Genomic DNA, 144,179 nt, shown 5'->3' on the forward strand with positions numbered 1-144,179 from the left:
CAGAGTAAAGAGACTTGTTTGGTGCAGTGCTCTCTACTTTAGCCCGTGGCCCTGACCGGTCAGGCTGCAAGACCAGCGATCCCTAAGAGTGTGGTCTGGGGACCCCCAGTGGACCCTGAGGGGGTTCCAGGGGGAACCCCAATACAATTACAATAATTTTTATTCACTAGATGTTTAGTATAGTATGTATGAGAATGACTACTCTCATCATAGTGTTTCACTTCCTCCACTGTTATCTCCCCACCTACAGAATAGACACTTATGGAATGCTGGACTCCGATCAAACAAAAACCCTCTCATATGGTGGTCTGTGGCCTAATGTTTGTACATTTGGAGTTCTTTGATGTGAAAGATTTTGAGAAGCACAATAGGTGATCGAAGCAACTGAAAGGATCAGATAACTTGTTTCATTATTCATGTACCCAGGGAAGGTTCTCTTCTCTAATTATATTTTATTTTAATTTTTAATTTTTTAATAAATGGAAATGTATGGTTGAAACATGCAAACGTTCAAACGCACACACACTAATAAGCATTGAAGGCTTTTAACCAGGGCCGGACTGGCGAAATCATTCAGGGTCCCCCACCAGGATTTTTTTTGTTACAAAGACTTCATTTCCTGCATTCTGGTGCAGGAATTATTTTATTTGTACCCTTTAAATGCCAGTATTTGTGATGGCATCACACATTTTTGTTAAAAAACAGGCTAGCATAATATATGATTAGCAACAACACAGATTTCTATGGATTTTCAGTTTTTTTGTAATTGATAAAAAATACAATCTTATTCAACTTCAGCCCTGATCATAACACCACATATTCATTTTATAATTCTAACCCTTTAAATGCCAGTGTGTGTGATGGCATATATTTGCAATATATCAAATGCAAAGTAGATTTTTCTGGGGGGGATTATTACAGGCTAGCATGTGTCAATGATTAGCAGTTTTTTGTAAGGGTCCCGCCTCCACCAATCACATGCGGCTCCCTTGTGTGTGTGTGAGAGCAAGAGAGAGAGAGAGATAGTTCTCCAACTTTTGTGAGTTGCAGTGCTCTCCTGGTTGTTCCCCACCTAGGTTACTAACTATTGCGCTGGTGCAACTAGAAACACTGGCCTGGCCTGCTTCTAAGTTCAGTGGCCTGACTGCATAAAAAAGTTTGGACCCCCCCCCCCAAATCATTTGGTGACCCCCCATATATATATATATATATATATATATATATATATATATATATATATATATATATATATATATATATATATATATATATATATATATATATATATATAATGCAAATAATTGATGTGCAATTTTGGTTCATAGCTTATATTGTATATGTTACGTTTGTCTAATGTCCATTGATGTTCAATGTGTGTTGTCCTGTTGTGGATCCAGAATGTGGATTGTTCTATATTCTTGCATCAGATTCTGGTGTATTGCTACATTGAATAAAGTGATTCTGACTCTTATTCTGATAACAATACCGATACCAATGCCGATAATGATACTCAGGGGCGGAGCTTCCTACAGGCAACATAAGCGGTTGCCTAGAGCGCCACCCAGAGGGGGGGCAAAAACTGCCCGGCATCGTCAAGATAGAGCAACAATGCTTGGAATCGCTGGTCACCCAGGATGCGCTCCACATAAGCCTTTGAAATGTCCCTGGTTGCACAAAACCAAACGGCATCCGGTTGAACTCATACAGCCCAAATGGCGTGCAAAAAGCAGTTTTCGGTTGATCTCTCTCAAGCATCTCTACCTGATTATACCCGCTCGCTAAGTCCAGTGTCGAGAACCATTTTGCCCCACTCAGAGAGTCCAATGATTCCTCAATGCGAGGCAGCGGGAACGCATCTTTGCAGGTTTTGGCATTCAACCGCCTATAATCCACGCACAGCCTAATCGAACCGTCTTTCTTTCTCACGATCACCAAGGGGGAAGAGTACGGGCTACTGCTCTCCCTAATCACTTTCTGTTCCAACAACTTCTTGATGTGGTTTTTCACTTCCTCATACTGACTCTGCGGGATCCTTCGGTACCTCTGACTCACCGGGACATCATCAACAACTGGGATTTCATGATAAATTCGATTTGTGCATCCTAAATCACTATCTGAGGATGCAAATACATGAGAAAATGTGTACAACAGTTGTCTGGCTTGTCTTGCCTGCTCCTCCGATAAACCCGGGAAACGCAGTGCAGCGATCTCGGGGGACAGCTCTCTGTCTCCTTGTGACCCATGCTGCTCCCTAATCATAACCTGCTCAGTTCCTGTGGACCCACCCGCTTAAAATGAACAGAAACGCCCTCCCCGGCCACTACCTCAGCCAGATGTAACGATGCAAGGCGTGTCTGTGACTTCAACCTAACATCTGAGGAACCCACATTAATGACCGGAATAGTCAAATGTCCATTGTTAGCTTCTACATAGGCACTAGAGACCACCAACCCCGCAGGCAAATTCCCCTCTTCCAACCCCAACGGCTCTACAAGTACCGATGCCCTAGACAGGCATAGACTGTCAGGTCCGGCCGCTGGAACAAAACACACCGATCCTGCAGGGATCGTGAACGGGGAGACGGCAGTGCAAACATGTTCCTTTTCAATATGACAGTTTGTTCATTTTGACAGGCTGCAAAAGCAGTCTGCCAACCTGGGGCCTCCAGGAGGGGCGGCGGTGGGCTAGGACCCTGCGCAGATCATAACAGCTGATAACATTTCTTAATGACATTCATTCCAAGCAAGCCCGGCACCGCTTGTTTGCGCTCTTTTGCAGCTTGTCCAACTGGGTCTTTCACCACTAATATACCCCACTGCGGTATAGTCCTGTCCAACGCCACCGCCTCTACATCAATTGTGAAGTAGCCCAGATATGGGATATTCAACCCATGGGCCCCACTCAATGTCAGCCATCCACAGTCAGCCAAATTCCTACCCCATCTTGGCAGTAGATGTTTAAAGAAAAAACCTTCGGTAACAGTCAAAACCCGGGATCGATTAAACATTGAAACTTCACCCGCCCCCCCCCCCCCCCCCCCCCCATTAGAAACGTCCACAGTGTCACACTCCCCTACCAAACACTCATACACATGTGGATCAATATTGGGTACTGTTACTGAGCCTGGCTGTACTCCACCTGTGGTTTGCGGGATCGGTGGGGGTGGGGTGGGGCTCTCGGTGACATGGGAAGTAGCGGGCTTGGCTCGGTGGGGGGGAATCCCCTTCCCTCCCCTCTACTGGGCCTGGCCCAATTAATTCAAGGGACCCGTGTCGCTGGGGGCCCGGCTCTGCACGCATCGGCCTGGGATATCGGGGAGTTCTACGGGCTTAACTCAGGGGGGGGGGGGGGGATGTCGGGGGGACCATCGTTTCCACGGTTTGGCCCGGGAGAGTGGGGTCTTGTATGTTGTGGGGTCGTTGTGCGTGGGGCGGGTAGCAGGCTTGGCTCGGTGGGGGGGAGTGAGCCTGGCCCAATTAAATTCAAGGGACCTGTGTCGCTGAGTGCTCGGCCCCACGTGGGACGGACCTGGGATGTGGGGGAGCCCTATTTCTAGGGGTGGATGGCGGGAGTGGAGGGCCCCTCTTATGGGGGTCTGGGCGGCTGAGTGCAGCCTTATTATAAAAATTCAAGGGGCCCATGTCTGTATATTGTTATGTTATTGATGTTGTAAGTAGTGTTGTATGTCTATAAATGTTAATAAAAATTTAAGTTAAAAAAAATATATATATATATATTCTATTCTGATGCACTACAAAATAATGTTTACAATAACCTTTATGATACATGGCTTCTGAAAAGGGTATTTTGTGATGAAACAGTGTAGTAAGAGCAGGCCAATCTTACCGTGCAATAAACTACAGCGGCAAGGGGGCAGGATAGGGTTTTCAAGGGTTTACCTTTTTGCACCAAATGTGGCGCAGACAACAACAAACCAACCTTTGTCATACTAATCCCTAGTAATGAATTCTGAACCATTCGAACCAATGTGGATGTGATACAATTCCTTCTGTAGAGAACTACAATAACCAGAGATGGCTATCTGAAATGCTCCACTGGCCAGGCTATACATCAACAATCAGGTGGACTATGAAAGCTGTGTGAAAAAGGATGGGGTGGTGTTTATTTTTATCTGTTTTCAGAAGCCCTTATAAGAGCAGCTTAAGACAAGATTGAAGAAAATCCATTAATTCTCCAGAGGGAGAAAAAAAAGAAGGTGTATCACTTTGTATGAAACCACAGGATTTGTCAGCGGATGAATACAAGCTGTAATAGCTTTACCTCCACAGCGCACCTCGTCAGAGAGGACAGAGGGAAAGACTGCATCACACAAGATAAGAGACCGTGTGTGATGATGAATACGAAAGTAGACAGACCCCCCCCCCCTTCTCTCAATGTTTCAGTCAATTCAATAATTTTAGTTCAAGAGCATGGCATGCACAGGTACAGTTTACACAGTAAAATATTCAAATATAGAAAATAATATATTAATTAAATTTCAATTTCAAACCTTTATTTAAACTCGAAAAGCAACTAATACAAATAAATGTAATGTACATCATATATACTACACAGATGTGAGCACACAAAACTGAAAAAATATTGATGAGAGGAAAAAAGGCAACAACAAAGGCAGACGATGTAGAACCTGGACAAACCTGAGGAGAAAAGGAGGAAGAACAGAAGACACTGGACCAACCTGAGGAGAACACAGAGGAGGAACAGAAGACACTGGACCAACCTGAGGAGAACACAGAGGAAGAACAGAAGACACTGGACCAACCTGAGGAGAACACAGAGGAAGAACAGAAGACACTGGACCAACCTGAGGAGAAAACAGAGGAGGAACAGAAGACACTGGACCAACCTGAGGAGAAAACAGAGGAAGAACAGAAGACACTGGACCAACTTGAGGAGAACACAGAGGAAGAACAGAAGACACTGGACCAACCTGAGGAGAACACAGAGGAAGAACAGAAGACACTGGACCAACCTGAGGAGAACACAGAGGAAGAACAGAAGACACTGGTCCAACCTGAGGAGAAAACAGAGGAAGAACAGAAGACACTGGACCAACCTGAGGAGAACACAGAGGAAGAACAGAAGACACTGGACCAACCTGAGGAGAACACAGAGGAAGAACAGAAGACACTGGTCCAACCTGAGGAGAAAACAGAGGAGGAACAGAAGACACTGGACCAACCTGAGGAGAACACAGAGGAAGAACAGAAGACACTGGACCAACCTGAGGAGAACACAGAGGAGGAACAGAAGACACTGGACCAACCTGAGGAGAACACAGAGGAAGAACAGAAGACACTGGACCAACCTGAGGAGAAAACAGAGGAGGAACAGAAGACACTGTACCAACCTGTGGTGTGTTGAGGTGTTTGGGTAGGTAAGCGACTGAATTTTCATGTAGCCTTGTCTATATGTGTATTCTTATGTGTACATTTTCTTAGCTGATATATTGAGTAGCACAGATTAATGTATTTGCATATTTGCAAAAGCAGTGGGCATCATCCTACAGTACATACCCCATGCTAATGGGCTAACTGATGTGTGTATGCTATAGGCTATATGTACTGTTGTTTGCTTTTTAATTGACTTTTAACCTCTCTTGTTGCACTGCTCTAGGCTGGGAGGAACAGTAGTTCTTGAATCTTGCTATCGATATGATCTCACGTCCTTTTAATTCTGTGAATTTATTTCCAATTTGCACTTGATAGTTTGTTGATGAAGCTAACTGGGAAAGTGACACGAGGAAACAAATTCCTAAACTAATCCTGGAGTTCACCACATCCCAGGCCTCGGCCACGCCGCCGAGTTCATCCTTTAAAGCCCGCTTCTCTAATGCCGGCCAATCCCCTTTTCTCTAATACCTCAACAATAAGGGTTTTAGGGGCTCTCCTCTTCTCATTTAATGCTCTGAAATCTGATTTATTTTGGAGAAAGCAGGAACGATGCGAGATTAGCTGAATCTCCCCGTCATTCCTAACCTCTTCACAAAACTGCCCGAGATTAGCCAGGAATTAAGTTTCAACCATTTCATGTGTCTGGTCCATACAGGGGGATTACAGTTCCTTCCACTGCGTTTTTCCTGTCTTCCCATTTCTCTTATAAAATGAGAGTCAGTCGCCTGTCGGTTGGCAGAAGAAGAGAGAGAGACACACACACTGAACTATCCAAATCTGTTCTGTGTCACTGCCAAGGCGTCTGCAGTCACTTGTCCGTGCTATATCTCTTCTATTTCTTTGAGACTGGTGGATTGAATAAGATGGAGAGACAGACGTTTCCGTTCACTATTGAAAACATCCTGAACAAATTACCCGTGGGCAGCGTGGAAGGCGGTCGGTGCAGGGTGGGGGCCGCCGTTGGTCCGAGGGAGGAAGCGGGGAGAGCTGGGAGTGTGTTCAGAGGCCAGACCTGTCTGTGTTGCTGCTACTGCTCCCAGTGTGGAGACATCTTCCAGACTGACTTTATTCCTGAATGTAAGACCAAACTATCATGCTACTTAGATTAGGCCTATAGTCATGGGGGCTGCCTGCGTGAGAGGGTGCATGGATGGGTGTGTGGGTATACGTTAGAGTGGGAGAGGGTGCAGGTCAGTGTATTATTTTGGATGTCCATTTCACCAACAGGATTTGCCTGTAGTAGAATAATAACGTTTACCTGGTTGAATAACATATTACAGTTGTTTTGTACAGAGCTGTAAAAAAATGTGAGGCACTGGTCTAAGCATGTTTAAATGTTAATATTGGATAGACAATTGTTAGCTGTATGGATTTCATTGGTACTTGGTCCTGATTTAATATAAAATCAAATGTCTTTTCATGCAGAATGTCAGATAGATTGATTCTAATTCCTGAAATGATTACATAAGAGCAAAAGTACTGTGTTGAGGTTCAGGTACACAGTGAGGTTCAGGTACGAGAGGGAGAGAGTGAGAGAGAGGGAGAAAGAGAGAGAGGGAGAGGGAGAAAGAGAGAGAGTGAGAGAGAAATATTACAATATGAAATGCATACAACAATGAAAACACAACAACAATAACTGTACAACTGCAAAAGGGCTGAGTATAGTGGCTGCATGCTTCTAAATGCTGATGAATGTAAAGTCCAAACTCTGAATGACACATCATCACATTATAGACATATCACAGTATAGTTGATTATGAATACAGCTAAGACATACAGGGGAATAGCACATGCAAAGAAAAAAAATACTGATATATAAGCTGATTATTAGATATTTCAGTGGAGGTCCTACTAACTCAATGATACACAGGGCAACTCTGATGGTCAACAAAAGATTGTTGTTTCAAAGCCCCAATCTGGGATTTATTATTATAATAAATAATAATTATAATAAAATATTTTATTATACTCCAGTGTTGAGAAACATCACCAACATAAACCTTCTACAGCCTCAAAATACAGGGAATACAGGTCATATTTATTGTTGTCTAGTGTTAGTCCTTGTATCAAGAGCTTAATCAATCAAGAAGAAGAACACATCTCTGTTCCTATTTCTTATTTTTGGTGGTGGGGCAGGACTACCCATTCGTGAGTTCACAATATACATATATTTGAATTTAAAGACGGAGGGAGAGAGAGAGAGAGAGAGAGAGAGAGAGAGAGAGAGAGAGAGAGAGAGAGAAACGTAAAGAGTAAAACTAAGAGGATGTATGCAACAGTGCTTAATGTTATCTGGAAGTGTTTTATAAAAAATAAAACGGAGTGAGTAAAACTCAAAGTTATAAGCCATCTGAAGACATTGCTTTCAAAGCAGCAACCCCCCCCCCCCCCCTAATGAAAACTGCACTGATCTTAAACTGAAATCCCACCTCTGTCGTGCAGCATGTCCGTACGGCTGGTCCAGAGGGGCGTTCTCGGAGCCCAGTCACGAAGCCCGTGGGGAGGACCAGTCAGTGGGTCCGGTCCAGAGAAGAACCAGGCGACACAGAACCATCTTCACAGAGGACCAGCTGGATACCCTGGAGGAGCTGTTCTCTCAGAACCAGTACCCAGATGTCAACACCAGGGAGAAGCTAGCACGGCGCACCCACCTCCGAGAGGAACGGGTTGAGGTAAAGGTCATCATGCTCAACAAGTAGACATGCACTCTGGTGCAGAACAAACGAAGGACCAGCATCAAAATGAGTCGGCACACTGTTGAACCTGCTCCCACTGTGTTTACACTGGCATTGGGTTGTTAGGGGTTCCATTCTCTCTTGTGCAGAGCTACAACAATGTAATTCCTATTGTCTATAAACAAATAACTTAAATTACTTCCTGTTTTCCAACAGGTCTGGTTTAAAAACAGAAGAGCGAAGTGGAGGCGTCAGAAAAGATTAACATTTGGTTTGGAAGAAATGAAGAACTGATGTTTGTATCATGACTCTGGCACTTTGAAGGTGGTCGGGAGGGACCGATGCCCTCACTAACCAAGCGTGCGTGTGTGTGTGCAGATCTTTGGAAAACCTTCCAAAACTAATGTATGGTTATCTTTGAGATAGATAATATGATTTAAAATATCTCTTATAATCCCTCATAATATAACATAATATAATAGCCGCAACAACAACAACAACAAGCCAATATGCAATCTGAACATAAACAACAGCATTGCGCTGCTGCAGAACATGAAATGATGGGATTAAAGGGATTGAAACAGATGTACGTGAGTATGTGACACTGAGCACACTTTGTTTTAAATGCACTATGAATCTGTAAAATGTGTGTGGTGTGATAGATTGATTGATTGACAATTTTAATGAACAGATTGCAGAATGGGTACAGTACAGCTCAATACACACAATTGTTAAGGGGATGCAGACCAGAGAAAGACTTTCGTCTTGTTTACATCAGGGTCCCCATGTGTATGTGTGTGTGTGTGTGTGTGTGTGTGTGTGTGTGTGTGTGTGTGTGTGTGTGTGTGTGTGTGTGTGTAGATCTTTGGAAACTAATTTAGAGAGAGAGAGAGAGAGAGAGAGAGAGAGAGAGAGAGAGAGAGAGAGAGAGAGAGAGAGAGAGAGAGAGAGAGAGAGAGAGAGAGAGAGAGAGAGAGAGAACCGAGAATGAGAGAGAGAGAACCGAGAATGAGAGAGAGAATTTGTGTGGTATTCTATACATGACCACAACACCAGAGGAAGCTCAACAAATCATGTTAAACCCAGATTCGGCTCAAACAAGGGACTAAACACGTTTCGCAATTATGCCACATCAATTTGGAACGCCCTACCCAAAGCTGTAAAGGAATGTGAATCCCTACCCACATTCAAAACCGCTCTTAAAGAGCACCTACGGGAGGCTGCAATTCGAAACTGGCCACCATAAATGTCCAAACCCCCCACCCCCTCCTAGTAGACAGTCTCCTCCCCACCGCATGTATATATTCTCTCCCCATCGTATATTTCTCTCCCACCCACCCACCCCCTCCTAATGTAGTCTCCTCCCCACCGTATGTATATTTCTCTCCCACCCACCCACCCCCTCCTAATGTACAGTCCCCTCCCCATCATATGTATATACTCTGTCAGGATCTAGGGGTAACAGTACTGTATATTTGAATACCGTTTATGTCACAAATGTATCAGTACTAAATACCTATATGTCCCTATGCCATAAATGTCATGTATGTTGTGTATGTCATAAATGTCTATATGAATTGAAAATGGGGGACCCTGATGTAAACAAGACAAACGTCTTTCACAGGTCTGCATCCCCTTAACAATTGTGTGTATTGAGCCGTACTGTATTGTACCCATTCTGCAATCTGTTAAATAAAGTTTTCATTCATTCATTCATTCATTCATTCATTCAAGCATGCAGCTGCAGAGCTGTGAGGGCCGCTCAGCATCGCCACCCACCCAATGGCTGAATTGGAGTATTGCACTGTGCGGGCACAGCTGTGAGGCCAGGCAGAGGATGTACATACTGTATGAGTAAATTAACTATACTTTTGCTCACACAATATCTTGAATGAATGCGTTTATTTATTTCGAACATAAATTGAAAATAAATAATAATAAAAAACAAGTAATAAACAGATTAAAAAACAAACAAGCAGGAGTAGGAGGATGAGGGGGTAATGTATTCTTACCCCCTTGATTGATTGATTGAAAACTTTATTAACAGATTGGGTACAATACAGTACGGCTCAATACACACAATTGTTAAGGGGATGCAGACCAGAGAAAGACTTTCGTCTTGTTTACATCAGGGTCCCCCATTTTCAATTCATCATAACACATATAATGACATATAATGACATACATGACGTCTTCGCACACATAGGCTACGGGAAAAATCACGCGGGTGGCGCTGCTGTGCGGCCCTCACAGCGCGGCCGTCAGTATACCTTATCTTATGCAACTCATATTCACTCCACAAACTGAAATATACATACATTGTTGAATGAACAGCCTGTTTCTTGAAGTTAGACCCTCCTCTAAATTGAACCGTTTGTCGTAGAGACTTGCAGGTTGTACCATTGTACTCAGTAGGGATATCCTCTTTCATTGGTCTATATTGACCACATCCTTAGGCCGCGCCCCCTTTTTGTATCTTTTGAACCGTTTGTCATAGAGACAATACAGACCCTCTCCCGTTGGCCGGCGGTGCACAGGCATCACCCACAATTTCCCTGCGCGGAATTGTCTATTTTTTGTCTATTTGTCTAATTGTCAATTTTTTTTATAAATTTTTTTTAATTAAAAACGAATGTTCGAACGTCGGTTCGAAGAACCCTGACGAAGTTTGAATCCCAAAAACAGGCTTTGGGGACAGCCTTACCAAACATATTATTTATATTATTCAAATGGAACTCAAACATGTTCCGTTGTGATGTCACAGCATGATTCAATTGTTGTTGAATATGCGGAAGAGACCCTTCGGCGCTAAACCAATCAGAGAGGGTCTTCGCTGTATGCGGCTAGCCAATCAGAGAGCGTCTTCGCAACCACATAGGCTACGGGAAAAAATCACGCCGGTGGCGCTGCTGAGCGGCCCTCACAGCGCGCCGTTGGCTCTGCGGCTCTGCAGCTGCATACTATTGGTGTGTGTAGATCTTTGGAAAACTTTCCGAAACTAGAGAGAGAGAGAGAATTTGTGTGGTATTCTCCAGAGCCCTTTATACGGCTCTGGTATTCTCCTTTAAGAATTTCGTAAACTTCCGGTGACGTCACCGGATGCAGTTGTTTGCGTCGTTTGTTCGTTTGCTCGTTCGCATGAGGTGGCTACTAGTTGCGTTAGTTCCTCTCACTACTTTAGTTCATTTCGTCGTGTTATTTAGCGACGACAAGATACGTATACTTACGTTTTAACACCTGACTTCGGCGTCTACTGGGTATTAAAACGTGTACCCGCGTGCAATTGTTGTTCTTAGAGGGAGGAACCACTACTAGTCGTCTGAGCTAGCGTTGTTATTGGATAATAAGAAGCGGGCATAATGGAGGGCAGTGCCAGCGTTAGGAGAGCCCTGTCGGGGACTCTGGTCTCAAACCCCCTTGCCCTCGCTACAGTAGCTCTCAGACAACAACAGCTAACCGAGGAGGAGGGGAAGCTAAATAGGAAGATTCTGGATGAAGATCTGTATGTAGAGGTAAGGGTCACATTCCTGTCAATAACGTTAGCTAGGTAGCTTAGCTGCCATACACTTTATCCTACACACTATTTACATTTGGTAGCTGATGCTTAGCTGCCATACACTTTATTCTACACACTATTTACATTTGGTAGCTGATGCTTAGCTGCCATACACTTTATCCTACACACTATTTACATTTGGTAGCTGGTGTTTGTTTGCAAATTATTATTATTACAAGAAACCCCATAAACTTCCTTATTTAAAACCCACATAACATATTTTCTGTGCATTTTTTAATTGTTTTGATTAATCTGTTTACCATACCCATTAACTAGTCTCTATATAAGTCCAGTCTTTGTGGCGCTCTCTCCAGCCTACCACTGGACGTCCTATATACTCTGCCCATCGCAGGCTGGTACAGGCCGCTTCGCCTGAACGACCTGACTTCCTGGGTGATAGTGTCACTGCCCGTGTTACTGTCCATCCCTTCGCAGGGCGGACTGCTGTGTCGCTCCTCAGGTGGGCTGCTGTGCTGCACTCTGTGTTGCTCCGGGCGGCGTCCAGTCACATCCACCTCCGCTGGTCGCAGGTCCACCCGGTTCCGCCGGTAGAATGTCCCCTCGACATCCACCAAGTACGACCTGGGGGCCACCGGTTGCAGGCACACTCCTCTCCTCCACTTGCCCGTCCTGTCTCCAGGCAGGGGCTTCATTCTTATGTCCTGGCCGATACACAGCTCGGGCAGATCTCTGGCCGACTTGTCATAACCAAGCTTGGCTGTTTGATGCTTAATCCGCAGGTTCTCAGGAACCCCCGTGACCACGCTGGGGCCCAGGAATGTGTCAGCGACCGGAAGTGGGGTCTTCAGTCTCCGGGACATCAGTCTCTGCGCTGGGCTGCTAAGCATGCCCTCTGTGGTCGTGTTCCTCCACTGCAAGATTGCTAACCATGGGTCGTTACCTGCACTAGCTGCCTTCTTGCACAGGTTTTTCACTATCTTCACCGCCGATTCAGCCTTTCCATTAGACCTTGGGTGCCTGGGTGAGGACATGATATGGTCGAAATCCCATTCCTTTGCAAACTTTCAAAAATGTTCACAGTCTAACTGAGAACCACAGTCTGTTATCACCTGGTCAGGCTGCCCGTGGCGTGCAAATTGGGCCTTACACCATAACACTGTGATGTCTGCTGAGAGGTCACGGAGTAACTCTATTTCCCAGAAATCAGAATAATGATCAACCATGAGTAGGAAGTCTTTGCCCGCTTGTCTGAACAAATCCATACTGACAATCTGCCATGGCAGTGTTGGGAGTGCATGCAACATCATTGTCTCCCGCTGCTGCTCATGAGAATATTCATTACATGCTGAACACTGGCTTACGTAATCCTTGATTTCACCCTGCATGTTGGGCCAGTACAGTGTTTCTCTGGCCTGTCTGTAGCATGCATCTCCTCCTACATGGCTGGCATGTATGCGTTTCAACATTTCTGCCCGTAACGTTTTCGGCACTATGACTCGCTGGCTTTTGAAGAGCACCCCATCTTGTGCGCTGATCTCGTCCCTGATTGACCAATACTCTCTGATCGTCAGTGGAGTCTCCTCCCGGTGATCTGGCCATCCCTGGAGCACTGCCGCTTTCAGCAACTGAAGGGTTTCATCTCCCCAGTGTGTTGCCTGATCTGAATCAGCCGCTGGCTGGAGACATTCAGATAATCAGCCTGATTAATCTGTTCAGTGTCCTCTTGTGCCCTCTGCAGGCTGCAGACTGTGGTTCATGTATCCCGTGTCAGTCCTCTGTGGTGGAGCCGTGGCCCTGCTCAATGTGTCACTGATGTGCATGTCCGGGCCTGGCTTGTATGTGACCTTGAGGTTGTAGCTCTGTAGTGTGAGCAGCATGCTCTGGAGCCGTTTGGGTGCAGTGAGGAGGGGTTTGTTGAATATCGAGATGAGTGGCTTGTGGTCAGTTTCCACCATGATCTCCCCCGTCCATACAGATAATAGTGAAAGCGTTGGCACGCAAACACAATACTCAGACACTCTTTCTCGCTCTGCGCATAGTTCTGTTCTGTCCGAGTCAGTGCACGTGATGCGTACCGGACCCTACTGGCTGACCCTCCTGGAACAGACAGCAACCTTGTCCTTTCTGACTTGCATCACTCTAGTCTATCTATGCATCACTCTAGTCTAGATTGTGACCGGCTTGGTCACGTCGTAATATTTCAGGATCAGGGCCACTAAGATCAGACGCTTGATCTCCTCGACCGCCGCGCCATGTTTGGGTAGCCAGTGCCATGGGACGGCCTTGTCCAACAGCCTCCTCAGTGGCTCGCATATCTCAGAGAGGCGGGGCATGAACCTTGCGAGGTATGTCACAAACCCAATGAACCGCTGCACCGCCTTGGCGTCCGTGGGGTGTGGCATGTCTTGGACCGCCCTGATCTTCTCTGGGTCTGCCCTGAGCCCCTCTGCTGACAGGATGTGTCCATGAAATTTGACTGCTCTCAGCCTGAACTGCAGTTTCTTTAAACTTAGCCTCAACCTAACCTCTCCATCTTCTCATATTTATCTAATTGTGCCTTGCGCCTTCACTGCCTCCCTAAGTGCCACTGGAACATTACGTGGAGCAGCTTGCACTGGGGCTACATTACTGTCCAACTCAAAATTAACTTCACCTGGGACTGATTCCACAGGGGCGTTGAAAACCTCATTGTACGAATGTACGTACAGACAAGTTGCTGCCTGGTTAGTGGGACTGAGCTGCTATGTCCTACCATCAACAGCTCCTCAGGGATGGTGAAGCGCATAAAACCTAGGCGCTCACTGGTTTCACCTGACAAAAGGGGTCTCTATCTGCTTCTTAGTTCTTACTACCTCGAAGGTCAGCTTGTGTGTCTTACTCACGTTCTGGTCTAGCCACTAATGACACCATGTTTGTGTTCAATAACGAGCCAGGAGACTAGAGCGTGTGTCCACTGTGCGTCTGTATTGCTAGGGCTGACCTTCGAAGCTTTTTTTGGCAATCGAAGCTTCAGGGCCGAGCTTCGATTTTAATTCGAAGCTTAATTTTTTTTTTTTTTTTTTTTTTTTTTTTTTTTTATATTTATTTAATTTTTATCTTATGTTGTGGGACTTGTACAGCACTTTGGTCAACTTTGTTGTTTTTAAATGTGCTCTATAAATAAAGTGGATTGGATTAATTAATTAAGTAGCCCCTTTCGTGACTGTGACATGACACAGCCAACAAGGTTTCACTAGGCTGTGTGATTTAATTCAAGGTGGATCGCTGTTGTCGTTTGAACAACTTCAGATTTCATGGGAACTACCAATCCCCCAAATCAAGAATGTTTAAGATGAATGAAGTAAGATTTTGATTATTTGAAATATGGCCTGTGTAGACTAAACTATTATGTCAGTCTACAAGGTCCGGATTCTACATGGTCCGGCAATGTAGACCTTGTAGACTCCACTACAGACCAATTATCAGTAGGGATGGGTACCGAATTCGGTACTTTTGAGGCACCGAACCGAAACACGTCGGTACTACCGAGTATCGAATCAAGTGAGAAACCGAAAAAAATAAAAATAAAAATAAAAACTTTATTATTATTTTTTTTACGTTTTTTTTTATTTTTCTTTTTTTTTACACGTTTTTTTTTCATGTCAACGTTCACACGCACAATATATGCTTACCTAGGATTTGACTTGATTCAACAACAAAGCAGTCGGAGCAATGACAAGCCGAAAACTGTCGAAATTGTAGTTATTTGAAGTTTGGATTTTTTTTTACGACTGAGGTAGGTAAATTAAATTTCTTGAGACTAAAGTACCGAAAAAAGGTACCGTTGGGTACCGGTATCGATTCACAGGTACCGGTATCGGTTCAAATGTGAAAGGTACCCATCTCTAGCTCTGGTATTTTACTATTTCGCATTTGATTTGACCAAATATGTGGAGGCATATTCCCTGCAACAGGTTCAAAGATAACTTCACATTTATTGGCAATTTGTTTCCTTATATCGCTTCCGCCAGGGTTCCAACTTGTGTTGACAAAATGCAACCCTGCTCAGCGCTAGAGGATTCTAGAGGAGAATCAGTGCTCTCTCTCTAGACTAGAAAGGTGCACTCAGTAGAGCACAGATGTCCGCCAGGGCGGCAGCCACACATAATAATAATAATAATAGATTGGATTTGTAATGCACTTTTTGTTCACTGGGATCCCAAAGTGTTACACTACATGGTTAAAACAGTTAAAAAAATAGAAATAAAATAGTTATTAGTAAAACAAATAAAATAAAATACAGAATAAAAATAAGTTTAAGTTTAAAAACAAAAGCGCAATAAAATTAAAATAAAAGGCTAACAGTCAAAGGCCTTTTTGAACAGGTAGGTTTTCAGGCCTGCCTTCTCTATCTATCTATCTATCTATCTATCTATCTATCTATCTATCTATCTATCTATCTATCTATCTATCTATCTATCTATCTCTCTCTCTGTTCAATGATTTAAAGTGGCCAAACGTTACAATATAAATACTAATTGGATTTTTGGCTGGTAAAAAATCTGCCCGGCTGGTAGAGCTGCCGCGGTATTGATGTTTTCCTTACCGCACACATTTGCAAAATATTTCCTACCGCCGCGGTTATTACCGCACACACACACACACAAAAAAAAAGTTTGAATGCATTTTTTTTGTAGTCTACTCTTTATAGCATATAGCCTGCCTCTAGTCTAAATGTCTATCTTTAGAGGATGACTTTGCAGCATGAATATTGTTTGGGATTCGGCATGCACGCATTCGTTATTAAAAGTGAAACACGGATTCGAAGTCTCCCCTCGGTGTCGCGAGCAGGGGTGGTAGCGGCGCGCCCGCCGGTTACCCCCCCGACCCTTTCTTCTTCTTATTATTATAACGTTACTACTTATGATTACAAAGGCATTCGATTTGTGGCATTAACGTTAGTATAGTTACTAGGGCTGTCTTAAATGCTTCGAAGCTTCGAACGTTCGATTCGATGGCACAAGCTTCGAACATTAAAAAAAAATCGAAGTTTAAAAAGAAAAAAAACTATTTTTTTTTCAAATTTTTTTTTTTACTTTGATTTGTGTGTGTGTGTGTGTGTGTGAACTACCCATCCCAGTTAGGACAGCCGAATCCCGTCCAATCTTTCGCCGTCGACTAAAGACTCACTTCTTCAACCATTATCTGAAATGATAAAAAAAAAAAAAAAAAAATCTAACCGTGACTAACCTTACTGTCATGCACTTGTCCTAATAAACTAACCTACACTGTAACACGCAACACTTTGATGAACATTGTTACTCAGCTGTAGCCTGATAGAGTTGTACCCTTCTTGCTGTCTTGTCGTACAGAACGCACTGTAACACGCAACACTTTGATGAACATTGTTACTCAGCTGTAGCCTGATAGAGTTGTACCCTTCTTGCTGTCTTGTCGTACAGAACTTGTAAGTCGCTTTGGATAAAAGCGTCAGCTAAATGACTAAATGTAAGTGTGTGTGTGTGTGTGTGTGTGTGTAGGTGTGTGTGTGTGTGTGTGTGTGCGCGCACCTTGTAGAATTCCACACATAAGAAAGAAAGATACTGGGATGAATAAACAAAATAGGAAATAAAATGTAGAAATGCATGCAATACATAAATAAATATGAATCTCCATATATGAAATATAACATTTAGATAAGGTGCTACTGAGATGTTTTGGTGAGTTCTTTGTTTTTTTGTGGAAGTTGCCCTTCTTAAAAATGCATGAACATTCACTGATAATTGGTCTGTAGTGGAGTCTACAAGGTCTACACAAGGTCTACATTGCCGGACCATGTAGAATCCGGACCTTGTAGACTGACATAATTCTGTGCATAGTTTAGTCTACACAGGCCATATTTCAAATAATCAAAATCTTACTTCATTCATCTTAAACATTCTTGATTTGGGGGATTGGTAGTTCCCATGAAATCTGAAGTTGTTCAAACGACAACAGCGATCCACCTTGAATTAAATCACACAGCCGAGTGAAACCTTGTTGGATGCGTCAGTCACGAAAGGGGCTACTTAATTAATTAATCCAACCCACTTTATTTATAGAGCACATTTAAAAACAACAACGTTTACGAAAGTGCTGTACAAGTCCCACAACATAAGATTAAAAAAAAAAAAAAAAAAAAAACTTTTTTCTCTCTCGAAGCTTCGAATTAAAATCGAAGCTCGGCCCCGAAGCTTCGATTGCCAAAAAAAGCTTCGAAGGTCAGCCCTAATAGTTACACGTTCGTATTTACCGGACCATAGCAAGGCAAGCGTTACTCAATTAATATCTAAGTTCCTTTCTTTGCTCAGAGCGTGCCGAGTTGTACCCATTCTGCGGTCTGTTAATAAAGTTTTCAATCAGACAAGTGTATAGAACGAAGGGCTTTTATTATAACATTTCGTTGCAGTAAAATCATTATGCCTCGTTCCCTGAGGAGCGACGGCGTCGGTAATCCACTCCGGTCTCCGGTGGGAGCTAACGTACTATTAGCCGTGTTGTGATGGCTGAGATTCAGGAAGTAAAAGCACTGCAAGATGCTCCAAGCATGTGACGCGTATCTCTTCTGACCAATCAGTGGTCTGCAGTGTTTCATGTGACTTTTCTGGTACCCAATAGGGTCGCTTGGAATCTCGACAGAGAAGTAGGGTATATCTGCAGAGCCGCAAGCCCAACGAGAGCGTAATAATAATATAATAAAAAACAGCGGTGATGCCGGTATTCAGCCCAACGCTGCGGTGGGCATGATGTAACAGCGATACCGCGGTAATACCGATACCGCGGCAGCTCTACCGGCTGGTAGTTTTTAAAATCTACCAGCCAAATGGCTGGTAAGTCAAAAAGTTAAGTTTGTTCCCTGCACACACACACACACACACACACACACACACACACACACACACACACACAAAAAGCGAAGTAAAAAAAAAATAGAAAATTATTGTTATTTTTTTTTACTTAGTTTTTTTTATGTTCGAAGCTTGTGCCATCGAACGAAGCTTCGAAGTATTTAAGACAGCCCCAACCCATAACACGACACAACATCATAGTTTACATCCTGGTCCCTGCTGGGACGTACCAACTACACACACCATTGTGGGGGGGTTTATATAACATTCCCCATTCCCTTGTAACAGCTGACGCTTGTATCCAAAGCGACTTTTACAGGAGAGGCACAACTCTGGCAGCTAAGGGTAGGGTTTAGCCCCTTTCGTGACTGATGCACTGAGTGTGTAATGTGTATTCACTCGGTGCATCACAGTCACAAAAGGGGCTAGGTAGGGTTAAATAACCAAACAACAAGGAAACATTCGATTCATATGATCTGCCACTCCTCCAATCGGTGATGTAACTGAGATGTCAAATCTGGTGCTTCTCTAATAGACAATTACCGTACTTTTCGGACTAGAAGCCGCGACTTTTTCCCCCATTTTTCGACCCTGCGGCTTATATAACGGTGCGGCTTATATGTGGACCAAACCCGAAAATATTGCTTTTTTTACTGCATTGAAATGTTATTTATCTGTTCCCTTATTTGCTAAACTTAATACAACTTGTAAATGAGTTAATTCTTGTTATTTGTCCGACAGTATTGTGACAATCCCCTCTGTGCACGAACCCTTACATATGGTAATTAAACATTAAAACACCTGCGGCTTATAGTCCAGTGCGGCTTATATATGTACACATCATTCAATTTAGCTGCTGCGGCTTATAGTCAGGTGCGGCTTATAGTGCGAAAAGTACGGTATTTGGGCTCTTGGCTTTGTGATGCCGTGAAATGTTTGTGTGAGCACTGAGCTGGTTCAGACTTACTAGCAATGCTAGAATATAAACCTAATTTTGCCTAAAGAGCTCACACATTTAATTGCTTCACACAGTGGCCCATTAAATTTCAATGAAGCAGCCCCAGAGTTTACATCACAGATAGGAGGTTTTTCTCTCTTCTCTTACTAGCTTTAGGAGAGAGTGGTGCGTGTTCACAAATACTCACTGAACTGTCCTATGGGTGACATTCCCCATTATCTGTCATGGAACTAAGCACTGTTTCATGTGTGGTTTGTGTATGAAACACTTGAAAAGTGAGTGGTTAAAGGGATAGTTTGAACAGCATGGATTGTGCTAAGAAAGGATTCTACTCATTAACATCATCACTGGTAAGTAAGAAATAGGGCTAGGGTTCCAAAAATGTGAACCATCCCCCCTGTCGCTGCATGCTAGTTCTGTTTGTTGGCCCTTAAGTTTACAAACACAGTAATACGCTGGTGATATTCTACATTAATTTGTTGGGTATTCATCTTGAATATATCTCTAAGTAATTGGTGCACAAAATGATCATATCCTTTTTATAATAACCCAGATAAACTCTTTTCTAGAGTATGAGAATTAGGGCTGCTTGATTTATGGCAAAAATTCGAATCATGATTATTCACGAACACATTTACTCATTTATGTTCTCAAATATGATTTGAGAACATCATATGGCTACGACTGAATTTGTTTTACCTTTCCTCTCAATGCTGCCTTTCTGTCGTCTTCCTCAAGTTACAAAATACGTTTTAAAATGACTGCAGAAACACGCCGTGGCCCCCTCCTCCCTCTCAACACGAGCTGAAACTACTGTTTGGCCTTGAGGGGGGGAGTGGTGGAGTGCACCAATGTGGGTGCGCTGCATTTACAAAAGACAAAATGATAGCAATGCGGCACAATAATAGATTATCTAGTTTTCATGATTGTGGAAATTCAAAATCGTAACTATCGCCCAGCCCTCATAAGAATCCTAAATATGTGTTACAGATGCATGTAGAAGCAGCACATCCAGTGTACCGCTGGTTTCACTGTCTGTATGAACTCACATTCTATTGCAATATTCAGAATTGAGTTCATATGAGGCATAAGGAAGATGCCTGTTTATATCTTTACCTGAATAAAACATTGTAAACACACTCATGGTTCCATTCTCCCCTGTGTCTTCCTTCCACCAGAGTTTAGAGAAGATAATTCAGAGAGATTTCTTCCCGGACGTAACTAAACTCCAGGCCCAGAAGGATTACCTGGAGGCGGAGGAGACCGGAGACCTGGGGAGAATGAGAGAGATCTCCATCAGATACGGCTCCTCTCTGACCAAGTCTACGCCACGAGCCTCTGCGCCATGTTAGTAACATCATCGGAGAGAGAGATTGACTGTTGTGATTACTGTCCATATGGACTAGGATTGTTCAGTATGGACAGATGTTGCAGTTGTGATATGACTTGTCTTATACATTTTTAAAGTCTACTCTTTTGTCTGTTATCACTTGATGTGGCTTGAAACACGTTCAGTAGTTCGACAACCATAGATTGTGGGAATATCTCCTGAGGTCGCATTAGATAGAGGGAGGCGACGTGTCTTATTCTCACAGCCTCACTTAGTCATCTCATGTACTGCAAAGACACATTGTAAAACTGGCCACATCACACCTATCATAATCCAGATATTAATTAGATGCATTACTGTGAGTACATGTCTGTTAATTGGTGTAACAGTCTCTGTCCTGCGTGTTCAGATGTGACCCCGGCCAGCTTTGAGACGCCACTGGGCAGCGTAGGCTCTCCCTCCAAATCAGTGACTGGCGGTAAAGGTGGGGAAGGAGGTAAGGTTCTTCACATCATATTGACATTAGGGCTGTTCCCGACTAAGGATTTGGATGGTCGACTAGGATTGGCAAATTTTGCCGTTAGTCGACTTGGTAAAAAAAAATCATTCCATTTGGGCTGTGGGGGGTGCTTAATGTCTGAAGGAGTCGACTGAAGGCTTCTTGTCCTCTGCAAAAGCATGCAATTGGTCCACTGATGGATACATCTTGATATTTGTCTGGTCTAGTGTGTTCATTAGATGGGTGAAATCCTCTTTCAGTGCCTCTGTGCCTGTTTTCGTAGGCAGTTAGCCTCTGGTATGCGTGCCATTAGCGTTAGCCACGCTTCTAGGCCTCTTTTCTTTTGGAAAGAATGATTTAAAAAAAAAAAGTAAAAAAAAAAAATTATATGTTTTATATATATTATATTCGACTAATAGGCTGGCCAGTCGACTACGGCTCCTTTTGACCGATTAGTCGACTAATCGATAAATAGGGGTCAGCCCTAATTGACATATGAACTCAACAAGTGGTCTTACGTGTGCATTTCCAGCCGTCAAAATGTTTTAATCACTGTTTCCTAACGAGGAAAAAAAGGTTACGTTAAGGAAAGAACTATTGTGGTTCTTGTATAGTTTAGAAATGGCAAGTATAGCATAAGGATATAGAGTAAAACTGTATATTTTATAGTAGTGTACATAGGACCCAGTGCCATAATTCGTAGCTAACATTGTGCATACAATCAAAGCGGGCATGGCCACCCGCATTTCACTGTATGCCCTGGTATGTAGGTGACAAATAAACCTCTTGAATCTCTTGCCTTGTAGTACAATGTAGTAATTTGTGATGTTTTTGGAAAGTGCTGGTATGGACTGCATTTGCATAATGGTAAATGGACTGCATTTATATTGCAATTTTATCCAAAGTGCTTTACAATTTATTGCCTCGCATTCACCCATTCACACACCGATGGTGGAGGCAACCATGCAAGGTGCCAACCTGCTCATCAGGAGCAGTTAGGTTTAGTGTTGTCACGATACCAACCATGCAAGGTGCCAACCTGCTCATCGGGAGCAGTTAGGTTTAGTGTTGTCACGATACCAACCATGCAAGGTGCCAACCTGCTCATCGGGAGCAGTTAGGTTTAGTGTTGTCACGATACCAACCATGCAAGGTGCCAACCTGCTCATCGGGAGCAGTTAGGTTTAGTGTTGTCACGATACCAACCATGCAAGCTGCCAACCTGCTCATCAGGAGCAGTTAGGTGTAGTAGTGTTGTCACGGTACCAGCATTTTGGCCCCTCCACTCCCAGGGACTCCGCTGAGCAGCTCCAGGATCAGTTGTAACTGTTTTGGGACCAGCTTAGTTAGCTTAGCAGCTAACGTTAGTGCTTCTAATCTTCTCTGTTAGCTATTTTAGTCGCAAATACGACTGACATTTACACACATAACGTAGCACATTTATTACACACTTTTTTATGATAATCAAATAAAGAGCTATTTTCCAAAACGCATAATTTTTTTACTTTTGTAACTTATTTTCAGAAATGACAGATATTTTAAAACTATTTAAGGCCAAAACACGTAAAAAAAAAAAAAAAAAAAAAAAAAATTAACCCCCCCCCCCTTTTTTTTTTTTTTTATGAATATCGGCCCTATCTTGATATCGGACCGATACCGATGTGTAAAAAAACGGCCATATCGACCGATATTATATCGGCGGCCAATATATCGTGCATCACTACACATTGCGTAGCAAATGCTGCGGTCACAAAATGAGCTGCTGCTGGCGGGCACATCACACTCATTTGAAACTGCAAACCGACCGCTTACCCAGCACCAAGTGGCCCCAAACTTTAGATACCACGGTCTCATCCATTCCACCACCTGAAAAGTATCCAATTTGGGTGGCAAAATGGGGGTATTTAACCTATGAGTCAGTTTACACCAGGGCGCTACTGTTGTTACTTTCAACTTCATTATGCTAGCCTGAGTGCGAATGAGTTGATCCAGGCCACGGCACAAAGGCTTTTTGCCAGAAGTTGCAAGATTACTTTCCTACTGAAAACACTCTATATAACATAATTACACTCTATCTCTCTGGACTGTGTATCTCTAGAAAAAGATCGTGAGAAGGAGCTTCCCTGTCTGGATCGCTTCCTGGCTAAGAACACCAGCGAGGACAATGCGTCGTTTGAACAGATCATGGTCCTGGCCGAAGAGAAGGAGAAAGCCAGACACTCCTGGTTATACGAGGCAGAAGAAGAATACAAGCAGGTACGTACAGGTGCCACTCTAACTACCTTTCATAACAAATAAATTAGGACCTGACATGCCTGAATATATGACGAAGAGGAAGAATTCAAACTGGTATCTACTAGGGCTGTACGATTAGTCATTAAAAAAAATCCGATTCAGATGTATTTGCATTTGCGTCAAAATGGAGATCAGTTGCATTAAAACACTTGCTCCTATGCAATGCATTCACGTCACGCTGCATTCACGTGTGATTTTTTTTGTTGTTGCTTCGGAACAATCCCAGTTGCGATATTAATCACACTTGCACGATGTAAAGCAAAACACGCTATTAATTCAACATTCACATCATACAACTCCATCAGTGTTCTCCCATCTCTCTTCCTCACTCACAGCGCTCACTGCCGCTGTCTTCCCCATTCCCACAATACGTATATACAGTCCATGTTACTATAGTAACCCAGACTACTCTTAAGCTTACCCCCCATTTTACAGAAAACGAAAGTGATTTGCATAAACTTTTTGCAAAGCTTAGCTTTATACTTATAGCAATATATATTTTTATTTCTTTTGTATTGACTTGTCGCCAGATTCCTGTTTTTCGGTTCCAGATGAGAGGTAGGAGCTGTAAAACAACGGTTCCAGAGCCTGAAGTCTTATAGTCATACAGTCCAAAGTTTATAAAAATCCCATGGAAAATTAGTTTTGTAGAAAGGTTTTTGTAATGTGTGTACCCATAAAAATACAGCATGATTATCCAAAATGGCGTCCACTTTATAACATTCTGACGCTAGACCCACTCCTATCCGAGCTCCGGGAGGGTCATCAAGGAGAACCTGCCTTTTCTCAGTCATTGCCCCACAATGGTGGAATGAACTTCCCACCCAATTTAGGACAGCCGAAACCCATCCAATCTTTTGCCGTCGACTAAAGACGCACTTCTTCAACCATTATCTGAAAAGAAAAAAGAAATATATATAACCCTAACTAATCTTACTGTCATGCACTTGTCCTAATAAACTAACCTACACTGTAGCGCTCAACACTTTGATGAACACTGTTACTCAGCTGATAGAGTTGTGCCCTTCCTGATGACTTGTCGTACAGAACTTGTAAGTCGCTTTGGATAAAAGCGTCAGCTAAATGGCTAAATGTACATTTAGAGTCGGGACAATGGTCTTCTTCGTCAATTTCCCCCACTCTCACCCGCCCGGATCTCTTTCGGAGCGGACGCTCGTTGGCTACAACGGTGATCAATCATTTTCGCCATCAGCGGTGATTGGTCAGTTCATGTCCGGTCAGAACCGGAAGTGGTCGTTTGACGGAGCGCTTGTCAAATGATGCTTGTCAGATATATCGCCTTGTAACTCGAGACCCGAAGCACGCAATTGGTTGAGTGTGGTGGCGATCGAAAGGCGGCAAATAAAACCTTCGAACAGTGTATTGGATGATCTGTGAAAAATGCAGCCCTGAGCTGACGGGACGAGAGAAAAGAGCAGCGACGCACGCCCGTCCCACACACGGGTGTAAGAGGTTAATTGTTCAAAAATAAGACGAAAAGAGACTAGAGTTATTTTGTATGTTACAAAATAACTTTTACTTAGACTTTTATGTTTAAGTCAAGCACTTTGATATAATATATTATTATGTTGTCTGTTTAACACTATCAGTGCCACTGGTTAACATGGTAAAACATGGTTGAATGCCAGCACCCACGTCAATGATAGCGTAGGGCTGACCTTCGATTTTATTTTGGAATTCGAAGCTTCAGGGCCGAGATTAAATTTTAATTCGAAGCTTTGAGAAAAAATAAATGCTGTCAGTGCTGTAAAGTTTAAACCTTTTTAAATCTTAGACAAACTAAACACTTTGCTTCCATGAAATATTGTAAGCCGTCATTTGAGGCTTTAGAAAAGCAGCACAATGAACACAAATCTGTCAGTGCCGAGTCTGACCTCATCTTAAATAACAAACAGCATTGCTTGTTGTAGTTAACAAAGAGAGGCAGAGTTGATTTTGCACAAAAAACAGAATCGAATTTTATTTTCATATTCGAATCCCATGCCCATCGAACGAAGCTTCGAAGTATTTAAGACAGCCCTAGAATGCATAATCTATGTCTTAAATTATGGCTATGTGTCTAATCTGCCCGTCGCTTATCAATGACTTGTTTGCAGTCAACATTGTCGAAACGGATTGTTTTTTAATCGGTTCATTTCCGTTTTATAGCATTTTGAAAAGCCCTCGTTTTCTTGAAAGTTTCAGGAAAATATAACTTTTCCGTGATAAACGGCATTTACTGGAATATTCTGGAATACACAAAAAAGGTTGTAATTTTTCGGCCTATTTATGAATCGTTTTCAAATAAACGCTAGATTATCGATAGTATATGTGTACTTATGCACGCTATAGAAGCGAGCTGAAAAATCTATTCTCATTTCCTGATCAGCGCGCACACACACACACACATGGGGCAAACGCTGATATCTTTGTGAAAACAGATCCGATTACCCCAAGACTGGTAAAATAGATTCCTTACCTCAGATCAGACGTTCTCCAAAAAGATTATTCCAATTCCTGATCGCCATTCCAAATATCGATCACGTTTATTGATTCAGCGCCGAGTACTGTAAATATGTATTCCACATTCTCTTCAGATGGCTTGCCGGAAAAGTAAAATGAGGAAACTTGGAGCTCAGAGAGAGTTTGGAGCACTAGCGTGAGGCTGGATTGATGAAATATGAATTCAAATCGCAAAAAAAAAAGACAAACAAATGCTATATAGCGTTGCTGGCATTCAACGGGCGGCATGAACTAACGACATAAAGCGTCTGTGGCACTCAAAGTGTTAAGAGAGTACAATAAATGTTTTTATTGAGAAAAAATTAATCGTGTGAGAGAATCATGATCTCAATTCTTAGGGAGAAAAATCGTGATTCACATTTGAGCAAGAATCGTGCAGTTTAGTTTTAGCCCTTTGGAATAAATCTATTTTAAAGAATATAGTCCTGGTGCACTAACAGTGTGTGGTGACCTCCTCCTGACTCGACTGGCTCCATGCATTTGACTGAGTACAGTAATCAACTCACTGTACTTGATGTGCTTTTCTAGCGACACGAGCAGAACCTGGCTTTGCCGTCATCAGAGCAGCAGGCCATAGAGTGCACCAAGGCTGGCCTGGAGACCTGGGAGTACAAGGCCAAGAATGCTCTGATGTATTACCCAGAAGGTAAATGACCATTAACACTACATTATTTAAAGGTAGGATCTGTAATGCCATCAAACGGCGACCTCTAGGCGAAAGAGTCCCGCTTTATTGGTCTGACATGTGGGTTGGAGTTTAGTAACTTGTTATACTGTGAATTTCTCTCCAGACCTCTCTGGGCAGAGCCTGAGGTGTGGTCGCATGGCTCTACGGTGCGAGCATTTCACTTGCATTTGCCCCTAAAAATAGATGTGCGAACCTAAAAAATCATTTAGGAGCACAATGGGGTGGGACGATCCAGATCGATATATCGATCTATTATCAATGATCCAATAGGATCGATGCAACGTAAAAAGGTTGTTTCATATTGCGATACTCTTATTTTGAAAATCCCCTGGCAAGCATATCCGGCGAGCATATCCGCCCAACATCAACAGTAGCTCCGTGTGTGTAGACGTTACAGCATAGCTCCAGAGTCCGCCTATTTTGCGACTCGAAATAAGTGCCTGCTGTTTTTTTCCACAGCGGGTCAAATGCATCTAACATGCTTTGCCTCCTCGCCATTCCTTTATGCCCACGTTGCGTTAATTTAAAGACTGAAATTAACGCTAACTAAGCTAAGCTAACCCTGATCAGAGTCATAGAGAGAACGGGGACTGTGAAATGGGGGGGGGGGGGGGTGGCATTCTCCCTTTCTCTGTGTGTGTGTGCGTTTGGAAAGACCAGATGAAGTCAGGAGTATTGTATTTATAGTAAATTTACTGAGGATGGACAGATAATGTTGATATTTAAACATAAAAAATACAATACAGGCCTCGAAATTAACATTTTTACTTGGTAGCACTGGTGCTCCCAACTTCAAAAAGTTGGGAGCACCAGCAAAAAAATTTGAGCACCCACATAAATGTAAGGAGCACCAACAATATATATTTTTTATTGATAAAAAAAACGACAATATAACAGTACTGTAATTAGGGCTGACCCCTATTAGTCGATTAGTCGACTAATCGGTCGAAAGGAGCCGTAGTCGACTGGCCAACCTCTTAGTCGAATATAAGAAAAATAATAAAAAAATATATTTATAATATATATATATTTTTTATCATTCTTTCCAAAAGAAAAGAGGCCTAGAAGCGTGGCTAACGCTAATGGCACGCATACCAGAGGCTAATTGCCTACGAAAACAGGCACAGAGGCACTGAAAGAGGATTTCACCCATCTAATGAATACACTAGACTAGACAAATATCAAGATGTATCCATCAGTGGACCAATTGCATGCTTTTGCAGAGGACAAGAAGCCTTCAGTTGACTCCTTCAGACATTAAGCACCCCCCACAGCCCAAATGGAATGATAAAAAATTTAAATAAATAAAAAGAAAAACAATTTTTTAACAGCAAATTTTGGCCAATCATAGTCAACCATCCAAATCCTTAGTCGAGACAGCCCTAACTGTAATGCAGTAAAACAGTGAAAGTAGCCTTAAACAATAGTATAGTGTAGACTTAGTTAGGGGTGGGAATCACCAGTTTCATCACGATACGATACAATATCGATTCTTTGGACAACGATACAATATTTGCCGATATCACAAAGTCTGCCACGATACGATACGATTAGATTCAGGTGCCTGCGATCGGTATGAGACGATATTATATGACCATTTAACACAATCGGTAATATTCAGATCAACTCAAAAAAGGCAACGGAAATATCATTTGACATTTTTATTTTTGAGCTCTTCCAGACATTTCACAATCTATTGTTCTTAATACAAATAGACCTCCTGTTCACTGTAAAGTGCCACGTTTTGATATATTGAGCTTTAAACTTTAAAGGGGACATGTACTGCTATTCCTAGCACTATTTGGGCAACTTTACACAATTCCTGTTAGTCTATTGAAGACATCTGTAAGGTTCTTTTAAAAAAAATGCATTGTTTTATATTTCTAATCAAGTACTCAACCATCATTTTCCAGCTTCAAGATTTCAGGCGGTTATGGCCTGGCTTCGCCCATAAGCACTTTGAGTGACAGTCAGCCCACACAGCGACTGGTAGACTGAGAGAGAGAGATAGAGAGAGAGAGAGAGAGAGAGAGAGATTCTTCCAGAGCGAAACCCGACACCTCTGCACACACTCCGGAGGGAGAGAGAGAGGGGGGGGGGGGGGGGTGGGAGAGAGGCGTCTCTACATTTCGTAGCCGCATTTCTGCAGACCCCTCTCTGATTGGTTGAACTCCATTTCTGCAGACCCCTCTCTGATTGGTTGAGCGAAGCCCCTCTCTGATTGGTTGAGCGTCATGGTACAGTTAGCGTAAGTGGGGAGTGTAAACAAGTTGAACGCGTTGCGTGAAATAACGTTATGTGAATAAACCTATAACGTTACAATGTAACTAGACAGTTACAATATAACATTTAGATTAACACTGTTAATGCCTTAAGAGAGAGAGGCTGGTGGTCAAGTCAAGTCAAGAGTTTTATTTGTCACAAGTTGTTTATTTGCATACAAGTTTACAATGAAATGCGGGTGGTCAGAGAGAGGCTGGTGGTCAAGTCAAGAGTTTATTTGTCACAAGTTGTTTATTTGCATACAAGTTTACAATGAAATGCGGGTGGTCTTGCCCGCAATGATGTGCATAATACAATAGTAATAACATATAATAGAATCCAATAGAACGACATTGTGCAATAAAACAAGTAAACAGAGTAGGGCATATCGGTATATGTACACAAGTCTAGGTATATGTACACATGTAGGTATATGTACATGGAAAATGTCTAGGCCTACCACAAGTTTAAAATCTGGTATGTCTAGATGTAGCAGTACTGTCTATCTGTCTACCTGTATGTCATATATGTTATCATGAATTGAAAATGGGGGACCCGGCCTGATGTAAACAAGACGATGAATTGAAAATGTCTAGGCCTACCACAAGTTCAGGGTACGCATCCAGATTAGATTCACATGGCGGAGTACAGGGAAAACGCTCATCATTGCTGACGCGTCTTGTAAGATTTGCTGCCATATTAATGTGCGGCATCTTTTTTCTTTTCTTGGCGCGAGCACCGCGATAACCTTAACCGCGATAACCTTACGCGTACCTTAGAGAGGGGCTTCGCTCAAACCAAGCGCGTATCTTAGAGAGGGGCTTCGCTCAACCAATCAGAGAGGGTCTGCAGAAATGGAGTTCAACCAATCAGAGAGGGGTCTGCAGAAATGCCGCTACGAAATGTAGAGACGCGGGAGAGAGAGAGATTCTTCCAGAGCGAAACCCGACACCTCTGCACACACTCCGGAGAGAGAGAGAGACAGAGAGGGAGGGGGGGGGGGACCCGCCCCGCGGCAGCTTGTGGGCCTCCCTTCCTCCCCTCTCCCGTGTGCCACGCAGCAGGTCCCCCCCCCCCAAGTGCTCCCTCTCTCTCCATCTCTCTCTCCCTCTCTCCCTCCAGAGCGCACGCAGAGGCGTCGGGCCCCACTCCGCCTCGCAGCATGAGGAAGTGGCTTCCACTCGCTGTCTAGTCTAGGTAGAATGGGGTCGGGCATTAGCTCCAACCACAGAGCCAATCGCATCACTGTGCGCTACCCAGTGTCCGAATGACGTGACTCAGTCGTTCAAATCAAAATCGCCTGATTTACTGGAGGAGGAAAGGGGCTGAGCTGAATCAGAGCAATCCGCCAATATGGTATTTAGACACTAAAACACATTGATACGAACTCCTATTACTATAATACAATGCTAGAGACTGAAAAATGACATTTATAGTACATGTCACCTTTAAGTAAATCTTTTTGGAACTCGCAACACGCAGCCTAAAACCCCTTCCTCTCCCAAACCGTTCCTACAATTGTTTTATGTTGCATGATGATCATGATTAGGGGTGTAACGGTACGCGGATACGTACTGTACCGCCTCAATGTGGTCCTCCGGTACAGTACGTGCTGTGCACCGAACGATTGCAACGGTACAGAACCTTTTTTTGCGGAACTTAAATCCCCCCGGCCCTAATATAACGTGCACAACTGACCGGGTGTTGTTTGTTCATCCCACGCAGCGCGCAGCTACACTGAACGAGAGCTGTAATTCAGCATAGCATATTAGCCTTAGTATGGCGAGTCAATACTAACTGACAAGCCAGAGCCATGTCATTGTTCAACTTTATTGCAAACTTTATCACGCATTTGAAACGGCATCACCCGAATGTGAATATCGTCTGGTACACGGAAGAAACGGATCCTAGTGCAAACCCAGCTCCCTGTGGCATTCAAGCAGCATCTCGCTATTAATTCAGACCGGGCCAAAGCAATAACAAAGGCCATAGGTGTTTTTATAGCAGCAGATCTGCGACCATACTCCGTTGTCGAGAACACTGGGTTTAAGCACATGTTAAAAGTAATATAGCCCCGCTACCTAGTTCCCTCTGTATTTCAGCCAGCAAGTCATACCACCAGCTCTGTATAAACTAGCCCCTTTTGTGACTCTGATGCAAGCCCTGGCTGCCCCTGTATTCAAGCATCACAGTCATGAAAGGGGCTATGTATAAACAAGCACACGCTACAGTTGTCCACGACTTATCCTCCAAGGCATCTGCTATATAATAATCTTCAGATTTACTTAAGTGTTATTAGTAGGTTACAGCAGTAAGCATTAGTTTGCTCAGTAAATTATGGCCAATTCGTTTTATATTGTTTAATACAGTTAAATAAATAGATAAATGAAAAGCCCACTGTACCGAAAATAATACCGAACCGTGACTTCAAAACTGAGGTACGTACCGAACCGTGGATTTTGTGTACCGTTACACCCCTAATCATGATACATTTATTATGTATTGCAGGGCTCGAAATTGTGACCGAATTGGTTGCACATGCGACCGAAATTGTATCTGTGTGACATCAAAATATAATTGGGAGCATTCGTGCGAGTGGAAATAATTGTTCTGGTGCGACCATATTGCACACATGTGCTCCTTCGTAAAAAGGTTAGCGTAGAGCCCTGGGTCAGCAGTAGCAACCCCTCCCCCTATACCCACTCAACTCCACCCCATACATCAGACCAAGGTGCAATACCAAGCAGGGCTCTTTTGACTAGAGGTCACTGTTTGACGGCATTACAGATTTGACCTAAACTAAATTCAATTTGATAATGATAGAACATAGCATTCATAGCATTCGGGACAAAGTTCATACTGTTGATTCTAATTAATGACATTTTTGAAAAACAGGAGTTAAAGATGAAGACAATATGTTTAAGAAGCCCAGGGAGGTGGTCCACAAGAACACTCGCTTTGTAGGAGACCCCTTCAGCAAAGCCCTCAACAAGAGCCAGATCCAGCAGGCTGCTGCCCTCAATGCACAGGTACCATCACAGGAACTAAAGGACCATGCCAACATTACCGTCTATTCCAGACACAAAGATAGATGATACCAATTTCCTCTCTGTGCGTTCAGTAGAAAGCTAGCCTAGCTTGGCACAAATTAATTGAACCGGATACGGACTGGCTAGCCAAGCTGTTGGCCAAAAACACCTCTCCCAGAGTTGTACAGCTAGGCTAGTGGTGCATATAGACGGCTGCACATAGACTGCTGCTCCATCTGCCCTTCCCCAAAGGTCTGCAACCTGGGTGTTATCCTGGACTCCACCCTTTCCTACCAAGCCCATGTCACCAAAATCCGCCTTCTTCCATCTCAGAAATATCGCCAGACTCCGACCATCACTTTCCAACTCCACAGCTGAGACCCTCATCCATGCCTTCATCACCTCCCGCCTAGACTACTGCAACGGGGTTCTGTCCGGGGTCCCAAGCAAAACCCTGGACAGGCTCCAGTATGTTCAAAATGCACCTGCCAGGGTTCTAACCCGCACCAAACCGTGGCAGCACATCACCCCCACCCTCATCCACCTCCACTGGCTCCCCATCAAATCCTGCATCACCTACAAAACCCTGCTGCTCACCTACAAATCCCTCCCTCACTGACCTCCTCTACCCCTACACTCAGTCACGGTCCCTGCGATCCACGGACACTGGTCAGCTCTCCATCCCCCGAACCAGACTGCGGACCTTCAGGGACAGAGCTTTCAGTGTGGCAGCTCCCACCCTCTGGAACTCCCTCCCTGCAGAACTCTGCAACGCCCCAACTCTGGACTCATTCAAAAAACTGCTCAAAACCCACCTCTTCAACTTGGCCTTTTTAACCCCTAATTTCTCACTTTGTATGTTGTGTCTGTCCACTATGTTTGTTACTTTTGTTATTTTTTTCCCCTATGTAAAGCGACCTTGGGTCTTTTGAAAGGCGCTATATAAAATGAAGTTATTATTATTATTATTATTATTATTATTATTATTATTATTATTATTATTATTATTATTATTATTATTATTATTATTATTATTATTATTATTATTATTATATCCGCTTCAATTAATTTGTGCTAAACTAGGCTAGCTTGCAGCCAGATAGCTTTCTACTGAACGCACAGAGAGGAGATTGGTATCTATCTTATTGTCTGACTCTGACCTTTTTAAGAAAGGAAATCCTATATTCAACCTGTTTTTTTTATTACAAAATGTGGTATAATTTGTGATCCAGTCTAAATAAATTGATTTATTCTGATCACTGTAGTTGTTGATTTATCATCTGTCTGTGTTCCAGTTCAAACAGGGTAAAGTGGGACCGGACGGTAAGGAGCTCATTCCACATGAGTCTCCAACAGTGAATGGATACGGCTTTGAAGGAGCGCCCTCCCCTGCGCCTGGTAGGTGGGGCTCTGTAGTAACACTGCACCCAGACCACTTCTCCCCTTCCATACAGACCATGCTGATCCATTAAACTGAGTGTCTGTCAGAGTATCAAGCTGATCCATTAAACTGAGTGTCTGTCAGAGTATCCAGCTGATCCATTAAACTCAGTGTCTGTCAGAGTATCCAGCTGATCCATTAAACTCAGTGTCTGTCAGAGTATCAAGCGGATCCATTAAACTGAGTGTCTGTCAGAGTATCAAGCGGATCCATTAAACTGAGTGTCTGTCAGAGTATCAAGCTGATCCATTAAACTGAGTGTCTGTCAGAGTATCAAGCTGATCCATTAAACTGAGTGTCTGTCAGAGTATCCAGCTGATCCATTAAACTGAGTGTCTGTCAGAGTATCAAGCTGATCCATTAAACTGAGTGTCTGTCAGAGTATCAAGCTGATCCATTAAACTGAGTGTCTGTCAGAGTATCCAGCTGATCCATTAAACTGAGTGTCTGTCAGAGTATCCAGCTGATCCATTAAACTGAGTGTCTGTCAGAGTATCCAGCTGATCCATTAAACTGAGTGTCTGTCAGAGTATCAAGCTGATCCATTAAACTGAGTGTCTGTCAGTATCAAGCTGGTCCATTACTCTTACAATACCTAACAGATTTGGACTATTGCTTTGGGGTCATTGGACAAAAAGTATTTGGATATAATATTATCTATTAGAAATGTAACATCATGGAGAGTGTTCTTGATCTGGCCAGTTGTTGTTGTGTTTTTTCTTCACCAGGGAAGGAATTCTTCTGTCCACAGTTGTTTCCCATGTTATTCAGGGTCTTTGGGTGTTGCTGAGCTCACCCGTGCATTATTTATTTTTAAGAATGTACTAAACAGTTGATTTGGCCACATCTAATGTTTTTGCTGATTTTTCAACCTAATGATGGCTTGCTTCATTGATAGTTACAGCTCTTTGGACCTCATATTGAGAGTTGACAGCAACAGATTCCAAATGCAAATACCACACTTGAAATGAACTCTAGACCTTTTATATGCTCCTTGTGATTGTAATAATGAGGGAATAACACACAACCTGGCCATGGAACAGCTGAGCAGCCAATTGTCCAATTACTTTTGGTCCATTAAAAAGGGGGAGGCACATGTAGAAATTGTTGTAATTCCTCCACCGTTCACCTGATTTGGATGTACATAGCCTCAAATTAAAGCTGAAGGTCTGTTGTCAAAATGATAAATTGTGTTGATGTCCAAATATGTATGGACCTGACTGTATGTCCTTTAACCGAAGCCAGTCCCTACTTCAGAACACTCATGCATACCCGACTTTGTCCTCTCAGGTGTAGCAGAGTCTCCTCTGATGACGTGGGGAGAGATCGAGAGCACCCCCTTCCGTCTGGACGGCTCCGACACCCCGTACGCTGAGAGGAACCACGGACCGTCCTTTAAGGTACTGGCACATTCGTTTGAATGGATACATTGGAGCACATTCTTTTGAATGGATACTATAGCATTTAGAATTATAGTTTTAAATAGTTCTTGACCAGACACACAGTGTGGGAATGTGTTTCACTTTCTACATTTGACCTTTTAAAATTATTTTAGTAGATGCAAGCTAGCTGCTAGAGTCACCCTTGCTTTCAATGAGGTTCGCTAATCACGCTAACATGCCATTTTAGGGAAACTAAGATTTCTCCCCACAGTATGACAAGTATCTCGTCAAGAAAAATAAACGTCTTAAATTCAACATGATCCATTCATTAATGTTATTATGACGCATTATTAATCAGGCTGTTAGATATGTGACTTTGAGATCTTGGTGTCCCAACAGATCCCAGAACCAGGCAGGAGGGAGAGGTTGGGTTTAAAGATGGCCAATGAAGCCGCAGCCAAAAACCGCCTCAAGAAACAGGAAGCCCTGAGGAAGGTCACTGAGAACCTTGCCAGGTAAGGACACTGGAGTAGCTACTAAGAGGAGGACATTAATATCACTGCAGCAGTGTCTATGGTTTCAATGGCTGCTTTGCGGCAAAAAACTGTGGGACTGATAATAATACATTTTATTTATATAGCGCTTTTCAAGAACCCAAAGACACTGACAATAAGCAAAACAAATGAACAGAGAAACAAAGAACCACAGGGAATAAGCAACAGTATGAATATGCAGGACATAAAACCAACGGGTAACAAATAAAGTCCAGTAGGGGAACAATGAGGGAAGTAAGGAAACCGAGGGGAGGGCGGGGGCAGGAGAGTGAGAGAAAGTAGGGAAGGGAGGTGGTAGGTTGGAGGAGGGTGGTTATGGGTAGGGAAGGTTGTATGCTTGAGAGAACAGGTAGGTTTTGAGTCGGGATTTAAAGGTGGAGAGTGAGGGAGAGTCTCTGACAGTCTGAGGGAGGGTGTTCCAAAGTCTGGGTGCAGCTTGTGAAAATGCCCGGTCACCAAAACGTTTTAGTTTGGATGACGGGACAGTGAGGGAAGCAGTGGAGGACCGGAGGGAACGGGTGGGGCGGTAAGGGAGAAGGAGTTTAGTCAGGTAGGGGGGGGCCAGTCTATGGAGGGCTTTGAAGGTGAGGAGTAGTAATTTGAAGTTTATGCGTTCCTTGATCAGGAGCCAGTGGAGTTTATGGAGGGAGCGGGAGGTGATGCCAGTGAGGAGGTAGTTACAGTAGTCGAGGCGGGAGGAGATGAAGGCGCGTGTATGAGGGATTCAGCGGCAGGAGGGGAGAGGCAGTGTCTAATTTTGGCGATGTTGTGGAAGTAGGACGTTTTGACGATGGAGCGGACATGGGGGTCGAATGAGAGGGTGGGGTCGAGGATGACGCCGAGGTTGCGAACTAGGGGGGAGGGGGTGATGGTTGAGTCGTTAATGGTGAGTGTGATGGGTCCGGATCTGCTGAGGGTGGTTTTGGTGCTGATGATGAAAATATTTATATAATTGTTTGCTTTAGAGACTAAGGTTGCAACATAATTATGTAATGTAATGTCATTTGCTGTGTAACTCCCGACTCATTATTAATTTAATTAATTAATCCAATCCACTTTATTTATAGAGCATTTAAAAACAACAAAGTTGACCAGTGCTGTACAAGTCCCACAACATAAGATATGTCATGTACAAAGGTCTGATGACCACACAAAATAGTAACTGGAGCCGGCTGCACATGAACAAAAAACAGCCTCTCTCAGTAAATGCTTTCAAAACAGTCCCGGGCAGGTAGGTAATAAACAAAGACGTTTTCAAATGGTAAATAATATTTATTGTAGCGGGACTTGAAACCCACTGCTTTTCCCAAAGGGAAAATGATGTTTATTTTAGAGGGGATTTAAACCCAGAACACACACAAAGGGAAAAAGGTAAGGGGAGAACAAACAAGGTAAGAATAAATAAACAAACTAGATTAGCGTCCACCGACACTAACCAACCAACCAGAGGTTGGTACTGGGAACCACCCAGCCAAAACGTACCAAAGGTACAAGTCCACACAAAGTGGCAATGGCATACAGTTTACAAATACATATATATATACAGTTCCACTTAAAGGGAACAATAGCAAAAGGGCAGCAAAGTATCACTCCACACTCAGTGGAAAATAGGCGCAAAGGCCAACAAGAGGATACTCACTCAGGTAGAGAAGTGGCACATAGGCCAACAATATATATATATATGAACACACAGTACTTGGTCCACCCAAAGCGGTAAATAAGCACAATAATAATCCCACACAACAGTGGAAAACAATGGCAACCCCACTCCACTCTGGTCACTGGCAATTGACAGAATGAGGCGCCCCGATGTGTGTCACCTCCCACTCTATTAACCACCCATCTCCACTGCCTGTCCGAAGGTGTACCAATCAGGCGCAACCAATCCAATCAGGGAGATGAGTGGCATCTGTGGAACAGAAACAGTGATTAGGAGATGACACAACATCACACATACAAAACACAACACACGCATATACCAGGGTTTCCGTTAGAAAAAATTGTTGCCGGTCTCCGTGACCTGCAAGATTTCAATCTACCGGACAAATGAGATTAATTCCGGTCATAGTTTATTGAGCTTTAAAACAATTGAATAAAGAATGTCATCCTCAAGGCATGTAGATTTATAATATTATTACTTAAAACTATAGGCTACTTTTGCGTATACAGTCATTAATATATTCCAAATAAAATAAGTCCCTCGATACTCCGTGCTGCTGCTGACTTGAAATAAAATAGACCGCGTATGTGGGCAGTCGGTCCGACACTAAACAGCAGTCTGTTATAATCACATTTTTATGAGCTAACGAATTCCGTTATATTGGACATTTGTATTAATTATATCAAGCGAAGAACTGAGAAATTTTGCAGAGAGACTGCAACATTATCGTGGGTTTGCGTGATGTATATCTCCACCTCCGAGTCCCAACGACTTGGTGCTGGTCATAATGTCCGGTGAAAACAACTCCCTCCAAGCACAACTTGACCACCCGAACCGTACCAAAACAGGCCAAAATTAAATAGCCCATGCGACGAACGATTCATTACATTCGTTTCATCGTTGCTCCACCAAGCAGCCGGTCCAACAATGAAAGCTGTTATCAGCGCGAGCCGGTCGCAGTTAGTTTGCAAGAAGCATCCAGCTGCAGACCCGCAGAGCAGCTTTCCAGGTCTGGGGACCGCACTGTGCCAGCAAAGCTGGTGGGTTCTGTGGGTCTGCAGCTGCATACCTTCCGCAAATCCAGCAGCAAGCTCTCGCTGAGCGAAGCAACGACAACAAACGCAATGATTGTTTCGTTCATCGCATAGGCCACCCAACTCCAGCCCATCCAAATACAATTCAAATAATCAAACTGTGCCCAGAGGGAACTATTTTCACCGGACACTATGACCGGAGAGATTAAATATGTCGGACTTCAACAGATTTTGCCGGTCAAAAACCGGTAATTACCGGCTAACGGAAACGCTGGCATATACTAACCTGATGTTCAGATGGTGTCATAAATACAGTAATAATGGTAATGACCAACCCATGTACCCATGTACGTCACAAGATACAATTTTTTTTTTAAATAAATGTATTGTTATTATTGTCGAAGCTTCAAATTAACTGAATTTAATTGACCGCCACGTTGGGAAATGGATCTGACTATGTGCTGCCACATATTAAACCAATGGAGTCGCTCACCTTGTTTGCAGGGCTATAACTATTTAAATATTATAGCTATATATCCAATACTATGGCCCATTTGACATAGAGTATCGATCGTTCAAGATGTGGAAAAGGAATATTGCGGCGGTATCGGACCGTTGCGATCTCAGACACAGTGCCACTGCCACACATTTCCACAGCACATCCATACATTATTGTTTTATACCGTGGTGAATATAAGTGTTTTTAGAGTGGTCTGGGCCGGGGTCATTCCTGGAAGGCTAGTAATGACCCGCAACACATATTATACTTAATCCATTGGCATTTCGACAACCAGGCTGAAATTAACGTTAGCTTGCTCTTACCTGTGGCTGATGAGACTGCAAAAAGAATATTCCAATTATTTCATTGCCATCTGCTAGATTGTATGTCCATTTGGCCCACGCCATAACTAGGGCTGGGCGATATATCGAGTATACTCGATGTATCGCGGCCTGTTCTACGTGAGATGTAGTAAATGACTATCGTGAACATCGAGTATATGTTGTCACGTCGCGGGGGCGGCTACGTGGCGTTGTGGGCAAGGCGCTCGCCATGAAATGCTGGAGACGCTGGGCTCGTCAGTTCGAGCCCAGCGCTCCACATTTGCTTTCAGTTTAGCTGGTCGTCCGTACTAATACACATTGGCCGTATTATGGGGTGGGAAACTGATGGGTGGGGATCGGGCGTTGTGGACAGCGACTCCTACAGGTCGGTTGGTGCGCCTGCGCAGTAGAATCAGGAAGTGTCGGGGGCAGCGTGAGCCTCCCACGCGTTACTCCTCGCCACTGAGAGATCGAGCTGCGCAGGTGAAAAGATGCGACTGCTGTTACCTCAAGTACCGGAGGGGACTTGTGCTATGTATGACTTGGTCCACATTGCAGCCGGCTTGTGGGAGGCAAGAAACAGCGTCCGTGACAAGGGAGGGTTGAATTGGATGATACGAAATTGGGATGGGAGAAAAATATAGAAAATAAGAGAAAAAGTGGATCAAAAGAAATTGTCACGTCGCGGCTGATATGAGACTTGCTTTAGTGCAGAGCGTTCCTCTCATTTCATTATAGACAGACCAGCGCGGACCTTAAATGACATGCAATTGTAATTTCATTACACAGACCAGCGCGGACCTTCAACGTGAGCAATGGGCTAACGTTAGCTGCTAAGTTAAACCATAAACAGGCTAAGCTAACTAGCGTTAGCTCTTAGCTGCTAACCCTGGAAGCGCTCAAAGCAGACTCCACGACACTAGTTCAAGTTTCTCAAGTTTCTTTAATATTTGTCATACAGAAGTACAGAATACTTTTATACAAAATGCTTCTTACTGTTACGCTCCAGAGACTGTGCAAGACAAGATAAGTATGAAATAAAATAACATAGTAAAATTAGAAGTAAAAAAATGAGGTCACAGTGTTCAGTTTAGACATATGTACAATGTTCGATGCAGAATAGACGTAGTTACCATACAATATACAATACTGTGCAGTGTACTAATATACAATACTATATAGTGCAAGGCAGAAATGGGACGAGGTGCAATTTAGGTACAATTCACAGTAGGTGTACGAGTTGTAGTGCAAATCCTTTATCAATAAATATAAAGTGTAAAGTGTGTTTGTGTGATTTAAAGTGTGGAGAGTGGGTGCTGCAGTGTGTTGTTTGTTTGAGTGAGTGTGTGGGTGTGTGTGCTGTGTGCATTTGATGGTTGTTGCATAGTGTTTATTGTTCGTTTAGCAGCCTGATGGCCTGGGGATAGAAGCTTCTTCTGAGTCTTTCTGTGCTCGCCTTAAGACTCCGGTATCGCTTGCCTGACCGCAGCAGTTCAAAGAGGCAGTTGTTCGGGTGGCTCGAGTCCTTAATAATTCTCTTAGCCTTCCCCTTGCACCGCTTGTTGTAAATGTTCTGGAGGGTGGGAAGCCCCCCTCCAATTGTGCGTTCGGCTGAACGTGTCACTCTTTGTAGTCTGCTACGGTCTTGTGCAGTGCTATTCCCAAACCAGGAGGTGATGTTGCCGGTCAGGATGCTCTCTATTGTACATGAGTAGAAGTTCCTAAGGATCTTCTGACTGACTTGGAACTTCCTTAGGCGCCTGAGGAAGTAGAGGCGTTGTCGTGCCTTCTTCACAACACTGTCAATGTGTGTGGTCCATGTCAAGTCCTCGGATATGTGGGCTCCGAGGTACTTGAAACTGTTCACTCTCTCAACCGGTGCCCCGTCGATGCTGAGGGGGCTGTAGTCCTTGTAGTCCTACACACTAGTTCCATTCGTGAGAAAAGGGGGTGGGTTATATTGACGATGCTTAACAACAGAGGGTTAAAGATAACTTCATATTTATTGGTTATTCGTTTCTTGCATCCAGTTTCAATCTCCGTGTGTTCAACTTCCTGTGTTTACATTCGAGTGTGACATCATCGCCTACGGCAGCTTATACGCTTAAAACGCAAACGCGTTCTCTCTCTCTCTTTCTCCCTCTCTCCTCCTCTCTCCTCTCTCTCCTCTCTCTCTCTCTCTCTCTCTCTCTCTCTCTCTCTCTCTCTCTCTCTCTCTCTCTCTCTCTCTCTCTCTCTCTCTCTCTCTCTCTCTCTCTCTCTCTCTCTCTCTCTCTCTCTCTCTCTCTCCCCCCCCCCCCCCCCCCCGTTCAATGATTTAAAGTAGCCAAACGTTACAGTATAAATACTAACTGGATAGTTGATGATATGATTGATTGATTGAAAACTTTATTAACAGATTGCAGAATGGGTACAGTACAGCTCAATACACACACTTGTTAAGGGGATGCTATATATATATGTGTGTGTGTTTGGCTAAAGTGGATAGAAAACACAGTACTGTGCAAAAGTCTTAGGCACCCAATAGTTTTTATATAAATTGTCTTAGATGTAAATAATTTCTTTTTATTAGTGTGTCAGTAGACTACTCTTAGTACATTTTAATTTAATTATTTTTTAAAGCATCTTCATGGTTTAATAATGCAAACATATTTTGCAGGGACTTATTATAATCATCATATTGGCGTGACTGTATGCATCAAAGGGTTAAATCAAGCATTTTTAAGTGCTTTAGAGGAAATGTCAAAATATCGCGATATATATCGTGTATCGTGATATGGCCAAAAAATATCGTGATATCATTTAGAGGCCATATCGCCCAGCCCTAGCCATAACCCCTAAAAGCATAATGATTCTGGCGTCCCGAAGGCGATGCAATGCGATCAAGTGTATATCTTGATCCACGTTACTCAAAAACTCCGCCCGGAGGAATTTCAATGACGCACAGAGTCATACTTCCTTCAGAAAGTAAGTGCAACACCGGCTGCATACCACCAGGCGGCGGTATCGGACCGTTGTGATCTCAGACACAGTGCCACTGCCACACATTTCCACAGCACAGCAGGATGAATTATGAATGGAAATAGCTAGGGATGTCCGATATTATCGGCCGATATTGGCATAAAAATGTGATATCGGAAAATATCTGTATCTGTTTTTAAAAAACCAAAAAAATAAATTTTTTTTTACATTTATTTAACCTTTATTTATCCAGGCAAGCAAGCAAGAACAAATTATTATTTTATTTATTGTCAAAGTATGCATAATGTTGTGTTAATTACACGACAAGAGATATGTACGGTAATGTTAATTACCTGAAATTATTCCGTTTTTTGGGGGGGGGGGAAACCCTGCATATATCGGTATCGCTTGATATCGGTATCGGAAATTAAGAGTTGGACAATATCGGTATCGGTTAAAAAGCCAATATCGAGCATCCCTAGAAATAGCTAATAAAAGAAATAACGATCCAATAACGAGTATACTCGTTGTTGCCAGTATTCGATTGGCGGGCTATAACGAGTTGACTCGGTTTTGGCGGGGAATGGGTTAGTTGGCGATGCGAGTGGTCAGTGAGCTGTTGATTAGGGAGATTTTGTTGTTGAAGGAGTGGAGAAACAAATTGCAGAGGTCAGGGGAGGAGAGTGTTATTGTCCGGGGGTTGGAGGAGACAGTGGAGAAGAGGGTCCGGGGGTTTCGGTTGCTGCTGTTGATGAGGGTGGAGTAGTGGGCAGATTTGGCAGCTTGGAGTGCATCGTGGTAGGAGGAGATGTGCTGTTTGTAGAGGTCAGTGTGGACAGTGAGATGAGTTTTTTTTTTTTTTTTTTGTAGAGTTGTTCCAGTTGACGGCCGGTCTGCTTCATGGTGCAGAGTTCAGGGGTGTACCAGGGGGAGGAGGTGGTGAATGAGACAGTGGTGGTTTTTAGGGGTGCCAGCGAGTCAAGGGAGTCAGAGAGAGTGGAGTTGAGCAGCATAGCATAGTCGTCAGGGTTAGAGGGGGCAGAGTCAGGGGGAAGGCCAGAGGATATGGACTGGGACAGAGTGAGGGCGTCGATGGATTTGATGTTTCGGAAAGAGATGGTGCGTTTTTTGGAGTGGTGGGGGAAGGGGAGCAGAGAAGAGGATGCAGTAGTGGTCAGAGTGGGATAGGGATAGGGATAGGGTATGGATTTGATATGGGTAGGGAGGCAGAGCAGACACTGTTGAGTGTGTGGCCTTTGTTGTGGGTAGAGAAGTTAACACTTTACGTGCCAAGTCGTGCCAGCCTTGCGGTGCCTAGGAACCCTGTTGCGTGCCACCGCTCTATTCAATGACAGAGCTCTCATATTTGCGAACACATAAACTATATCTTAAATTATGGCTATGTGTCTAATATGACCGTCGCTTATCAATGACTTGTTTGCAGTCAACATTGTGGAAACGGATTGTTTTTTAATCGGTTCATTTCCGTTTTATACCATTTTGAAAAACGCTCGTTTTTTGAAAGTTTCAGAAAGAAATAAAGATTCTGTGATAATCGCCCTTTACTGGAATACACTGGAATACACAAAACACATTGTCATTTTTCGGCCTATTTATGAATCGTTTTCAAATAAACACTAGATTATCGATAGTATATGTGTACTTATGCATGCTATAGAAGCGGGCTGAAAAATCTATTATCTTATTTCCTGATCGCACACACACACACACACACACATATGGCACACGCTGATATATAGGTGAAAATAGCTCTGATTATCCCAAGACTGGTAAAATAGATTCCTTACCTCAGATCAGATGTTCTCAAAAGATTATTCCAATTCCTGATCGCCATTCCAAATATCGATCGCGTTTATTGATCCAACGCTGGGTACTGGAAACACATATTCTCCGCTGTTCTGATGGTGGGCGATGACTGCAGTAGGCTCGGATTACATGCCTGACAAGCAGTGATGGGAATAACGGCACTATAAGTAACTTCGTTACTAACGGCGTTCGTTTTTTCAGTAACGAGTAATCTAACGGATTACTCTTCCAATCTTAATAACGTCGTTACCGTTACTATGAATGAACCTGTTTCTTTCATCAGACATATCTCTGCGCCGAGAGGCAATAATATGTTCTTCCTTGTTTAGTGGACAGTGCGCGAGCCAAGCATACATGCTGACGATTGGCTGAGGTTGAATACAATGTCATGGTAAGCCAATCAGAGGTGGAGGTGGGCGGGTGTCTAAAGCATCCAGAGTCTGACACACAGCGCGACAAGACAAGCGATCACTGATCAGTCAGCATGAGACCGCGGTCCGTGTAGTGTACGTTTTGAGCTCAAAAACGAATCCAACGAACAACACAATGTCAACATGAGACCGCGGGTCCATGAGCGTTTTGTGTTCACTCTTTGCAGGGGCACTGAGTGGCTCTACTGCAGTGCTGACAGCCTTATCAACAGTGCTGCACTTCCTGGTTTAATAGCACAGGCTTCAGCTGCTCAGAGATATATCTCTGTATGTCATGCATGTCTTAAATGTAATGATTAGATTAGTTTAGATGATTCGATTAGCTTCTTATATCTGTATGTTGTGTATGTCATTGATTGATTGAAAAGTTTATTAACAGATTGCAGAATGGGTACAGTACAGTACAGCTCAATACATACAATTGTTAAGGGGATGCAGACCAGAGAAAGACTTTCGTCATAAATGTCATGAATTGAAAATGGGGGACCCTGATGTAAACAAGACGAAACTCTTTCTCTGGTCTGCATCCCCTTAACAATTGTGTGTATTGAGCCGTACTGTATTGTACCCATTCTGAAATCTGTTAATTAAAATGTTCAATCAATCAGTATATATTTGTTATTTATTTTTGGTATAGTGCTTAACAAGCATAATTTAATGTTGCCCAGTTGTGGCCTGTTGAGGGGCAATACATATCAAAAGTTCCAAAACATCTATTCTGTTTGTATTTGTATGATCCACTATATAAACATAGTAATTATAATATCTACATAGCCTACATGGCATTTGATTGGAGGCTAGTCTCACTTTGTCCCACAGCAACATTAAAATAGTTTAGATTTGTGTATGTTGTTTATGTAAAAAAAAATCTTGAAAGTAACGCAATAGTTACTTTCTGAAGTAACTAGTTACTTTTATAATTTGTAACTGAGTAAGTAATTTAGTTACTTTTTGGAAGAAGTAACTAGTAACTGTAACTAGTTACTTTTTTAAAGTAACTTGCCCAACACTGCTGATAAGTAGGGCTGGGCGATATGGAAAAAAATCATATCGCGATAACGATATGATAATGTTATCATATTTCTCGATATCGATAATTATCCAATTGTTATAATTTTTTTTTTTTTTTTTTTTTTTTTATATATATAACAGATGTATGCTTATTTTGCAGCAATTCTTTGTCATTGCCGCCATCTTTAGTGTTACATCCCCTCACACTCCAGTTCTCAGGCTGCAGCTGGTTTAAAAGCGAAAGTAAACCGGCTTCTCTGTTGGCTGTGGCTCCAGGGGAGTTGAACAGTTCTGGCTCTGCTAGTTTATTTTCGATCTTTTGGCACTTTTTTGGTGGACAAACCACCGCACATGTGCACCGTGACTTGTGACTGGAGTCTAGTTCTGCTAGCACACATAGCCTACTGTGTACAGACGGTTTCAAACTGTATTTTAAATTAGAAAGCAAACAAAATAAATGGACAAGAGAAAAATAAATCTCAATTTGGTCAGTATTGTCATTTGGACAAGCAAAGCCATTACTTTAAGTTGCAGGCAAGAAAGACAAGTCTGTCCACTGTCTCTGGTTTTAAAACTGCCCTGTTGCAGGTCAAAAAAAAAAGGGATTTCATGGGAGGGAGGTTTAGGTGCAGTTCAGTGATAGATGGGGAGTGTTTGTGAAAAACAGCGAGACCCCCCCCTCGGCCAGAGAGGTGGGGCTTGGCAATGTAACTAGTTTGGGGGGGTAGCTTGGTTGAGGGAGTAGAAGTCCAAGGGTTGTTGCCAGGTTTCAGTGAGGAGTAGGTCAAGGTTATTGTCAAGTATTAGATCCGAGATCAGAGGTGATTTATTGGAGAGAGAGCGAGTGTTTAGTAATGCAAGGGAGATGGATGGAGGAGCAAGGGGGAGGGGGCGGAGGTTGCTGAGGTTAGCAGTGCGGTGGGTGGTAGTGACAGGGGGGCGAGAGGTAGTCCAGAATGAGGGGATGTTTGAGCCGAGGTGGAGGGTCGAGTTTCAATTATGGCGGATGTTGCGGCGACTGCAGTGCAGGGCTGTACGCTAAGCTTTTTCACTAGGGGCACTAGGCTTGGGCGGTATCATTTTTTTCACACGTCATATATTGATGACATAATACCCCGGTATACGGTATATGACGGTATGACTTTCATTTTCATCATCAGCGGGGGGGGGGGGGGGGGGGGGGCCAACCCGTGTTACCAAGTAAACAAATCATCGTTAGCTCTCAGTCTCAGAATGGTAGTCAGAAGTAGGGGTGGGCGATATATCGAGTATACTCGATGTATCGCGGATTGTTCTACCCGAGATGTAGTACTGTACTATATCGCGAACATCGAGTATTTAGTTTATATGGCGCCGCCCGCGGCCGAGAGACACTCTCAGTGCTTTCCTCGAGAAGGGACGGCGGAGCTATAGGCTAACGTTAGTGTAGTCAGGGCTGTACAGTGCGATATGTTGCGGTTGTAATTTCATTAGACAGACCAGCGCGGACCTTTAATAACATGTAATTTAATTGACACGAGCAATGAGCTAACGGTAGCTGCTAACCAAGGTATCCATTAGGATTATGCTAAGCTAACTAGCGATAGCTGGTAACCCTGGTAAACGGTCAAAGCGGACTCCACAAGACTAGTTCCATTCGTGAGGAAATGGGGTGGGTTATATTGACAACGCTTGACAACAGCAGTTTAAACATAACTTCATATTTATTAGTTATTCGTTTCTGTATATCATTCAAGTTCCATCTCCGTGTGTCTCCATCTCCATCTCTTCCTGTTTACATTCGAGTGTGACGTTATCACCTACGGCAGCTTAGACGATCAAAACGCGAACCTAGAACAAACCCCGAGGGGGGGGGCTGGCTCTCTTGTTCATTCTCGCCCCCTCTCTCTCTCTCTCTCTCTCGCTCTCTCTACATTCAATGATTTAAAGTAGCCAAACGTTACAGACAGTATAAATACTAACTGGATAGTTGATGATATAAACATTTAATTTCATTATCTGAAATATTCTAAAATCATTAAGTCTGCTATAAGCCATTATACCTTTGTGTGTGATTATTATTTTCTCACAGTAGGGTGTGTATATATATACATATATATATGTGTGTGTGTTTGGCTAAAGTGGATAGAAAACACAGTACTGTGTAAAAGTCTTAGGCACCCAATAGTTTTTATATAAATTGTCTTGGATGTAAATCATTTTTTTAGTGTGTCAGTAGACTACTCTTAGTACATTTTCATTAAATAATTTTTTAAATCATCTTCATGGTTTAATAATGCAAACATATGTTGCAGGACACCATATTGGCGTGACTGTATGCATCAAAGGGTTAAATCAAGCATTTTTAAGTGATTTAGAGGAAATTAAAAAATATCACGATATATATCGTGTATCGCGATATAGCCAATATATATATCGCGATATAATTTTTGGCCATATCGCCCAGCCCTAGTCAGAAGCCTGCACCGTTAGTGTTAGCATGTAGCCTAGCCATGGCAGACTATTTGATTCCTTAAAGCCTCGAAATTGCCTGGGTTTTGGTCATATGCTCCCGAAATGCTCGCGCTGTTTGGCTACTTCTATGTGCAGTGAAAACTACTCGAATGCTTTATAACCTAGTCATTGATTTAGACGCTAGTTAACGTTAGCTAATCAAGCTCACAGAGAGAGATAAACAGCTGACAGCGGATAGTACAGGACGGTACAAATACAATAAAAAAGCGGGTGGGGGCTGTTGTGTAAACCTTGTACTCTTTAGTTCACATATAATAAGAGACGGATTATTTGCTTGCTCCACTAGTGCACCACAACAACAACACACACCAACTCTCGTCACAACGCTTTACGGTATTTTCACAGCACTGTCGCAACATTACCGTAAAACGTGAACACCGTTGTGACCCACTCGCTCCACTAGTGAGGACTGGTCTCGCCCTCTGCTGGCGCGTGTGTGCACTACACTCAAAACTCCGTTTCACTGTAAAAGAAACTGAAGCGCATCTGTGATTTTGACGGTGACGGACGGTATTGATTTTCAATACCGTCGGGATTTCTAAATACCCTGGTATACCGTCATACCGCCCAAGCCTAAGGGGCACACTTGCCCCTAAATGAGAAATTTACTGTGGTCCTTTTATTTAACATTTAAGCATGCGTTTGTTTTCAGGTTTGTATCTTTTATAAGGAATCAACTGACAAAGTGTGTAAATCACTAATAGAATAGAACAAAAACAACAAACTGTGTGTGTGCGCGCTTGTAGTGCTCCTTGAATGAGATCACCACAACACACACACACCATTGCAATCAGGAGGACAAGAAACTCTGCATACCTTTGTTTCACAATGAAAAGTGCTTTATAAATCAAATTAATTATTATTATTGTAAATAACCCTATGAAAGGTTTATTATTTGTATGGGTAATTACCCGCTTCATATTTGTGATGTTACTGGTTTCAGGGTGTGCCTAAAGTGATCAATGTGTTGGGCCATTTATATACCGTACTTTTCGCACTATAAGCCGCACCTGACTATAAGCCGCAGCAGCTAAATTGAATGATGTGTACATATATAAGCCGCACTGGACTATAAGCCGCAGGTGTTTTAATGTTTAATTACCATATGTAAGGGTTCGTGCACAGAGGGGATTGTCACAATACTGTCGGACAAATAACAAGAATTAACTCATTTACAAGTTGTATTAAGTTTAGCAAATAAGGGAACAGATAAATAACATTTCAATGCAGTAAAAAAAGCTATATTTTCGGGTTTGGTCCACATATAAGCCGCACCGTTATATAAGCCGCAGGGTCGAAAAATGGGGAAAAAAGCTGCGGCTTATAGTCCGAAAAGTACGGTAGTGTTGGGCACCGAAAACCGGTTCCAATTAGGAACCGGTTCCTAACTTCCGGTTCTGGAACCGGAAGTAACATAAATTATCTGCATTTAGATTTTATTTTTTACTTTGTTAATTAATACCCTAGTTACAGTACAGCAACCAAATTAAACTGTATCAAGTCAACTGAAAATGTGAATAGTATGATTTTTTTTTTTTTTCCAAAAAGAAAAAAAAGATCTCCTGCGAAATAAGCTGTGACCAGCACCTCAAATAATCGGAATTGAGAATCGTTCAGAACAGGAATCGATATGGAGAATCGGAATCGGAACCGGAATCGTTCAAATCCAAACGATGCCCAACCCTACATTTATAGAGATCTGACTATGCCAATTAATGTTTATGTATATCCGGGCCTACTACCATATGTGTATATGTGACCTTTATTTTGAAAACCGTGTTGCGACGCAACCTTGTTTAAGTTTGCGCTTTTGACAGTGAAATGTTCAGTTCAACTTAGCTCGAAGGAAAGACTCTAATCAAAAAGGTTTAATTGACCCGTATGAGGCTCTTACGGTAGGACTTTGATTGTTTATAGAAGTGGAATGTAATACTATGCAAAACGAGAAATAAACTGTGGCTTTACCAGCAGTAAGTTGCAAGCCACCGGGGGAACCGTGACAATTATTAGTATTATCTTATTTGCATATTGTCTCATTATTAGATAGATAAGATAGGTTGATACTTTATTGATCCCCAGAGGGAAATTTAAGTAGACCGTATTTAAGTATTGAAAAACGTCCTAATAGTTAAGTTGGTTACTCACCTAATGCATGGCTGAACGTTAGAAGTGTGTGTCCGTCAATCATCACTGCCAGATCCCACTTAATTTAATCGGCTATGGTCTCTTATCATCTCTCCACATCGGACGTGGTTGTCATAAGATGTACTGATATCCGCTCCGTTCTTCTTGCAGAGCAAAATTAGCGGCTTGAATTTCTTGAAAGGAAGTTCTTCTTTGGCGATGCAATAGCCCACATTCAGTTTCGATTCCATTGTTCGCTAGGAATTATGGGATTTGGTGTTGGCTGTATGGACTACGCAGACGGGGACATGGTATTTAATCGCACGATAGACTACAACTACCAAGTTGAGTGGCCCAGATTCACTTCACACGCAAATATTTTTTTCACGCAGGCTATCGCAGTAAATTCATTAATTGCCGACCGATTCTTTCATAGCACCGTGACATTATGTCGCACTGTACAGCCCTGGTTGTAGGCTAATGTTTTACTATTTTTTTTATCCAATTTGTATGGATTAATTTAGGAGTGAAATGCGAATGAAGGGTTGAAATCACTACTCGCAAGGTTGCCCCCAAATATTATTTTCCACTCGCACGGGCCAAATTAAGGGGCAATTTGCGATAACCTCGTCGCAGTGTACAGCCCTGAAGTGAATGCCAGCATTTCTGGCAGCAGTAGCAGTGGCGGCAGAGAGACGGTAGTTGTTATTGTGTGTATACAGTTTAATGATGACAGGTGTCTGCAAATATTGTTTACATTAAATGACGTATGCAAATCCTGTGTATAAAAAAGAATATACTCTTATAACACCATTTAATAAATTGACTCTAGCTATCTTTGTCTTGCAGTCTCACCCCAAAAGGACTGAGCCCCGCTCTGACGCCTGCCCTGCAGAGGTTGGTGAACAGGACATCCAGTAAATACACTGACAAAGCCCTCAGGGCGAGCTACACCCCGTCGCCCTCACACAGAGCTGGGGGCTGCAAGACTCCTCTGGGTGGTCCGCTCACCCCCTCTGGAACACCCACGCCAACCAAGGCCAGGACGCCTGCTGCTCAGGATCTGGCCTCCATCACCGATGACCTGCTACAGCTACCCAAGAGGAGGAAAGCTGCTGCTTCTGACTTCTTCTAACCAGGGAACCTGTTTAAAAACAGCCCACTGCACCAGGGAACCGGTTTAAAAACAGTCCTCTGTACCAGGGAACCTGTTTAAAAACAGTCCTCTGCACCAGGGAACCTGTCTTAAAAACAGTCCTTTGAACTAGGGAACCTTTTAAATAATAGCCCTCTGAACCAAGGAACCTGTTTAAAAACAGTCCTCTGAACCAGGGAACATCAACAATTACTATCTGGATGGAGGAGTTGGGAGCACTCCTGTCTCATGGGGTGAACTGGTTCATAGAGAGGACTGGTATGATGGACAAAATGGACTTATTATTATTATTTTTTTTTAAAGATTTATTTTTTAGCGTTTATCGCTTTTTACTACTGGGCAGTCCAGTAGAGAGAGACAGAGGAGGAACGGGACATTCGGCAAATAACGACGGGTCCGGGAATCGAACCCGGCTCGGCCGTGCCGCGACTCAGCGCGTTATGTGGTTCGCCAGTGGGGGGGGGGGGGGGATTAATTTGGCATAGAAGTACCCAGCCAACCCAAGCCATGTTAGTAATGTTTACATGACACTTTTTATTTATACAATTTCCCAACATCTAGGCTGGGTGGCCCATCTGACCAGTAATAGATGAGGGAAACCCCCAGAGAACATCAGATTGACAGTATTGTGAAGTATTGGAAGGCAACTACTGGACTCTGATTCAGATTAAAATCCCAAAATTTTACATAGCCTAATTTGTTTTATAATTTTATTATCGAATATGACTCATGGGCTTTTCTGGATATTTCTTTTGTGAGTTGAAATGCTTGATATTCAGATTTCTGTGCTTCTTTGTACAATATATTTTTTCTTAATTAGAAAACATTTCTGGAATTTATTTTGATTGAATTGCACTGGTTGTCTTAACTTTAATCGGGGGCAATGTGTTTTTTTTTAAGATGCTAAGCGACATCTTTCTGACTGTCACTAGCTCACTTGATCAGTAACTCACTCAGTCAGCAGCTCTGCCCCTAGTGGTGGCACACAAGAAATGTGTGTTTTTCTACTAGCAGCTTTTGACATGGGCTGTGGTCCAGCAGAAGGAAATGTCATGTGCAACACTAAAGCGTGCTGTAAGAAAGTGATTTAGAGCAATGGGATGATGGTAATACGAAAGGTTACAAAGCTATGGGTGAATCAGATCCCACATAAGCCTACTCCGAGATGAAACATGCACACCCACATGGTTATTATAATGCTCACTAAAGGTAGCCTATTAATTGTCACCACATGGCAAAACAACCACTGATATGTGTCTGTGTGTATAATGTATTCTATGTTTTTAAATATAACTCATGTATATATATCTCAGAATAGGCCTAATTGGTTTATTTTCTTGGAGAGAATCTGGTCATGTGGCTGTCTGGCTGCCATCAGCTCTTTTAGTAGCCGATACCAAAGTCAATACTATGAATTAATATAAAAAAAATGTACATTTGCTGAAGTTGAGTAAACTACTTCACACATTAGCAGGTTGGGTAAACTTGAGTTTAGGTGGTTTCACCCTTCATGTCTTCCCTGTTTAATAGGGATATACTATTTGGGGTTATTATCAATCATAACGGGGGGACACGGACTACTGTGTGCATATAATTATAAAGACTGCTCGGCCCCAATCCCAGTTGATAGGCTGTATCCGATAGCAAGAGGCGAGATGTCTTACATTTTATTCTGAGTCTCCTTGAACTACAAATATTCATCCAAAGTGGCTGACCGTACAGTTCTAATGAATATGCATCATAGGGATATATAGGAAATATCATACATAGGTAATCTGTGTATTGTAGATGTACACTTTTAAAATAATTATTTGGGATTTAATTTAATGGGTAGGAGGGGTGGGTGGGGGACACTGTACAGCTGTACAAGCAAAACTACATTGGAATATTGACAAGACCATACTTGGTCATTTACTGTACATTGGAGGGGGTTGTGTTAGGACATTTACAGGGGCCAGTTTCAAATTGCAGTCTCCCGTAGGTGTTTTTTTTAAAGTGGGTAGTGATTCACATTCCTTTACAGCTTTGGGTAGGGCTTTCCACATTGATGTGGCATAATTGCGAAACGTGTTTAGTCCCTTGTTTGAGCCGAAATCTGGGTTTAACATGATTTGTGGAGCTCCCTCTGGTGTTGTGATCGTGGTATTCACTGACCTTTGGGAAGTATTTTGACATGTACATGGGTACCTTGGTCGTGTTTGAGGTGCGTTATTTTTTTTTGTAGCCGCAGTTTGCGGAGACGCTCTCTGATTGGCCACTGACGTTTCTGGTCGTGTGACATGTGCGGCCAATCGTGTGATGCCTGTTTCTTTCACCGGTTAAGCTTAGGCAAAGTTGGGTTAGTTTGTCTTAGAGCAGGGCGATAGAACACCAGCCCTGATTCCAAACTCTAACCTTAACTAACTTCGAAAGAGTCGCCTAAGCTTAACCAGTGATAAACTAGGCGTTAGGTAGTTTGCATGCTGTTCAAGGCGGAAATGGGCAAAGACAGGCGTCACGCGATTGGGCGCACATGTCACATGACCAGAAACGTCAGTGGCCAATCAGAGAGCGTCTCCGCAAACTGCGGCTACGAAAGAAAATCACGCGTTTGGCGTTGTTGTGATGGTGGGGGGGGGGCGCCATCTTGTTTTTAGAAGCGTTCCGGGAGGACGAACGACGTCAGCACAGTTTAGCTAGCTATCGTTAGCTAGTCGACGAGAATAAACTAGAATGTAGGACGATAATCTGGTTTAATATTGCTATAATTTCCGCTTTTGTATTTCATTCCGCCACCGCTCTGATAATGTATAATGTTAAATGATAACGTTTTTCGGGGGGATAACGCTACCGAGGCCGAAGTGAACGACGGCGGTGCACTGCAGATCTCTTGGTGTATATTTTTATTTCTGAGTAGAGGAGTTACTATGAATGGAGGATAAATGTTGCCAAAGGCTGACAGCAGCAGGTTTGTCGTCCTCTCTCTTCTCTTCGTCCTCACGTTAACGGACCCGCCACGGACAGGTAAATAAACCCAAAGTGAACCCACTTGTGTTACCCTTTGCATGCATGCCCTGCTGGGCTCTGGTTTGAATAGAAACCTCAAGCAGGTCAGGAGAGATTTTTAGAAATAAGAGCCGTCACCGCTGCAAGCGAGGCCTGTTTTGATATAAAGCCCCGGCTCTCTGGTTCTCCCGCCGTGCTGTGCAGACTGCTGGACGGATGATACGGGCTGATCATCCATCTCTGGCCCATCATTCATGCCATGGTGCAGCTCTCTTAATTTGAGATACTTCTGAAATTAGATGCATGCATGCGCCTGGTCCGAGTCCCCAGACTACATCATCCGTGGAAATTGTTTCAGTTTGAGAATAAACAATAACCCATTTATTCACGATACAAGCACAAAACGTGCTCAGCAAAGTACCCTGGCAGATTAAACTTAATCGAATACCGAACCGATTTGAGTTGATTGAAATCGGATGCCCCCATTGAAACCAATATATAGCCTGCCATGAGGAGCTGTAATTAATGTGTTGGGTAGAGAAAGTAGGTATATTGTTGAGGTTATATTTCATGTGCCTGTGCAGAAATCCCCATGTAGTGTTCCCTTCCTGATGATTGATGAGATGAAGCCTTGTGTTGGCCTTTTAGATGCCAAAGCAAAGGTCAGGCCTGGGTGAGATTTAACACTGTACAGAGTTTCACATTCTCTGGACAAGTTTTGTTTTCTGTCTACCCACAGTCAGAGGAGTTTTGATTAAACATCCCCTTGCAGAGTAGATTCAAGAGGTTTATTCATCAGATTGATTGAATTGATTGATTGAAAATGTTATTAACAGATTTCAGAATGGGTACAATACAGTACGGCTCAATACACACAATTGTTAACTCATTCACGGCCACTAGCTTTCGTCATCTGCAATGTTTGGGGCCAGCGTTAATGACCATTTTAGCTATGTTTGCAGACCCATCGTGTGTTCTGTATTATATCTATGGAGGCGATAGTATGGCTCATTTTACAGGCATTGTTCATTTATCCATTACTGACTAATCAGCAAATTTCTACACTATAGTTTGTTACATGCTACACACTAAACAGCGCCCCATTTCTGATTTGAGTTTATTGAAATCGGATGCCCCCATTGAAACCAATACCAATGTATAGCCTGCCATGAGGAGCTGTAATTAATGTGTTGGGTAGAAAGTAGGTATATGCGGACATTGCGCTCGTCACCAACGCAAGAGACACCGGGTTCGAATCCGGCTGTCGCCGTTGCCTCCGGCTTGGGCCGACCATCATACTAACTCAATTGGCAGAGTTAGCGGGTGGAAGTCGATGGGTGTTAATCTGGACGTTGTGGACAGCGACTCCTACAGGTCGGTTGGGGCATGCCTGCACAGCAGAGACTGGAAATGGCGAGGGTAGTGTGAGCCTCCCACATGTTGCACCTCGCCAATGAGAGTCCGCACTGGCAGGTGAAAAGATGTGACAGGCTGCCTCCTCGTGTATCGGAGGGGACACATGATGCAAGGCTTCTATCCTCCCTACAACCGGTCCCTACAACCGGCCAGTCGGGGGCATATGCGAGCAACGTTCAAGACAGGGGAGCAGACGGACCAGAGTTTGTTTCCTCGGATAGTCCGCTTGGTTTGGGCTGGTGTGAATGCTCCAGACAAACTTTGGTGCGGACCAAAAAAGCGAACTCTGGTCCGCCTGAAAATGTAGGTCTCGGTTCGCTTCCAAGTGAACCCTGATGCATACTTTTGTGGTGTGAATGCTCATCGGACCAAACGCAAGACCAAATATATATAATATCAGCAGTAGAGTTGTTCCGATACCGATACCAGTATCGGAAATGCCGCCGATACTGCCTAAAATGCTGGTATCGGTATCGGCGAGTACCCTCTAATGTTGCGCTCCGATACCATATGACGTAATTTATCAACAACACTGCGGACGTTGGGCTCTGTAGATATACCCTACTCGCTGAGTGAGCATTATAAAACAAACGTGTGCTTAATCGACCGTGAATTAAAGTGTCAATTGCCATTTTAACAGCAGAGCAGATACTTTCTTAAAATGCCATCGTCCCGGCAGAGCGCTGTTGACGGGGAGCTCTGATGTTATTAGCATTAGCTGAACAGCTAACCGAAAGCTAGCATTAACTAACGTTAAAGGTTTAGCCATAACGTTACCTTGGCTAAAGTTGGGGCTAGTCATAATCCAGCAATAATGGCTGCAGACCTGCAAGCAAAGTACAGCAGGTTGGCAAAGGAGTATTCCAAGTTAAATCACAATGTCACCAGTAACGTTAGTTTTTCCATATACCGGTAGCTCTGATGCTAGCTAACCTAGCTCACGGTAACGTCGTCATTGCACAATTGCACGTCGCGTACACAATTAATGACATGTTGCGGACAGCCATATCGGCGACAATGTTTAGCTTTTAGTGCCAAATGATAAGAGTCTGAGGCGGAGTCTCAAAAGAGAATGTTGAATATTTATTGTGCAAAAATCACAACAACAGAGCCTCTGCTACTAAACGGAGCCTTCTTGTGGAAGCAAGTGCAGCAACGAATAATGTCCGTGTGGAACTAATGTGCCAACAACCTTTCCGTGGGTGAACTCATTGAGATAGTTTTCAATTACTGATACTAATACTAATCTATACAATCACCTGTTGTTGAATAAAACTTTATAGTTATTACATAAAAAACAGTATATAAACAGTAGCTGTATTTAAAAAAAAAAAAAAAAAAAAAGTTTTATAATTTATATAATATTTAATTTTTTTAATGTATGCACTGGTATCGGATAAGTATCGGTATCGGCCGATACCCAAAGCTTAGGTATCGGAATCGGATCGGAAAGGAAAAAATGGTATCGGAACATCTCTAATCGGCAGTCGAGTCGCACATGCTGAGCGCTAAGCATACCTCTGCAAAAACCCGCCTGCAAACTACTATTTCGCATTTCTTTTCGGCCCCTGCCTCCACATCAGCTGCACTCAGGTAGGACTACCACCTGCAACACCAATTATAACATCTGCACTAGAGCTGCCGCGGTATTGATATTTTCCTTACCGCACAAATTTGCGTAATATTTCATACCGTTGCAATATAACCGTTGGAATGCATTTTTTTTTTTTTTTTTGTAGTCTACTCTTTATATCGTGGCCTGCCACGATAACACATTTTGCTGGGCGATTAATTGCCCCCGAAAATATCGCGATAAGCGATATTATTGCGACCGGTTAGAGAATTTTTTTTTTGGAGAAATTTATTTCCCAAAACTTTTATTTTGAAGCCCACCGCTCCGTCTTTTCCGGTGTTTAAGACTTTTATTTTGAAGCCCACCGACCGGACCGGAAGTATTGTTGTGATTATTTCAGGTACTTTTTGGGTACCAGAAAAGTCACGTGAAACACTGCAGACCACTGAATAGAGACGCGTCTCTAGGATTTCATAATCATTATGTTTGCAGCAGGCACAAGTGCAATAAACAAAGGATACAGTCACTGTGTATTCTGCCTCATTTATTGATTAAACAAAACCGACATCAACACAATTTGCCACCGAGCGGAGAGTTTAGTCTCGCAAAAAGATCGCTGACTTGTTAAGGCTTGTTGTTAGGTTAGGTGCTAATGTTGTGCTAGCGTTTTAGCATGGCTATCGTACATAGCGTGATCAATATAACTCGCTATTGATTGTTTGTATGAGTAACGTTAATGCTAGTAGAATAGACACAACGTGAGGTAATCACCATCCATTTTAAACCGGTTATTACCTAATGCTAACGTTAGCAAATAGACGCGACTGGTAACGTTACAGCTTGTTAGCCTAATGCTCGTTAACGTTAGCATAGACAGCCTAGCTAACGTTAACGCTTGTAGAATAGACACAATGAGAGGTAACGTTAGCGTTAGCAGAATAGACACAACGAGGGTCTCGTTAATGTTGTTGTTGATTGATTGAAAACTGTGTTTACTCTGTTTGTATGAGTAACGTTAATGCTAGTAGAATAGACACAATGTGCTGTGCTCTGTAGTAAAGCCAGCGGCCCGCCTCCCAACACGGACAGTGACTGACAAGGGGCACTGGGTCCGCCTCATTAAAACAAACGCGCAAATAGCAATTAATCGCGCCCGTCAAAATCATTGCATTCATTTTAATTATCGCGGCAATTAATCGATTTATTGCTTATCGCGGCAGGCCTACTGCCTCTAGTCTAAATGTCTATCTTTAGAGGATGACTTTGCAGCATGAATATTCTCATTTAGTACTCCTGTGGACTGGATCTCAGGTAGTCCACTCCGTCGGCGAGCTAATGTTATTAGCCTTGTTGTGATCAATGGCTAACATCCAGGAAGTAAAAACCGAATAGGCGCTTGCCGATTGGTGGTAACAGCAGAGGCGGGTGCAAGCGGTGTGACGTAATTGGCAGATTCAACTGTCAATCAAAATCTTTCCCTTGCATTGCTTTGGTTGAGAGTATTATTATAAAAAACAGCGTTGATGCGGTATTCAGTTAAACGCTGCGGTGGGCGTGACGTAACAGCGATATTGCGGTAACCGCGGCAGCTCTAATCTGCACTAGTGTTGTCAAAAATATCGAAGTATCAATACATATCGATACTGAATATTTAAAATGGTTTCGATACTCATTTCCCGAAATACCGATACTTTCTGCAGTATCAATACCAGCTGGCGAGTGTTCTACCGCAAGTTGTTGACACGCTGTTCAGAGCACGCTTGCCCCTCCGGCTCCTCCAGCCCTCCCCCTCACAGAGCCGACAAACATTTTAGCTGAAGATGGCAAATGCAGAGCATCCGCAACTTGTGCTTGTGGATAAAGAAAACAGCAGAAGTGCTGTTTGGAGGTACTTCGGGTTTAAAGTAAACAACGAAGGACAAGCTAAAGAAGATGCCCCAATGCTATTTGCAAGCGGTGTTACAGATCAGTGCCAACGCGGATCTCCATAAAGAAATGAGAGGTTCGTGACAGCTGCTCTTTCAACGTCACTGTGACTGAAGCATTAAACCATTAACTCTAGTTTAATACATGATACGTTGTCTACTGATGGCGCATAATATCAACAGCTGATAAGTTGTTAGTAACGTTACAGGCAGCTATCAGCTAACGTTAGCTACTCCTAGCCGTTAGCTCCCTTAGCTTAGCTGGCCACTTTTATAATTACTGCATGGAAACGGAGTAACGTTTAAACGTTATGTCGAGGTCATACAATACTACAGTCGACATAAGGTTAACGTTACCCCGTTTCCATTAAGTGTTTAAATAGCAGCAATCTTGTTGAAAATGTAACGTTACTAAAATGCTCCGAGCATAGCCTCTCTCTCTCTCTCTCTCTCTCTCTCTCTCTCTCTCTCTCGTTATCTTTAAATACAAATCGAAACTGTTACTAACTGTAATACAAACAGTTCAGTTTGTCAGGTACATGCAACACAGATTACAGTGTTTACATCTGTCTGCTTGAGAAAATACCATGTTCTGCATCTGCAATAAAAATTATTGAAGTGAGATGAACAGTTATTTTTAAATGTGTGATCTAAAGATAAACAAAGGGTTTTAAAAGTGTTATATTTATCTTCTCTTATAGTACCAGAGAGAAGCTGAGGAAAATCAACCAGCAACAAAAGCTAAATTTGTTTATAAAAAAAAAAAGAAAAAATGGTATCGAAGTATCGATACTTTTCAAGGTATCGTATCGAAGTCGAAATTCCAGTATCGTGACAACACTAATCTGCACCAACAGAAGTCCGGATAACATTCGGCTCCACTCCAACGCTTGAAGCTGAGAGGTACTGTGGGTTCTGAACACTGTCACAAAGAACCAGTCCTACAATGGCAATGACGGACTAGGAGAGGTATTCTGTGCTATGTTCCCTGACTTGGAAATCGCTAAGACATTAACATGCGGCAAAGACAAAACGTCCTACATAGCCAGGTTTGGATTGGCCTCTTGCATCCAAAATAATCTATTCACGGATGTAAACGAGGACATGTTTGTGTTGATGTTCGATGAGAGCTTCACCCCACCGTATGTATTTTATTTTCTCCCACCCACCCACCCCCTCCTAAAAAATTTTTTTTATTGGTCTTTTTCCCCCTCCATTTTTCCTCCGATTTTCTCCCATCCCAATGTTAGTCGTATGCCAATTCCCAGTCCCTTCCTGGTCGCTGCGCTTTACCCCCCACAGTCAGATCATTTGGGAGAGTGGAGGCTACCACGTGCTTCCTCCGACACACGTCCAGCCAATCACCGCTTCTTTTCACCTGGCAGCGCGGATTCTCATTGAGAGGGCGTAGCGTGTGGGAGGACCACACTATCCCCCTCACGTCCAATCCGCGCTTAGCAGGCGCCCCGACCGAACTGTAGGAGTCGCTGTTTACAACGACCCGGACCCACCCCGCCAGCTTCTCCCACCCTCTGATACAGCCAATTGTATCAGTGCAGACGGCCAGCCAAGCTGGTGACAACCCCGGAGCTGTGAGCCGGATTCGAACAGGCGAACCAAGCTCACAGCTCCGGGGCTGGTGACGAACGCAATCTCCGCTCGACCACCTAACCGCCTACCCACCCACCCCCTCCTAATGTACAGTCTCCTCCCCATCATATGTATATATATATATATGTTAGGATCTATGGGTAACCGTACTGTATATTTGCATATCGTATATGTCACAAATGTAACAGTACTATATACCTGGCTGTATGTCCTTATGCCATAAATGTCATGATGTCATGTATATGTTGTGTATGTCATAAATGTCACTATGAATTGAAAATGGGGGACCCTGATGTAAACAAGACAAACGTCTTTCTCTGGTCTGCATCCCCTTAACAATTGTGTGTATTGAGCCGTACTGTATTGCAGTGGTTCCCAAAGTCCGGGTCGCGACCCAAAGGTGGGCCGCGAGCAGCCACGGGAGGGCCGCGAGATGATTTAAAAAAAAAATAATCATTTTTTTTCTTCTTTTTTTGTCAGGCCACTGAACTTAGAAGCAGGCCACGACAGTGTTTCTAGTTGTATTCTAAAATTCTATTCTATTGTATTCTAAAATGTGACTATATGGTTTTATATTAACTTAATAAATAAACAAAAACGAAAAATCTACTTATTTCAACGAACATTTCAAACTAAATAACAGATTATGCACATAAAACGCTGAAAACAACCGAAGCAACAATAGTATTTTAATGAGGCTATTATTATTATCATTATTATTTTGCAACAAGTTAGCCCTCTCATAAATAGCACATATAAATGAATAACTAACTTGAACTAACTTAATAGGATTGAAGTGATATTTGGCTTAAAAAATCGGTCGCCTGGCAAAAAATAAATAAAAAAAGCCTGACGATGTGCATTGGGCCGCGGCTCTCTGACGCCTTATTTTTTGGGTCCCGGCCTGAAAAGTTTGGGAACCCCTGCTGTATTGTACCCATTCTGCAATCTGTTAAATAAAGTTTTCATTAATTCATTCATTCAACCAAACTACAAAAACAAAACAACTGGATGAATGAATGAATGAATGAAAACTTTATTTAACAGATTGCAGAATGGGTACAATACAGTACGGCTCAATATTATACACACAATTCTTAAGGGGATGCAGAGTGTAGACCAGAGAAAGACGTTTGTCTTGTTTACATCAGGGTCCCCCATTTTCAATTCATAGTGACATTTATGACATACACAACATACATGACATCATGACATTTATGGCATAGGGACATACATGACATCAGGTATATAGTACTGTTACATTTGTGACATATACAATATGCAAATATACAGTACTGTTACCCAGAGATCCTAACAGAAAATATATATGATGGTGGAGGACACTGTACATTAGGAGGGGGGGGGGGGGGGGGGTTGGACATTTACGGTGGCCAGTTTCGAATTGCAGCCTCCCGTAGGTGCTCTTTAAGATCGGTTTTGAATGTGGGCAGGGGTAAAGTGGGTTTTAGGAGTGAGTGTATTCTGACAGGTATCAGTCCTATGGTAATAGATGTGTTCTGACAGGTATCAGTCCTATGGTGCTAGTCATGTGTTCTTACAGGTATCAGTCCTATGGTGATAGTCATGTGTTCTTACAGGTATAAGTCCTATGGTAGTATGTGTTCTGAGGGAAAGGTGGCTGTTGCACTTGCTGCTTGGCCCCTGGTATATTTTGTATAGCTATATTTGCTATTTATGTTTGTCACCCCTTTGTTGAAATTCATCCAATCCAGTTACTCCTTTAAGTTCAAGTTTTTTAAGTTACCAAGTTATGTTTTAATAAACATCTTTGGACCAATGTGTCCCTAAACTTAAACTAATTGGTGTCGTTGCGTGATTATTTTTGTTATTGTGAAATTGGTATTAAATTTAATTCTGGGTGGCATTCAAAAGTCTTAAAAAGGGCGGTCAGGTGGCGTAGCGGAGATTGTGCTCGTCACCAATGCAAGAGGCTGCGGTCTCGACTCCCGGAGAGTCAGCATTGCCTTGGCTTGGGCTGATTGCTATACTAACTCGTTTGGCTGAGTTAGGGGGAGGGAAGCCGTGGGTGGGTCCTGTGCGTTGTAGACAGCGACCCCTACAGTTCGGTCGGGGCGCCTGCACAGCGAGGGTAGGATCTGGAGAAAGATAGTGTGACCTTCCACACGTTACACTCTCCCGGTGAGAATCTGCGCTGCCAGGCTGGCTGCCGGCTGGCTGCACAGATTCTGTGTCGGAGGAAAACATGTGACAGTCTCCGGCCTCCCGGACCAACAGTAGGGGGGGGGGGGGGGGTGCGCAACAACCAGGAAAGGGGTTGGGAATTGGCATAACGACTAACATTGGGATGGGAGAAAAATCGGGGAATAAGGTCGTGGTATTCACTGACCTTTGGGAATACATACATACACAAGACATATAGTGAAATGAAGGTGGCCATGCCTGCTTCGATTGTGCAAAAAAATACAAATAATAATACAATAGAATAGAAATAAAGAGGTAGGTTATGGTTAGGGATGCCCCGATCGATCGGCCACCGATCGTTATCGGCCGATAATCAGTATAAATATGCGATCGGGGAATTCCGATAATTAGTCATATTCGCCGATCGCGGAAACTGATCAAGTGGATATCTCACTCGCTTGTCTCAGACGCACAGGACCTGCAAACTGCTCCTCCTCCCTAGCCCCGCCCGTACCCGTGTAGAGTTTGTAAACACAGAGGAGGCGGACCTCCTCTGCTGAGTCTAGATAGTGCATTCGACCTGAGCTAACGTTAGCTACCTAGCTATCGTTACTGTTTAAACAAAATTACCCAGTCAACTATTCACTTTTAGTAGGCATTGTCTAACGGTATTTAGCCGGCTAGCTACTGATAGCTCCGGATGTCAACAAATGCCCCAGAAGTCTAGTGGTCCATGTTGATATCTCCGTTAGCTTGCGTTAGCTGACGTTAGTTCACCGTTCAAAACGAAATGTCCGATTGAACTAAATAGTTGTCTTAACGTCATCTAGCCGGCTAGCAGTAGCTACAGATAGCTCCTGATATCAATGTCTTATATCAATGTCTTATCAATGTCTTATAACTTCTAGTCGGCCAGCTACCGATAGCTCCTGACATCAACAAACGCTCCACAAAGTCTAGTAGAGACGTGTATGCTACCTGTTAGCTCACGTTAGCGCAAGTTAGTTCACCGTTCAAAACGAAATGTCCCATTGAACTAAATAATTCACTGAGGCGTTGTATTAACGTTATATATCCGGCTAGCAGTAGCTACAGATAGCTCCTGATATCAATGTCTTATAACACTGATTCGATGCGTATTCGAGCTGAGGGCTTGCTGAGCACAGTTAAGTAACGTTATGCCAATAGGGTCCAGGTGCAGCGCCGGAGAATCCTGGCCGTAGCTCTGCTCGAGGCTACTCGAGTATAGGTCCAGGTGCAGCTCCGGAGAATCCTGGCCGTAGCTGGAGGCTACTAGAGTACACACAGACAGTGGAGCTTGTTGCGTGGTGGCGATGTCTCGCAGATAATACAAGTACAAGTCTAATTATATAATATATATATTTTATAAAAAAAAGAAAAGAAAAAAAACTTTTTATATAAAATAATTTTTAATTTCTTTTTAATCAAAAACGATCGGTATCGGATCGGTATCGGCCGATATGGCTCACGACGATCGGTGATCGGTATCGGTGGCAAAAAACGTGATTGGGGCATCCCTAGTTATTAGGGGTGGGAATCACCAGTTTCATCATGATACGATACGATATCGATTCTTTGGACAACGATACGATATTTGCCGATATCACAAAGTCTCTCACGATACAATACGATACGATTAGATTCAGGTGCCTGCGATCGATATGAGATGATATCATATGCCCATTTAACACAATCAGTAACATTTAGATCAACAAAAAAAAGGTAATGAAAATATCATTTGACATTTGTATTTTTGAGCTCTTCCAGACATTTAAAGGAAAATCAATCTATTGTTTTTAATACAAATAGACCTCCTGTTCACTGTAAAGTGCCACGTTTTTATATATTGAGCTTTAAACTTTAAGCAAAATTTTTTGGAACTCAAAACTCACAACCTCCCTCTCCCAAACCGTTCCTACAACAATTTGTTGATGTTGCATGATCATGTATAGGCCTACATTTATTATGCATTATATTGTTTATGTTTAAATAACATTTAAACATCAAACTCCTCTGACCTCATCTGGTCTTTCCAAAGACGCGCGCACACACACACACACACACAGAAAGGGAGAATGCTATGCTGTAACATCTACACACACGGAGCTACTGCTGTTGTTCTTGGGCGGATATGAGACTCGCCACAGGATTTTCAATATAAGAGTATCGATATGAATCGATCTTATTACATCGCATCGATCCGATTCGATTGTTGATAATTACATCGATGTATCGATCTGGATCGATGTATCGTCCCACCCCTACTAGTTATGGTATGTTTTCTTTTCATACACTTCTGATTGAGCTTCAGTTGTGTTTTTTAACTCCTGGATGAGCTCCAGTAGATTTATTTTGTGTGTAAAAGTTGTTAACCACCTATTCCCACACAACCAACCACACCAGTGAGTCTGAATGTCAGGGGAAACCGTCCTTTAGATGTTAAATTCTTGGGCCTGTGTGGGATTTAACATATAATTGGTAGAGTGAACCGTGATCTATGGTGGCCCCAGGCTTTGGAGTTGTTTGAGTTTGGAAATGAGGGCTGACCTTCGATAAATTTTTTGGAATTCGAAGCTTCGGGGCCAAGATTCGATTTGAATTCGAAGCTTTAAAAAAAATTATATTTTTTTTTTTACATTTCTTTAAAAAAAAATTGTTGTTTGTTGTGGGACTTGTACAGTACTTTGTTCAACTTTGTCAGTGCTGTAAAGTTTAAACATTTTTAAATCTTAGACAAACAAAATACTTTGCTTTCATGAAATATTGTAAGCCGTCATTTGAGGCTTTATAAAAGCAGCACAATGAACACAAATCTGTCAGTGCCGAGTCCGACCTCATCTTAAATAACAAACAGCATTGCTTGTTGTAATTAACACATTCCCTGCCACGCAATTTTTGAGCATCTTATACCACTCTCTGCCAGCACTGTAAGCCTATTTGTTGGCGATACACGCTATATTAAAATTTTCAACTGTACATGATCCTAAACGTTGTGACTGATCATGCGCGGATGAACGGGGGGTGTCGTTTATAATTCCGTGAACGTCAAATTTTATTTTCATATTCGAATCCCATGCCCATCGAACGAAGCTTAGAAGTATTTAAGACAGCCCTAAGGGATGATGCACTGACCATTATTTCACTGCTGGTACTGAGTAGGGCTGCACGATTTTGGGAAATAATCGAATTGCGATTTTTCGGACAGATTGCGATAAAATTTGCGATTATTAACCCTTTATCTGCCAGGGATTATTCTGATCATATACCCCTATCTGCCACTGTTGAAAGTCTATGGAGATGTTCCCCTTTTTTGCAGGGCTATAACTTTTTAAATTGTATTGCTAAATTGACATTACTATGGCCCATTCAACGTCAAGTATCTATCGTTTAGGATGTAGCAACGGTCTACTTTTTCATTCACATATTCATGGTCTAAAGTATAAATATGTTTTTATCGTTTTCTGTAGTGATGCACCGATGTGAAAATTGTGGCCGATACCGATAACCGATATTAATATTGCTGTTCTGGCCGATACCGATATTTACCGATGTCGATATCTCTGTATAGAAAACACTTTTTTAACGCATAATTTTTTTACTTTTGTAACTTATTTTCAGAAATGACTGATTTTTGAAACTATTTAAGGCCAAAACATGTAAAAAGAAAAAAAAGATTAAAAAAAAAAAAAAAAAAAAACATTTTTATTTATTTTTTTTAATATCGGATATCGGCCCCATCTTGATATCGGACCGATACCGATGTGTAAAAAAACGGCCATATCGGCCGATATTATATCGGCGGCCGATATATCGTGCATCACTAGTTTTCTGCAGCATTCTGCAGAATGTGATTTATAGCCATAAATGCATTATATTGATGATCAAATACAGTTTGATAGCGATCGGCGCCAGATAAAAAATTTCAAATGTACGTGCTTCTAGAAGTTACTACTCATCATCTGATGTTGACCGGATGGGGGGGGGGGGTCGTTTATAATTCCGTGGCCAACGTTAGATGATTCATGTAGTGTGGGTGATATGATCATCAGAGCAGTTTGTATCGAACACGGTAATAATAAATGCTGAAACTTACTCCAGTCTCCTCGGGCCGTTGGGCGATCAGCTTGGAGTAGAACGTTTCCTATTATGGGATGTTGATCTAGATTAACCATTTCCAGGTTGTATAATACTATATACGTCCAAATAACGTTGTTTATTGAGTTAGGGCGAGCGATTGATTATCCAGTGTGTCGAGATGGAGCCCCGGGAGCTATAGCGAGTGGTCGGACCGAATTTGGATGAGCACCACTTTCTGTTTCCGGTTTGCTGTTTGGGCGATCCGCCGATCGGCCACCAGATGGCGCTCTTGAACCGTTGGAGAGTTGAGAGGAGATCAACAGGAGATCTCAAGTCTCCGCGGGTGAAATATGATTGCCATCACAGATTTTTGAAATATTGATCTCAATGACGTGTTACGGCGTCATTGGCAGATTACGCATGGCGGAGAATGACGTGTTAACTCGTCCTTGGCGATTTAAAGGGTTAAAAAAATAAAAAATTAGCAGCCCCACAGAGGTTTATTGTAAAATGCGTCTTGAAATTATTTTTCCCTCTCTGAATCGATACCGGTACCCAACGGTACAATTTTTTCTGTACTTTACTCTCCCTCTCTGAAGTCTAAACTTCACAACACACAATCTAAAACCCCTTACCCCCCTCTCCCAAACCGATCTTGTATCTCAATGGGACTTCCTGGTTAAATAAATTGAAAAGAAGAAAAAAAGATTTGCGATATATATATTTTTTTGCACGATTTGCTTTGCATCATTCCAAATCACGATTTCGATTTAAAATCGATTAATCGTTCAGACCTAGTACTGAGTCCTAAACATTTAACTAGGGCCTATTGATTTTAACTTGACAACATAAACAAATTCTAAATGGTCCAAGCTGTTCCTGAGCAATGCAATAGTTTGGTGTCTTTAGAAAGTCGTTACCAATTGGAAGAAAGAGAATTTCAGATATTCCATGCAATGCCTCTATTACGTCCGGGAGAGCTGCAGCTAACTCAAGCACCCAGAAAAACAGTTCTCAGGTCCGTCTACCGATTAGTATGATGCCAGGCGACAAGAAAACAGGTTGGAAGAAATTTGTGGAATTATCCTTCAAGTCAGTGGTGCCCAACTGGTGTTTCATGGAGTGGGCTGAGATTTAGCTGAAATCACATTATTTAACAAAATTATGCCATTGCATATATTATATTTTATTAACAGATGTATATATAATATATATTCAATGAGATTAAAACCTTTTCCTACACAGGATAATGCAGTTAGTTTGGCTAAAGTCCAGCAGTGTTCACTGGTCCTCTTGTACAGTCATCACTTTTTTTAATGGCTTCGTGTGCCAATTTCAATCATTTGGTGTGCCTTGGAATTAGGGATGGGTACCGAATTCGGTACTTTTGAGGTACCGAACCGAAACACGTCGGTACTACAGAGTATCGATTCAAGTGAGATACAGATTTAATTTTTTTTATTTTTTTTTACCTTTTTTTTTCATGTCAACGTTCACACGCACAATATATGCTTACCTAGGATTTGACTTGATTCAACAACAAAGCAGTCGGAGCAATGGCAAGCCGAAAACTGTCGAAATTGTAGTTATTTGAAGTTTGGATTTTTTTTTTCACAACTGAAACTGTAAATTAAATTTCTTGAGACTAAAGTACCGAAAAAAGGTACCATTGGGTACCGGTATCGATTCACAGGTACCGGTACGGTACCGTATCGGTTCAAATGTGAAAGGTACCCATCCCTACTTGGAATGTTGTGTTGCCATAAAGGTCCAGATCCACGGCTCCAGTGTGTGTGTGTGGCCTCTAGGGTGTGTGTGGCCTCGCTCTGTGGGGCCCAATTTCCAGTGCAAATAACAGCGATGTGATTTAAGGGTTGGTATTTTGTAGTTTTCTTGCAAAACTTGAATTTCTGGTTGATCTTTTTTATCTTCTGTTTTTTTTGTTCACTATTGTGGCAACCCCAAGCCACCCCTTGGCTTGGTGATTGAAGGACGTTACGTAGCGACCCAATGGCTGGGCGCTGCGCATATTTGGGCGTCCGCTTCCGGATGCACCTGTCGCCAGAGGATCATCAGGAGTGATTATCGAATCACGGCGCGGTGCGCCTGTTGAGGAGGGGGGACTTAATGGAGCCGAGGAGCCCCCTCTCACTCTCCCGTAGCAGCGCAAGACGCCGCCCGGCCGACAGATCAATGCCAGAAAGCGATTATTATTTAGTGGAAAATAAAGAGTGATTTTGGGAACTGCAACCTGTCTGTGTGTTGTTTATTCTGCCACCCCTACACCTGGAATTGCCACACTAACTATGATAAGATGGGGTATCAGTGGGTGGTCTCTAGGTCCACGTTAGGTAAACATCACCACCTGCATTTCAGCAACAGATGGTTGTTATGATCTTAGCCAGGTAACCAGGCTTGGCAGAGGCCAGTGTGATGCAGCAGTGACATGTCTATAATATTCTGGAAATCGCATGATTTGATCCAGAGACACTGTAGCTGTTATTAAAAAGCAGTAATACATGTGTGTCTGTGGTGTTCTGTCACACCACAGAAAAATTTGTTATTTACGACCAGCCAAATTTTAATGATTAACACTTTGATCGCCGGGGTTAAATTCATAATTTACCATCCCTCGCCAGCCCTATTTAACATGGAGAAGTTCCCCTTCTTTGCAGGGCTATAACTTTTTAAATTGTATTGCTAAATTGACATTACTATGGCCCATTCAACGTCCTATATCTATTGTTCAGGGTGTAGCAACGTTATACTTTTTCATTCACATATTCATACTAAAATACGGTCTAAAGTATAAGTGTTTTTATCGTTTTCTGTAGCTTTCTCCAGAACTTGATTTATAGCCCCAAATGCATTATATTGATGATGAAATACAGTTTGATAGGAATCTGTGCGAGATAAAAAATGTCAACTGGACGTGCTTCTAGGAGTTACTAAGTATGATCTGATGTTGACCGGATGGGCGGGGGGGTTGTTTATAATTCCGTGGCCAACGTTATATCATTCATCTAGTGTGGGTGATATGATCATCAGAGCAGTTTATATCGAACACGTTAAAAATAACGCTGAATCTTACCGTATCTTCCTCGCGCCGTTGGGATGTAGAAATATCCGATCCATTTCCAGGTTGTATAATAGTATATACGTCCAAATCATGTTGTTTATCGAGTTATTTTCAACCGATCGATATCCAGTGTGTCAAGATGGAGTCCCGCTAACGATAGCGAGTGCCCGGACGAAATATGGGTGAGCACCACTTCATCCGCATCACTTCCTGTTTGGGCGATCCGCCGATCGGCCACCAGATGGCGCTCTTCAACCGTTGGAGAGTTGAGAGGGGCTCAACAGTACATATCATGTCTCCGGGGGAGAAATATGATTTCGATCACAGATTTTTGAAATATTGATATCAAAGACGCTGCCCAGCGTCTTCGGCAGAATAAGCATGGCGGGGAAAGACGCTGCCCAGCGTCTTCGGCGATTAAAGTGTTAAAACATTTGAATCATTAAAAAGTCTGGGTAAAGCAAATTGAGAAATGTGTTTCTAAACACATTATACATGTTAGAAAATAGTTGCTGAAAACATGTGAAAAAACGTTAAACACTTAAAGAGCATGGCAGCATCAGTAACGAGGCACAGCGATATACCCGATGCTTATGCATATATTGCCAGTCAAAACAGTCGGTTACCATTTGTAATTAGGAAATGCACAAACACGACCCAAGCCTTTCTACATCGTGCCCTCGCTCTACCTAGGTGCTGCGCCTTGCCTAAACCAAGCGCAGTATTTCCATATGTCCGAACGCATCTGACACGGAGAACTGCATGCTGTACGTACAATACATCTTCCTCTTACATCTGCTGATAATGTGTGTAGAGGGGGCTTCCCTCTCTTTGTGTCAGAGCTAGCCTGACATGTCAAACTTGTGGAACGTATGAAAGCTAGCTCTCCACTGGGTCTGAAAGCAGCACATTCAGAAATAAACAAATAGCTTGCAGGTGAAAATGGTTGTCAATAAAGTCAATTTGACATGGTGATTTGTTGGCGTTTTGACTCGTAATGAATTCATAGTGCTGCGATTACATTAACACTTTGAATGCCCAGCAGGGGGCGCACATTTAGTGCTTGAATGCCCACATCCACTTCAATGTTAGCATTAATATCGCCTAATCTATGTTTTAAATTATGGCTATGTGTCTAATCTGCCCGTCACATTATCAATGACCTATTTCCAGTCAACATTGTCGAAGCAGATTGTTTTTTTATCGGTTCATTTCCGTTTCATAGCATTTAGAAAACCCCTCGTTTTCACAAAAAAAAAGAGGATTCCAGGATTCCGTACTGTAATATTCTAGAACGTTGTCGTTTGTCTGCCTATTTATGAATAGTTTTCAAATAAACGCTAGATTATCGATAGTATATGTGTACGTGTGCACGCTAGTGCCGCGCGCTGAAAATCGATTCTCTCAGTTCCTGATCGCTCTTAGAGTCAAACAGCCATATCACAAAAAAAAAGAAAAAGCTTATCTCCGTGAAAACGGGTCTGATTATCTTAATACTGGTCAAATAGATTCCTTACCTGAGATCAGATGGTATCCAAATGGATTATTCCAATTCCTGTTTGCCATTCCGAAAATCGATCCTTTTATTGATCCACCACATATACTGTAAAAACACATAATCCCTGCTGCTCTGAGGGTCCAGAATGAATCTGATCGGCTCCGGTTACATGCGTGAGAAGTAAAATGTGGATTTTTTTTCTCATCCATTTTCATTGAGTCCAATCCAAAATGGTGCATTACCATCTGGGAGATGATAGGGGGCGCTTTTTTCACATCTGAGCGGCTGGCGGGGCAGGTTTACCAACGGTAGACTCGGTTGATGAAATATGAATTCAGATCGCTAATAAAAAAAATAAAACAAGATTTTTTTTATCATTTTTTATTTAATAATCAAATTTTATTTTCATATTTGAATCCCATGCCCATCGAACGAAGCTTCGAAGTATTTAAGACAGCCATAGGAATTAATGACATGTTGCGGACAGCCATACCGGTGACAATGTTTAGCGTTTAGTGCCAAAGGATAAGAGTCTGAGTCGGAGTCTCAAAAGAGAATGTTGAATATTTATTGTGCATCGGAAAATCAGTATAATATATATATTTTTTTTTATCATTCCATTTGGGCTGTGGGGGTGCTTAATGTCTGAAGGAGTCGACTGAAGGCTTCTTGTCCTCTGCAAAAGCATGCAATTGGTCCACTGATGGATACATCTTGATATTTGTCTAGTCTAGTGTGTTCATTAGATGGGTGAAATCCTCTTTCAGTGCCTCTGTGCCTGCTTTCTTAGGCAGTTAGCCTCTGGCATGCGTGCCATTAGTGTTAGCCACGCTTCTAGGCCTCTTCTTTTGGAAAGAATGATAAAGAAAAATATATATATTAAATTATTATTATTATTTGTATTTTTTGTATTCGACTAAGAGGTTGGCAGTCGACTACGGCTCCTTTCGACCGATTAGTTGACTATTCTACTAATAGGGGTCAGCCCTAATATATACGTGGTTGGCCTCCAGAGGTCGGATTCCAATAACTACGTGGTTGGCCAGGAAAGTGTTTGTAATGATTAATTGCGGGTCCAAAATTAATGTTGTTGTGTGCATGTATCTCCTCCCTACTTCCCATTTCCCCACGTGGAATGCACCTGATTGGATACAAAATTACATGCTGGTGCTATAGTGTGACATCTAGTGGCTGAATATTATATATAGCACCTTTTTAAATGTAAAGCTACACTGTGTACGATGTTTTTGTTCTGGCTCCAGGGGGCACTGTGTAACGCTACCTGTGTGTTTTCAGAGCTGCGCTGCAGCCCGGGGCAGTTCGCCTGCCGGAGCGGGAAGATGCAATGTATCCCCATGTCCTGGCAGTGTGACGGATGGACTGCCTGCGAGGACAAGAGTGACGAGATGGACTGTCCTCGTGAGTACACTAGCTGTCTTGTTTGTCTTTCTTTGTTTATGTCTTCAGGGTTTTCAAACAAGATGGTGCAAAAAAAATCAACTAAAAAGGTGTTCTTTTTTTTAAAACACATGGTGGCGCTGGTGCGTTGTTTTATTGGCACTGTGCCCCCAATGCCATACCATTGTTTAGGGAAAGCCCTGGTCTTAACACATTGACTGCCAGCTGTTATCCTCATCCTTAGCAGCTGACACCATCACTGTAAACGGTGGGAGTCGCTCACCTTGTTTGCAGGGCTATAACTATTTAAATATTATATATTCTATTATGTTGTTGGCAGAATTCGATTGCCGGGCTATAACGAGTTGACTCGTTGTTGGCGGCCATTGTGTTAATGGGGATGCTCATCATCTTTGACCCCTGTTCCTATTTCCTACTCATCAGCTGGTATTTCAGGGCTTGTACAGACTAAAGCACGGCCCCATTACGTAAAATCAGTTACGTAACATGCGTTTTGTGGCTAAAAAGAGCATGCATGCTCAGCAAACCTGCCCTTGGTAAATACATTTATAATACTTTTCTTTTATGAATAAATTTTATTATTTAAAAAATTTATAAATTTCCCTTAGTTTTGTTGATCTGTGTTCTGTATTGGTGTTGAGCTGTTGAATTAAAACCTCTTGTTTCCTCTCCCAAGCCCAGAGAGGTCTTATCCCTGATCTGTCACTGCAGCATGGGAATTATTGAAAGGAATTAGCACAGCATGTGACCACCATACTGCAGCCTATCCACATGTTTTTGTTTATCACCTGTGTACGCACGTTTGATAAATCACGATTTTTCTGTGCGTAGAGACATTCTAAATTCCGAGCTTAGGAACAAAAATAGAACACTTTCTACGCATTATTGATAAATGAGGCCCCTGAATCAGTTTTATTTAATGAATCTAAAACAGCATTGATATTATGTAAAAGAAAACTGGCAATAGAAAAGATGTTCAAAATAATCGAGTTCCCTTAAAACGCTAACGCTATTAAATAAAAATATATAGTGGAGGTTAAAATAAGAATATGACTTGGCCTGAAAAAAAGTTCAGTCAGGAGATTTGTTTTTGCTTTAATCCCTGAATAATACCTTGCATGGGTAGATTTACATAAAATTGCTCTATGATCCTAGCTCTTGTCTGTATTTATTTATTTTATTTATTTATTTATTTATTTATTTATTTATTTATTTATTTATTTATTTATTTATTTATTTATTTATTTATTTATTTGTTTATTTATTTATTTATTTATTTATTTATTTATTTATTTATTTATTTATTTATTTATTTATTTATTTATTTATTTATTTATTTATTGTATTGCTGCGGAGTTTTGGAGGTGGCTGTTCCATGTCTGCCATGCGTCAGGTCTTGTGGGTTCCAGCAGCGGGATGCCATTTCTGATGGCCAGATTATGGAGCACACTGCAAGCCATGACGATGTGGCAAACCTTTTCAGGCCGGTACTGTACTCAAATTTGGCCTGGGTCGTGCATTCTTCCCGGCCACCGGCAATGACTTATCAGCCAAATGCAATGATAAACCATGACGCATTCATTCGGAAAGACCTATTCCAAATGCTATTTATAGGATTTGACAATAATTACACTGTCACTATTTTACAATTAACTATAATGAATTAGGGTCATACTGAACACGTCAGTGTTGAAACTAATGCACGCAAGCTTATTTCCTTGTTGCAGTTTTCTTATACTAGATATACGCACATCTCAAGCACACGTTCATATTGATAAGTCCCACACTTTGCTTAGAAATGATCGTACGCACGGTTTACGCACATATCTGTATGATATGAGGGCCCTGGTCATTGCAATAGCTACTCCTACCGGTCAGTCATGGTGCCTGTTCAGCAGGGAGGAGATCTGGGTGGGGGAGATGGTGTGAACCTCTGCATTATGCCCAGTGAAACTCCTAGCTGTCGGGTGAAAATAAGCAGCTGGTGACTCCACATCAGAGGAGGCGTGTGGTAGTCTACACTACACCCTTCGGAGACAGTAGAGCAGTGCAACGACCTGGAGGGAATTGGCATAACGACAAAATCCATTTCCAAATTGGAGATCTCTATTGGAAATGCCCGTTCCAGATTTGCTTCATTGTGACCCAAATGGTTATCCTGCCAGGTCCAGACCTGTCTAACCTCTTCCTGTTCTGTGGTTCTTCCCTTCAGCCATGAAGGAGGAGAGGTTTCGCTTCGGCAATGGCTTCGATCCAGTGGAGGACGTCATTGGTGTGGCACAGCCCGTCCGCTTCAACAGTAAGTCACTCACTCACTCACTCACACACACACACACTCACTCACTCACTCACTCACTCACTCACTCACTCACTCACTCACTCACTCACTCACTCACTCACTCACTCACTCACTCACTCACTCACTCACTCACTCACTCACTCACTCACTCACTCACTCACTCACTCACTCACTCACTCACTCACTCACACTCTCTCTCTCTCTCTCTCTCTCTCTCTCTCTCTCTCTCTCTCTCTCTCTCTCTCTCTCTCTCACACACACACACACACATGTGGTTAAGAGCCTGCATTCACACACTTGAATAAGAGCCTGCATTCTTTGTGCCCTGTATGAACATGTTTCTCAAATGAATGATTGATATCAATATATTCATAAGGACTCTTTTCTATATTGATTGAACATCACAAGGTCTCCTTAGATATCGTGAGAGACGTTAAATAATCTCTCACCGTACTGGACTGGACTGCTCCTAAATAATTTTTCTGGTTCAGTACTGTTGAGTCTTGACGTTAGGCACATAGCGCACATTTACGCATATAACGTAGAACAGCGGGATGCCATTTCTGATGGCCAGATTATGGAGCACACTGCAAGCCATGACGATGTGGCAAACCTTTTCAGGCCGGTACTGTACTCAAATTTGGCCTGGGTCGTGCATTCCTCCCGGCCACCGGCAATGACTTATCAGCCAAATGCAATGATAAACCATGATGCATTCATTCGGAAAGACCTATTCCAAATGCTATTTATAGGATTTGACAATATATGTATGAACATGTTTCTCAAAGGAGGCTTCAATAACGTTTGGATGGTAAACGTTCCTGCTATCTTAACGTTAGCAAACTAACGTGCTGCAGTGCATAACATACCTGTGTAACATTAAGTAACTTGTGTTCCGCTGGGAAAGTTCAGCATCACTGCATAGTGCATACACTTGGGTTTAATCCAAACGTCCATCTCGACTAGACTGTGTTGTTTCTGTGTTTGTGTGTGACTCAAATATTGTAAACACAACATAGTCCTGTGATATTCTGATATATCACATTCTGATATACTGTATATCTTTCGTGTAAAATAAATAAAAAAATATTTAAAAAAAAGCGGAGGTTCGAACCCATTAATTAAGATTTGAGTGCTAACGTAGCGAACGAAGGTCCAAACCTTCGAAGGTTTGGGCTCACTTTTATTGAAACCGTAGATGAGATGATGAAAACATGAGATGAAAACTTGATATGAGAACATGAGATGAGAATGAGAGATGAGAACATGAGATGAGAGATGAGAACATAAGATGAGAACATGAGATGAGAATGAGAGATGAAAACTTGATATGAGAGATGAGGAGATGAGAATGAGAGATGAGAAATGAGAACATGAGATGAGAACATGAGATAAGAATGAGATGAGAATGAGAGATGAGAACATGAGATGAGAATGAGAGATGAGAACATGAGATGAGAATGAGAGATGAGAACATGAGATGAGAATGAGAGATGAGAACATGAGATGAGAACATTGATTGAAATATTATCTCTGTTCCCCTCCAGAGAAGTGTCCCAGTGGCTGGCACCACTATGAGAAGACAGCCAGCTGTTATAAAGTCTACCTGCGGAACGAGAACTACTGGCAGGCCGTGGACACTTGCCAGAAAGTCAACGGCTCGCTGGCCACCTTTGTCACCAACGAGGAACTGCAGTTCATCCTGAAGATAGAGGTGGACTTTGACGACAAAGTCTGTGAGCGCAGAGACCAGTGCAAGTGAGTGAAATACAAACTAGAGCTGCTCCCTCTTAGGTGATTAGTCTGTCAATTTGGTCTTAGACCATCAAGACTTTGTTAGTTGATTAGTCGGTCAATTTGGTCTTAGACCAACACTTGGGGCGGGATCCACAAAGAATGGATTGCACGGTGCTAATTGCACCCTTACTTACTATTCATTATGAATTGAAAATGGGGGACCCTGATGTAAACGAGATGAAAATCTTTCTCTGGTCTGCATCCCCTTAACACATTCGGGGCCAACCACGGACATGTCCGTGTTTCGGATCCAACGGTTGAGGGCCAACCACGGATATGTCCGTGGCAAGGTTGTTTTGGCTTTTATTCCATTGTAATATCCTACTCAATGTCACAGAGCGGCACTGCCCTATTCTTGGAATTCGGAAAAGTGCATTACCGGCCAGATCCTCATAGGGGCGCTGTCTCGATAATGCAGTGTTCCCTGTTAGAGACCGGTGTTTTATTAAAAAAATTTAGAATGGATTTTTCTGTTAGCCTACAGCTATGCGTGTAGCCGATTGCCTGAAATAGTTTTTGGGATGCTGAATTCAGTATGCAGTAAAGGATTATAGCATCAGCCAATGGACATATGGATCTACCAGATGGCCATCGATAACTGGGAAATCCTTTTTGCAGTCCAACCGGCCACAGGTAAGAGCTATTTGACGTCAATTACAGCCCAATCTGCCCTTGCTTTGATAGCCATCCACCCGGTCAGCGAATTAGGCTACTGAGGGTAATGCCGTTATTGGTAATCAATAATCAGAAACGACGTCCCCCGCCCCCCCCCCCCCTTTCATGCATGGACCATGATACCGATCAAATGCATTTTGATTTTTAATCTCTAGCTTGTCTATGGCCGAAACGCCATTCGATTAAACATTATAAGCTTAGCGCCCTGTATCTCGCGTTCCAAGAAATACCCCAGAAAATTCTGCTATAACGTTCATATTCAAGACGCTATAAAATGGGAACGTATTGATGAAAAAATTATTTGTTTAAGGCATATTGAAGGGACGGTTTATAGTGTAAATTGACAATGAGAATGGACAGATAGCAATAATATAAAGTATAGATTTAGCTCTACAAACAGCCTCATGCACAATGAAACCTTATTATGATATGCTGGCCATATAGAGTGGGGCCTGTCTAATCCCTGTGGCCGCCAATGTGTTAACAAGGGTGCAATTAGCACCGTGCAATCCATTCTTTGTGGATCCCGCCCTTGTAGTGTGAATGTGATGCATCACCAGAAAGTAGCCGACCTCTACTGTCTTTAACTATGAATGAACACAACATTATAACATACCATCTTTAGATAATAAAGTACTCAACCTCTACTGTCTTTAACTATGAATGAACACAACATTATAACTAGGGCTGACCTTCGAAGCTTTTTTTGGCAATCGAAGCTTCGGGGCCGAGCTTCGATTTTAATTCGAAGCTTCGAGAAAAAAAAAATAAAAAAAAAAATATTTTTTTAATATTCTTTTTTTAATTTTTTTTTTTTTTTTTTTTTTATCTTATGTTGTGGGACTTGTACAGCACTTTCGTAAACGTTGTTGTTTTTAAATGTGCTCTATAAATAAAGTGGGTTGGATTAATTAATTAAGTAGCCCCTTTCGTGACTGACGCATCCAACAAGGTTTCACTCGGCTGTGTGATTTAATTCAAGGTGGATCGCTGTTGTCGTTTGAACAACTTCAGATTTCATGGGAACTACCAATCCCCCAAATCAAGAATGTTTAAGATGAATGAAGTAAGATTTTGATTATTTGAAATATGGCCTGTGTAGACTAAACTATGCACAGAATTATGTCAGTCTACAAGGTCCGGATTCTACATGGTCCGGCAATGTAGACCTTGTAGACTCCACTACAGACCAATTATCAGTGAATGTTCATGCATTTTTAAGAAGGGCAACTTCCACAAAAAAACAAAGAACTCACCAAAACATCTCAGTAGCACCTTATCTAAATGTTCTATTTCATATATGGAGATTCATATTTATTTATGTATTGCATGCATTTCTACATTTTATTTCCTATTTTGTTTATTCATCCCAGTATCTTTCTTTCTTATGTGTGGAATTCTACAAGGTGCGCGCACACACACACACACACCTACACACACACCTACACACACACACACACACACACACACACACACTTACATTTAGTCATTTAGCTGACGCTTTTATCCAAAGCGACTTACAAGTTCTGTACGACAAGACAGCAAGAAGGGTACAACTCTATCAGCTGAGTAACAATGTTCATCAAAGTGTTGCGTGTTACAGTGTAGGTTAGTTTATTAGGACAAGTGCATGACAGTAAGGTTAGTCACGGTTAGATTTTTTTTTTTTTTTATCATTTCAGATAATGGTTGAAGAAGTGAGTCTTTAGTCGACGGCGAAAGATTGGACGGGATTCGGCTGTCCTAACTGGGATGGGTAGTACACACACACACACACACACACACACACACAAATCGAAGTAAAAAATTGAAAAAATTATTTATATATATATATATTTTTTTTTAACTTCGATTTCTTTTTTATGTTCGAAGCTTGTGCCATCGAATCGAACGTTCGAAGCTTCGAAGCATTTAAGACAGCCCTAATTATAACATACCACTCCTAATTGGCACCCCTCACCAGGTTCAGTCTTCATCCATATCACATCTCACCTTTGACGGCCAGGTAATCCCCCTCTCCCCCTCAGTCACAAATCTGGGGGTTCGATTTGACCCCCACCTGACCTTCAACACCCACATAAAACACCTCTGCAAGACCTCATTCTATCAGCTAAAAAACATATCAAAACTCCGTCCCATTCTAACCCTGTCAGATGCAGAGAAGCTTGTCCATGCCTTTATCTCCTCAAGACTGGACTACTGTAACGGACTCTTCATCGGGATTCCTGGCAAGAGCATCCAAAAGCTGCAATACATCCAGAACAGTGCTGCCAGGATCCTGATGAGAGTCCGTAAACACGATCACATAACCCCCATCCTCCACTCACTACACTGGCTCCCCGTCTCATCCCGGATCAACTACAAAATCCTTACGATCACCCATAACTGCATAAACGGACACGCACCCCTCTACCTTCAGGAACTCATCACTCCACAATCCTTCACTCGCACCCTCAGATCCGCAGGTAGCCTGCTCCTTCAGGTCCCCAATACCCGGCTCTGCACCATGGGTGACCGAGCCTTCTGCACGGCTGCACCACGCCTGTGGAACAGCCTCCCCATCCAGCTGAGGGCACCACAGAGCCTGGACTCTTTTAAAGCAGGCCTGAAAACATATCTGTTCAAAAAGGCCTTTGACTGTTAGCTTTTTATTTAAATTTGATTGCGCTTTGTTTTTAAATTGTCTGTTTATACTATGTTTTTAATTAACTACCGGTATGTTCTATTTTTATTCTGTATTTTATTTGTTTTACTAATAACTTTTATTCTATTTTTTTAACTGTTTTAACCATGTAGTGTAGCACTTTGGGATCCCAGCGAACAAAAAGTGCATTACAAATCCAATCTATTATTATACCATCTTTAGATAATAAAGTACTCAACCTCTACTGTCTTTAACTATGAATGAACACAACATTATACGTTTATAACATATCATCTTTAGATAATAAAGTACTCAACATCTACTGTCTTTAACTGAATAAACACAACACTATAACTTTCCATCTTTAGATAATAAAGTACTCAACCTGATTGGATAAATGACATGCTAGTGTGATATCTAGTGGCTGAATGTTATCTATAGCACCAACACTATTTTGATCATTCATATCTTAACAGGGTAAAGTCAAGTGACTATTTAATATTTATATAGCACTAAAATAGTGTGAAAATAAGACAAGGTCAGACACAGTTAATGTGTCACAGTTTAAAAAATCTTAAACTCACTGTTTTTGTTATGTTTATAATCTCAGTGGATTTGGGAGATCTTAACTCATTCAGGGCAGAGGCCTTTCCCCATCCTGTTCTAGCTAGGCCAGGTTTCCATTACATATTTTCACTGTGCGTCACCTTGTTTGTAGAGATATATCTATATTCTATATTATAGCTATGGATACAATACTATGGTCATTTGACAGTAACTATCTTCTGTCCAAGATGCAAAAAAATAATACACTTTTTCATTAACACATTGGATGCCACGCCTCCTACTCATCGTTAACCCCTGATGCCACCTATTAACCCCATGTAAACGGTCACCTTGTTTGTAAAGCTAAATCTATATTCTATATTATAGCCATGGATTCAATGCTATAGTCATTTGACACTGGGTTTCTTCATATGGTTTTAGAGCCGTCTAGGGTAATTCATGAAATGCCGAGTAATAGCACGCAACGTGTATTACATTGTGGACTCTACCGTTCCTCGCTTGAACCCGCTATTGTTCCGGATTCAAGTCCACATTATCGGTATTATGTTCCATCATGGACGCATTAAAGGGGGGGGGGGGGGGGTCGTTTCTGATTATTCAAGCATTTGTAACGGCATTCGCATTGAACACTAAAAACAGTTACCAGCCCGATCGCTATGAAAGCATTGCAGGATCAGGCTAGAATTGACGTTGAATCGCTCTTACCTTCGGCCGAAAGTAATCCAAAAAGAATATTCCAATTTCTTGATCGCCATCTGGTGGATCCAATCCCCATTTGATCAACGTTATAAATGACCATAACATACGGATCAAGCATAATTGACGGGCTTTGGTGTGACCGGCTGAACTGTGCCGCTTCCCGTGAACAAAGAATGGAATCTGAGACCTGGGCCCTCATTTATCAACAATGCTTAGAAAGTGTTCTATTTCAGAGCGGTCAGGTGGCGTAGCGGAGATTGCATTTGTCACCAACACCGGAGACGCTGGATTCACCTGTTCGAATCCAGCTCACAGCTCCGGCGTTGTCACCAGCTTGGCTGGCCGTTCACACTAATACAATTGGCTTTATTAGAGGGTGGGAAAGCTTGCGGGGTGGGTCCGGGTCGTTGTAAACAGCGACTCCTACAGTTCGGTCGGGGCGCCTGCTCAGCGCGGATAGGATCTAAGGGGGGTAGTGTGATCCTTCCACACGTTATACCCTCTCAGTGCAGTGAGAGTCCGCGCTGCCAGGTGAAAAGAAGCGGTTGATTGGCTAGACGTGTGTCGGAGGAAGCACGTGATAGCCTCCAGTTCCACTCTCCCAGACCGACTGTGGGGGGTAAGTGCGCAGCGACCAGGAAGGGGATTGGGAATTGGCATAACGACTAACATTGGAATGGGAGAAAATCGGAGGAAAAGGGAGGGGGGGAAAGACCAAAAAAAAAAAAAAAAAAAGTGTTCTATTTCACTAGTGCAGGAGATGCTGGGTTCGAGCCCAGCTCTCGGCATTGCTACCAGCTTGGCTGGTCGTTCATTCTAACACAATTGGCAGTGTTAGGGGTGGGAAAGCTGGTGGGTGGGTCCTGGTCGTTGTAAACAGCGACTCCTACAGTTCGGTCGGGCGCCTGCCCAGCGAGGAAAGGATCTATGGGGGGTAGTGTGATATTTAATTTTATTGGTGATTTGAATTCATATTTCATCAATCGAGCCTCACGCTAGTGTTGCAGAGTCTCTCTGAGCTCAATTGGGAAGATACCGCCCCCTATCGCCTCTCCCTGTGGTACTGCACCCCATTCGTTTAGACCAGACCTGGGCATTGTACGGCCCGCGGGCCGGATACGGCCCGCAGGATGATTCTGACCGGCCCGCAAAAGATTACATGATAATAAAAAAATTTAAAAAAAAATCTTTTTTTAATATTTCTTTTTTTTGTACTTTTTTTCTTTTCATGTCAACGTTCACACGCACAATATACGCTTACCTAGGATTTGACTTGATTCAACAACAAAGCAGTCGGGGCAAGCCGAAAACGGTCGAAAGTGTGGTTATTTGAAGTTTGGATTTCTTTTTTCACAACTGAGGTAGGTAGATAACATTTTTAGAGACTAAAGTACAGAAAAAAGGTACCGTTGGGTACCGGTATCGATTCACAGGTACCGGTACCGTATCGGTTCAAATGTGAACGGTACCCATCCCTACTGAACACACAACTGCAGGGCAAGGGCATTTTTGCTCATGAAATGCATAGCCATGTGAAAGCCTTCATGACAAAGTTGCAATTAATTTCAAGGCAACTAGGCAGCAACAATCTCAAACACATGAAAACCCTGAAAGAAGTCAAACCATCAGCTGATCACCGGCACAGGTACTCATCCATGTTGGGAGCACTGCATGATGAATTTTCAAGGCGTTTTCAAGATTTCAAAAAGGTTGAGGATGAAATGCAGCTGGTTTCCTCTCCCTTTACCTGCAGTGTTGATAGTGCACCCACTGATGTTCAGCTTGAACTCATTGACCTGCAGTCTGATTCACTACTGAAAGAGCACTTTAAGTCAGAATCACTGCTAGAGTTCTACTCTGCTCTCAAAGAGGAGAACTTTTCAAACATGAGGAGACATGCTCAGAAGATGTTGGTTCTCTTTGGATCCACCTATATGTGAACAGACATTCTCAGTCATGACGTTTACCAAGTCCAGGTACAGATCCTCTCTCACTGATGAACATCTGGCAGCTGTGCTTCGCATCTCCACCTCAGACATGCAACCTGACTTTGATGGACTTGTTAAAGCTCAACAGAGACTGGATTTATCACACTGAATGAAAAAAAAAAGAGCTGAAGAACACTAAAATGTGGAAATATAACAAGTGAAATGGGACACTTGATATTTTCTTTTCTTTTTTTTGCACAGTTCTGAAAACATTAAATGTTTAATATAGGCATGTAGAGTAAAAAAGGCTACTGGGACACTTTTCTTTACACAGTTCAGTGACATGTCTTGTTTATTTTGGCTATAAGATGTGATGTCTTTAGAAAGCTAAGAAAATCCTTGTTTCAATAGTATATTAAACTCAAAATAATAACTTTATTTGTATAGCACTTTTTCATACATGCCATTTGTTATTAATGTTTCACATTTTGTTTATCATTTTGGAAATAAATTCTATTTGAATAAATGATATTTTTGAAAGCTAACCTCACCTTTTAATTGCCAAATAATAACACATACACATAAATACACTCTTACCAGGGGTCAAAACAATGCCATTTACTGCTTTTTATATAGAAATTAAATGTATATTATGCATAATTGAGTTTGGAATTTTGGCCCGGCCCTCCAACATATTTTCAGTTGCTCATTCGGCCCCCCGGGAAAAATAATTGCCCACCCCTGGTTTAGACTGATGATGGGGGGGGGGGGGGGCCAGTTTCCTCATTTTACTTTTCCGTCAAGCCAACTGAAGAATCCATTGTGATCGCCGACCATCAGAACAGCGAGTATTATGTATTTCCAGCACCCAACGCTGAATCAATAAACATGATCGATATTTGGAATGGCGATCAGGAATTGGAATAATCTTTTTGGATAACATCTGATCTGAGGTAAGGAATCTATTTGACCAGTCTTGGGATAATCAGAGCTTTTTTCACAGAGATATCTGTGTGTGTGTGTGTGTGTGTGTGTGTGTGTGTGTGTGTGTGTGCGTGGCTGTGATAGCTTATCAGGAAATGAGAGAATCGATATTTCAGCCTGCTTCTATAGCGTGCATAAGTACACATATACTATCGATAATCTAGCGTTTATTTGAAACTATTCATAAATAGGCCGAAAAATGACAGTTTTTGTGTATGCCAGAATATTCCAGTAAATGCCGATTATCACGGAATCCTTATATTTTCCTTGAAAACGAGGGCTTTTCAAAATGCTATAAAACGGAAATGAAGCGATTAAAAAAAACAATCCGTTTCGACAATGTTGACTGCAAACAAGTCATTGATAAACGACGGGCAGATTAGACACATAGCCATAATTTAAGACAGAGATTACGCGTTCACAACGCTATCATTGAAGTGGGTGCCGGCATTCAACCACGTTTTACCATGTTAATGGCCGGCACTGAAAGTGTTAAGCACAGAACTTTGAATGTCTCTACGCACAGAAAAATCGGGATTTATCACACGTGCGTACACGGGTCGTACGCACACCTGCAAGTACTCCGTGTTGATAAATGCCACTTGTTCTACGCTCCGAGCTCGTGCACTATTTTAAGTATTTGCATATAGAACCGCCCGTAATTAACCATATACGGTAATGAAACACCCCCATGAAATGTGGAAAAGGGGACTAAACCGAGCGAACGCGTGGGAGAAATACGCGACAGACGTGTACACGGTGATGTCGGAAACAGTCGGATATGATATCTATTAACTTCCTAAAGACCATTGCTGCCTGGGCAGCGCAAACACTAATAAAGACCGTTAACCACTGTTTGGCGTTGGTGTCATTAATAATAACCATGCTGGAATATGAATGCCCTTTTTCGTTTTGTTCTTTTAAAGTTCGATTTCCCAGGGATTAAAGTTCTCCGTCAATTTGATTCCAAATCGCGACGGATTTTCCATACATTTTCTACCTGCATGGTTTAATATGATTTGTAGAGGCATACAATCTATTTTGATGTCGGTATTAGGTATAGCCTATATAAATTATATATGCATAGCCTACATTATGCAACAGTAATTTGCGCATAACGCAGCATGGCACAGACATGTCACACGGAGCCCGCGCCTGCATACAGTAAACTAACTTGATCGTTAATATAACTGTTGTCCTTGTATCTTTACGCTTATGAAAACATTAAATAATATGTATAGGCTATAGGCCGTCGTTTTGCCTTAACACTTTGAATGCCCAACCCGAGATATTTTGGGTTATCAGCCCGCGGGTTGAATGCCCATCACGAGAATATTCGTTTTTTCTTTTTTTTTTTTTTGTGATCTGAATTCATATTTCATCAACCGAGTCTACCGTTGGTAAGCCTGCCCCACCAGGCGCTCAGATGTGAAAAAAGCGCCCCCTATCATCTCCCAGATGGTAATGCACCCTTTTGGATTGGACTCGATGAAAAAAAAAAAAAACGGAATCCACATTTTACTTGTCACGCATGTAACCGGAGCCGATCAGATTCATTCTGGACCCTCAGGACAGCGTGTAATATGTCTTTACAGTACGTAGCATTGGATCAATAAAAGGATAGATTTTTGGAATGGCGATCAGGAATTGGAATAATCCATTTGGATACCATCTGATCTCAGGTAAGGAATCTATTTGACCAGTCTTAGGATAATCAGACCTTTTTTCACGGAGATATAAGCTTTCCCCCTATATGTGATATGGCTGTTTTGACTGTGCGAGTGATCAGGAAATAAGAGAATCGATTTAAAGCTTGCGGCACCAGCGTGCATACGTACACATATACTATCGATAATCTAGCGTTTATTTGAAAACGATTCATAACTAGGCCGAAAAATGACAACGTTCTAGAATATTACAGTACATCAGCGTTTATCAGGGATTCTTTTTTTCTTTTTCTTGAAAACGAGGGCTTTTCAAAATGCTATAAAACGGAAATGAACCGATAAAAAAACAATCCGCTTCGACAATGTTGACTGGAAAATGAGTCATTGATGGGCGACGGGCAGATTAGACACATAGCCATAATTTAAAACATAGATTAGGCGATATTAACGTTAACATTGAAGCGGATGGTGGGCATTCAAGCACTAAATGTGCGCCCCCTGCTGGGCACTGAAAGTGTTAATAGCCTATATTCTCAAATGGCATTTAATGGCTATCCGCTGTGGGCTATCTCCTCGCTGACGGACCAGTATACCTTTATATCATATCATATTCCTATGTCTCCAAGGAATCGTGGGGCTCTGGGAATAAAGGTTGGGAACCCCTGCTATAGCCTATCCTAGGCTATTTTATTTACAGTAGTCTATTTATGATTTGTTTCCATAGCCGGTCTCAGTTATGCTGTGGCTGAGATGGGTCGGGCTTAATGAAGCTGATAGGAGACTGCTTCTCGGCTACTAATTAAAGCCACGATTTAAAATAATGTACTTCCTTCTTGACAATAGCATACTGTAACAATAATACGAGCGCATATACAAGAACAATGAATCTCACTGCCATGTAGCCTACGCCATGTATAGCCTGCCTATGTGATCAATAAAAACGTGAACTTGAATTCCATCATCATATTTATATGTTGTGTCTGTCCACTGTTTGTTACTTTGTTATTTTTTCCCCCTATGTAAAGTGACCTTGGGTCTCTTGAAAGGCGCTATATAAAATGAAGCTATTATTATTATTATTATTATTATTATTATTATTATTATTATTATTATTATTATTATTATTATTATTATTATTATCAAGTCTGTGCGGGAGCTCACAAATAGACTGTTAGTCTCAGTGAAGTTTCAATGGAGGTCATCTATTCTAACCAACAAATTAAAGTAGAAAGCATTTCGTTGTGACCAATCTTATTTGGAAACATGACACACAAAATAATAGTATTTCGCTTTTTATTTTAAACAATATTTAATCGCGTTTGGAGGTGGGTGTTCTGCGTCTGCCCCCGACTGCCCCCCGTGCCAAACAAGCAGGCCAACCTCTTGTTCGCGCGTGAGCCCGTTATAATTACACTACTGTCGCTATTTTACAATTAACTATAATGAATTACGGGTCATACCGAACACGTCAGTCAAACTAATGCACGAAAGCTTATTTCCGCGTTGCACTATTCATATTCTACCGCTGGGCGCCAGGTACGCATGCTCTGAGCTGTGCGTAGATATACGCACAAAGTCAAGCACACGTTCAAATTGATAAGTCCCACACTTTGCTTAGAAATGATCGTACGCACGGGTTACGCATATATCTGTGCGTACGCACCATCTATAAATGAGGGCCCTGGAGATTTTCCACAGCAGAGGATAAAAGCATTGGCGTTTCGTCCCTGGACACGCTACTATTTCCAAATCAAGTGTATATAATAGGGATTATGTTTCATCATGAATGCATGAAAGGGGGGGTGGGGGGGGGTGTTTCTGATGCTTTGATTGCCAGTATTGGCATTCATTATTACCACAACACACGCCGATTAGCTGGATCGGTATGAAAACATTGTTGGATCAAGCTGAAATTGACGTCAGATAGTCCTTAGTCAGGGGTATTCCAAAAATAATATTCCAATTGTTTGATCGCCATCTGGTCCACGACATAATCCAGCACAACACATCCATCGATTGTCCCGAAAACGATTCTATACGATCAAGTGAAGCCCTAGGCTTCCCTGTACTAAAAAACTGCACCCGGAGCGGTTTAAACGTAACACCCGGTCTGGAACAGGGTTTACTGCACTCTCGATACTGCCTACTAGCAGGATCTGGCCGGTACTGCACCCTCTGTGTCCCAGTATGCCTTTTAACGGCAACATACGGGCCTGTGACATTGAATAGAATATTAAAATCGAAAAAAAAGCTTTCTCAGCTTGGAGACCAGTAGTGTGAAGGCTTGATCAATCCGTGGTCTTGATACAAGTTCTCGTGTGTGGATGTGTTGAGGTTCTAATGCTTAGTTTATAATGCAGCTGATATGATGATCTATGTTATCAGCTGTTGTTGTTTAGGTTCTAATGCAGCTGATATGATGATCTACGTTATCAGCTGTTGTTTAGGTTCTAATGCAGTTGATATGATGATCTATGTTATCAGCTGTTCTTGTTTAGGTTCTAATGCAGCTGATATGATGTGCTGTGTTCTCAGGTTCTGGGTGGGCTACCAGTACGTGATCACCAATCAGAACCATTCTCTGGAGGGACGATGGGAGGTGGCTTATAAAGGTATCAATACTTGGTTTGGACTCCTCAAACACATGAGAGGAGGCAACAATAGACATGATATATAATTCTGTTATGATGATCATACCTAGTGATATCACTAACTACATTTCCAAAACACTATGAACACATTTTGATTAATATTGTTACGTGATATTCATTGCTAAATATGCAAGTAGTTACATCCTCAAAAAGTCTTGTAAGTGATCGCCTTAAAGGGCAATACCACCCTTTTTATGAATCAATGTTATTTCTCTGCCCAAGGACAACTCTGTCAATATTTGTGAACATGCACCATGATTTTGATGTCACCTGGGTGTAAAGTCTGGGGCTGCTCCATAGACAATGACTGACTGACTTTGTGGAGTCATAGAATGTTTGTCTGAGCTCTCATACCCAAATGAAGTTTAAATTCTGGTTCAAACGTGCTGGCAATACTGGAGTTTAAACTTGATTTAGTCCCGTAGACACTTAGGTGCTCTATATTCATGATGGAATATAATAATTATTCTTTCATCCTATCATTTAGTAAAAATAGCCATCATATTTCCAAATGGCACATGTAGTTTTGGACTGAAGCTCTTGCTGTGTTGTAAGGCTCATGTGGTCTCTGGGTCTGGACTGAAGCTCTTGATGTGTTGTGATGCTCATGTGGTCTCTCCTCTTGTCTGATACCAATGTATAATTTAGACCTATTTATTAATTGGACAACGTTTTCGATCCTGTTCATTCATTCATTATATAGACTCGAGTTTTATGTTAAAAAGGGAAAATAAAAAACATTTGTTAAAAAAAAATTATATAGACTCGACACCTGCAGGATTAGACACAGGTGAAACTCATCATATTAATTGTTGCTCTTGGCATGTATGGGCTTTGTAACATGCCTAGGGAACATACACAGAAGAAAAGATATAACAGAAAATTATATATATTCCTGCCTCCTGAAGGTCTCACTAACTTCGGTCTCCCTGCAGGTGTTCCTGCCTCCTGAAGGTCTCACTAACTTCGGTCTCCATTAGGGATGCCCCCCAAAACCCGGTTCTAAATGGGAACCGGTACTAAATTAGAAAAAACCGGAGTATTGATAAGCTCCGACATTAACGGTACTGCTATCGGTAGTCTATGAGCGGATTAGCTACGGAGCTAACAGAGTGTACCATCCATCTGCGACGCAACAGTGGACACAGAGTAATGTTAACGTTATGTCGAGTTCATACTACACTACATGTATGAACTCGACATAACTTTAACGTTACTCCGTTTCCATGAAGTGTTTAGCAGCAATCTGTTGTTGAAAATGTAACGTTAACCGGAAAACCGGAAATGGAAATGCGAGGACAGGAAGTCGTCATGAAATCGTTGTCATATTGTAGTCTTTTAGTCTTATTAACTAAAAGATTTTAACAAAATAAAAAGCAGCAGCACTATTGGATAACTGAGTCATGTTTGCTATGTATTTCTTCCTTTAGGGGAGTAGGACATTTGTTTCACAGTTTTAGCATGATGTTTTATAGATGGCTAGGTTAAACACAGGGTTTTGTTTTTAAGAGGGGGGATTTGATTTGATTGAAGTTTATTTCAAGTATGCAACACAACAAACAAACATCAAGTACAGATATAGCCTTAAGCCGTTCAAATAATAAATGTATAATTTTTTAATAAATAATAATAATCTAAAAGAACCGATAAGAGTATCGATAAAGTACCGAACCGTTAAGCAGTATTGATAAGAGTAGTAGTATCGATAAAATCCTAACGATACCCATCCCTAGTCTCCATGCAGGTGTTCCTGCCTCCTGAAGGTCTCACTAACTTCGGTCTCCATTAGGGATGCCCCCCAAAACCCGGTTCTAAATGGGAACCGGTACTAAATTAGAAAAAACCGGAGTATTGATAAGCTCCGACATTAACGGTACTGCTATCGGTAGTCTATGAGCGGATTAGCTACGGAGCTAACAGAGTGTACCATCCATCTGCGACGCAACAGTGGACACAGAGTAATGTTAACGTTATGTCGAGTTCATACTACACTACATGTATGAACTCGACATAACGTTAACGTTACTCCGTTTCCATGAAGTGTTTAGCAGCAATCTGTTGTTGAAAATGTAACGTTAACCGGAAAACCGGAAATGGAAATGCGAGGACAGGAAGTCGTCATGAAATCGTTGTCATATTGTAGTCTTTTAGTCTTATTAACTAAAAGATTTTAACAAAATAAAAAGCAGCAGCACTATTGGATAACTGAGTCATGTTTGCTATGTATTTCTTCCTTTAGGGGAGTAGGACATTTGTTTCACAGTTTTAGCATGATGTTTTATAGATGGCTAGGTTAAACACAGGGTTTTGTTTTTAAGAGGGGGGATTTGATTTGATTGAAGTTTATTTCAAGTATGCAACACAACAAACAAACATCAAGTACAGATATAGCCTTAAGCCGTTCAAATAATAAATGTATAATTTTTTAATAAATAATAATAATCTAAAAGAACCGATAAGAGTATCGATAAAGTACCGAACCGTTAAGCAGTATTGATAAGAGTAGTAGTATCGATAAAATCCTAACGATACCCATCCCTAGTCTCCATGCAGGTGTTCCTGCCTCCTGAGGGTCTCACTAACTTCTGTCTCCATGCAGGTGTTCCTGTCTCCTGAAGGTCTCACTAACTTCTGTCTCCATGCAGGTGTTCCTGCCTCCTGAAGGTCTCACTAACTTCTGTCTTCATGCAGGTGTTCCTGCCTCCTAAACGTCTCACTAACTTCTGTCTCCATGCAGGTGTTCCTGCCTCCTAAACGTCTCACTAACTTCTGTCTCCCTGCAGGTGTTCCTGCCTCCTGAGGGTCTCACTAACTTCTGTCTCCATGCAGGTGCTCCTGCCTCCTGAACGTCTCACTAACCTCTGTCTCCATGCAGGTGTTCCTGCCTCCTGAGGGTCTCACTAACTTCTGTCTCCCTGCAGGTGCTCCTGCCTCCTGAACGTCTCACTAACCTCTGTCTCCATGCAGGTGTTCCTGCCTCCTGAGGGTCTCACTAACTTCTGTCTCCCTGCAGGTGCTCCTGCCTCCTGAAGGTCTCACTAACTTCTGTCTCCCGTCAGGCTCCATGCAGGTGTTCCTGCCTCCTGAGGGTCTCACTAACTTCGGCGAGGCGTCCCCCACCCAGGACAACGTCTTCTGTGCCCAGCTGCAGCGCTTCCAGATCAAGAGCATGAATGAGCGCGGCCTGCACAGCTGGCACGCCGAGAACTGCTACAAGAAGTTCCCCTTCCTCTGCAAGAGAAGTACGTCCAAAGTCTCCTCAAAGACGAGTCTGTTCTATAACAAGACCTGACCCTCAGCTCTTTGACTGGGGAGTCGTCCGTATCTAGGAATCATACATATCATACATATGTCATACATATCATTGTTTTTCTTTCATATTTGAAGTCACTGGTAAAGTATTGACAACACAGAATGATTAATATGGTCGAGACGTTTGTGATAAGAAAATGCCAACATGTGATTTATCAATGTAAAGATTCAGATTCAGAGTTTTATTTGCCACATGGAAGCAATACAATCATACAGTTTTCATACAAAATCATAAATACAGTTTTACCATGGGCAAAAGGAGCAGGAAGAAGAATACATCTTATAGTTACCTGCCCCCTATTCCTAAACTAAACAAGTATCACTTGAAGGTCGGCGTACAACCTAATTTACACAAAATAATAATTCATACCATATACAAAGAAACAACAATCCACAGATTAACACTTTAATCGCCGAAGACGCTGTGCAGCGTCTTTCCCCGCCATGCTTATTCTGCCGAAGACACTGGACAGCGTCTTTGATATCAATATTTTAAAAATCTGTGATCGAAATCATATTTCTCCCCCGGAGACATTATATGTACTGGTGAGCCCCTCTCAACTCTCCAACGGTTCAAGAGCGCCATCTGGTGGCCGATCGGCCGCTCGCCCAAACAGGAAGTGATGCGGATGAAGTGGTGCTCACCCATATTTCGTCCGGGCACTCGCTATCATTAGCAGGACTCCATCTTGACACAATGGATGTCGATCGGTTGCAAATAACTCGATAAACAACATGATTTGGACGTATATACTATTATACAACCTGGAAATGGATCGGGTATTTCTACATCCCATAATAGGAATATTTCAGTTCCACGCTCATCGTCCAACGGCGCGAGGAAGATACGGTAAGATCCAGCGTTATTTTTCAACGTGTTCTTTACTAACTGCTCTAATGATCATATCACCCACACTAGATGAATGATATAACGTTGCCCACGGAATTATAAACGACCCCCCGCCCATCCGGTCAACATCAGATGATAAGTAGTAACTCCTAGAAGCACGTCCAGTTGACATTTTTTATCTCGCACAGATTCCTATCAAACTGTATTTGATCATCAATATAATGCATTTGGGTCTATAAATCAAGTTCTGGAGAAAGCTGCAGAAAACGATAAAAACATACTTATACTTTAGACCGTATTTTAGTATGAATATGTGAATGAAAAAGTATAACGTTGCTACACCCTGAACAATAGCTATAGGACGTTGAATGGGCCATAGTAATGTCAATTTAGCAATACAATTTAAAAAGTTATGGCCCTGCAAAGAAGGGGAACTTCTCCATGTTAAATAGGGCTGGCGAGGGATGGTAAATTATGAATTTAACCCCGGCGATCAAAGTGTTAAACAAGAAAAAGAAATTATAATAATAATAATAATAATAATAATAAGTAAAATTATTTTCACAGATCATGCTTCTAACTTTCTTTCCTGTGCTCCTGATTTAATTTTTAATTTTAATTTGGACAAGGTATCCCAACGGAGAGCCCTATGTCAGCAGTGAATAGTGAAGGGTACTGTGCAGGGAACATCCAATATACAGTATGTACTAGGACAAACTTGTAGGTAATATACTTGTCCAACTATTTTATGTGCTTTAGGGACACCCACACATATGCAACCAGGGGCAGTTTAAAAAGTCTCAAAGTTAATGTCAAGCCCTGATAAAGAAGAAAAGAAAAGATCTCACATTTGAATTTCATACTGACTATTCTTTTTTTTTATATAATTCTTTTTTAATTGACAAACACTATTGCATCCCTTAAGCTCGCTATGGAGAGAATTCCACAACTTTACAAAAATAATTGAAGGACACATCTGTTTAACTCATTCAGCGCCAACCATTATCCCCATCCCTGTAGTCAATGGGCCACGCTTTAAAAGATAGGCATTTTCTGGCGGCTAAGTGGCGCAGTGGGCAAGGCGCACTAATGCAGGAGATGCTGGGTTCGAGCCCAGCTCTCGGCATTGCTACCAGCTTGGCTGGTCGTTCATACTGGTGGGTGGGGATCGGACGTTGTGGACAGCGACTCCTACAGGTCGGTTGGTGCGCCTGCGCAGCAGAATCAGGAAGCAACGGGGGCGGCGTGTCCCTCCCACGCAGACCCTCGCCGCTGAGAGATCGCGCTGTGCAGGTGAAAAGATGCGACGGCTGCCTCCTCGTGTACCGGAGGGGACACGTGATGCAAGGCTTCGTCCACATTGCAGCCGGCCCTTGGGAGGCATGGCCTAACAGCGTTCGAGACAGGGGAGGGTAGAATTGGACAATACGAAAAATTGGGATGGGAGAAAAATAGAAAAAATGGGAGAAAAAGTAGATAAAAAAAGAAAAAAATATAGGCATTTTCACTGTGCGTCACGATGTTTGCAGAGCTATATCTATATTCTATATTATAGCTATGGAGACAATACTATGGCTCATTTGACAGTCACTATCTCGTCCAACATGTAAAAAAGAGTAAACATTTTCATGTATACATTCGCGTGTTATCCCGTGGTGAATATTGTATAGTTTCAGAGTGATCCAGGCTAATTCCTGGAAGCTGAGTTATGGAGCGATGTGTGCATTTTGCGAAAGTCGTTCGCGTTGCTCGCCTGGACACGATATTATTTCCAAATCAAAGGTATATAATAGGTATTATGTTTCATCATGAAGGCATCAAAGGGGGGGGGGGGTCGTTTTGTGATGCTCTGATCGTCAGCAACGGCATACGTTTTGAATACTACATACTAGGGCTGGGCGATATGACCAAAAACGTTATCGCGATAAAATTATAAAATTATTTTCATATAATTCGATATCGATAATTATCGTCGATATAATGTCTGTCAAGTTTAATTAACTTCTAATATGCTGCTGCGAATGTCTCAAGTCGAGTTGATGTCGTCATCAGTCCTCGCACGTTAGCAGTTAGCCGACAAGCGGAGTATCTCATGACAATAAATATGACACTAAAATACTCTCTTCCGCCACAATATATTGAAACGACGTCCACTCCCACACTATTATAAACGTGGCCTCAGAATTCAAAACACACACATACTCAGCACGTAAATATATAAAACAGTGCCGTGCAAGCTAGTTAACCTAGCCAGCCTGTTGCTTCTACGCGGTGTATTCCATGACAATGTGCTAAATATCACACTAAAATACTCTCTTCCGCCACAATATATTGAAACGACTACCACTGTATACCCCCACTACTATAAACGTGGCCTCAGAATTCAAAACACACACATACTCGGCACGTAAATATATAAAACAGTGCCGTGCAAGCTAGTTAACCTAGCCAGCCTGTTGCTTCTACGCGGTGTATTCCATGACAATGTGCTAAATATCACACTAAAATACTCTCTTCCGCCACAATATATTGAAACGACTACCACTGTATACCCCCACTACTATAAACGTGGCCTCAGAATTCACCACACACACACACACACTCGGCACGTAAATATATAAAACAACGCCGTGCAAGCTAATTAGCCTAGCAAGCCTTGTTGTTGAGTGTCAGTGAGTCCTACCGCTCTGGGTCTCCTTCCGGGTCTCCGTCGATCTCGGCCATCTCCTTCACTGATTGGTTGTTAGCTGTTGTGCGTAGCACGTCATCACGTAAGGTTGGTTGTTGTTAGTGAGTGAGCTGAGCCGAGGCTGAACAAAGCCAAGCTTGGAAAATTGATATATCGAAACTTTGCGACCACGTTTCATGTTTATTTCGAGGAAATAATTTATCGCGATAGTTATCGTTATCGTTTTATCGCCCAGCCCTACTACATACGTTGATTGTTGCGATCGATGTGAAATCATTGTAGGATCAAAGTAGGATTGATGTCATATAGTCCTTACCTTTGCTAGGAGTTATTCCAAAATGAATATTCCAAATGTCTGATCGCGATTTCCAGTATTGATGTCCATCGGGTCCCTGACATGAAATGGCACAAAATATGCATCAAGTGTGCTGGACGCGTTCCAAGTTGCTCGAATGAAGCGTTTCACTTACCTGGGTCCAAATTTTCCGCCCGGACAATATTAAATGTAACACACAGTGTGAAATAAGGTTTCAAAGGGTAGGCGATACTGCCACCTAGCAGGATTCGCCCGGCATTGCACTCTCGAGGTCTCAGAATGAGTTCCAATGATAACACAGAGGTCCGTGAGAGTGTATAGCAGGGGTCAGCAACCTTTTTGACATGGAGTGCCTGTTTGAAATATAGTTGTAACTAGTGTGCCTCAACAATATTCCATGCATCGTAATATTTTTTTCTGATAATCAGGTATTTTTAATGACAATTTTTACATTATTACATCATTATTGTTATTGTTATTATTAACAATATTATTATGATGGTTGTATCAACCCTAAATCTGAGTTGGGGGGGGGGGGGGGGATGCAATGCAGACAAACAGCTGCATACAGTGCGACCATTTCACTCACATTTGCCCATTCATTTTTGGACACATCACACACCATCGGTGTGTGTACTGTACGTGTGCTGTCATAGCTCCACCTACAGGCCTAATGGAGAACACCAGGAGAACACCAGGATGTGAATGGAGGGTGAATGTGAGGTATATCGTGTAAATAAGTTGATTGATCGCAAGACTACACTGTAAAAAAAATTATAATAATAAGTTACCAGAACTTAAAAATATTGAGTTCAGTTACTGTGCATTAAGGTTTTCAGTTTTCAATCCATAATAAGTTAACAGAAAAATAAGTACACAACCACATTATTTCAACCTAATAAAACTATGTTTATTGTCATTGTTTTAAGAACACAAGTTGACTTGGTAATACTCACATTTTGAGTAATGGCTTTTAACATGTGCAATGTTCAATGAAATAGAAAAATAAATAATAAAAATTGTTGATTAATCCCACTGGTCACAATGGTGACCGTAATAATGTTTTTGTTATAAGGCTCTGCAAATGTTACTGAATGATGTAGCAATGTATTTCCAGCTAAATTGAAATAATAAACAAATAAAGGGTCTCAATTAAATATGTGGTCGTAAAAAGAACCTGTGGGAGGATTTCAACAAGATAAATGCGACAACAGTGCAAAATATTTCACTATAATATTTCAGAGCAAAACATTTTTTTTATTTTTTTTTGTACTGCTGCCCCCTGTGCCTATGCAAATGTTTATCTAGGGTTGCCTACCCCTGGTGTATAGAATATTAAAATAAAAAAAACAATGAAACCCAGAGAAATCTCGGGTTTTGGCGCTCAACCGCTGGCGAGGTAATCTGAGAAATCTCTGGTCTGGCGCAGAAAGTGTTAAGTGTGGTACGTGCACTGCAAACTGATGTTTAAAATTGTATTTCCTCCTACTAAACTCACTTTCTAAATGAAAAAGATGTTGTAACTTTTCTGGCAGTATCTTATTTCTTGCCCTAAACATAATTAACACTGTTTGAAACTTAACCATGTCTTCAAGTTTAATTATTCTAGATTTAATAAATATGTTTGTGTGTTCTCGATAATTCACTTTATGTGTGATTCTTACAGCCCTCTTCTGTAGTATATATAATTGTTTTATATTAGTCCCATAAGTATTCCCCCATACTTCAACACAATAACTAAGATCAATGGGTCTCATTCTCCAACATTTTCCAAAGACTTCTCTTAGGGCAACCGTCTTGGGACCGACTAAGATAGAACCGACGACAAGATCACTCTGATTCCCCAACGCGTGGGGAAGCTGTCTTAAGTGGCTCAAACGATCACACTTGGGATACCGGCGATGAGGAATGTCATCATTCTGAAACATGAACGCGCGTCCCCGTCTAGGTCATTTGCATACAAACCACACCTCCAAAGCTCCTTATAAGGCAGCCAATAGGGCAGTGTGCAAATGGTATCGCGGAAATTTCAAAGCGAGGCCGTGATAGAGGGAGTGAAGGCGCACCTGCTGCAAAGCAATGCTGAGCAAACTTCACAAATGCGGAACTGGAGGTACTCCTTCTGGGAGTGGAGAGGCTTAAAGGAGTGCTCTTCAGCAGCGTCAGCTCTGGGTACAGGGCCACGCACAAACGGGAGGCATGGGAAGCGGTAACAGGGGAGGTGAACGCGGTGTCTGGAGAGGGGCGTACAGTGACAGACATCAAAAAGAAGTGGGTAGACATCAAGTCCTTCTCCAAGCAGAGGATCGCGAGGCACAGGAGAGACATGCTGGCCACTGGAGGAGGAACAGCAGGCCCGGGGCTGTCCGAGATGGACCAGCGTGTCCAGGCCATCATGGGCACCACGGCGGTGTCGGGTGTGCCAGGTGCTGAGGACATGGAGACGACGGGCCTGGGGCACCGTCTCCTGTTCTCAGCAGCCAGCGTGTGTCCCCTGTTGCCGGTCCCCGATACCGACACGGACGGTAGGCGTCTCTCCCACAATGTACAGGTGCATGATCATCCCAATAAATTAGAACATTAAGGAAATATATTGATTGCCTCCATGCCACGCCGCATTGATTCAAGCAAATCAACCAGACCAAGTATTGAGATGCACCTGTATAATATCAAATTGAATGTGCAATTGCAGTGCGTCAAGCATTGCATGATCATAACCCCCACGTTAATCACAATTAATCACCCCAATTTACTCCCAGATGCAAGGCGGAGCTGCCCCCCTCAGGCCGACTGTCCACCAGTGCCCCCCCCTGTCCACCAGTGCTTCCACCAGTGCTGCCCCCCCGTTCCTCAGGGCTCCCCCTGTCCCCCAGCCGTACCACGCGTGCACCCAGCCGTGCAGCCTCCATAGGCGAGGCGATGCTGGCCAACCAGGAGCGGCTAACTACCGTCCTGGAGCGGGCCGCTGCCAGCCTGGAGCGCCTCACAATAATAACAGAGTGGGTCGCTAACCACCAATTGCCCCAATAAAAAGCACAATTCCCTGACACCCTTGTTTGAGTATTACTGAAGTGATGCGTTTAGTTATTGGTATACATTGTAAACTGCATCGAATAATGACAGAAGCAAGCAAGTCAAATTCAGGTCCAGATTTATTCACCCAGTGATATATATATATAGAAATTAATTGCATGCATGTGAATAATCTATTCACATGCGTGCAATTAATTGCTGTCGGACTAAGACAGCACGTCTATTATCCGGGCCCATTAATGGGGCAGGATGCATGTCCTGGTCAGGTGGTTGTTGAGGTGGCTGGAGGGGTAGCGGGACACCACGTTTCTTTGCGATGTTGTGCAGGACGCAGCATGCCATGATAATCCTACACACCTGGAAGGAATAAATAAGCCACAATAAATGACGTGCAACAATATGATTGTATTGGGCTGAGGTGGGCACTCACACATGTTTTAACACGACAAAACTATTTATCAGCTGTTGCCTTCATACACACCTTATCCGGCTTGTACAGGAGCTTGCTACCTGCTGCGTCCAAACACATCCAGCGTCTCTTCACCGACCCAATTGTGCACTCCACGGTGGACCGGGTGTGCGCATGGCGCTCGTTGTACGCCACCTCCTGCACGGTCTGAGGGTTGGTGACGGGTCATCAGCCAGGGGGCCAGCGCATATCCACGGTCTCCTGATAAAACAAGTCATTAGAGGAATAGTAGCCTATACTGTTGCAAGAACAATTCTATACGCACAGATACCAATTAGCCATGCGTCTCCTTGTTCGAGGAGCATACCCTCGTCGCTGTTCTGGAGGATATACGAGTCGTGTGAACCTCCTGGGAAGCGGGCGGCGACGTTTAACAGTTGGTTGTGGACGTTGATGGAATGGTACTGTTTCCTATTGAGGTATGGAAACAGGTCTGGGGAGGGTGCCAGGATGCGCACATGGGTGCAGTCAATTGCGCCGATTATGTTTGGCAGCCCAGCGATGGCATGGAATGCCTTCTTCACCGGCATCTGCTCTACCTCGGAAAAGGGGAATTTGATGTACTGTGTGGCCAACTCCACGATGCCACCCAAAACTCATGGGAGGCAGCGGCTGATTGAGGTCTGGGATATGCCCACCCTGTCTCCTAGCTCCCTCTGGAATGTTCCGGTGGCTAGGAAGCCCAGGGTGGACAGTACCTGCATGTGTGGTGGCACAGGGTTGGAGCGTCTGGTCCGGCTCCTCAGTGCTGGCTCCAGCGCCTCGCACAGCTCCATTAAGACGGGCCTTGGCAGCCTGAAGCGTCCCAGCAAGTACGCGCCACTCTCTGCGAATAGATCGGCGTGATCCTGGAACTGGCGCTCCCTCCTCAACGCGCGTTCATAAATAGCGTGATTCTGGACGTTTCCCATATTGTGTGTGTAAACCTAGGGTGCAGAGTTGACAATTTAAGTATAGCGCGATTAATCACTGTTAATTGGATGCCAGGGTTCAATGTACATGATTGCTGTTAAAGTGCACCTGCAAGGTCAAGGTTTTATTTGTCACACGCAACATCATACCGGTAAGATGAGCAGTGGAATGTTTATCCACTGGCTCTTATAATGTATACAATAAGCAAATGTCCCAAACTATAAATAAGAACAACAATAAATAATAACAACATTATTTATCTGATTTATTTATTTATTCAAAGTCATTTGCAGTGTTTGTGTAGTGCTATTATTTATCTTTCCGACATCAAATGCGTAATTTCTTATTGTACAAATATTGTCATATTTATTTTAATTATGATTAATTAATTAATTCCAAGGAGGCCTGTAGGGATGACATGAAGGAATCACTATGATTCCTCTCAAATAAAGCCATTAAGAACATGGAGCACACCAGTCTGTCAAGTTAAGTGTGCTCCTCAGCACTCGTAAATCCTGCTCTCAGTCACGGCCGAATCCAATCTTAGGGACGGTTGGGGAATCCCACAACCGGCCCTAAGATGTCTCAAATGGCCCTGAGAGCAAATTTCTTGTCGTAAATCCGTTGGAGAATGAGACCCAATGTTATGTCAAATGTCAAAGATCAAAGTCAATGGGGTGGAGCTCCTGTCTGTACAAGATGACCGAGGCTCACTGAGATTTACTCCATAAGTGCAAACAAAGTGGATTTCAGTAAGTCAGCTTGTACAGACTCAACCCCATTGACTTTGCATTGGTTTGTGGCTAACTATCCAGAGCTGGTATGAGGAGCAGCATGGCTTGTGCTGGAAACTATCCATTTGAATTATTTATGAATATTTTCTGATTGACTGTCAGACAGTAGATGCTGCTACTATGTCCCCAGTACCTGTTTATTCTTCACCTCTGTGGTGACAATCGACACCTTGCTGGGTACATTAAGAGTGTGCAGACTCGGGGCGGACAGGTGGCGTAGCGGAGATTGTGCTTGTCACCAATGCAAGAGGCTGCGGTCTCGACTCCCGGAGAGTCAGCATTGCCTTGGCTCGGGCTGATCGCTATACTAACTCGTTTGGCTGAGTTAGGGGGAGGGGAGCCGTGGGTGGGTCCTGGGCGTTGTGGACAGCGACCCCTACAGTTCGGTCGGGGCGCCTGCTCAGCGAAGGTAGGATCTGGTGAGAGGTAGTGCGGCCTCCCACACGTTACACTCTCCCGGTGAGAATCTGCGCGGCCATGTGACAGTCTCCGGCCTCTCGGACCAACAGTAGGGGAAAGTGCGCAACAACCAGGAAGGGGGTTGGGAATTGGCATAACGACTAACAGTGGGATGGGAGAAAAATCGGAAAAAGAAGGAGGGGGGAAAAGATAACAAAATGAGCAAGATGACGAGTATGCACAAATACAATTTTCAAGCATTATAAATATGAATACAAAAAATGCAATAAAGCAACCAAACACAAAATCTACAGCACACCTGCATATATTTATTTATCCTGAGTGACTAAGCCATTTCTTCAAAGCCTGTTTAAATTTCTATCTGACTCCATACTTTTTATAGACAGTGGCAGTTTATTCCACTCGCAAGCTGCTGAGTACTGAAAGGTATTTTTGTCAGTTAAATTGCCCCTGGTTGCATATGTGTGGGTGTCCCTAAAGCACATAAAATAGTTGGACAAGTATGTTATCTACAAGTTAGTCCTAGTACATACTGTATATTGGATGTTCCCTGCACAGTACCCTTCACTATTCACTGCTGACATAGGGCTCTCTGTTGGGATATCTTGTCCAAATTAAAAGAATAATTTTTTTTATCAGGAGCACAGGAAAGAAAGTTGGAAGCATGATCTGTGAAACATGTATATCCCTTCTTAGAATCTCAAATAATTTAACTTAAGTACTCCATCATTTTCAGCTACGCTGGTAGCTTGAATCGGTCTTGAGTGTATACTTCTAGTAGCGTAGTAGTAGGGCTGACCCTTTTTATAAAATATTGATATCCCCTTCAAATACCATCCCTTGTAGAATCCATATGCTGGTACTGTAGTACTTTAGAAGTAATTGGTCTGACTGGAACCCCCACTGCGTGTCTCCCAACAGGACAGACATGTGTGGACATCAGGGACAATGTGGTGAATGAAGGATACTACTTCACCCCTAAAGGAGACGACCCCTGTCTCAGCTGTACCTGCCACGACGGGGAGCCAGAGATGTGCATCGCCGCGCTGTGCGAAAGACCACAGGGCTGCCAGCACTTCCGCAAGGACCCCAAGGAGTGCTGCAAGTTCACCTGTCTAGACCCAGGTAGACTGACGCACACACCTGTCTAGACCCAGGTAGACTGATATACACTAGGCTTGTCACTGTAGTTTTGTGTATAACATAAAACCAATTTAGTACATTTTCACATATCGGTGGCCGCATTCATCAAATAAAAAACGAATTCGTAAAATTCAACTGAACGTGTCGCAGGGACAGCAGTGTCACAGCACAGCATAGCTTTCACTTTTAGAATAGATTTAACTTCAGGTGAAGGAAAGAAAAACGGCTCTAGAGACGACGCAGCAGGTTACCCAGTGATGGCGGAGGTCTAGCGGTCCTTGTTGCCTAGCAGGTGAATAACATCCTCTGTGTTCTTCCTCTGTCCAGACGGCAGCAGTCTGTTCGACTCCATGGCCAGCGGGATGAGACTCATCGTCAGCTGCATCTCCTCCTTCCTCATCCTCTCTCTCCTCCTCTTCATGGTGCATAGACTCCGCCAGCGCCGCAGGGAGCGCATCGAGACTCTGATTGGGGGTAACTGTGAGCATCTTAATGCAGGGCTGCACAACATTATACTCCCTCCAAAGGGTTCCAGAGAATGATTCGATATTCAGTTTGGTCTATTTTGATGCACTTTAACTCCTTGGATTTGTAAACTCTTGACTATTGCAAGGTGTAAACATACTGCCATTAGACCTAAAGGCCCTCCCATAGTCGAGCGGAACGTCAACGTATGCAGACCGCACTCCGCGTACTCAAAGCGGACTCCAAGTGCGAAGCTCCCAATTTTCTAACCGCGCAGACGTCTGTGCCGCTCACTTTGTGTCACACAAAATGCTGCTCTGCGTTTTGGTTGACATCGACCTGCATTTAATGTGACACCGGTCTGCATTTTACTCTGAACACTCGCTCTGTGCCAAGTGAGAGTAGGGCAGGATCATGATTAAATGGGTAGGATTGGTCCGGTAAAAACGTTGGTAGATGACGCTAAATTTAGTTTTAACTATCGCTAATCGTCATCCATTCCAATTCATATACATTTGGACCATGTATTTTTTCATCATCTGAAGAAACTTGAGAAGTTTAAATGGCTTTTCTAAATGAAGTGTGTAAAACTGCCAGTTTTATTTAGAAATATTGGAAACAGAGATAACCTAGACTCTTTATTTTGACATCGGATGACGACGACATGACAGAAGTCTAAACAGCGCGGGAAAAATTGTGTAAACTGGCGTGAGACATGTAGGAAATTGGTACGCGGAGGTACGCTTGACTATTGAAAGCTCAAACGACTGCGGACATGCCACGCGTAGTCCGGTCCGTGTACGTTCCGCTCGACTATGGGAGGGCCTTTAGATGGCCTACTTGTTACATTGATTAAATTATCAATGTCCAGTAGACTATGTGGACAAACACCCATGTTACATTTTGGCCATTGGGCCTCCATGTCACCACCTTTGGCATCCCTGATCAAACTTATACCAGACCTCTTTATCCACAGCTGATACAGAGCAGTAGTCTGATGGCCCCCTGGAGATTATACACATTGTACAAAGCAGCTGTAGGGACGTCCAGGGAGGGTAGATACAAAAAGGGTGAATTAATATACAACCAAATTGTTTGAGGTTTGGAACAAATGAAAATGTGCTTCAGGGTAGTTTTGGAAAAAATACAAAACAAGTTGTCCTATCCATTCCTTTTTACTGAACAGCATTTTTTGTTTTCACATAACGTCACAATGCCGTTTTGTGGCAGCTGTTTTGTGTCCCTTCAATGCCACCAATGAAAGTTGGGATGCAAAATTGCGCATGTGAAAACAACTGTTACACTTTGATGGTTAGTCTGAGGTTATTAGACTTAAATGACTAGTCTGAGGTTACTGGACAAATATAAATTAAATAAAGTAATTTTTTCTCCATGGGAGAGATAGTGAAAACGGCTAAGTAATGTTGTTGTCTCTGTCCGCAGTGCATCATTTCAACCTCGGCAGGCGCGTCCCAGGCTTCGACTACGGTCCTGACACCTTTGGCACCGGCCTCACCCCCCTCCACCTTTCAGACGACGGAGAGGGTGGGGCTTTCCACTTCCAGGAGCCTCCTCCACCCTACGCTGCCTACAAATACCCCGACATCCAGCACCCTGATGACCCCCCGCCGCCATATGAGGCCTCCATCAACACAGACAGCCTGCTGTATGTTGACCTGGGTAGGTCTCACCGTACAGTAACACAGCCTGCTGTATTTCTTTTTAGCCCAACTAAATCAATGAAATCAACTTTCTTTAATGAATATAACTCATCAGTTTCTTTTAATACTATAATATTAGTGTAGCCTAATCGTTATCTGCAACTGTGAAGAAAAACCCCATTGGTTTAAACAGAATTAATAATAAAAAAAAAAAAGATTATTAAAAATTCGAATGTTGATTTAGAATTCGAATGCTAACGTAACGAACGAAGGTTCGAACGTTCGACCGTTTGGGCTCAGCCCTATAACACAGCCTGCTGTACGTTGACCTGGGTAGCTCTTGCCGTACAGTAACACATCCTGCTGTATGTTGATCTGAGTAGCTCTCACCGTACGTTGACCTGGGTAGGTCTCACTGTACAGTAACACAGCCTGCTGTACGTTGACCTGGGTAGCTCTCACCGTACAGTAACACAGCCTGCTGTACGTTGACCTGGGTAGCTCTCGCCGTACAGTAACACAGCCTGCTGTATGTTGACCGTACGTTGACCTGGGTAGGGCGGGTACTAGACATTAGCAATGTCTACTGTCGTGTCCATAAGTTCCCTGGCAGAATACTTTGTTTGTGAGGACAAAAGTACCGTATACAAAGAGGAGAGAACCATTTTAAATCGGGGCATGTAGAGGAGTTTCGGGAATGCTGGCTAGCTAGCTAGCTACTAACGTTACGTAAAAAACAATAACGTTATACGTACAATATGTACAACGCAACAATGATTTACATTAGTATTTACAGTGATTTAATATGCAGTGAAATAACGTTATACGATTTAAATTATAAATACAAATATGGTAACGTGGTTGTGGCTTTTAAAAATAGTGGTTAGCTTTAGAGATAAACGGTTATGATCACCGGAGCACTAGTGTTGGGTGAAACAGATACTAGCCACAGATTCAGGGTCAGTTATTTTCCTATTGTACGAATTGTTAAAGGAAAACTCCAACATTTTACCAAATTCGCTTATTTAACATCTTCCCTGGAGTTAGACAAGAAGATACATACCTTTTTTGTCTCTGTGCGTGCATTTAGCTTTGGGAACAGTCGCTCCGTTAGCATAGCTTAGCTTCATCACAGGAAGTGAGGCAGGACAGTAGCCTGACGTTCCCTACAGGTTTGTTGATATTCTCATTCCTTCAAAGGATCCGAACCGATTGAAGTTTATGGATACCATGACTTAAAATCCTCTTACCTTGACGATTAAAAGCCTCCCCAATTTAGAAAACAGTAATCCAATGGCTGGTATTGATAATATACTACTAACTACTGGACGCTCGTAGCTAACCGGAGCTAACGCAGAACAGGATGGTAAAGCAAATATAATGACTTCCTTTCTGGGGTTTTCAAAATAAAAGTGCGATGTACATTATCTAACGTTAACACGAACCTAAACTAACTTTAGGTTAGTTGTAACGTTAGTTTAGGTTCGTGTTAACGTTAGATAATGTAAAAAATAAACGTTTTCCGCTGCTATAAACGTTGCACTTTTATTTTGAAAACCCCAGAAATTTGCTTTACCATCCTGTTCTGCGTTTTCCTTTAAGCTTATGGAATGTAAGGGAAATCTGATCCTAGGTCTGCACTAAAGCCAGGAGTCTACGCTGTGGTGACGTCAGTCAGCAGTGCCAAATGGTAGTGTAGTTTCTCAGTGAACGAAAACATAAACGTTATTTTGCTACCTTTACGATTAATTGCGAATATTTTCATGTTGAGCTATAGATTGTGGATGAATACGCACAGAAAGGTACACCATGCAAATGTCCATGCTTTATTTGTTTTAAACGAGACGATTTAGAAATGGGCAATGGGGAATACATTGCATTGGACAGAGGGTGGAACACGGAAAAACTAAAATGACGTAACCACTACACCTCCCTATTGTTGTTGTCGCTGGCGGAACACAGGGCAGATAGTTACTAGACTATAGTTATTAACGTAACAACAACACCATGTTAATGTTACTATGTCAAACAGGAAATCCAAAGTGTGGGATCATTTCAAGAGGGTAAAGGACGACGTCCACCTCAAATGTTAGCGTTAGCCACTTAGCATGGCCGCTCAAACTAACTACTGCTGGTGTTGTTTTGCTGGTGTCGTTATGTGCACTTGTAAAATATGACCGGCACAGAATGGTATATACTGAGACTGCTCGGCTGGTCAGCGCTCATGGCCAAACAAGCCGACCGACCAATCGGTGCACCTCTATTTATCACCTCTATCTATCTCAACTATCTGTCACCACCAATTCATACCATGGTCATCACAGCAGTCATTCTACCTGGATTCAGTTGAGGAAGGCTTTTACATTTGCTGGAAAATGATCTGCCACACAGAAAGCTTTATGTCTCCAACAGCAACAGCTATTTGTTTGGAATTAATAGAAGACTAACTCGGTAGTTAACATGACTGCAATGACTGCTTGTCACCAATAGATGTCGCCAAAATAAAAGAAAACGTTACAGATGACCACATTGTATCATTTTCTAGGTAGGATAAAATTATCTCTTCACTGATATTAAGTAATGCATTTTCGATGTTTCAATATAGATGTATAGGATTGTGGTTGATTGTGATGCTTTTTGATATTTTGGTGTGAAACCCTTGATTAGAATATAAAGTATGCTTATCCTCTATGGGTGTGAAATTACCACCAGTTTAGGGGTGGGCAGTATAACACTTGAACTGGTATACCGGTAGAAATCCATGCAACATATTACTATGTAGACAATATATATATATATATAAGTACATTTGTTTTGGTTTTCCTCATCCCTTTCTTTCCACCTTCCACCCCTCTCTTCCTTCCTCTCTGTCTCTTTCTGTCTCCCCCCTCTCTCTCTCCTCTGTCTGTCTGTCTTTCTCTCTGTATGTTTGTGTCTCTCTCTGTCTGTCCTCTCTCTGCCTGTCTTTTCTCTGCCTGCCTGTCTCTCTCTCTCTCTCTCTCTCTCTCTCTCTCTCTCTCTCTCTCTCTCTCTCTCTCTCTCTCTCTCTCTCTGTCTGTCTGTGTGTCTGTATCTCTCTCTGTCTCTCTGTGTCTGTCTCTTTGTATCTCTCTGTCTCTTTGTATCTCTCTCTCTCTCTCTCTCTCTCTCTCTCTCTCAGGGCGAGTTCGGGTTCCCATGGTACCCAGCCAGCTGAGTCATACCATGATGGACGGTGTCCTCCAGACTGACCCGCCAGACCCCTCCTCGGGCCCTGTGCCCGTCTCAGCCCCATCAGCCCAGGAGAGAGAGGACTCCATCAATAGCAGCACCCTATTGGTGGGGCCGGACACGCCCACTGACGGCCACGCCCCCGACTTCCAGCCTCCCATTGGTAGCTCCTCCCTCAGCACAGTGGTATAGGACAGACGGAGAGAGAGAGAGAGAGACACGGGACTGGGAGCGCAGACTTGTCCTGATCAGGGGGGTTTCAGGGAGGTGGTTGACACGATCGACTGCCCACTGGACAGTTGTGACAGTTTGTACAGACCATAATAATTTACATGTTGGAGGAGTGAAAGAACGGACTGGTCCTCCTCACACTGAGAAGAAGGCTTCTCTGTCTCCTGCCAGGCGAGGAGAGGAGGCGCTGGGGAGTGTGTGTGTGTGTGTGTGTGTGTGTACAGACGACCAGAGACTACAACAGAACAGCAGACAAGTCTGTGCTCATGCTTCTCTAGTCACCAATCGGACTAAGCTTTTTGAAAAGGTTTCTTTGAGATTTTGGCCTCCTGTTGAAGACACCCTGCTGTACATATCCCTTCAGGTCCGAGCCTGCTCAGTGTGTCACACTCGCCTGTTAGAATCCCACACCAGGTAATAATGAAGGAGGAAGAGGATGGAGCCACACCAGCTTTTGTCCCTTGTGCTTTTCATCCGAGTCAACAGACCATAATAACCACTGTTACCATGGATACCGACAGACAGTGATAACCACCATTACCATGGTTACCAACAGGGGCGGGGAATCGCCACGGAACTCCCGATGCGATACGACGACGACACTCTAGCCGCTATGTGATGATATATTGTGATGATTTCATGGCATTCTGCGACACCTAAAGCAGTGGTTCTCAACCTGGGGGTCGAGACCCCCCCCCCCCCCCCCCCCTGGGGTCACAAAAATATGAACAAATGCATCATGTTTATAATGTTTTTTCTTGTGAAATAATGAATATTTGAAGTCTAAATCCCTCCTCCAATCATTAATAAAGTGAAATTGGAGTTATTGAAATTATTTAGTGTCAAAGTTCACCGTCCTGTCTATGCTTGACCTCTGTCCTAAGGGTCATGACCTCTGTCCTAAGGGGTTACGGACCGCACAGGTTGAGAACCACTGATTTAAAGAATTAGATTTGATGCAGAATATATTACAGCTAATTGCTGTTTGCTTTCATTTGACAAGAGGTAGAAAGCTGAGATAATATCCCTCAGGGGAAGAAAATGTCCAGATGATTTATACCAGTGATGTAAGACATGAACATCAGATGAAATTCAAACACCTATCAGACTTTCAAGCAGACTTTTTATTATAATTTCTTTTAATTTTATTTAGAAAATGTTGATGGAACATCATTTAAAGGTTGTTAATTAAAAACGTTGAAATCGGACTAATATTACGATACTTGTCGTCAACGCATCTATACGATATCATGAGAGAAAGTATCACAATATTACACCGTTTGATCCTACGACCCGAGTAACTTACTGTTGGTCCGTCTTTTTATATTCAAGCCCCGAAACATTGTGTCCTTGTTTGGCAAAATGTTCCAAATTCGCACAAGATGAATTCACCTTTTTTAACTTGATAAATTCAAAATGTACACCGAAATTACTTCTCAGTTACGTGTGAATAGGGGACAGCTGTCTCATGCCAAAAGCTGCCATTGATTTAGCTGAATTTAGAATAGAACTGAGCCCAGTCCTGATTTCTTCTGTCTGCACGACATGTTCTTCTCAGTCTGTTTCCAGTCTTCCGGGTTCAGAACACGTTGGCGTTGAAAGAAAACGAGAGGAAAAAACTAAAGACATGTAGAGTTTTGGAGGTTTGTGAAGACGCTCCTAGAGAAGCGGTACAGGTAGCGGTGGCTCCGCCAGGTCACATTGTGTATCAAAACGCTGTTGAGACGGGAAAATAAACCTGTGAGCGTTTTTGTGGTAGCTGTTTAAGTTGAGTATTGTGTTGTTCTGCTCATGATTTATGCCATCTTGGCTGTAATCTTGATTGTCATGGGATATGGATGTTAGTTTGTGAACTCTCATCGAGTGAGCTTGAGTTAAAGAAGCTTTTCATCTGTAGACTTTAGATGAGAAGCGTTTTGATTTAGTCATTTCCCATTATGACATTTGAAAATGATTTCTATTTCATAAGTTCATTCAATGAGTAACCTGCAATTAATCTGCTTATCTTGGACCCCTACTTCACATTGCAGCTGTCCACTTGCCGGTTGTTCATTTGCTAACAAACTTTCTTAACAATCCCAAGGTCTTTGCTCTGATCCCTTGATAACAATGTTTTTATTTAGCCCTTTTTCCTTTTATTCGTATTGCTGAAAATTTGTATTATGAAACAAATCTTAACCTAATTTAACTGTACCTGAAAATGAGAAGGAAATTGTCAGTGATATTTGGATGCTATCCTCTGTCTGTCTGTCTGTCTGTCTGTCTGTCTGTCTGTCTGTCTGTCTGTCTGTCTGTCTGTCTGTCTGTCTGTCTGTCTGTCTGTCTGTCTGTGTGTCTGTGAATGATTGGTTCTTCATACGGTACATCTGCCATCTCAGTTTCATAGAGTCTAAGACTATGAAGGACTATGAGTTTTCCTGTAATAGGAAGTCATGTTTTTTTCCTTTGAGACCGTAGGAAGGCTGAGAGGGAGTAGCAGGAGAGAAGGTTCTGGTGGATCTGATCCCAGGCCAGCAGGGGTACTTGAGGTTCCTGTGGAGGGGGGTCTTGACCACTACACCATCTCTGGGCACAAAGTAATTCAACATACCTGGAGCTCTGACCCAACTTGTTTACCTTTTCTGTTTGCTGTTGACGGCAATATTTCTCCTGTTAACAAGAAACGCTCATCTTGACGGAACAAATTTTAAGCTCTAGAATTAGAAAAATATGTGTAGCTTTATAATTTATATATATATGAAGTACATAATTGGACTCTTGTGACAATCATTTGATTCACACGGCAGAATTGAGAAGAGATTAGATTAGTTTAATTGAACAGAAGAGCCTGTTGATCCTTGCCGTCATGCCTGTTCACCTGTGGATTTCTAAAGGCCAAAGGAATTCCAGTGTTTCTATTGGCCAGCCTGTGAGAAGCACAAAGCCACCTCAGAGAGCTCTCCTTCTCCAGACACATGATTCATGACTGGGGCATGAAACTGACTGCATGGTCAACTGGCCAGACATGGAAGAGGATTCACAATTTCACCAGCCAACTTAATTTCATAGCGCCCCATTTCTTTTAATATGATTTAGAGAAGACTGCTTGCTTGCAGTTGGTAGAATTGACAGATTGACATCCAGGTCACACGAGCGCAAATATTTCTTTTGTCTTCAATTCATGTCAATGAAGGAGTATGAGAACCTTCATGTCCTCGGCTCAAAGTTCAAGTTTGTCCAACTTTCACCTGTGAATTAGCATGACTCCAATGTGAGCGTGACCAATAGGGTCTCAGCTGTTGAGCAGTGTGAACTCCAATCAGCATCATATCCTGTTCAGACCTTTATTTTTTATTTTTATCATTGCTCTAGAATGTGAGGAAACGTTGCATGGCCAGATGTTTGTGTGACTAATTGGTGTTTGGCCGGTTTTCATAAAATCGTCAGAGTTTACCACCAGGAAGTTGCACTTTTAACGGCCTATCTGAGTGGTAAATACCAGCGGGAAACTCCCATGATACCCGAGTTTAAGAGTTGTGACGTATCGGTGACCTTTCATCATACTTTATTATGAACATGGAGGATCATGAGACCTGAGTCGTGAGTTGCTGACCTAACTGGCGCACCAATCACCTCGTGTATATGACTTGGTCACCTGATAACTTAGGACCGAACGAACGCACCATCACATCTCCTTAGCAGAAACCTTAAAACATCTACATCATCACCAGCATCATGCAGCTTCACATCTGCCCTGAGAACAGCTTCTTGTATGCGTGTGTGTCTGCCTGCCTGCCTGTCTGTGTGTTTGAATGTATGTACCATTAATTATTATTTCATGTTCTAGTGTAGGTCTTGAAATTACTTTTCTATAAATTATTTTTGGCATAGACAATCCCCCCCATGACTCGCCCAAGGAAGCCCTGTTGTCTGGGGGGTGAGCGCTGTGTGATATCTGTGTACAGGAGAGATGTTGTCCTGGGGGTGAGAGCTGTGTGATATCTGTGTACAGGAAAGGTGTTGTCCTGGGGGTGAGCGCTGTGTGATGTCTGTACAGGAGAGGTGTTGTCCTGGGGGTGAGCGCTGTGTGATATCTGTGTACAGGAGAGGTGTTGTCCTGGGGGTGAGAGCTGTGTGATGTCTGTACAGGAGAGGTGTTGTCCTGGGGGTGAGCGCTGTGTGATGTCTGTACAGGAGAGGTGTTGTCCTGGGGGTGAGCGCTGTGTGATATCTGTGTACAGGAGAGGTGTTGTCCTGGGGTGGGGTATCTGTGTACTCTTTTTGGTTTGAGTTAGTTTTTTTGTCTTTATTTTTTTTGTTCTGACATGGTTTTGGACGTCCAGTTGCATGTTTTTAAATCTCTGAGCTGAGAACATTTTTAAACTGAAGATTTTTAAGCCTAACAACTTTGTCATCTGAGTTCTGGCACAGCTCTCAGAAACCCGTCTATTGTTTAGTATCTCAGTCTGCATCGACAACCCAAACCCACAACCCAAACTACTGCATCTACACTCGTATTTTGTGATTAGACTATGGTGGCGTGAGAAATACTTTTATTGGATTTGAAATGTTTTATGTATAAATGCAACAAAGCAAACAATTTCCTTGTCTTTTATTTCATAGGTTTTGAATTGTAAAAGGCTTCATTTGCAGGGGAGCTTGTATTTCCTTGAGGTAGATGTACATCTAATCAAAAGCCAAATAAACTACCATGAAGGACAACTTCTGTGTCTTGGGAATCAAACTATGTGTATACATATACAATCCTATATATGTGCAGTACATATACAATCCTATATATGTTCAGTACATATACAATCCTAACTCCATATGACTGACTCACTTCACTCTAAGTCATTAAGAACAAATTCTTATTTACAATGGCGACCTGGCGAGGGATAGGGGGCAGGGGGTAAAATAAATACAAAGTTAAAAACAAGATTAATAAAGTACTCAACCTCTACTGTCTAACTATGAATAAATACAACACTATAACTTACCATCTTTAGATAATAAAGTACTCAACCTCTACTGTCTAACTGAATAAATACAACACTATAACTTACCATCTTTAAATAATAAAGTACTCGACCTCTACTGTCTTTAACTATGAATCAACAACACTATAACTTACAATCTTTAGATAATAAAGTACTCAACCTCTACTGACTAACTGAATGGACACCACACTAATTTACCATCTTTAGATCATAAAGTAATATTTACTCAAAAGCTGTTGCAAAACAAATACAATTATTTGTACGGAGCATAGTATTTAATACCAGTCTAAAGTGAAGTGATTCTGTGACCTGGTACCATATGTTCTGTATTTTAAAGCAATCAGAGAGCAGAGATAATAGGATAAGCAGAGCCTTATAGATAAATAAAATACAATGCAAGTCACTTCTCTTAGTTAAATAAGGCCATCACACTTTCATTCAAAATACACTGTTCATTCCTATCCCAAAGACCGGAAGAGCCACAAAATGCAACAATTACAGGACTATCAGTTTGATATCTCATGCATCAAAAGTACTCCTGAAAATTATCAAGAACAGAATAGAACCCATAATTGAACATCACCTCTCGGATAGCCAAATGGGTTTCCGCAAAGGAAAAGGAACAAGAGATGCAATCTGCCAACTCAGAATCATTGGCAAAAAATCGATAGACCAACAAAAGAAGCTGTATATTTGCTTCATTGATTTCACGAAGGCCTTCGACAGAGTTGAACATACAACATTGATGAGAATGTTGAGATACACAATGGAAGAATTTGAAATACCAGTTTCTGACCGAAGAATAATTGCCAACTTATACTGGAGGCAGGAGGCTAATGTTAGAATAGGAAAGGAGAAATCAAGAGACTTCCCGGTGCAGAGGGGTGTAAGACAAGGATGCATCTTGTCCCCTGTACTCTTTAATATGTACAGTGAATCACTGATGAAAAAAGGTCTGAGGAGGGAAAGGAGTAAAACTTGGCGAAGAGAACATCACCAACATAAGATATGCTGATGACACCGCTATAGTCTAACTGTCAAGAAGATCTACAGGACATGATGAATAAGCTAAATGTTGAATATAAAAACTACGGAATATCGCTAAACACAAAGAAAACTAAAGTAATGATCATTGAAAAAACACCAGGAACTGTTTGTAAAATACATGTGGATGGAGTCAAACTTGAACAAGTGAAGGAGTACATGTACCTTGGAAGCTGGATCAGTGAAGGTGGTAGAGCTAACATGGATATTAAGAGAAGAACCGGAATTGCAAAGAGGACGTTCTGGAACCATAAAGAATTATTGAGACGAAACATAAATTGGAAAACGAAGGCCAGAATTTTGGAAACGTATGTTATGTCAGTCTTTTCATACGGAGCAGAGGCATGGATGCTGAATGAAGAGGCAAAGAGGATGATACTCTTTTGAAATGTGGACACTGAGAAAGATGCTGAAGATTGATTGATTGATTGATTGAAAACTTTATTAACAGATTGCAGAATGGGTACAATACAGTACAGCTCAATACACACAATTGTTAAGGGGATGCAGACCAGAGAAAGACTTTCGTCTTGTTTACATCAGGGTCCCCCATTTTCAATTCATCAGGACATATATGACATACATGACATACAGATAGACAGTACTGCTACATCTATACATTTATGACATACCAGATTTGCAAATACAGTACTCTTTGTGATACAAAAAGAGTCCAGAAAACGGAGTATATACATTTGACGTAAAAACTGTACATTGGAGGAGGTTGGGGGGGGGGGGGGGGGGTTGGGTAGGGAGGGGTTGGGGGGGGGGAAACACTGTACAACTGTACAAGAAAAACTGTACATTGGGATATTGACAACCATACTAGGTAATTTACATTGGAGGGGGTTGGGGGGGGGGGCACTGTACAAACAAGAAAAACTGTACATTGGAATATTGACAACCATACTAGGTAAATTACTGTACATTGGAGGGGGTTGGGTTAGGACATTTACAGGGGCCAGTTTCGAATTGCAGTCTCCCGTAGGTGTTCCTTGAGAGTGGTTTTGAAAGTGGGTAGTGATTCACATTCCTTTACAGCTTTGGGTAGGGCGTTCCACATTGATGTGGCATAATTGCGAAACGTGTTTAGTCCCTTGTTTGAGCCGAATCTGGGTTTAACATGATTTGTGGAGCTCCCTCTGGTGTTGTGATCGTGGTATTCACTGACTGTAACTGAGGGGTACAATTCCCTGACTGTATTACTAGATATGATACTTACTACCACTACCTTTGTACTTAATATTCGGCCACCCAGTACTCGGCATAAATATATTATGATGAACACTGTCACGTAGATGAAACGGATCCAACACAAATGTACGAATTAGAAATAGGTCTTTATTTCTACACAGCGATGGTGTGTAGAGCAAGCACTTAATCAAATCAATCACATTTATGAATGGGAATTAGTATGCACTTTTATGGCAAGAGTATTCGTCGGTATATCAATAGAGAATGTCCAATCTCTGAAGGCGCAGGTGGTACATATACGACCTGGAATAGTTAATGAATAACAGCAATGATACTTTAATGATTATAGACTGGATACACTAGGGGGGGGGGTTAATCCGGTCGCTTGTAAGCCGACAGGAGTAGGAAGGGGGGGGGGGGGGTAGAGTCCGGCTGCCTCATCCGGCCAAGGGTATCCCAGGTGAACCCACTGTAGTGCCGTTCAATGCGCCGGCGATCCTTGGACCACAGATGAAAGCAGATGGACTCTTTGTGGGCCGGCGTCCTCCGGTCCACGGAGGAGAGACGTGAAGCGACCTCGTCTTGCAGAGCGTCTCCTCACCTTGCGTCCTCTCCAGGGGGGGGGGGTTCCAACACACGGCAGTGTCGGGGGTCTTTATCCATGGAATAATCAACGTATACAAAGCATAATCCGTGCCTGGGAAGGCGGGCTGTCGTCGGTAGAATAATCCGGTATACAGGTCCACTCGCTCGTCGGCTCTGGGGCTCCTCGGGTGCAATCTCACATGGGGTCGATCATCCTGGATAAACAGCCAGTTCTCTGCCCGAAACGATGGGGTACTGACTACGGTAGTATTCTCACCGCACGAAGCACTATATATTAACAGACTATTATTAGCTTAATAGACTACGTCCAACTCGACGATATAGTGCCAAATATGACTATTCAAATATTAATATACACAATGTCTCAATACCGATGGTAGGCCGAACTTGGCCTTACTCCCACACGTGGCGTCGCGGGGAGGCTTTACGTCTGTGACTCTATTGGAGGGTAAGAAACTGGACTGAAAAAGGAAGTCCTACTTTAGTAGCGCAGTATATATACGCACTATGAACAAATAGTCCCATTAGTGGTGCGGTAGCCAGATTCCTACGCGGAACTAGGACTTGTTCGTACATGTTGAGCGGTACGTTTTAACTGGGTCTGGGGGGTATGGCAGCCTGGCACCAAGGTCTCGACCAATAGTAGAATGGAGACTATTATGGGATGTTCAGTAGGCTAGAATGGATATTCAATGCATATTGTACAAGGAATATACAAGGGATATCAGGGAATATTAGAGAATATACAAATACAATTAAATATATATATATAAATAAATATATATATTCGGTTTAATCTGGCCCTTCACAACACTGACCTTTGGGAAGTATTTTGACATGTACATGGGTACCTTGGTCGTGTAGTGTATCTTGTAGACCAGGCCCATTGCAAGTTGCTGTACTACTCTAAGCCATCCTAGGTTGTCAAAGTGGGCAGGGGTGAGGTGGGTTCTAGGAGTAAGGTCAAGCAGTAGTCTGACCAGTTTGTTTTGAGATGTTTGTAATTTTGTTTGTAACGCTTTTTGAGGTGCTTTGGTACCATGAGGTGCAAGCATAGTCGTAGTACCTTTGAATGAGTGCTCCTGCCAGAGTCTTCAGGGTATTCCTGTTTACCAGAGAGGAGATCCGGTACAAGAATCAAGTTCGTTGATTGACTTTTTTTTATTACATTGGATGCCATTTTGTCAGAGGAGAGATTGGCCTCTAGGATGGAACCCAGGTAGGTAATTTCATCTTTCCTTGTGACAATATTGTCACCCACTGTAACTGAGAAGCCGTCGGTCTTGCTGAGTTTGTTATTTGAACCGAAGAGAATGGACTCTGTTTTGCCCATGTGTAATGATAGTTTGTTATCAGCGAGCCATATGCAGATTCTGCCTAGTTCCGAGCTGAGGGTTTTTTCAACCTGCAACTTGTTCTTGTCCGAGACCAGCAGGGCTGAGTCGTCCGCAAACAGGAACAAGTTGCAGTCACAAGATGACGACATGTCATTTGCATAAATTAGGAACAGTAGCGGTCCTAGTATGCTTCCTTGTGGAACACCACAGCTCACTGTGAGGGGGGGGGGATAGGGTACCGTTTACCTCCACCATCTGTTCCCTCCCCTCAAGGTATGATTGCATCCAGCTCACTGATAGACTATCAAAACCAATTGCTTTTAGCTTGTCAATCAGAATGGAGTGATTGACAGTGTCGAAGGCCTTTTGTAGGTCCAGCATGACCATGCCGCAGTATTTGCCCGCGTCCACCTCTTGTTTGATGTGGTCGTTCAAATAGAGAAGGCATGTGTCAGTGGAGTGGGATGTTCTGAAGCCAGATTGGAATTCGTAGATTAGATTTTTTTCCGCTAGGTACTTTTCGACCTGTTCGTAGACTATTTTTTCCATGACTTTCGAGATGGAGGTGAGAATAGAAACAGGGCGGTAGTTGCCTGGGTCTAATTTGCTGCCCTTTTTGTGCAGAGTGGTCACCCTCGCAATTTTGAAGTCCTTGGGGACGTGTCCCTGTTTTATGGAGAGGTTTATTATGTGTGTGATGACTGGGGTGATGGCGGCTGCTGAGAATTTGGAGGGGATGTTGTCATGGCCAGTGGCCTTGTTAGGTTGGAGGGCGCTCAGTTTTTTGAGTACCTCATCTGTTGTTACCATTTCCAGCTTGATGTCATCCTTGCGGACCCCTAGGTTTTTGTAGTAAGCTACTATGTGTTCTACCCCATAAAGCCCTGAGTGGGAGGGTAGTTTGTTTACCAGTGTTGTGGCTATGTTTGTGAAGAACATGTTTAAGTAATTGGCTACATCCAGCTTGTCTGTGATGAGCGTGTTGTCCGTTTTTATGTTTATGTTTGAGAATCTGGTTTTAAGTTTTTTACTGCAGCCTAGTTGATTATTGAGTAATTTCCAAAGTTCACATGGTTTGTTTTTGTCATTGATGAAATTCTTTTTTTGCAGTTTTGATCATGGAGTTTACGTCATTTCTTAGTCTGTTTTTTTCCAGTTTGAGTTCAGTCACGTGGGCTTGGAGTTCACTGCTCGTGCTTTTGGTAAGCTTTGACTGACTTTTACGAAACTCAGAGCATTTTTTGTCTCTGGTTTTCATAGCGGCCAGTATTTCGGAGTGCATCCACGGCTCAGCGCGATTTTTTACCCTGGTGGTTCTTAGGGGGGCCATGTCGTTTAGTATTGTTGAAAATTTGGTTTTGAAACCAAGCCATGTTTCTTCAGCCAGTGTACCATTGAGTTCATCTGACCAGTCCAGACTCTCCAGTTCAAGGTTAAAGGCCTCGCTAGAGTAGGTTTTGATGTCTCTAGATGTGACAGCCAGCCTTTTGTTTTAGCTTTTTGCGGGTACAGAATATCATATAATGATCACTTAACCCGCATGCTATAACCCCTTTATTGGAGATCTTGGACTTGTCGGAGGTCAGAATGAGGTCAATGGTAGTCTGAGTTGATTCACATACACGTGTGGGTTGTGTGATTAGCTGGCTGAGGCCGTGCAGATCACAAAACCTACTGAATGACTTGAAGATGGGTGCATCTTTTCGTTGCATATCCGTGTTCCAGTCCAGAATTTTGTCTACATCCTCAACTCCAGCTAAGCACTCGTCAAGTGTATCATAAAAACCACTATGATCTGGCGGTCTGTAGATTGAGCCAACCAGTAGGGATTTCGCCCTTTCGAATAGGATTTCCACCCATACAGTTTCAATTGATTCATGATTCAGGTCATTTCTGTTGATGAATTTGGTGTCTTTGTGTATGTACATACAGACGCCACCTCCATGTTTGTTCCTATCATTCCTGATTATTGAGTAGTTCTCAAACTCTATCTCTGGATCTTTTACAGAATTGTCAAGCTTAGTTTCTGAGAAGCACAGTATGTTTGCCTTACCATTTATGAATAATTGTTTGATTTCATCCAATTTGTTTTTTAGGCTGTTTATGTTAAGGTGGAAAATGTTCACTCCATTAGAGTTGGTTATTTCATTGATGTTGTCCGGTTCGAAGTATTGTTCATTTGTGATCTGTTCCTCTGTGTGGGGCGGGGGGGCTTTGTTGTCGTGGGTGGGAAGGGGGGAGGGGGTGGTTGGGTCTCGCACCGTGCTGGTACAACAAAGGACTCGTTCCAGAGTTCCTGGTTGCTTTCGCTGTTAGCTCTGCTGGCTAGCCGGCTATTGGGCGTCGAGATGTTTGAGTCCCGCGTCGAGATGGTCGTCATCATCATGGTTTAGCCCCTTGGTTCACCTCCTCTCATCTCTGCCTCACGTGTGCTCGTCTGCTGCGGCGTCATTGGGGGAGAGTCGCCGTCCGCGCTGTGGATGTAGCCATGGGTTGAGTTGTTGATGTTGTTGGTCGCGATGGAAACCTCCATTGCTTCTTGTGCTGCCAGACCAAGTCTTCTAGCCTGAGTTCTGGTCAAAACCTGGCCTGGGTTTAATTGAATGTCTCCCGAAAGTAGCAGAACCAGGATGATCATGGTCGTACCGGGCTCGCTGTTAGTAAATAACATGGAAGGATAAGATCAAGAATGAGGAGGTACTGAGAAGAGTGGGTATGCAAGGAGGACAGCTGCTGGAGAGGTTGAAAAAGAAAGATGGAGTTGTGCGGGCACATGCTGAGAGGATCCAGCGGGGAGATGTTCAAGAAGGTGGTGATGGGGAATGTGGATGGAAAGAGAGGAAGTGGAAGACCAAGAGTCTGGGTAGACGACATCTGTGATTGGAGCGGAGTGAGAGGCGGAGTCACCTTGAACATTTTTGTCAGAGTCACATTAAGCAGCAATAACTTTGTCATGACGAGGTATTCATCTTTAGCCTACTGCGGGTGCAGTTTGCTAAGGGCCTACGGGAAGGCCCCATTAAGCACGAGCTCCTACGCCACCTGAGACGGAACCCAGAGACAACCTTTGAGGAGGTTCGGCAGGAGACAAGCTCCATCGAGCAAGAAGAACGAGCTTCCACTGAAGTGGTGGCGGCTTGCCAGACCCGAGCTTCCCCAGCTATCCCACCTCCCAGCATGGAAGCATTACCCCCGAGCGGCCTGCAACAGCTTAAAGACTCACTACGTGTGGAACTGCAGAAAGAACTACGTGACCAGGTAGCGCTGCTGGGGACCACCCTCGCAGAGGAAATACGGAGTCAGATGCAGACCTCTGGACATGGACCCGAGCCAGTGCAGAGGTGGGGACAGCCAGGCCCTCCAGCTAGACCTTCCGCCAGGCCACGCCAGCGCCCTGACAACCGGGAGCCTCGTAACTACCAGTGGGATGAGCAGGGCCGGCCCATCTGCAGGAACTGCGGGGAGGCAGGCCATATCGAGAGGTACTGCATGCATAGGATGGCGCCTCCCCCGGATTTTCAGCGGTCCCAGTCACTGCAGGGCAAGTGACCGGTCCAGGAGGTATGATGGAGGCCCTGCAGAGACCGACAGTGGTGGGGCGCTGTCCAGAAGTGGAGCTGTGGAGGTCCTGAGTCGGGGCAAGAAGATACCCTGTGTGCTGGACACAGGTTCACAGGTAACTCTGTTTGGCCAATCTTTCTTTCTTTCAGCGCCATTTCGGTAGCGAGGGGCTCCAGGGAGCCGGAGGACTACCATGGCTGACCCTGCGAGCTGCCAATGGACTACAGATTCCGTTTGTGGGCTACGTGGTTCTGGATTTCACCATCGGCGGCATTGAGGTACTGGGTCGAGGGGTGGTGATTGTAAACGATGACTGTATTAGCACTGAGTATGGGCTGTTGGGCATGAACGTTATATCAGAATGCTGGGAGGGCCTATTTAAGAGGGGACACCCGGGGCAGGAAGCTTTTAAATCCACCGTTCCTCCAGCGGCCCGGAGGGTGTGGGAAAAGGTGTTTACTCTTTGCCAGCAGGTACAAAGCACCCCCCCCCAGCCGACGTGGCCAGTGGCACGGCTAGGCTGCGGCGACAGGCCCCTGTCCTGGTGCCCCCAGAGTCTGAGATCGTGGTCTGGGCAGATGTTACTCCAAGGATGGGTCGCCTGGACTGCCCTGTGCTGGTGGAAGACCACACTCACCTGGTGGTAGGAGAGCGTGGCTGGCGAGTAGCTCGGCCCCTTAGCTGGGTACGGGGGGGTAAGGTGCCACTGCATATTTGTAACCCCCACCTCTCCTCTGTGCTAATCCCCCAGCGGTGCTCCCTGGCCACGGTGTCACTGGTCCCCCTGCAGGATATAGATGGGGCCAACCATCTGATTCTGAGAGACACCGGCTCCGGGTGGTCAGCCAGGGTGGGTTCAGCTACCCGACGCACATCCACTTCTTTTTTTTTAAACTTTATTTTTTAGCGTTTATCGCTTTTCTGGTCAAGCATGACCGACAGATACAGGGTGAAACGGGATATAGATCAGGGGAAGACATTCTGGCAAATGACGGCGGGTCCGGGAATCGAACTCGGAGTCCACCAGATCCGTGACGCAGCACGTTTTCCCCGACGCAGAAATAGCGCAGAGATATGCGGTGAGCTACTGGAGCTCCCCCGCACATCCACTTCTACCACCCTGGCTGACCACCCGGCCCTGGATCTGAAGGGGGATGACAAGGGACCAAGAAGTACAGCTCGCTGCCCTGCTGCGCCGATGGACCCATGTATTCGCCGCACATAAGGAGGACTTCGGGCGTACCAAGATGGTTCAACATAATATCCCCACTGGAACAGCACCACCGATTCGGGAGAGGTACCGTCCGATTCCACCCAAGCTATACGCTGAGCTGAGAACGCTGCTGCAGGGGATGGTCGACAGCAAGGTGGTGTGTGAGAGCTCCAGTCCATGGGCGGCCCCAGTGGTGTTGGTCCGCAAGAAGGATGGATCCTGGCGCTTCTGCGTAGACTACCGGCAGCTGAACGCCGTGACCCACAAGGATGCATACCCGCTGCCCCGGATAGAGGAGTCATTGATCAACTTGACCCAGGCGACCTGGTACAGTACCCTGGATCTGGCCAGCGGGTACTGGCAAGTGGAAGTGGCGCCGGAGGACCAGGAGAAGATGGCCTTTGCCACGCCACTGGGGTTGTACCAGTTCGAACGGATGCCCTTTGGTCTGTGCAACGCCCCCGCCACCTTCCAACGGTTGATGCAGCATTGCCTGGGTGGCCAGGTGAATGACCACCATCTGATCTACCTGGACAACGTGATCGTCTATTCCCCAGACTTTCAGAGCCACCTGAATCATCTGGATATGGTGTTCCATCGGCTTCAGGAGCACAGTCTTAAACTCCAGCCGGGAAAGTGCAGGTTCTTCCACCAGGAGGTGAGGTACCTGGGACATATAGTCAGCGGCCAAGGGGTGGCGACTGACCCGGAGAAGACTCAGGCCGTCCGTACTATCGGCGGTTCGTCCCCGGCTTTGGCCGGATTGCCGCCCCTATGACCCGACTGTTCCAGTGTACTGCTGGACGATCATCTGCGCCAGTGACCTGGGCGCCGCCCTGTCAGCAGGCATTTGATGAGCTGAAGAGGAACCTCTTGGAGGCCCCCATCTTGGCCTTCGCTGACTACGGCCAGCCGTTCAGGCTCTACACGGATTCCAGCTTGGAGGGGCTAGGGGCAGTCCTGTCCCAGGTCCAGGAGGGCCGAGAGCGGGTCATTGCATACGCCTTTCCCAGATGGAGTGCAACGACCAAAATTACAGCTCCTTCAAGTTGGAGCTGCTGGCTTTGAAGTGGGCAGTAATCGAAAAATTCAAAGATTACCTCTGGGGGGCCCAGTTCACTATCTTCACGGACAACAATCTGCTGGTGCACCTGGAAACAGCCCGACTTGGGGCACACGAGCAGCGCTGGGCGGCCCAGCTCGCAAACTACTCCTACGTGATCAAATACCGGCCAGGGGCTGTCAATCAGAATGCCGATCTATTGTCCCGGTTGCCAGAGGCTGGGAGCACAACGGTCCAGGCAGTGGAAGGACAGGACCCGCCAGGAAGGGTGGCGGAGGAAGCTGTGGACACTGCTGCGGCAGCCCCAGAGGTACTGGACTGGATACAGAGCCAGCAGGAGGATCCAGACCTGCGACAAGTCCATCGATGGCTGACCCAGGGGGCACCGCCACCCCTAGACCGCCGCCGTCAATTACCTCCGGGCCTACGGGGCTTGCTGGCGGAGTGGGAGTGCCTAAACCTCCACAAAGGGCTCATTGTGCGAAGAGTGATGGAATTCGATACACACCTGACCGCTGACCAACTGGTTGTACCCCTCAGTCGGGCCAAGGGTCTCTGGAAGGAGTACCATCGGGCAGCTGGCCATTGTAGTACCGAGAAGGTGCTATCCCTGCTGTGGCGGCGGTTCTTCCTGGCAGGCATGGGCAAGGCAATACAGCTCTGGACCAAGGAGTGCCCCACATGTGCAGTAAGCAAGGCAGGACCGGAACAACGGGCGCCCCTGAGCTCCATCAGGAGTAGTTACCCATTTGAGGTGGTGAGTCAGGACTACTTATCATTAGGTCGGCCGGCCGATGTCTACCCCTACATCCTAGTGATGACCGACCTGTTCTCTCGCTACGCCTTTGCCGTTCCCACCAAGGATCAGACGGCGCCCAGTACGGTCAAGGCGCTATGGACGGCACTGATCCAGCCCTTTGGGTGTCTAGAGCGTTTTTTGACGGATCAAGGAGCTGTCTTTGAGTCCCGGCTGATGCAGCAGTTGTGTGATGAGTATGGGTGCGTGAAGAGCCGCACGACTGAATACCACCCTCAGGGCAATGGGGCCTGTGAGCGCTTTAATCAGACGCTGCTCTCTCTGCTGGGCTCCCTCGACCCAGACACCCAACCACACTGGCACCATCAGCTTCCGTACCTAGTCCAAGCCTACAATAATGCCATACATGCTAGTACCGGTATGACTCCTCATTTTGTTGTGTTTGGCCGCCATGCCAGGTTACCAGTGGACTTGATACACGACGTCTCGCCCCCGCAACAGAGAGCCACCCTGGAGGGATGGGTTCACAGCCACCACCAGACACTGACTGAGGCCTACGAGCGTGTACAGGCGAATATTACCAAGAGACAGAGGTGGGACCGGACTCGTTATGACAGAGGGGCACGGGCAGTACCCTTGCTGCCGGGTGAGCGGGTCTTGGTAAGGAACTTTCGTCGGCATACACATGGGAAGTTGGCACCACGGTGGGTACCAAGACCCCATGTGGTTATCGGGCATCACCGACACAACAAACCCGTGTATCTGGTCCGGCCTGAAGGCCAGGATGGGCCTGGTCGCGCCTTGCATCGAAACAATCTCCGCCCCTGTCCAGCAGGAATGCCTCCGCACCCAGATGACTTGCTGGAGGGACCGGCAGAAGGTGGGGCACCCCTAGGAGCCCAGGGTCCCCACTTCCCCTTCCTGCTGCCACTACCTACCGCCCAGGGCGGCTACATCCCCCCGGTCCCAGAGCTTCACCTTGGCCTCGCTGTACCAAGACCGGTGGAGGAACCAAGGTTACCTGCACAGCTAGAAGAAGCGGACCTTGAGCCGAATAGAGTGGAAGAAGGCCCTGAAGAGGCCGAGGTACCTGTCGATCCCAGGGAAGGAGGGAGCAGCCGAGGGAATGCAGGGGCAGAAGCGGAGCATGCGGTGATCCCCCCGGAGGTGATACCGCCTCGACGATCCAGGCGCAGCAACCTGGAAAAGCCACCCATCCGCTTAATCCAGCTGTGATGACCGTGATGGCCATCGAAATAGGGAGGGGGGAATATCACGGGTGGGGGTGTGTGTGTCTATGTGTGTGTGCTGATGTACCTGCGGGACCCTGAGAGAAGGACACGCCCAGCGATGGTCCTGATGAGGACCTAGATGCTTACCTGGCCGTTTTAACAGGCAAGTGCATATCCGACTGTCAAATCATTACTCAGCAACTGTCAACTGTAGCGTTTCTGCGTTTTGCGATGTTCCTCTCTCTCTTTCTCCCTCTCTATCTCTCTCCCTCTCTCTCTCTCTCTCTCTCCCTCTCTCTCTCTCTCGCTCTCGCTCTCTCTCGTATTAGCACTCGCATTGTCAACCTGTTGCAAAATACGCTCCCGCGCGTATTCCGATCCATGCAATAATATTCACGGGGGTATATATTGTCATTTGAAACAAGTTACCAATGCATTGTCCCGTGGGATTATGCCCCCCGCTGCGAAATTAATTAGTCTCCCTCTCTATCTCTCTATTTTTCTCTCTCCCCCCTGCCAGTGTAGACTGTGGGTGACTGGCACGCATTGCGAGTATGGGCGGAGCCCAGCCAAAAACAGCTTGGAATCAAGAAGGGTAGAAAATGCTGCTCTACCTAACTTGATTAGAAATACAAAACAATGAATTTTTTTGAAAAAAAACGTACAGATGTGTTCCATAGATTCACAGGAATTGTGTAAAATTGCCCAAATAGTGAAAGAAATAGTTAGATAGTTCCCCTTTAAAATATTATGGTCCACGGTGTTAAATGCTTTTGAGTGCAGCACAGTACTGACGGTTATCAAGATAGTTAACATTTATTACGAGAGAGAGAATGTATTTCTGGAAATCTGGTGGAGATTTTTTTTGGCTAAGAAATAGGGCTAGGGTTCCAAAAATCAGAACTATCCCTTTAAAGGTGCTATAGATAATACCACTTTATACCACTATGCTATAGTGGTATACAGTAAAACTTGTAAGTCGCTTTGGATAAAAGCGTCAGCTAAATGTAGAGTAATAATTTAAAAAAGAATACATCCATAGAGCTTTTAGAAAGTTGCAGAATAAAACTATAGCTTTTCCCCCCAAAAAGTTGATCATTTAAATGTGTGAGTCCAAAATGTTGTTTACATAACATGTTGCATGCATGTATCCCCTCCCTACTTCTAGGCTGGTAAAGCTATGCCTCCTAAAGTGTGAAAACGGAAGTACAGGAAGTACCGGCTACAGGCTTTCCGGTTTCGACAAAACAATTATAGAAACGTGTGAAGTGCACAATATTTCCTCGTTTAAGCCACTGCAACGGCTTTGCCTGAATAATTTACTACATGACCGGGATGTTCTAGCTTGTTTGCCGTCAGGATTCGGGAAAAGTTTGGTCCGTTCGGAGGCAGCTTCCAGGGGAAGTACATACACCGGAAATTCTACCCGATTCACACTTTCGGCCGTAGTGCTTTACCAGTCTTTATCTCACGGAGGAGATAAAACTGAGAACGAGGTTACCCTACTTCCTATTTCCCCATGTGGAATGCACCTGATTGGATAAATGACCTGCTGGTGCTCTACTGTGACATCTAGGGGCTGAATATTATCTATCTTTTTTCTTTATATTTTTACACTTTATTGCAACAATTCCCTATGATTCTTTTATATATAAATTCGACGTAATCATCTGACATATGCAACACATTTACAATATATTTTTTGTGAGAAGTTTGAATACATGAAAAATTATGTTATTATAATAAAGAAAATTAAAGGGGGACAGATTTATTATTGATAGAAATACAATAGAACATTTGAAAAGGGGGAAAGAGAAATGTGCATATGTATATATATATATATATTTTTTTAACTTTATTTAAACTCAGGAGTCATTGAGGGAGACCCTCATTTTCAATGGCACCGAGTGTACAAAGCATGAGATGACAAAACACACACAATCAATTTAAAAGATACAATAAATCAGTCACCAACACACAGTCAAAAGTAAATACAGCTCTTATGCAATATCCCTCATGCAACCATTAACTCCAATGCCTTTAAAATGCTGTCTCCTGAAGTCATAACTCCTGAAATTAAATATAGATGAGATCAAATCAAATGTATTTGTAAAGCCCAGAATCATAAGGTAATGCCCCCATGGGCTGTACAAGTCTTCTTTAAACAAGTCAAGAAGAAACATCACAATATATCAAGACAAAAAAAATCCAAATATGCGACACTCCCAGACATTCCCCAATGAAGATGAGTAAAAACTCACAAAAAACCTAGCAATAGGAATAAAGCACCACAGGTGATGTGTAGGAGAGAAACACATAATGTACATGCTGGAGATCTCTGCTCAGCAGGAAGCAGACAGGTAGGTGAAGGCTAGTAGGTTGAGGGTCAGCAGCCGTCATGGGCGTAGATCTATATGTGTCATCAGTCTTGGTATTTAGTGCTACTATGAGCTCTTTGACCACTGGAGGAAATCCCTCACTTGCTCCAGGAAATGTCAGCAGGATTAAGGCGGGATGGGGGGGAAGCCCCTGTCACTGAGACGCGTCCCAACATACAGCTAGTAGTAGAAGGTTGAATGATCACAGACGACGCCAACCTGTTGCTTGTTAGGGGTTTGGTAGCACTTCACTTCTAAGGGGCACAATAATAATGATTAAGTAAGAGCAGCAATGGCCTGGTACTATAGTACTCAAATTAAAAGTTGACCTTTAAAATTCTACTTAACTGTGTATTTATTTATAAAGGTATTTGATATTGAATTACTTAAGTATCAATAGTAAAAGAACAGATTCTATGTGAGATTTGTAATTAAATGCTTGGTTGGTAGTTCAAACCTGTACACTTGAACATCTAATGGTTCTGGTAAAGTGGTTGGTGGTCCAGTTTGACCTCTACTATAGGTTCTGTTAAGGTGTATGGACCAGTTTGACCTCTACTATAGGTTTTGTAAAGTGGTTAGTGATCCAGTTTGACCTCTACTATAGGTTCTGGTAAAGTCACAACAATTGTTTATATAGTGTGTGAAGTGATTCCTCAGTAAGGGGACCGAGGCAGGCAGTGTTTATATAGTGTGAAGTGATTCCTCAGTAAGGGGACCGAGGCAGGCAATGACTCCAGCAGGGACAGTGATGTCTGTGGGGACCATTGTTCTCATAAAAAGGCCATTTGTCCATCCAGGCCATGGACAGACAGAATTCCTTCATTCATTACTGGATCTGACCCAGTATCCTGTGCTAAAGGGGTAGTTGTGATTTCTGGAGCCCTAGCCATAATTTCCCTGCATCCCAAAGATGATGTTGATCGGTAGAGTCCTTTCTCAACGCAATCCATGCTGTTCCTCATACTAACTCCGGATAATTTAGCCATAAATCAATGCAAAGTCAATGGGGTCAAGCTCCCGTCTGTACAGACACGGTTCCAAATATCAGAACTACCCCTTTAAGTTAAGAGATGACAATGTTCTATTCAGGATTTCAGCTTTTCTTTCATTCATTTCACTACTACTTTCATCCATTTCTCCATAGGGGTCCCCAGTATAGGAATAACTACTCTGATCATACAGTAGGTGTCAATCTCTCCTCTGGTTACCTCCACAACTACAGTTATCCAATCCTGTACTAAATCATATTTGACAACAAAGATTGATTGATTGATTGATTGATTGAAAACTTTATTAACAGATAGCAGAATGGGTACAATACAGTACGGCAAGACGGTGATCCCTGGGACAGAATCCTGGTCTCAAATGTTGGTCTGTGACTTGAATGCATATCTATTGTGGGGTTGTTTCAGGGAACCCCGGGCCCAACACTCTGAGCTTCAAACTTCCCCTGTGACGTAGAAGCAGTATCAGTCGTCAGCCATCTGCGCTGAGGCAGCTCTCCTCATCAATGGGCCTGTTGAACAGCGACGCCACACTCCAGTGACCAGCCCAGAGAGACTCCGTGTTCATTCACCTCTGCTCCTATTTAAGCCTGAAGGCGTCCGCACCAGTCTCTATCTACATCGGTCCCTAGTCTCTATCCACGCTAGTCTCTAGTCTCTATCTACATCGGTCCCTAGTCTCTCTCCACGCTAGTCTCTATCTACACCGGTCCCTAGTCTCTATCTACATCGGTCCCTAGTCTCTCTCCACGCTAGTCTCTAGTCTCTCCGCACCGGTCTCTAGTCTCTATCTACATCGGTCTCTAGTCCATCTCCGCTGGCTGGTCAGGTTCACTTGAACGTGTGGCGCCGTGGAATTCTGTGTCCATATAATGATGCTCACAGTTGCTTTGATGATGATGCTGATTGGCAGAGGCTTCTCTGACTCCGGTAAGGATCTTAACACTATAGAAGACTTCAGCTGAAAACCACATAGGACTATGTTGTTTACCGCTTATCAAGCGGGCAGAAAAGTGGCAATTTTTTAACTAGAACTTGAGGACTGCATACTTTTTTTGCAAACCAAAACAACATACTTTATACTTATAGCACATGCATCAGCCTGGTCTCTTTTGAAAGATGACATTCTGAAGTTTCTGATTATTTTAGTGCTAACGTAATAGAGTAACATAGGTCTGAACTTGAGTTGTAGAAAAACTTGTTACTCAAGTTTTTCTGTAGTTAGTAGTCCAGAGGTAGTATTTCCCCAGAAGGTGGTATGGCTTACAAATCCAGACGGAGCCATAGCCTTATGTAGTACATATCCAAATTTCATAAAGATCCATTCAGAAATGAGTGATTAGGAGTGATTTTGGTCAACTGTGTACAAAGAAAAACTCAGTTTTCTCATAGACTTCAATTAATTTGGCTTCCTGTTAAAGAATTTAGTTGTTCACCTAGATCCCTGATTCACACATCCCCACATGGGGTATCATTGGAAGCCACACTCATTGGCTACAAGGATCCACAATAATTTTTGAGATCGGATCTAGATTGACGGAACTACTGCAGCCTGAGTCGGGAGTGGTATTTTGTGCAATACCGTGTACTTTGCACAAGCCTCAAATACCGGCATGTAACTCGAGAACCGCTAAACGGATTTTGTCGGATTTTGTCGCTATCGACAGGCAACAAATAAGCCTTCAATTCGATATATATATAATTATTGTATTACAAAATATGCACACCCGAGCCACTAGGGGTCGCCAAAGTGCCGGTTGCAAAAAGTTCGAAAACGGGCGGGCTGTCGCAGGCTAAGAGGTTGAGACAATATATTTGGAGATTCTAACCTGGTCTGGGCGATATGGCCAGAATATATTTTTTTAGTCTTGAAAAATATACTGTATATATTGTATTTGACAGTATTTTGTTTTACAATACATATTACAACGGGATATTGTCCTATCTATAAAATTGTCATGGTGCTATTTCCTTCAAAAGAGGATTTGTTTAATACTGCTGTTAGGAACTATTTTTATTTCATTAACTATAAATATAAAGTATACATGTATTTTATTTTAGAACCGTATAAAACAGTATACCAGTACTATTTGGTATACCTTCCAGACCTACAATTTCTATAATGTCTAATTATGAATGTAAACCCCCTCTACTGTCTTTAACTATGAATTTATGTACAATACATAACATCTACTGACTTTAATTATCAATATGCACCAGCTGTCATTTCTAACTATGAATATACATAACCACTGTCTTATCTATAGAAAATACACAACTTCTTTACTGTCTGGTCATTTATGGCTTATCACCTGTGGATTCAAGATAGCCATGACTAAATTATATTTTTATCTTTCTAATGTTGTTTCAGAGGACTTCTGTTACGATGAGAGTCATTGTGGTAAGTCACTCGCTGACAACTTCTCCATCTCTAAATGACACTTGAGACTTTGACACTTACTTCACATGAGCAGTTGTAAGAGAAGTAATTACTCCCCTAACACTATAGTACGGACGGTGCACATAGTGTGATCACTCATGGAGTTTATTAGACAACTCTGAGAGATATTCTACATTTTAACAAGCCACGCTCCTACCCACTCATTTGGGTAACAAGCTGAAAAGTTTAAGAGTCTATGGTCTGTCCACAATGGTTAATGGGTTCAGAATTTCACCATCTAGTTTAATTTGTTAGTTATAGTTATATTAGTTATAGTTTTCACAGTGGAAAAGCCTGATGAAACACAGGTTGGTGTGTGGTGTTTAGTCTGAAGCCATGTTGCCCCCTACAGACCCCTACGCCTGGGGAGAAACCTTCCCTTCCTGTCACCCCCTGCTGGAGGAACACCACTCTCCAATCAACTTGGACTACGATATGACCAGGAATGCCTCATTGGACGCTTTACATCTGGAGGGCTTCAGTACTGTCCAATCAGGTCACTGGAAACTGACCAACGACGGGCACTCAGGTGTATAGAGAATCCCATTGCATAGAAAATGTCTATGATGCTCTGATTGTAATCATTAAACTCCAGTCACAATGTACCTGTACTGTACTGTAATGTGCTGCTTATGACACATTTTAATATGTTATGACCAAAAGTGCAAATGTTACCTTCTACTGTCTCATAACATATGGTGGCCTGTGTGTGTGTGTGTGTGTGTGTGTGTGTGTGTGTGTGTGTGTGTGTGTGTGTGTGTGTGTGTGTGTGTGTGTGTGTGTGTGTGTGTGTGTGTGTGTGTGTGTGTGTGTGTGTGTGTGTGTGTGTGTGTGTGTGTGTGTGTGTGTGTGTGTGTGTGTGTGTGCGTGCGTGTGTAGTGATTCTGGAGGTGGGCAGTGGCATGTCAGTGAGTGGCGGGGGTCTGCCGGGCCTCTACCATACCACACAGCTTCACTTTCACTGGGGAAGCCCCGCCTCCAACGGCTCAGAGCACACCGTGGAGCGACACCGATACCCTATGGAGGTATGACCTGGGGACACCTATACCGCAAGGTGCTTACTGCTGAGAGACAGTCATGTTGATTGATTGATTGATTGATTCATTCATTCATTCATTTGTCATTGATGTGCTTATAGTTGACGTTTGTCATGTGGGATATTTGTCTCAAGACCTGTTGACCTGATGGTCTTACAGGCAGAAAAGAGAGATTAGGGATGTACTGATACCGATACCGGTATGGGACGTCTGTCTGATGATACCAGGCTAAAACAGGGTATCAGTATGTGTCTGATACCAGGCTAAAACAGGGTATCAGTATGGGTCTGATACCAGGCTAAAACAGGGTATCAGTATGTGTCTGATACCAGGCTAAAACAAGGGCAAGAAAGTTGGATTTAAGATGTATATACCAAACAGCAGTGCTGGACTGATATCATATAAACTGTATTTACCTGTGACCTGTCACTACATCATCAATACCTCATCCTTACCTCATCTCTTCCAGATGCACATCGTCAACATGAAGTCAATCCATCCCAACCTCTCTGTTGCCCTAGAGGACCCTACTGGTCTCGCTGTCCTCGCAGTCTTCATGGATGTAAGTTGAGATGTCATTGTGTGTGCCACCTGGAGTTCAACCAAGGCACGGAGAACCAAACATCTACCACTCAGCCAATGGTGAACCCCCCCCTGGCCAAGGGAGATATTAGGCTTACTAGTCTTCAGACCAAGAGAGATATTATTAGGCTTACTAGTTTTCAGACCAAGGGATATATTAGTCTTCAGGCAAGGCCATTCAGCTACAATTGCACAGGTAAAATGTATTAGTTTGATTGATTTCAGGTATTGATTTCAGGTATTCAGAGCATATTCATATAAATCTCCTCTGGTGTCTTGTAGGTCAATTATGCGGAAAATGTTCACTTTGGACACATCGCCCATCGACTTCCTTCTGTGGCATACAAAGGTTGGCATAAATAATCACACGTGATTTCTACTTGATGTTGATTTCTATTTGATGTTGATTTCTACTTGATGTTGATTTCTACTTGATGCTTTAACACACAGAGTTCAAAACTTTATTCATCATCAGTATATTACTCATCTATAATGATGTCCCTCAAGGTCAAGCGACTACAGTGAAACCGTTTCCTCTGATTGGTCTGCTGCCTCAACACAACCTGAGTCAGTACTACCGCTACCATGGCAGCCTGACCACGCCCCCCTGCTCCCAAGCAGTGCTGTGGACAGTGTATGAAGTTCCCATCTACGTCTCCTGGTCTCAGGTAGCAGCAGTACAGTGGTGTTGACATCTTACCAGAAGAAAACGTTTGTAGATAAACTAATTTGGCAGCTAATTTCTGGCGCATTTGCAACACACTACTCTTAGAAAAGAGTATCATGTTATTTTCACCATTGGTATCATGTTTTAAAGTGGAATATACCATATTATTTAAGTACAAAAGTGGCAGATTATCAATCCATGACTTAAATCCATGGCTGTACAATGGTAAATTATTTATACAATGGCTGATACCATTGTATAAATAATTGACTGAAAATACCATCAAACTACCATGATACCTTTTTGTAAAGTTTACCACGAAAGGGGACAAATATTTAGGTCTACCAATAGTGTTAAACATACAGTAGATAAAACAAGTTAACCACACACACAACTAATTTCAATACATTTATGTGTGAAAATGTGTTAACACAGTTTCTGACAGAAGCAGTATTTTCATTTTGTATCTATTTATTAGGGCTGTCAGTTTATCGCGTTAATTAGATTAATTAATTACACAGCAAATTATCACGTTATGAAAATTAACTCAAAATGAATTACAATTTTTTTTTTTTTTTTTTATATCATTTTTTTTTATCATTTTTTTGTATAAATGAATGAATGAATGAAAACTTTATTTAACAGATTGCAGAATGGGTACAATACAGTACGGCTCAATACATACAATTGTTAAGGGGATGCAGACCTGAGAAAGACGTTTGTCTTGTTTCCATCAGGGTCCCCCATTTTCAATTCATATAGACATTTATGACATACACAACATACATGACATTTATGGCATATGGACATATAGGTATTTAGTACTGATACATTTGTGACATAACGGTATTCAAATATACAGTACTGTTACCCCTAGATCCTGACAGAGTATATACATATGATGGGGAGGGGACTGTACATTAGGAGGGGGTGGGTGGGTGGGAGGGAAATATACATACGGCGGGGAGGGAATATATACATGCGGTGGTGAGGAGACTGTCTATTAGGAGGTGGTGGGGGTTTTGGGCATTTACGGTGGCCAGTTTCGAATTGCAGCCTCCCGTAGGTGCTCTTTAAGAGCGGTTTTGAATGTGGGCAGGGATTCACATTCCTTTACAGCTTTGGGTAGGGCGTTCCACATTGTTGTGGCATAATTGCGAAACGTGTTTAGTCCCTTGTTTGAGCCGAATCTGGGTTTAACATGATTTGTTGAGCTTCCTCTGGTGTAGTGGTTGTGGTATTCACTGACCTTTGGGAAGTATTTTGACATGTACATGGGCACCCCGGTCGTATAGTGTATCTTGTAGACCAGGCCCATTGCAAGTTGCTGTACTCTGTCGTCTACTCTAAGCCATCCTAGGTTGGCAAAGTGGGCAGGGGTGAGGTGGGTTCTGGGGTTCAGGTCAAGTAGTAGTCTGACCAGTTTGTTTTGTGATGTTTGTAATTTTGTTTTAAGCGCCTTTGAGGTGCTTTGGTACCATGAGGTGCACGCATAGTCATAGTACCCTTGAATGAGTGCTCCTGCCAGAGTCTTCAGGGTATTCTTGTTTACCAGAGAGGAGATCCGGTACAAGAATCTAGTTCGTTGGTTGACTTTTTTTATTACATTGGATGCCATTTTGTCACAGGAAAGATTTGCCTCTAGGATGGAACCCAGGTAGGTAATTTCGTCTTTCCTTGTGACAATATTGTCACCCACTGTAACTGAGAATCCGTCGGTCTTGCTGAGTTTGTTATTTGAACCGAAGAGAATGGACTCTGTTTTGCTCATGTGTAATGATAGTTTGTTATCAGCGAGCCATATGCAGATTTTGCCTAGTTCCGTGCTGAGGGTTTTTTCAACCTGCAATTTGTTCTTGTCAGAGACCAGCAGGGCTGAGTCGTCCGCAAACAGGAACAAGTTGCAGTCACAGGCTGACGACATGTCATTTGCATAAATTAGGAAGAGTAGCGGTCCTAGTATGCTTCCTTGTGGAACACCACAGCTCACTGTGAGGGGGGGGGGATAGAGTACCGTTTACCTCTACCATCTGTTCTCTCCCCTCCAGGTAGGATTGCATCCAGCTCACTGATAAGCTATCAAAACCAATTGCTTTTAGCTTGTCCATTAGAATGGAGTGATTGACAGTGTCGAAGGCCTTTTGTAGGTCCAGCATGACCATGCCGCAGTATTTGCCCGCGTCCACCTCTTGTTTGATGTGGTCGTTCAAATAGAGGAGGCATGTGTCAGTGGAGTGGGACGTTCTGAAGCCAGATTGGAATTCGTAGATTAGATTTTTTTCCGCCAAGTACTTTTCGACCTGTTCATAGACTATTTTCTCCATGACTTTCGAGATGGAGGTAAGAATAGAAACAGGGCGGTAGTTGCCTGGGTCTAATTTGCTGCCCTTTTTGTGTAGAGGGGTCACTCTCGCAATTTTGAAGTCCTTGGGGACGTGCCCCTGTTTTATAGAGAGGTTTATTATGTGTGTGATGACTGGGGTGATGGCGGCTGCTGCGTCTCTGAGGAATTTGGAGGGGATGTTGTCATGGCCAGTGGCCTTGTTAGGTTGGAGGGCGCTCAATTTTTTGAGTACCTCATCGGTTGTTACCATTTCAAGTTTGAAGTCGTCTTTGTGGACCCCTAGGTTTTTGTAGTATGCTACTATGTGTTCTACCCCATAATGCCCTGAGTGGGAGGGTAGTTTGTTTACCAGTGTTGTGGCTATGTTTGTGAAGAAGATGTTTAAGTAATTGGCTACATCCAGCTTGTCTGTGATGAGCGTGTTGTCCGTTTTTATGTTTATGTTTGAGAATCTGGTTTTAAGTTTTTTACTGCAGCCTAGTTGATTATTGAGTAATTTCCAAAGTTCGCGGGGTTTGTTTTTGTTTTCCTCAGTTTTGTCGTTGATGAAATTTCTTTTTGCGGTTCTGATCATGGTGTTTACGTCATTTCTTAGTCTGTTTCTTTGGATTTTTAGTTCAACCACGTGGGCTTGGAGTTCACTGTTTGAGCTTTTGGAAAGCTTTGTCTGACTTTTATGAAGTTCAGAGCATTTTTTGTCTCTGGTTTTCATAGCGGCCAGTATTTCAGTGTGCATCCATGCCTCAGCGCGATTTTTAACCCTGGTGGTTCTTATCGGTGCCATGTTGTTGAGTATTGCTGTGAATTTGGTTTTGAATCCAAGCCATGTTTCTTCAACCTGTGTACCACTGAGTTCATCTGACCAGTCCAAGCTCCCCAGTTCTAGGTTAAAGGCCTCTCTAGAGTAAGTTTTGAGGTCTCTAGATGTGACTGTTTTGTGACAGCCGGCCTTCTGTTTTAGCTTTTTGCGGGTACAGAAAATCATATAATGATCACTTAACCCGCATGCTATCACCCCTTTATTGGAGATCATTGACTTGTCAGTGGTCAAAATGAGGTCAATGGTGGTTTGTGTCGAATCGCATACCCTTGTGGGTTGGGTGATTAGCTGGCTGAAACCGTGCAGATCAGAAAACCTACTGAAGGCCTTGAAGACGGGTGCTGATTTACGCAGCATATCCGTGTTCCAGTCCCCCCAGTATCTCATTCATTCCATGAGAATGTAGAATACACATTTACAGACTTTTTTTTTTAATATGGTCCATTTGCATGTTCTTGGTATCTGATTCTAGGGACATCTATGAATCTCAGGGAATGTATTCCCAGTGTCAGAAATACGGTGCAAGTTGCACCCTTACTTACAATTCATTTCACTATGTAAACAAGACGAAAGTCTTTCTCTGGTCTGCATGCCCTTAACAATTGTGTGTATTGAGCCGTACTGTATTGTACCCATTCTGCAATCTGTTAATAACATTTTCATTCAATCAATCAATCTGCGCTGTGATTGATTGAATGAAAATCTTATTTTGAGTCAATTGTAATGAACCAAATGAGAATATCAATACATTTTTTTTTTATCTTTGACTGTGAATAACACCATGCTCAAATTGACCAGACCTGAAAAATCTAAGCAAATTAATAGATGGAAGATGATTAAACAGAAGGTTATGTAGATACAGTACTGAATTCTGCCATCTGGACACATGCAATTTGAAATATGATTATAGAATATAGAATATCAGGCATAAAATGGTTATGCGATTAAAATGCGATTAATTAGATTAATTAATTACAAATCCTGTAATTAATTAGATTAATTTTTTTAATCGCCTGACAGCACTACTATTTATACATTTATGCAAGGAACCTCTTCATAAATAGATAGATAGGACTCCTCCCAGTGACAGCTGTTCTACCACCCTATTCATCAACATGAATGGCCCTACAGACAGAGTCACCAGGCCCTGGTTTTTTACATAAAGCAGACAGACAGGCATGGAAGGATTTGATTAATGTTCAAGTGAACATTAGAATGGACAAAACAAGGGACTGTCAGTGTGGCGTCACATCAGTGCCGGGCAGATACACAGGCTCTAGTAGGCTGCCTGCAGACATGGCTACCGTCCTGGGCTTTTACATTTACATTTAGTCATTTAGCTGACGCTTTTATCCAACGCGACTTACAAGTTCTGTATGACAAGTCATCAGGAAGGGCACAAATCTATCAGCTAAGTAACAATGTTCATCAAAGTGTTGAGTGCTACAGTGTAGGTTAGTATATAGGGAGGTGTAGTGGTTACGTCATTGCTGTTTTTCGTGTTCCACCCTCTGTCCAACGCAATGTATTTCCCCATTTCCCATTTCTAAATCGTCTCGTTTAAAACAAATAAAGCATTTAACATTTGCATGGTGTACCTTTTGAAAGTATTAAAAAAGCTGAGTTATTTTGATTGATATGTATGAGCCGGCTGAACAGAGATTCAGGAGACAAAGGTGAGTCCAATCTGGCTTTATATACTCTTGCGAGTTCCAAATTTAGGGAGGTTGATGACTGGTTAATAATTGATGATACGACAGGCTTGGCATATAAGGTAGTCTAAGGATGAATATGATATTATGTTCAGGTTTTGTGAGGTTTCTGTCCATGCTCACTTACTCGCTCTGTTCCTTTAAACCACCTCGCTCTGTTTTCCATTTGTTTTCTGTTAATCATTTCATTCCCCCATTCACACGCTTCTTCCCAGAGACGTCGTTGATTGGTTCTCTCCCGTCCACACGCTTTTCAATCACATTCCCCAGCTGTCACTGCTTGTCAATCAAGCATCCCCGTATTATTTATACCCCGTTTCCCCACTCAAGTTTTGTTGGATCGTTTTGATATTTTCTGTTTGCATTCGCCGTTCCTGCTGCTGCTGTTGTTCCCTGTGCTTTACCTCCAGGATATCCAAGAAGCCTTCCTCTTGGACACCTTTTTCCCGTGGCGACGCGCTCGCTCCGCTGCTGTTCCAGCGCTCTTTACGCACAACGCCTGGGTGAGTTTTTAATGACTGTCTTTGATCAAATTCCGTTTTCGTGTGTTTTTATAACACTGAAGATTACCACCTTTTTATCAGACAGTCACTCACCCAGCGGTTGCCTTCTTGATTGTTTCACTGGGATAATATTTTGACCTAACATCTCCCACTGTGTGTTTATCACACCGAAGATATTATCACATTGGATTGTATTTTGGACTTCGCTCTCAGTGTCTATTTTTGCACCGAAGATATTTTTCACTTGGGATTGTGTTTTGGAACATTGCTCACTGTGTGTGTTTACACGAAGATTAGTTCACTTGGATAACTTTTGTTTTTGGGTACAAGTCACCTCTCCTGTTCTCCTGCTCGTTCTACCTGCACCCTGTGTTGACTCGCTCCCTCTCTCTCTCTCTCGGTCCCGCATCACCTCGGAGATTCTGCCGAGAGAAGTCTGCAGAGCGGCTCTGACGTCAGCATCTGCTACCCCCTACTACCACCTCGGGAGAAGCTGCAGAGCAGCAGAAAATGTTCATCCTTGCTTGAATTCCTGTCTTGTTTAGACTCTTCCTATTCTATGCTGTTTAATTAGTCTCAATAAACAAGCCCCTGTTTTGGCAACTCTGAATCCTACTCTCTTGTGTCGTTGCGTTTGGGGTCGGTGTCAAACCATAACATTACGATCCAACCAATGACGACCCCAGCCGACACAGAGAGACTAGTCACCTTGGGCATCGAGGGGGTGGTAAGGCGTGCCCTACGCTTCCATCGCGCTCCAGGCAATGTACCGGTTAATCGTCTCTTTGTCCCCAACTCAGTCCGGTCCCGGGTCCTCCAGTGGGGCCATACCAGCCGGTTCGCCTGCCACCCGGGCGTTCATCGCACGTTCTCCTTCCTGGCTCGTCGATTCTGGTGGCCCACCATGAGGAACGACGTCAAGGGGTTCGTACTGGCCTGCGCGGTCTGCGCCCGCAAGAGAGTCAGCACAGCAGCGGCAGTCCAGTTAGAGTCAGCCAAGGAACACAGCCTACAGCTGGATGCGGCTGCAGCTGCTGTACAGGGACTCCGAGAGCAGGTCCTGCTTATTCAAGGGTCCCTGGCCACTCTGGCAGGACAACAGTCAGGTATTCTCGTTCAGCTTCACACGCTGAGCGACACCGTTAACGCTTTAATTCCCTCACTTCCTTCAGGAGCATTCCCCGCAGTCCCAGCAGTTCCCACGCTTCCCGATCCCGCACCTCGGGAACCCCGTCTCTCCGTCCCACGGCTGTTCGACGGCAATCCCGAGGATTGTGCCACATTCATCATGCAATGTGAGTTGGTTTTCCGTCATCAACCAAGCCGTTTTACTGCTAGAGGGTCCCAAGTGGCCTATATGACGAACTTGCTCTCAGGCCGGGCAGCCCAGTGGGTCACTTCCTCCTGGGCAATGGATGCAGATTTTTGTTTCTCCTATCCAGACTTCGTGGCTGAGCTCCGCAGGGTGTTCCACCATCCAGCCCGTGGTCTGGACCCTGGAGCCCGGTTGGGTACCTTCCGACAGGGGAGCGGCGGGGTAACAGACTACGTCCTGGAGTTTCGACTGGCGGCGGTGGAGAGTGGTTGGAACGACTCAGCACTTCGCCTAACCTTCATGAGTGGGCTCAGTGACGCAGTCAGGGACCAGCTCGCGACCCGGGAGGAACCTGATTCCCTCGAGGACCTGTTCAGCCTCGCCATCCGCATCGACGGACGCCTCCAGGAGAGAAGACGTGAGGGAACCCGACGGGGACCCCCAGACGCACCCCCCGAGGTCCACGACCTCGAGGAGGATTTCAGTACCCCAGACGTACCCCCCGAGGACCACGACCTCGAGGAGGTTTTCTGTACCCCAGACGTACCCCCCGAGTACCACAACCCCGAGGGGGTTTTCAGGGAGTCCAGGGCTCAGGTTTTTCCGCCTCGCCGGCCTTATGACTGTGCCATCGACCTCCGCTCAGGGGCCCCCTTTCCCGGCGGCCGCCTCTACAGTGCTGACCGCCCTGCCCCCTCCGTGACTGGTGGGTTTGTTCCCTCCCGAGCCGTGACCGAGGGGGAACCCATGCAGCTGGGACGCAACCGCCTTAGCCCGGCCGAACGGGAGTCCAGGCTCTTCTCCGGCCGTTGCCTCTACTGTGGCCGGGGTGGACACCGTGTCTCCAATTGCCATGCCCGGCCAAGAGGACCAGGCTCGCCGAGACCCCGGGAGATCCTGGTGAGCTGTCTTTCCTGTTCCCCCACCCGTGCACCACCCAACCGTCTGGCGGACGTCACCCTAGCCTGGGCGGACCAGCGGGCGACGGTGGGTGCACTCATGGACTCTGGTGCTGATGGGAGTTTCATGGACGTTGGGTTTGCCACCCGGGCCAACATTCCACTTGAGGACCTCGAGAGGCCCTTGGAGGTCTTCGCAATGGATCATCGCCGCCTGGCTGACGTCACTCAACGCACCTGTCCAGTCCTTCTCACCGTTGCTGGTGACCACGTTGAGAGGCTCCAGTTTTTCGTCACCAGCTCTCCTCTTGTCCCTGTGGTCCTGGGCAGGCCCTGGCTCGCGCTGCACGAGCCCCACATCGCCTGGTCCTCCGGTACCATCAAGGGGTGGAGCTCCTCCTGTCGTGCCCGGTGTCTTCAGGTGCCGTCCAGCCCTCTCACCGGGTCCCAGTCCCCGTCTCCGGCCTCCCTCGCCGGTCCTCTGTCCACGTCTCCGGTCCCCCTCTCCGGGCCTCTGTCTTTGTCCCCCTCTCCAGTGCCCCTGATCGCCGGCTTCCTTGGGTCCCGCACAGGAGGCGGAAGTGGCAGTTCCCTCCGTGCAGGACCACCTCGACCGCTGCCGACGAGTTTGGGAGATCACCAGGACCGCGCTGCTCCGGACATCTGAGCGCGCCTGTCGTGGTGCCGACCGGCGCCGGGTTCCCGCGCCGACTTACCGCCCTGGGCAGAGGGTGTGGCTCTCCGCAAGGGACCTCCCGCTACGGTCCTCGGCCAAGAAGCTCAACTCCCGTTTCGTCGGACCTTTCGAGGTCCTGAAGGTACTCAGTCCGGCGGCCCTGCGCCTGAAGCTTCCTGCGTCCATGCACATCCACCCCGTGTTCCATGTCTCCCGGGTTAAGCCCGTCTCCCTCAGTCCCCTTATGCCTCCAGCTCCTGATCCTCCGCCTCCCGTGTTGGTGGATGGTCACCCCCAGTGGCAGGTCCGCCGGTTGATGGGCGTTCGTCGGCGGGGCCGGGGGTTCCAATACCTGGTGGACTGGGAGGGTTACGGCCCTGAGGAGCGTAGCTGGGTCTCCCGGCAGCTCATCGTGGGACCCGGCTTGATCACTGACTTCCATCGTGCCCATCCTGACGAGCCGGGTCGGCCTGGTCGCCGGGTGGCTCCCGTGGAGGAGGGGGTACTGTGAGGTTTCTGTCCATGCTCACTTACTCGCTCTGTTCCTTTAAACCACCTCGCTCTGTTTTCCATTTGTTTTCTGTTAATCATTTCATTCCCCCATTCACACGCTTCTTCCCAGAGACGTCGTTGATTGGTTCTCTCCCGTCCACACGCTTTTCAATCACATTCCCCAGCTGTCACTGCTTGTCAATCAAGCATCCCCGTATTATTTATACCCCGTTTCCCCACTCAAGTTTTGTTGGATCGTTTTGATATTTTCTGTTTGCATTCGCCGTTCCTGCTGCTGCTGTTGTTCCCTGTGCTTTACCTCCAGGATATCCAAGAAGCCTTCCTCTTGGACACCTTTTTCCCGTGGCGACGCGCTCGCTCCGCTGCTGTTCCAGCGCTCTTTACGCACAACGCCTGGGTGAGTTTTTAATGACTGTCTTTGATCAAATTCCGTTTTCGTGTGTTTTTATAACACTGAAGATTACCACCTTTTTATCAGACAGTCACTCACCCAGCGGTTGCCTTCTTGATTGTTTCACTGGGATAATATTTTGACCTAACATCTCCCACTGTGTGTTTATCACACCGAAGATATTATCACATTGGATTGTATTTTGGACTTCGCTCTCAGTGTCTATTTTTGCACCGAAGATATTTTTCACTTGGGATTGTGTTTTGGAACATTGCTCACTGTGTGTGTTTACACGAAGATTAGTTCACTTGGATAACTTTTGTTTTTGGGTACAAGTCACCTCTCCTGTTCTCCTGCTCGTTCTACCTGCACCCTGTGTTGACTCGCTCCCTCTCTCTCTCTCTCGGTCCCGCATCACCTCGGAGATTCTGCCGAGAGAAGTCTGCAGAGCGGCTCTGACGTCAGCATCTGCTACCCCCTACTACCACCTCGGGAGAAGCTGCAGAGCAGCAGAACATTTTCATCCTTGCTTGAATTCCTGTCTTGTTTAGACTCTTCCTATTCTATGCTGTTTAATTAGTCTCAATAAACAAGCCCCTGTTTTGGCAACTCTGAATCCTACTCTCTTGTGTCGTTGCGTTTGGGGTCGGTGTCAAACCATAACAGGTTTGCTCCTGCTCACGGCCGGTGGCCAGAGGCCCGATGCAGCCATGCATGCACCGGTCATTAGGTCACACAGGTCATCAGGTCAAAGTATTTCTGGGTGCATGGTCTGGCTTGGTCACTGGACCCTACAGCCACATTCCAGAGTGGGGGAGACGATGATCATGATTTGACCAGAGGAGCTTAGATGTAAGAATCTGTAATCCTTCAGTGGAATATGAATGAAATATTTACACTTTCTGTGCTTATTCATCCACAATCTATAGCTCAACATGAAAATATTCGCAATTAATCATAAAAAAAAATCACAAAATTGTATTTCAACCAAAAATGCTTAAACAATAATGTTAGTGATAGAAGGGAACTCATTTTGTGCAAAAATGGAAAGCTTTTCAATTTCCATGCGGTAGAATAGTTACAATAGCCGATAATCCATTTCCCCAATGATAAATCCCTATACGGATGGAACAACCAGTGACGTCGGACTACACCTCCCTATTAGGACATAAGTGCATGACAATAGGGTTAGTTAGGGTTAGATTTTATTTATTTATTATTTTTATTTTTTTCATTTCAGATAATGGTTGAAGAAGTGCGTTTTTAGTCGACGGCGAAAGATTGGACGGGTTTCGGCTGTCCTAACTGTGGTGGGCAGTTCGTTCCACCATTGTGGGGCAAGGACTGAGAATAGGCGGCTTTTCCTTGATGACCGTCCTGGAGATCGGACATTTACATTACATTTACATTTACATTTAGTCATTTAGCTGGCACTTTTATCTAAAGTGACTTACAAATTGTGAACAACAAGTCAGCAGGAGGGGTACATGTCTGGCAGCAAAGAGTAAATGGGATTGTTCGTCTAGCAGTGCCGAACTTGAGTGTATAGTAGTCTAGACATAATTTGCATAGCAGGTAGTAGTATAGTAACATAGTAGATAGTAGTATAGACATAGTAGCATAGTAAATAATAGTAAAAGACAGTAAGAAGGTTTGTTTAAAAAAAAGATTATTCATATAATGATTGAGGAAGTGTGTTTTTAGTCGACAGTGAAAAATTGGGTGGGTTTCAGATTTCCTGACTGTGGTGGAA

The 144,179-nt window shown here is 43.4% G+C and overlaps 4 protein-coding genes across 5 annotated transcripts in view; all 4 read left to right on the forward strand.

The window, feature by feature from the left end:
• Positions 1–6,277: 6,277 nt before the first annotated feature.
• On the forward strand, positions 6,278–8,383 carry LOC311237126 (visual system homeobox 1; the record flags this gene model as incomplete). The annotated part of the gene is made up of 3 exons (XM_084324932.1): positions 6,278–6,491; positions 7,857–8,086; positions 8,306–8,383. The coding sequence occupies 3 exons, from the start codon at positions 6,278–6,280 to the stop codon at positions 8,381–8,383; spliced, it is 522 nt and encodes a 173-aa protein (XP_084181058.1).
• Positions 8,384–11,213: 2,830 nt separating this feature from the next.
• Positions 11,214–51,420, forward strand: ess2 (ess-2 splicing factor homolog). Its single transcript, XM_084324272.1, has 10 exons — positions 11,214–11,601; positions 20,609–20,777; positions 21,170–21,256; positions 23,358–23,515; positions 26,606–26,723; positions 31,923–32,056; positions 33,352–33,454; positions 34,788–34,897; positions 35,279–35,394; positions 50,667–51,420. Exons 1-10 carry the CDS (start codon positions 11,449–11,451, stop codon positions 50,950–50,952), a joined length of 1,434 nt encoding a protein of 477 aa, XP_084180398.1. The 5' UTR covers positions 11,214–11,448; the 3' UTR covers positions 50,953–51,420.
• Positions 51,421–53,622: 2,202 nt separating this feature from the next.
• Positions 53,623–112,857, forward strand: dgcr2 (DiGeorge syndrome critical region gene 2). 2 transcript variants are annotated; one of them, XM_084325102.1, is made up of 10 exons: positions 53,623–53,976; positions 72,618–72,740; positions 74,953–75,039; positions 76,587–76,797; positions 88,536–88,612; positions 91,711–91,893; positions 102,368–102,571; positions 102,917–103,069; positions 104,498–104,734; positions 107,876–112,857. In XM_084325102.1, the coding sequence occupies exons 1-10, from the start codon at positions 53,895–53,897 to the stop codon at positions 108,115–108,117; spliced, it is 1,599 nt and encodes a 532-aa protein (XP_084181228.1). In that variant the 5' UTR covers positions 53,623–53,894; the 3' UTR covers positions 108,118–112,857. The 2 variants fall into 2 exon arrangements, with proteins under 2 accessions (XP_084181228.1, XP_084181229.1); XM_084325103.1 differs by having other exon boundaries at positions 102,917–103,063.
• A 16,545-nt stretch (positions 112,858–129,402) lies between these two features.
• Positions 129,403–144,179, forward strand: part of car15 (carbonic anhydrase 15) — a gene marked incomplete at both ends in the record, with an annotated part of 15,442 nt that continues 665 nt past the window's right edge. Inside the window, 7 exons of the mRNA XM_084324933.1 lie at positions 129,403–129,457; positions 130,899–130,928; positions 131,320–131,496; positions 131,847–131,992; positions 132,474–132,566; positions 132,869–132,935; positions 133,094–133,254. Of these exons, the coding sequence (XP_084181059.1) occupies positions 129,403–129,457; positions 130,899–130,928; positions 131,320–131,496; positions 131,847–131,992; positions 132,474–132,566; positions 132,869–132,935; positions 133,094–133,254 (729 nt within the window). The remainder of the gene's footprint in view (positions 129,458–130,898; positions 130,929–131,319; positions 131,497–131,846; positions 131,993–132,473; positions 132,567–132,868; positions 132,936–133,093; positions 133,255–144,179) is intronic.

This window comes from Notolepis coatsorum (genome assembly GCF_963971535.1).
Source record: "Notolepis coatsorum genome assembly, chromosome: 11".
Lineage (NCBI taxonomy): Eukaryota > Metazoa > Chordata > Actinopteri > Aulopiformes > Paralepididae > Notolepis > Notolepis coatsorum.

Bases quoted from the DNA above. Each gene is read 5' to 3' on its own strand.
- dgcr2 (XM_084325102.1), top strand. From the start codon at position 53,895: ATGTTGCCAAAGGCTGACAGCAGCAGGTTTGTCGTCCTCTCTCTTCTC. The intron at 72,741-74,952 runs GTGAGTACACTA...TCTTCCCTTCAG, and splicing joins TGACGAGATGGACTGTCCTC to CCATGAAGGAGGAGAGGTTT. The intron at 75,040-76,586 runs GTAAGTCACTCA...GTTCCCCTCCAG, and splicing joins ACAGCCCGTCCGCTTCAACA to AGAAGTGTCCCAGTGGCTGG.
- ess2 (XM_084324272.1), top strand. From the start codon at position 11,449: ATGGAGGGCAGTGCCAGCGTTAGGAGAGCCCTGTCGGGGACTCTGGTC. The intron at 23,516-26,605 runs GTACGTACAGGT...GTGCTTTTCTAG, and splicing joins CAGAAGAAGAATACAAGCAG to CGACACGAGCAGAACCTGGC. The intron at 26,724-31,922 runs GTAAATGACCAT...TTTGAAAAACAG, and splicing joins TCTGATGTATTACCCAGAAG to GAGTTAAAGATGAAGACAAT.